At 33.4% G+C, this 142615-nt stretch overlaps 16 protein-coding genes, 2 long non-coding RNA genes and 1 other non-coding gene across 29 annotated transcripts; 8 read left to right on the plus strand and 11 right to left on the minus strand.

Annotated features, from left to right (window-relative positions):
- Nucleotides 1-439: 439 nt before the first annotated feature.
- Nucleotides 440-512, minus strand: TRNAK-UUU (transfer RNA lysine (anticodon UUU)). The gene has a single exon. It is a non-coding gene; the product is annotated as a tRNA-Lys (tRNA).
- An 18795-nt stretch (nucleotides 513-19307) lies between these two features.
- On the minus strand, nucleotides 19308-21514 carry LOC121129937 (E3 ubiquitin-protein ligase SH3RF1). 5 transcript variants are annotated; one of them, XR_011783752.1, is made up of 3 exons: nucleotides 21094-21514; nucleotides 19924-21013; nucleotides 19308-19580 (listed from the first exon to the last, which is right to left on the minus strand). XR_011783752.1 is itself a non-coding variant. In XM_040725645.2 (2 exons), exons 1-2 carry the CDS (start codon nucleotides 21213-21215, stop codon nucleotides 20202-20204), a joined length of 924 nt encoding a protein of 307 aa, XP_040581579.1. In that variant the 5' UTR covers nucleotides 21216-21505; the 3' UTR covers nucleotides 19308-20201. The 5 variants fall into 5 exon arrangements, 1 of the variants encoding a protein (XP_040581579.1); XR_011783751.1 differs by having other exon boundaries at nucleotides 19308-19592; XR_005868574.2 differs by having other exon boundaries at nucleotides 21104-21505.
- A 232-nt stretch (nucleotides 21515-21746) lies between these two features.
- Nucleotides 21747-23276, minus strand: LOC121129936 (1-acyl-sn-glycerol-3-phosphate acyltransferase delta). The gene has a single exon (XM_040725644.2). It carries the CDS (start codon nucleotides 23167-23169, stop codon nucleotides 22030-22032), a length of 1140 nt encoding a protein of 379 aa, XP_040581578.1. The 5' UTR covers nucleotides 23170-23276; the 3' UTR covers nucleotides 21747-22029.
- A 487-nt stretch (nucleotides 23277-23763) lies between these two features.
- Nucleotides 23764-26601, minus strand: LOC121129935 (uncharacterized). The gene is made up of 2 exons (XM_040725643.2): nucleotides 24898-26601; nucleotides 23764-24845 (listed from the first exon to the last, which is right to left on the minus strand). The coding sequence occupies exons 1-2, from the start codon at nucleotides 25093-25095 to the stop codon at nucleotides 23895-23897; spliced, it is 1149 nt and encodes a 382-aa protein (XP_040581577.1). The 5' UTR covers nucleotides 25096-26601; the 3' UTR covers nucleotides 23764-23894.
- On the plus strand, nucleotides 26278-26939 carry LOC139907275 (uncharacterized). The gene is made up of 2 exons (XR_011783753.1): nucleotides 26278-26405; nucleotides 26595-26939. It is a non-coding gene; the product is annotated as an uncharacterized lncRNA (long non-coding RNA).
- Nucleotides 26940-29059: 2120 nt separating this feature from the next.
- Nucleotides 29060-31255, plus strand: LOC121129029 (tetraspanin-5). 2 transcript variants are annotated; one of them, XM_040724692.2, is made up of 2 exons: nucleotides 29060-29382; nucleotides 29438-31255. In XM_040724692.2, exon 2 carries the CDS (start codon nucleotides 29703-29705, stop codon nucleotides 30582-30584), a length of 882 nt encoding a protein of 293 aa, XP_040580626.1. In that variant the 5' UTR covers nucleotides 29060-29382; nucleotides 29438-29702; the 3' UTR covers nucleotides 30585-31255. The 2 variants fall into 2 exon arrangements, with proteins under 2 accessions (XP_040580626.1, XP_040580627.1); XM_040724693.2 differs by having other exon boundaries at nucleotides 29188-29233; nucleotides 29456-31255.
- A 1450-nt stretch (nucleotides 31256-32705) lies between these two features.
- On the minus strand, nucleotides 32706-35228 carry LOC121129030 (DNA transposase THAP9). The gene is made up of 3 exons (XM_040724694.2): nucleotides 35024-35228; nucleotides 34620-34954; nucleotides 32706-33597 (listed from the first exon to the last, which is right to left on the minus strand). The coding sequence occupies exons 2-3, from the start codon at nucleotides 34832-34834 to the stop codon at nucleotides 33054-33056; spliced, it is 759 nt and encodes a 252-aa protein (XP_040580628.1). The 5' UTR covers nucleotides 34835-34954; nucleotides 35024-35228; the 3' UTR covers nucleotides 32706-33053.
- A 555-nt stretch (nucleotides 35229-35783) lies between these two features.
- LOC121129074 (ATP-dependent DNA helicase DDX31) lies at nucleotides 35784-38061 on the minus strand. Its single transcript, XM_040724745.2, has 2 exons — nucleotides 36971-38061; nucleotides 35784-36908 (listed from the first exon to the last, which is right to left on the minus strand). Exons 1-2 carry the CDS (start codon nucleotides 37908-37910, stop codon nucleotides 35878-35880), a joined length of 1971 nt encoding a protein of 656 aa, XP_040580679.1. The 5' UTR covers nucleotides 37911-38061; the 3' UTR covers nucleotides 35784-35877.
- A 773-nt stretch (nucleotides 38062-38834) lies between these two features.
- Nucleotides 38835-40088, plus strand: LOC121129254 (sn-1-specific diacylglycerol lipase ABHD11). The gene is made up of 3 exons (XM_040724965.2): nucleotides 38835-39155; nucleotides 39207-39360; nucleotides 39455-40088. Exons 1-3 carry the CDS (start codon nucleotides 38955-38957, stop codon nucleotides 40006-40008), a joined length of 909 nt encoding a protein of 302 aa, XP_040580899.1. The 5' UTR covers nucleotides 38835-38954; the 3' UTR covers nucleotides 40009-40088.
- On the minus strand, nucleotides 40073-41345 carry LOC121129253 (guanine nucleotide-binding protein subunit beta-like protein 1). The gene is made up of 2 exons (XM_040724964.2): nucleotides 40665-41345; nucleotides 40073-40605 (listed from the first exon to the last, which is right to left on the minus strand). The coding sequence occupies exons 1-2, from the start codon at nucleotides 41272-41274 to the stop codon at nucleotides 40241-40243; spliced, it is 975 nt and encodes a 324-aa protein (XP_040580898.1). The 5' UTR covers nucleotides 41275-41345; the 3' UTR covers nucleotides 40073-40240.
- Nucleotides 41346-44948: 3603 nt separating this feature from the next.
- On the minus strand, nucleotides 44949-47320 carry LOC121129224 (arginase). Its single transcript, XM_040724927.2, has 6 exons — nucleotides 47144-47320; nucleotides 46137-46212; nucleotides 45939-46045; nucleotides 45476-45871; nucleotides 45296-45407; nucleotides 44949-45241 (listed from the first exon to the last, which is right to left on the minus strand). The coding sequence occupies exons 1-6, from the start codon at nucleotides 47318-47320 to the stop codon at nucleotides 45057-45059; spliced, it is 1053 nt and encodes a 350-aa protein (XP_040580861.1). The 3' UTR covers nucleotides 44949-45056.
- A 7750-nt stretch (nucleotides 47321-55070) lies between these two features.
- On the plus strand, nucleotides 55071-58474 carry LOC121128884 (LHFPL tetraspan subfamily member 2a protein). Its single transcript, XM_040724479.2, has 6 exons — nucleotides 55071-55979; nucleotides 56044-56192; nucleotides 56672-56919; nucleotides 57267-57428; nucleotides 57494-57642; nucleotides 57717-58474. Exons 2-6 carry the CDS (start codon nucleotides 56054-56056, stop codon nucleotides 57763-57765), a joined length of 747 nt encoding a protein of 248 aa, XP_040580413.1. The 5' UTR covers nucleotides 55071-55979; nucleotides 56044-56053; the 3' UTR covers nucleotides 57766-58474.
- Nucleotides 58370-59880, minus strand: LOC121128883 (dynein regulatory complex protein 9). Of its 2 annotated transcripts, none has more exons than XM_040724478.2 (3): nucleotides 59517-59880; nucleotides 59212-59426; nucleotides 58370-59153 (listed from the first exon to the last, which is right to left on the minus strand). In XM_040724478.2, the coding sequence occupies exons 1-3, from the start codon at nucleotides 59742-59744 to the stop codon at nucleotides 58487-58489; spliced, it is 1110 nt and encodes a 369-aa protein (XP_040580412.1). In that variant the 5' UTR covers nucleotides 59745-59880; the 3' UTR covers nucleotides 58370-58486. The 2 variants fall into 2 exon arrangements, with proteins under 2 accessions (XP_040580412.1, XP_071749431.1); XM_071893330.1 differs by having other exon boundaries at nucleotides 59514-59880.
- A 212-nt stretch (nucleotides 59881-60092) lies between these two features.
- Nucleotides 60093-64871, plus strand: LOC121128881 (uncharacterized). The gene is made up of 7 exons (XM_040724475.2): nucleotides 60093-60491; nucleotides 60551-60675; nucleotides 60761-60897; nucleotides 60972-61043; nucleotides 61106-63982; nucleotides 64064-64153; nucleotides 64657-64871. The coding sequence occupies exons 1-7, from the start codon at nucleotides 60342-60344 to the stop codon at nucleotides 64716-64718; spliced, it is 3513 nt and encodes a 1170-aa protein (XP_040580409.1). The 5' UTR covers nucleotides 60093-60341; the 3' UTR covers nucleotides 64719-64871.
- On the plus strand, nucleotides 64815-67113 carry LOC121128882 (uncharacterized). Of its 2 annotated transcripts, XM_071893329.1 has the most exons (5): nucleotides 64815-64922; nucleotides 65017-65122; nucleotides 65210-66303; nucleotides 66370-66499; nucleotides 66570-67113. In XM_071893329.1, the coding sequence occupies exons 2-5, from the start codon at nucleotides 65065-65067 to the stop codon at nucleotides 66992-66994; spliced, it is 1707 nt and encodes a 568-aa protein (XP_071749430.1). In that variant the 5' UTR covers nucleotides 64815-64922; nucleotides 65017-65064; the 3' UTR covers nucleotides 66995-67113. The 2 variants fall into 2 exon arrangements, with proteins under 2 accessions (XP_071749430.1, XP_040580410.1); XM_040724476.2 differs by lacking the exon at nucleotides 64815-64922 and having other exon boundaries at nucleotides 64943-65122.
- A 1846-nt stretch (nucleotides 67114-68959) lies between these two features.
- LOC121128878 (actin-binding protein IPP) lies at nucleotides 68960-72158 on the minus strand. Of its 3 annotated transcripts, none has more exons than XM_040724472.2 (5): nucleotides 71934-72125; nucleotides 71462-71658; nucleotides 70571-71071; nucleotides 69878-70513; nucleotides 68960-69819 (listed from the first exon to the last, which is right to left on the minus strand). In XM_040724472.2, exons 2-5 carry the CDS (start codon nucleotides 71654-71656, stop codon nucleotides 69439-69441), a joined length of 1713 nt encoding a protein of 570 aa, XP_040580406.1. In that variant the 5' UTR covers nucleotides 71657-71658; nucleotides 71934-72125; the 3' UTR covers nucleotides 68960-69438. The 3 variants fall into 3 exon arrangements, with proteins under 3 accessions (XP_040580406.1, XP_040580407.1, XP_040580405.1); XM_040724473.2 differs by having other exon boundaries at nucleotides 71954-72124; XM_040724471.2 differs by having other exon boundaries at nucleotides 71462-72158.
- Nucleotides 72159-72172: 14 nt separating this feature from the next.
- LOC121128880 (lipase maturation factor 2) lies at nucleotides 72173-74624 on the plus strand. Its single transcript, XM_040724474.2, is given in 4 exon segments — nucleotides 72173-72599; nucleotides 72676-73451; nucleotides 73454-73916; nucleotides 73979-74624. Coding segments are annotated over 4 exon segments (1920 nt in total). The 5' UTR covers nucleotides 72173-72304; the 3' UTR covers nucleotides 74365-74624.
- Nucleotides 74625-117499: 42875 nt separating this feature from the next.
- On the plus strand, nucleotides 117500-141830 carry LOC121128997 (uncharacterized). Its single transcript, XM_040724627.2, has 6 exons — nucleotides 117500-118246; nucleotides 122322-122502; nucleotides 122585-122871; nucleotides 136416-136539; nucleotides 139365-139582; nucleotides 139643-141830. Exons 1-6 carry the CDS (start codon nucleotides 117992-117994, stop codon nucleotides 141380-141382), a joined length of 2805 nt encoding a protein of 934 aa, XP_040580561.1. The 5' UTR covers nucleotides 117500-117991; the 3' UTR covers nucleotides 141383-141830.
- LOC139907294 (uncharacterized) lies at nucleotides 123432-129729 on the minus strand. 2 transcript variants are annotated; one of them, XR_011783780.1, is made up of 4 exons: nucleotides 124905-129729; nucleotides 124699-124843; nucleotides 124552-124639; nucleotides 123432-124478 (listed from the first exon to the last, which is right to left on the minus strand). It is a non-coding gene; the product is annotated as an uncharacterized lncRNA (long non-coding RNA). The 2 variants fall into 2 exon arrangements; XR_011783779.1 differs by having other exon boundaries at nucleotides 124699-129729.
- Nucleotides 141831-142615: the final 785 nt, after the last annotated feature.

Genomic DNA, 142615 nt, shown 5'->3' on the forward strand with positions numbered 1-142615 from the left:
ATTCCCTCTTTCCCGTAAGAGGAGTACCTTTCACAATTAAAATAGCATCTGTGTAGGATTAATATTGTAATTATATTTAAATTCGTAAATATTCATTTTATTATACACTTTTTAAAAAAATTACAGCAAAATTTGGCGGGAATTCATCAAATGTTAACAACAAGACGATCACGAGGTAAAGAATGATAAAAGAGCACACGCACCAATTGTTTCCCCTTTTTTATGAATAAAACTGATATTTTCTCAATTTTTTGCCCATCCCTAGTCATTTCACAATTCTTGTATAACTAAAAAAAATTTTGAGTTTTATTTTATTTTAAATTAAACATTATTCGCCTGAGTTTTAATATTTCTGTGCTTTTCTTATGAGATATATTTATATTATTAAATTTTGTAATGAAGCAAAAAAAGTATTTATAATTCAAAGCAAAAACACTATAGCCCGTGCAGGGGCTCGAACCCTGGACCGTTAGGTTAAAAGCCTAACGCTCTACCAACTGAGCTACACGGGCTTGTATATGTGCTGTGTGGAGATTAAAATATTTAAACTAACTTTCTAAAAATAGCTACTCTATGATTTTTTTCACTACAAGACATAAATTTAAAATATGTTTGTCTGTATATTTTACACATGTTGAATTGTTTATTTAAAAAAAAATCTCATTTTGTCTTTTTATTTCAATTTATATAATTTGTTGAATTGACGTAAAATAAATATTATTATTTAAAGATAAGAATAAGTATATTAAAAAATATTTTATTGTCTGCTGTCAATGTTTCTTCTTCTTCTCCTAATCTTTCTCTGAATGTTGATTGGTTGAATTATCTTTTGAATTGGCTTATTACTGACAAAAAAGTTATGCCTTTTTCCCTGGTTTCTTTTCGAATGAGATATTGCGAGATACAATAAAGGCAACTAAGTAAAACATTTATTAAACTAAAATGTAAAAAAAACCAATACTAACAGAACTACTATAATTACGAGGGTCGTTTGAAAATTCCGTGCAAAGTCCGAGCAATGACAATACTGGAGCGTATCGAGGTTATGTTTATTAGGTAGGATCTTTAGGAAGAACACACATCAACTTTTAGCCAGATTGGTCTATTTCTTTCGGTTTGACATTCGTTTGAATCGAGGAATTTGCCGAAAAGATAATGGCGACTGTATTTTGGATTCATAAGGAATAATCCTCATCGACTATCCGGAAAAGGGTAAAACTATTAAAGGTACATATTACTCATCGTTATTGGACCGTTTGAAAACCGAGCTACAAGAAAAACGTCGCCAGAAAAAGTCCTATGATACTATGAGATCCCACCCTGAAAGCTATGTTTAAAAAACCAACATGATTTTTGGCACGGTGATTTCCCTTAATATATAGACTATGTTGCCTAAGTTTCATTAGAGTTCGGCAATTTTTTATATTCTTGATCAGTTACCTATACCTATGAACTTTAGATTTATTTTTTTTTAAATCAAAATTGAAAATTAATTATTCTACATAGCAATAGCAATACGTGGACTAAATGACTGATTTTAGAAAATGTCAATACTTTTATTTTTTGATAAATATTCTTAACTTTGAGATACGACCTTTGTGAACATGTTCACTCAATATGGTAGCCCTCAGCAGCCATCACAGCCTCCACACGGCGGCAGAAAGCCTTCTAGAATTTGATGATGAACTTCTCGGACAAGTTGTTCCACTCCTTCACAATGGCGGCCTTCAGGGAGTTCACGTTCGGATGAGATGTTCGGTTAGTCTCCCTTACGAAAGTGGCCCTAAAAAAAAGTCCAAAGGGTTCAAATCCAGCGAAGATGATGGCCACATGTCCTTTGGTCAAATATCAGCCATGTTTTCGGCGCAGAACTTATGGCATTCAGACGATGTGTGAGAGGGAGCATCGTCTTGGGTCCACTCATATTTTTCCTCCGGGTAGGTGGCCTTGAGCCATAGCAGTATGGTGAACCTCAGCACCTTGTAGTAAGCTTCCTGGGAGATTTTCTTCCCAGCCTTAAAGAAGAAGGGAGGTATCTTCTTGCCGTTGGGCACCACGACACCTAGGACCATTGCTTAGGCCGGATGTTTTGTACGGAACACCTCCTTTACCTTGTCTGGTGATCCCCCAAGACAACAGTTGTAGATCTGGTCCATTGGGAAAACTTTCTTGTCAGAGAATTTTTTTACTGTGGGTCCATTTCCTTTAATCCACACACGAACTTTCTTGCACCTTTGCAGTCTCCTTTTCTTCAGAGTGTCTGTCAACAGGTGGCGTGGGGTCCTTGTGTAAGAGGACAGCCCCAAGTCCTACTTCACAGCCCTCTGATTGTCCCTCATTCACGTCAAACTCGTTAGAGAGGCGATTCATGGATTTTGTGGGGTCCTCCTTCATCTTATTCTTCAGTTAACCAAGAAACTCAGAATCAGAAGTAAAGACAGTTTTACAAATATATATATATACAAGAAAATACAAGAAATAAGAGAATAAGAGGGAAGGAGACACGAATACAGTACAAGAGGTCCATCTTTTACATCATGACCACCTTGAAAATGAGGCTCCTGGAGCTCTTCACAATGTCCATAATCTCTGACAGCTCAATTTTGGCTTCCAGAAGGTCTGAGATCCTCTGCATTTTGCTTCTTGCTCACTCATGATGCAAGATTTGAGAAATGTTTATTATTGTTTACTTATACAAAAAGGATAGGAGACTCGGAATATGCAGGGGAAATCACACAACCTCCCTATTTTAATTAAATAATTAGCATTTATTTACAGTCCACGTTTTGCTTCCGAACCCTGTATTTTTGACTTTATATTTGGAATCCTCACACTTTAAAATAGTCAAGTACCAAATTTCAGCAGGTAAGTTCTTTTGTATAAAAAAATATACAAGAAACAGAAGCGTCCATTAATAAAACATTATAGAGACGCTGAAAATTTTGGTCCAAAAAGGGATTGAGACGAATATCTATATCTCATGAATAACTGTGAGTTATGTGCTGAAATTTAGCGCACTTGATTTAATCATGAATTTGAGCTTGTGAGCCAAAAATCATATAAATCTAAGAAGGTCGAGTTAAATGCCCTGGTTGATTTGACATGGAATGAGCCAGACGTGTGCATTAGCATCGAACGAGTATACAGAGTGCACTGTACATAGTGCTCCCTGATGAAAATCATATAAATATTTTTGATATAAGAAATAATAATGTAGTCATATTAATGATATATTGCAGGAGTCTGCAATATATCATCTAAAATGTATACAGGGTACACTGTATAGAGTGCAAACAGAAGAAAATTATATAAATATACTACCTTCATATAAGAAATAAGAAGGTAGACGTATGAAGGAAATATTGCAGGCGTGCTAAGTATAACAAGAGTATTGTTCTGTTTGTTAATGTCATTTGTCTTTTATTTATATCATCATTCATTTGCATTTTCAGTATAACTTAAGATTATAATTTAATATAACTGGTTTTTTGTTTTGTTTGTATTTGTGTGCGAGCGCTCTAGAGACTAAAGTACTCCCTGGCTCACCAGTCATTCCATCATATTATTTCTTTTTTTCTTAAACTCATATTATTATTATTTCATTCTTTAGGACAGAATACAGGAATTGATACAAGTATTGAGTAGCTACGTGCGAGTGTGCTCATAAAAAACGGGGAGTAAAACTAACGATTTCCTGGGGAGTTTTCTTCCATATTGTTAAAGTAAAATTTGTCTATATTTTTTTATATAAAATGTTTCGTCTATTGTGGCCTACCAGGCAAGAACTCCTGTTTATTGCAACGAAACAGCTCCAAACAACTCTCTGAGTCCTCGACACGTAGCAGTTTTTGGTCGACTGTGAGCAAACACGGCACCCTCTTTGAGAATACCTTTATCATACATAATAGTAAACACACTGCCATTTGATATATTTAGGATGTCAACTTTCTCGTATACCTTCATTTTACGTTGGGACAAAACCATTTTGTAGACTTTTTTTATGTTTTCGGGAACAATTGGAAAATTTGGGGCACCAGAGCGTTCAGCATCATCGGTATCTGTACGCCACTTTTAAACTCAGCAAACCAACGTTCCACAGTCGCTTTCGATAGAGCAGTGTTCGGATTATACTTATCAAGCCAAACTCTTGCCTTGCAGTGATATATTAACACGCGAAATTGGTTTGAGTCCATTTTTTTACAAACACCAGAACTAGTGTCATTTCAAGCACTTTAACTTGTAAACAAATAGTCCGATTGTCATAAAAATTTAGTATGTTTTGTTTGAAGGCTGGTACTACGGGGAAAATATTGATTTAGCAATAGTGGCGCCATCTGTTAGAAAATCTCGGGACTTATTGAACGATGTATTATGTAATTCAAAATACATTAATAAAAACTTCATAGAAAATAGATGTTACAAAATAAAGAAAGATCAATAGTACTTAAGTCTTATATGTATTTTGTAAGATATATACATTCTCCGCTCTAAAACAAGTGTACTTTTATACGAATGAAAATGTGATCCTCCCCTAACCAAAAAATATTTAATAAATGTAACATATATCATCCTTTTTTATCTTGCTTTTTTCACCATTAGTCGATCCATTTTAGGGTTATTTTGGAAAATGGAAATGAGTTTAAAGAAGAAATTGAATGCAGCAATTGTGCTATAAATATTTAAGGAATTAGAATATACTTTTGGAGGGTTGATCTAATTCTTATATCTACTCAGAATCATGAGGAATACAGTGATTCCAAAACCGGGCTTTGGATTTCATCGTCTATGATTAAGGCAATCAAAGAGTTTATTTTTTTTAAGAGATCGTAAAAAAAGTTTAACTAAAAAATATGGACCCAAATATTACACCATAATTAGCTGCACTCTTCCTATAGGCCTAAGGGCACCGAAGTGATAAAAAAATTTTAAATCACGGTCTTAAGACATCCATTATACGATTGTTTTAATTTGATTCAAAATATATAGAAAAATACCTTTTAGTTGATCCATAATAGAAAAGGTAAAAAGAAAACACTCCATGTACGAGGGGGGTCTGAAAAGTTTCCAACCTCAACATGAAGATGCTGGCACTCGTAAATAAAAACTAGCTACATCTATCTGACTTTAAGTTTAAGCCATTATAGACGCGCAGTTGCTATATAATAGTAGTTTGAGTGAGTTGATACGAGTGTTTTTGTCAAAATGGATACAATCGAGTATCAACCCGCCATTAAATATTTGTTTTCAAAATGTAACCTTTAAATAGATTCAAACAATAGCAGACCTATAAAGGGTTGTTGTGTTAGATTTTTACGCGTCAAAGTTTATTCAACTCGGAGTAATTGAGCCAATAACTAAAACTGTAGCGTGAACAATTTTTTGGCAGAGAAAAATTGCCAATCAGTATTTAGACAGCTTACAGAGATGGGTGCATCGCTGGGAAAAGTGTGTAGAGTGGAAAGGAGACTATTCAAAAATAAAAAATCAGAAAAAATGTCTTGTAGATTGTTAGGTGGGAAACTTTTCAGACCAGCCTCGTATGTGTAGAGTATTTCTAAGTTTATGACATCTACCTATATATACCTATTTTGACAGTTATTTTGAATGGGTCCCCCTTTGAGTTATGGTTATGACGTAGAAATAGATAATATTTTACGTAGAAGCCCAAAGTTAACCTCAGTATATTTATAGGTAAGTACTTACATAAGTATATTTCAAAGACCTGACCTTTCGAAGCAATGAACAAAAACATTAAGCAAGTGAGGTTGTAATGATGATTCTTGCTGACAATTTTATCTTCTTCGTTTTTTGTTTTTTTTGACCGGTTATGACCTTTTCGTATTTTTTTTAATTCGATTTATTACTACTCTGACATAGACGAGTTAGATGTTAGAGTAATTTCGAACATTAACGTATTATGTACTTAGATACCAAGTGGTCCATTAAAATCCGTACAAAATTTATAATATAAATATATGTGTGTCTGAGTTCTATTAACCATTAATGCAGCCGTTCTTAGCAGCAATGATGGCTTCCAGGAGGCAGTGTAAGCCCTGCCACCCGCCTTGGATATAGTTATCTGTTAAGGCGACAGATTGCTGACTGACAGTGGCTTTGAGAGCCTCGGTGTTTGAATGAAGGACGCTGCAGTCCGTCCCCTTGCCATGCATAGTCAAAGGGTTTGGCATTAGGGATATTGGGGTGCCATAAATGTGAAAAAAGTTTTCAAAAAACACATTCAAAAGAGCTTTGCAACGGAGGATATGGGTTTCTTTCATTACTGGTAGTACTGGTCTGTAAGAAAGCCTCAGGACTTTCTGAACGATGTAATACAACTCTAAATTAAGAGTCTGGCCATAGGGGATCAGCTGAGCTCATAGTAGATGATTCCCTGCCATCCCACCAAACACACAGCAAGATCTTCTTGGCCGTTAATCCTGGCTTGTCCACCGTTTACGTTAACTCTCCTCTAGTGTTATTTGAAATATGAAAGGTTCTCATGTCCAGAGCAGAAACCCGTCATATTATATCCTCCAAAACTAAAACCTAACATGCAGCTGATTAAAAAAAAAAATAACCAATAGTACCAAAAGTCTTGCTATTACCCTCTCCTTGCACACACCCATATGTCCTGCCCTATGTTTACGTATGTGATGCGGTTTATCCCACGGATTGGTTCAGGCTGTGTATTTTAACTTACCATTCCAACAAAGATTAGCTTGTCCATCCCTTAGTAGTTAAGAGTTTTTTACAATAATAATATCATATTGCTTACAATACAAAATAGTTCCCATTCCAGGGCTCTCAAGTCAGCCCCTTCTCATATATCTATGACGCACATTGAATTTCATACATATTTTTATAAATATAAAAAAGAATTTGGTGTGATGATCTTTTTTGGAAAACATCATTGAATGTAAGGCTTAGGTGAATAGGTTCTATCACTTTTGTGACAACTTGTTATATAATTTGTGGCTCTATTTAAAAAAGTCACGTCATAATAAAAAAATAATTTAGTAGGTGATTTCATTATGTAATATTTTAAAATATGAATAAAAAAGTTTTTGGGAAATTTCGTGAAACAACTTATAAATCTCAATTACACACATTGAATTAATATCTATTTGATGAGTACCTATATGGGGAAATCTACATATATAGTAATACACCAAAGTTTATTTCTACGAATGTAAGTATGCCTGTATGAATATTTGAACTAAATGAAGTCATTGTTGATCTAAGACATAACAATGTACTCAATGTAGATATCACAATCGTTGAGCAATTAGCATCCAGGGTGTATTGAGGGTTCACTGTATAATGTACAGGGAGCGGGGATCAAATTATCGCCTACTTTAAACTTTGATAACTTGAAGACGACATTATCAAATAAAAAACCGGTTACCAAATAGGAAAGCTATTCTGGTCAGCTGACGATAAGTAGTTCAGTTAGCATCATGCCGTCATCTAATGAGGAGATAAAGAGCTATAAGTGGAACGAGCAGCTTTCGAGGTCCGCCGTAGTCATGGCATTGGTTAATAATGGAGGTGAAATCTCCGATTCAACGATTGCTTCAACCTTAGGAGTGAATTTACGGACTGTTCAGCGTATTCGTAAGAAGCTAGAGGACACCTGGGATGTTGATGCCACCATAAAGAGGGTGCCCAAGGAGGAGGGCGCCGACAGGAAGATCAGGGACACCGACTTTGCCGACAAGGTGAAGAAGATGGTTGAGGATGACCCTACCAGGTCCATGAAGGCCATGGCGAGGGATCTGAGCTGCCATGAGAAAACAATAAGGGACTGTGTATCTGAGGATTTAAGGTGCATGAGCTACAAGATGCAGTTGGGCCAGATCTTGACCCAGAACGCAAAGGACAACAGGCTCATGAAGTCAACAAAATTGCTCAACAAGCTCAAGTACCCAAAGCAGCCCGCGATGCTGTGGTTTTTCTCTGATGAAAATAATTTCTGTCAAGATCAGAAGGTCAACAAGCAGAACAACAGGTGGATAGTCACCTGCACCAGCCATGTGAGGAAGGTAATGAAGACCAAGTTCCCTGCAATGGTCATGGTGTTCGGGGTGGTCAGCAGTGAAGGTCATGCCTCCCCACATGTTTGAAACGGGGCTAAATGTCAATACAGAGGTCTACCTGGATGTTATGGAGAAGGTGGTTCTGCCCTGGATCCAAGGGGGGGTCGGAGACAGGCCCTGAGTGTGGCAACAGGACTCAGCACCCTACCATGTGACCAAAATCTCCATGCAGTGGTTAACCGAGAACTGTTATGATGGCATAACCAAAGATTTGTGGCCTCCTAACTCTCCCGACCTTAATACTTTGGACTATTTTGTCTGGGGCTATGTCGAGAGACATACCAACAGACATCCCCATAGCACCAAGGCCAGCCTGATGGACTCCATCAAGGAGGTATTCGGCAACACGGACAATGAGATGGCCAGAAGAGCCTGCAGCCGGTTCAGAGGCCGTTATTGATGCCAACAGTGATTATATCGAATGAATGGCTACTCTATACCTATATGCTCGTCATAGTTTTGATTTTCAATAAAAAAAGTTAAAAAATGTATATTTTGTGTTGTTTTTTGTAGAAAAATATTTTGGCGACAATTTGATCCCCGCTCCCTGTATATACTGATCCCTGATGTATATGATGTACATATTTTGATTGAACAAATAACAATGAAGTCATATCATATAATACTAGAAGCCTGTAAGCGAATGCTCAAACTCAACAACTGCAAAAGGGGTAAAAGAACTGGTAAATTATTACAATGACATAACATTGTACTGCTTAGATTTACGGATTGTTTAGTTATTTTATATATATATATATATATTCATAAAATCTTGCATGAGTTTTGGTTGTAGAATGGAGCATGTATAGAGGTTGCGCTGTATATAATGTTTCTTTATTTATATCATATTCATATTTTTTATCTAAGAAATAAGAATATAGTCGTATTAATGAAGTCTAGTAGGCGTTTTGCTTGTTGGATCGAGCAGGGAGAGCTGTTGATAAGCGTTCTAGAGACCCAAGTACTCCCTGGCTCATCCATCATAACATCCAGGACAGCGAGTGAACTTTTCTACAAAACCTCAGGCGCGGCTATATAAAACCCAAGTCTACCAGAGTATTAATAAGAATATGTTACTTTCTTACCTTTATTCAAGAATTATAGCAACTGCTCCTGTTTATTCTTCTCAATTTATCATTCCAACACAGTCATCGATTCGTTATTCTCTTTTGTTTCCTTCATTCTCTCTCAAGAACATTTATATACCAGGTGGTCCATTAAAATGGAATCCTTTGACATACACATTTGAGTAGATTTCAGACATGTATCTAATATAAGGCAAAAAATATATATATACGCTTGAATCAAATAACAAAATATTATAAAAAATCATATATGCCTACCAAAAAAGGTCGCCCCTGATTTTTTTTTCTTCTAAAAGCTGAAAAAAAATGAAAATACTATTTTATATAAATAATAAAATAATTATCTTAGTCTCTTGACCAAACTAAAATCTATGGCAAGCAATTGTGTTTTTTGTCCTTTTCAGGATAGCACCTATGACCCACATCAGCAACAAGAACAAAGTCTGCACCGACCGTGTAGTCATCAAGGGCATAGCTGAGGCTAGGAAACATGACGGCCAGATTGCCAAGTCTATCGGATACCACGTGAAGAACATTCAGAAAGTCGACAGGGCCGTCAAGGACAATGGATGGAATACTGAGTGTAAGATGGCCGAGTAGAGGGTCTCAAGCAAGGAGGTACGCCAACATTCAGGACTTAAAGGACAATATCAGCAGGACCTGGGGCACTGTCTTGGAGACATCAAAAATCCAGTAGGATTGTGCCAAAGTGAGAAAGACTATTGGGAAGTTGTAGGCCCCAAACGGAGAGCACTTCATGTAGTTTTTAGTTAAAAAATATGGTGACTTTTTGGTCGATTTATAAAAAAAAACATTTATCAAATGGCAGACTCGGTTCTTTCCAATGGTACCAACTAAACTTCCATCAGATTACTAATAAAACAGCTAAAAGCCTATTAGTCGTAATCGAGATTATGGCAGACCCTGTATAAACTGTGTCGTGTAAAAATATAATTTTGTATACATTTATCCAAAAAAAATTTTTTTTACTGACATTAAGAATACATAACCTGAATATGAACATCGTAGGCAGCTTTAACAGCTTCAAGGCGGTGATGGAATTTGCTTCAGGGGATTTTATTGTAGGCCTCTAATATGGCAGATCACTTCTCATTGACATATTCATTTAAGTCTTCAACATTTGGTATCGGATTATGCAGGCCTGGGACTCTACCGATACTATAATCCGGGAATTCAGATCTGGGAATTGGAAAGTCCCAAAGTTCATCAAAAAACATGAAACCGAATTGATACTTCACTTTTTCAGCAGCTTCATTGTCAGCAGTGGTACTTTTTGGGCACGTAGAGAGACACCACCACCCTTTTTTGATGGACCCGGAGACACTGCCATCCATGGCCATTAATGTCATGGTGAAATCCTGCTGCTCGTTAACGGCTTTGTCTACAGCTTCAGTAGTCAATTTTCTTAGAGGATCCCTCCTTGGGCTTCTCCGAGATCCTTAGCCTTATCCAGATGCTCCTTGCCACAATACGTTTGCATTTTAGCCATATTTGGCCTGAATAATGGCTTTTGGGAACATTCCGGCGGCAAGCAAGATTCCCATCTTTCGCCTTTTTTATTTTTGCGACGTGATCATAACCTCTCAAATTTTTAATCTAACGTGAACAAAAAGAGAAGGAAAGAATCCGACTGTTGTAATAAAACCTGAGTTATTAGGTTAATTTTTGGTGGAGCATCGGGCAAAATAAAATTATACCTCATTGCCCTACGGACTCTTCCCTATTATCCCTATCGTTTTTGTGGAGTTTTTAAGGAAGAGGTCGAGTTCTGTAAGGTAATAGAGCAGAGATGTAATGGGTAAAGGATGGTTTCTTTGTCTTATCACATGATTGACTAATTTTTACTTTTTCTTATCATTTGATTGGCTAACAAATTTTGAATTATGGAAAATAAAACTGAAAGAAAAAGAAAAATATATTCGTTAAACCTCTTAGAATTGCAAGTGCATCTTCGTAACTTAAATGTGTTCAACACGTTTTGGGATTAATTTAGAGATTCTTTCATCTCTTGTGGAGAAATCACGAATTAGTCGGGAGTTCAACATGAGGGAAAGAAAGAAGTTGTAGAATAAGGTAAGATTTTACTAGTCTTATTTTTGTAACTAATTAATTCAGTTTTAAGTACAATCAAAAAAACGATCTGATAATTATAATTTGAAATATTTCTTTTAGATTAGTGTAGAATATTTTGCCTGTACGGGAACGAATGTAAAAACAGCTACATTACAAAAAATAAAGGTGAAAATTAATGACGTCAGCAAAGAAAAAACAATCAAATACTAGGACCTCAGCTATGAGAACTGGTGATGGAGCTCCATGTGATCCTCGAGTAGAGAATTTTTCTGCCCTTGCTCCTGGACAAGTCAATGTGGAAGTGGTGACTGAAATTGATTCCAAAAGTAGCTTGCAACAGCTAGGTCAAGCTCAGGAATCATATGTCTTATCTGATGCTACAAGTATTAAAAACTACCGATTCATAAATTAAAAAAAAATAATAATAATAGTACAGAATGGCACTGTGCTTCATATGTGTAATATAATTCCCCTTCTTATCAATGGTAGCCGTAGATCAATCTATTTAGCTTATTTTGAGGTTTTTTGAATTATTTCCTTTGTAACAAATTAGTATAAATTTTCATTAATTTCAGATTCACAACAATCACAGCAGTCATCAGACTTTTTGTTTAGTGCCCATTTTAAGTTTTAAAAATTGTTTCAAAACTTTTGCACAACTCGGTATATATAAAAGGCTTACATTGCGTTGCTTGGGTCATTTTAATACGTGATGGAAGTCCAATAACTTTTGCGTGTCCCAATTTCCAAGATACATAACGAATTCCTTCTTAGGCGGAAGATGTATGTAAAGTTAAAGCTGTTCTAGTTCAAAATCTAAGGGTGTATCTCTTTATATCTGCCACTTCAATGCCTATAAGAAGTCTATAGAATATTGAATCTTGGCTCAGTGCATGAGTGTTTCATTGTTGCTGTTTTGTTTTTTCAAAGAGAAAGATCCAGTAATGCCATTTGTTGTTTTGAACTAATCTTGCAAAAAAAAGTTTTGGAGAATAATCTCGTCGAAAAATAACACTCGATAACTGGTCATTTTTGTAAATATTGGAAAAATTATGTAATGAAATGTTCTGGAAATTAAAAATAATATTTAAAAGTAATGTTGAGGTTTATGATGCAAAATGCATCATTTTGTGGTATTTCTTCTTAAAAATTGACGTTTACTGAAAAAATCTAAAAAAATTATGAAAATGACAGATATTTAAGTTAAATATCAAGATGTATGTGTCAAATTTATATGCAAACAAATTTCCAGACATATTTCTACAAACTTTATTTATCTACAAATCCAATATTCCATCGTCTCCATACATTTTATTGCACCTGAAGAAAAACAAAAGTACAATTTGCACAGATTTCTTATTTTGCCCATAGCTTTTTTGATTTTGAATCAATGTAGAAAACATCTTATAGTTCTTTTTTTGAGATGTCAGTAACTTTTTGATTTATAACTCAATCCACTATCAAGTATCCTTAAGATCCAAAAAAACACTTTGTGTTTTGGGTATAGAATAAGCCCCCTTATATGACTTTAAAGAGTTACTTGTGAAAAGTTTTACCCTCCTACGTACAACGATGTGGGTGCCCATAAAAGACACACACCCACAAGCTTTATTATATATTTACAGATTATATTATGCTGTTGATCATTTTTTGGGACAAATAGTAAAAGCTAGCAACGCCCCTACAAACACTAATATTAGAACTGATAATTTAGTTACTAATTAGTATTTACTGATCAGTTATTTGACATATAACTCTATCGTCAGAAAATACATATTTAAAGGGTTATTATTTTTTGAAATATCGATGATATTATGTAATTGATTTGGAATCGGGCTAATATCTAAAAAAAATGGGCTGTCAAAAATATTAATTATAACCTATAGAACCAGGATTTGAGTTCAATAGCTGACATATAAAGAGTTATATAATGTTATGGTTGTTAACTTCCACAGATTAAATTAATAGCCAAATAAAAGATTACGTAGTTTACAACTTTTAATCATTATTTTTTTATTTCATTTTTAATTGGTCAAAGGTTTTCAAACACAAAAGCGCACTGATAGTGATATAAAGTTTTTAATTTTTTTTATTTATGATTTATGGTTATATACCCATAAAAATATTTCATCAAATAGATTGGGTAGCTTAATATGATTGCTCTTTCATTCAATGATGAGACAATAATATATTAGGAATTACATTATTTTTTGTAGTGAAAAGTTGCTTGCGCCGTTCTTACTCTCATTAGAGATCAAGGACATTGTATCTTTGACCTCCGGTAGGACATGATCATTTCTAGACCTTTAGAGTTATCAGCGAAGTATCTTTCCACTTCCTACTTGCCCGTATCTATCTTTTTGGGACGTTTGGTGAAGAAATTAATCTTCAATATTTTCAGAGCCAAAAATTCCTATTGATAAATTTCGGTCGAAATTAGTTCCCACGACATATATAAGGATCGAGATCAAGTAAAGCCCGAAGTTATAAAGTTCGAGACGAAAATCAAGACCAAGTGTATTAGACTCAATACCAAGGCCAAGACTTTGATTTGTCGAGACCGAGACGGGACCAAAACCTTTAAAAAAACAGTCTCAAGAGTAGTCTCAAGACATAGACTGGTCTTGAGAACCTCAGAACTATACATGATATGTAATTTTGTATAAATTGATTGGATCGCAATTTTTTTTGCCATTTCTGTTGCGATATAAAGATCAGGACCAATTGCGATACTGCGATCATCGATATAATATAGTCATATCGCAATTGATCGCCCATCAGAAAAAAACTCCGATCAACAAGCCTTCCTTTATATGAAACATGTATACTATCTATGTGTAGACTGTAAACAATCCTCAATTCTCCATTTCATTCCTTTGGTGTAGCCTCTATCATTTACAATAGGGGAACTTGATGCAGGTTTAATTAGAGGGGATGCATGGGAGGCAATGACACCATCTAGGCGGGTTCGTATTGGACGAGTTAACAGAAGTTCAGCCGGAGTTCGCCCACCATTGAGCGATGTAGAGCGATATCAGAGAAACAGTTCAATTAGGGAGTTATTGGGATTCTTTTTTACCATGTCGTTCACAATTCTAACTGTTCTTTCTTCCTGACCATTCGATTCAGAGTGATATGGAGGCGAGAGTGTGTGCTTTACTTCCCATTCACTCAACTTTGATTTGAACAATGAAGTACTGAACTGAGATCCATTATCTGAGTGGAATTGAGCTTCAGTGGAAGTACTTGACATAGTCGCGGCCTCAATCCATTTGGATCCCAGTCCATCAGTACCGGAACATCTTTGCCGTTTACTTTGGCATAATCGACATGAATACACTCCCAAGCATCGGCAGGAGTAAAGGGAACGTATTGTGACGAAAGCGAGGATGCGTGTACGTGACAGGTTTTGCAGGCTGGGACGTAGACGCTGATGTCTTCATCGATACTGGGCCACCAAAATTTCTGCCACGCTAGGGCCTTCATTTTGACTATGCCACGGTGTGTCAAGTTAAGTTCCTCCAAGAACTTATATCGCAGAGACGTAGAGACTACCAGCCGAATGACCCACCATAACAACTCATTCTTGATAGAGAAACAATACCTCTTCCTGGGGTAGGTTATAGACTCGACTTTGGACCAATCCCCAGACTTTGCAGTATTCGTGGCTTGCCGTAGTTCATCGTCATCATGCCTTCAAAATGTCCTCCTCATAAGAGCCTGACGACGTTAAGAGGTTATACATCGCCATGTCAACTTCGTCCTCTATAAACGGAGGCTCATCAAATGGCCCACGAGAGAACACATCAGCGTGTGGGATCTCCACTCCTTTGACATGTATGATTTCGAAGTTGAACATAGATAACTTGATAGCAAAACGAGCTAGTCTTGCAGTGACAACTTGCGGGAGTTACTTCTTCAGACTCAAGATGTACTCCAAGGGCTTGTGATCAGTCTTGATGGTAAAAGGATGGCCTAGTAGATATATCTCGATCTTTGAAAGGCCAAACTATATAATATAGAATAACTTTCTCAGTCTGCGACAGCTTACTGGATGCAAATGCGACAGGACATTCTTTATCTTGGTCCCATCGAGACAGTACCCCCACCGAATCCAAGCGGTGATGCATCCGTAGTTAAAGTTAGCTGACGAGACGGATCATAATGCATAAGACAGGGGGGCTTCTTACAAAGCTTTCTTAATGGAAATAAAACTCTGCTCAACCAAGAAAGGCCACATAAATTCGACACTACTTTTGGTGAGCTCATATAACAGAGTCGCAGTAGAAGATAGATCTTTCAAGAAGTGGCTATAAAATTGAACTAGACCCAAAACGATATGACTTTAACAGCAGAGGTTGGGACAGGAAAATCAATAAGTGGACGAATGAGCTCAGGGTCCAGTAAGCGGCCTTGTTCTGAGACTTTGAATCGAAGGTAGGTCAATTCAGGGCTTTCATAATACCTTTGTTCTTATTTAGCCGTGCACCAACAGCACGGTTATGTTCATACACTTTATTTTGTGTCGATAAATGCTGGGATGGGGTCTTTTTATAAACAAGAAGATATATAAACTTTAACATGAAATATGCCATCAAATAGTTTTTCTTGCGCTGCTTGTACTATAGCTGGAGCTGAGGGCAGACCATAAGGCAGTAAATAGTACATCAACCACCCAGTAGGGGTATTGACTCTCAGGAGTTCTTTGGAGCGTTCATCCAACACGTATTGTTCATAACAATGTCGAAAATCCAACTTAGAGAAAAAACGGGATGTAGCCAGGCCGGGAAATAGCTCTTCAGGATGAGGTAAAGGGTAATGTTGCTTGTTAATAATAAGTAAGAGGGTTTGTGTGAAATTCGAACTGACACGGACCTTTCCATCCGGTTTGAGCAAAGTTACAATCGGAGATGCCCATTCTGATGTTCAACCCCTTGTAAAAGTTCCACGCTTGATCATTGCTTGCAACTCATCAATTACTTGACTGCAGAGAGCCAGGGATGCCAGACGTGTACGTATACATCTTGCCTTAGCATTATTTTCAACATGAATCACAGCCGTTGAGTGTATAGCAATATGACAGGGGAGTCCATGAAAATTTCTTCGAAATCGAAAATTAATATCTCAGACTTGTCGCCATTTTCTTTTTATTAATTATACGTCTTGTTAAAAGAAATGCACATATGCTACTAAAATACAGAGTTCTTTTTAAGATATGAAATACTGTGATAGATAAAACTGGTAAAGTAAGCCTACTTAATACTATTAATAAAATGCATAAGAAAAAGGATAAAATATGAAATGCATATGAATAAACAGCTAAAAGTCTGTCCTTGCAAGAATTTGCAAATGGTAATTATGTGCGATTTAGTCAGTTACTTGAAGCAGCCAATCTTCTTTGATCTTGATAAGACCATGATAAAGGAGTTACTTTTTTCAATTATAAATGAAATGGAGAAGCATGGGTTTAGAATTCGAGGAATCACGATAAACATGGGAAATGTATCTCTAATATCTCAACTGTCATTAAATGACAAAAATTACTCGTTTTTGAATCCATATGACCCCTCACGCAATGTTTATGTCTTTACCGATTCATGCCTTTTATTGAAGAGAGCTAGTGATAATTTACTAGATAAAGGATTTGTTACATTTTCAAGGGATGTCATACGTTCAGCTGAGCTTAAAAAGTCGGATTTAAAAAAACTTCTCATTCAAGATGACAGTGAGCTTAAGATAGCACATAAACTCTGTGATATTCAATTAAATTGCAAGGGAAATGCTAGACAGCGCGTTTCATATGCAGCTCAATTACTATCAAAAACAACTGCTAAATCGAAATCTTTTACATTAATGAAAATTGATGAAGAAGACGCAAAACTAAAAGAAGAATTAATTCTTGCATTTGACTCTTGGTTCGATGTTTTAAATTCCCGTAGAACATTCAATACGAAGAAAATGTCATATGGGTTTGGAATACATTGGAGAAAATAGCAATACATATTAGACAAAATGGAAGTTCTCATTCATTCTATGAAAATGTAAATAAGTCAGGTGATGGATATTTAAAGAGCTATCTTCCATGGCAAAAAGGCATACTAATGTCAATCAAATCTTTTAAATCCTTATATACTGACTTAGTGGAAATGGTCCTCTCAATTATATTTTGACTGCCAGATTAAATCAAGATTGTGTGGAGAATTTCTTTAGTCAGTAATTTAAGAAGAATTTACTCTAACGCGTACGTACTTAAAGTAAAATATTTTTTAATAATTTATTCAATTTTTCTCTATTTAATTAATTATTTTTTATAATTTAATTTTTAATACTAATAATAAGTAGTAATGAAGGTTTAACTATTTTTCAGAATTCCTGGTATATCCGGTGATAATTCCCATCCAGTACAAGTCGACTGTCATATCCTTCAGTAAAAAAATTATAATAGTCCTTGTTTTACTGCCAAGATATTTAAAAGTGTTGGGGTAACGCCTGAGTCCATCAATAAACATATGGATGAGCTGAACCCCCAGATTGATTCATAGGAAATTTCAAATGATTTTGAACTTATAAAAGCATGTCAGATATCAAAATCATTTGAAATTTCTGAGAATAGAAAGTGGGATTGCAATGTTCAAGGACTGAGCTATGTGGCTGGGTATATAGCAAGAAAATTTAATGAAAAATTTCCAGCACTTTGTACCATTTCCTCGCAAGTACATCGTGATGAAGCATTACTTTCTCCCTGGTTAATGCATCTCTCAAAGGGTGGTTTAATGGTTTAAAGATTTTTTTTTAAATTACTGTAGGCTTTTTAATGTGAATTTTTTTCATATTCATAATGATCTGGATCGTGACCTCAACGTTATCCGTCGATTTGGCTCATATTTAACGCATAAGTATGAAAATATATTTCCAGCAGAAGTGCTTGTGTTATTTTCTAAAGTGCGAACATTTATTGGAACTAAATCCCTCAATTATAATTTAAGAGTTCAAGAAGCTAATTCTTAAGCCAGAAGGCTAAAAAAATTGCACAATTTAGTATTTAAAGTTTAATTATTATCAATTTAGATTTTCCCTCATTCATAATTTTTTATGCATTATATTATTATGCTATATCACTAAATAAACATTAATAACTCTCTGAAATAAGGCTATATTATATTAATTAAAAAGTTCATTTATACGATATATGAAACACAAAGGATCAAAATGATAAGCACAAATTCTAAATTCATCAGTATTGAATTCGTCTTGCACACGTTTACTGAAATCTACCATCTCCACATTCTCTTTCTAATTATTCTTTCTTTTTTATCTATCTCTTTCTTTCTATATCAAGAACTTTTTTCCCCTAGACTCAACTAGATATTAAATATGCTGTAATATAGAAAAGTATAGACATAGGAAATTAATTAATTAGGTACTACAAATTTTTATTTGAATGAGTATGAATCAATGAATTAGCTAAGCATGAATGATACTAATTGATATGATTTCAATATAAACCCAAGATAAATTATTATAATAGAATGTTTAAAAGAAATGTGACTTATTTCAAAAAGTTTTTTTTTAATTGAATATATTTTCCTACAAGATGCCTAAGAACACCTATACCAGGGGATGCCTGCACGCAATACTTCCTTACAATTCCTGCCGCACGAACAAATCACGAACGACTACTATGATAATGACAAATTTTATTTAAATTTTTACTTTTTAAATTTATGTAGTAGCAACAGCCAATAACTAATAAGTGTAATAACCAAGGCTCGTCCCAATGACGTCACTAGAAATACAAAGAAATAAATTTAATAAATCTGCTGTCCAGCCATTTTGTTGTTGCCTAACCTTGTTCTAGTAAAATTGAGAAAAGTTGAGTTTATATTTACTTTTTTTTAATATTTACTTCACGTTTTTTTATGCGATGTATTTTAGGTTGTAAAAAAATAGTATCTGAGAGAACGTTGACTATAAGCGTATTTTTATCATACCCGAATTTGACTGTATATAAAAAATAAAGGTAAAAAATAACTTTTTGGAATATTGTTTATTTACAATGAAATTCAATTATGACTAATTAAACATATAAATGTAATGTAAACAAGAAATAAGATTAAATAATATGAGTATATTATTTTAACACTGATAAATCTGCACAAAATTTCTAACTTAACATAAAACTTTTTTATTAAAAACTAAGAATCGTTATTTAAAATTAATCAAATTGTGTTTTACCATTACAATTAAGTGATATTTGGACAACAGTAAATAAAATAATGATTCTTAAATAATTAACTTTTCAAGGCTGCAAATATATCTATATATATATATAATATATAATAACGGTTTTTAATTAATTGGAGGAATAGCAAATAGATCCAAGCTCTTTTAAGCGATGTTGGTTTCTGGGGGAATCGTGTATAAAAATGTACAAAAAAATAAAACAGGATTCAACTTAATTAATTTTAATTATTAATCCTCCTCAAATATCGTGATTGTACTTTACTTTATATTTTAATATTAAATTGAAAGACAATTTATTATAAAAGTGTTTAATATATATTTAATTGAATAATTATTAGTAAGCGCTTAAATCACTTTGAAAATAAGTTGTTACTATTAAAATAAACGTATACATATATATATACTTATATATTTAATTATAGTTTATTGACTACATGGCAACACTCACTACAATTTAGACCGTAACCAACAGAAGCACCAAATAATGAGTGAACTTATAAATAATGTATTAAAAACATCCATTTTTCTTAGACATGAGTTGCTTCTTTTTTTCATAAGTTTTTTTTAGTGAATCAAATGACAAATACAGAATTTTTGAACACCAAGAGGAGAGAGAATGAGAAATTGATTTAAGAAAAAAAAAATCCTTCCTGTAGTCGAAAAGAGGAACAGATAAGATCAATTATTGAGGGTTAATCTTTGTTACAAAACTGATGGGAAAAAGGCCGACTTGTCCAGTTCGTTCAGATGTACCTTTGCACCAGCCATCCTCCCTTCTGCTATTCAAGTACACAATGTCATTTTCCTCCATATTTAGTTCATATTTACCACTTGCAGGAAATGTGGCTATACATTTAAATTTTTCACGTGGAGCCAAAGCTCCCCTGGTGGATTTAGGATGTGGAATTTTGGTCGAAGAAGGTGATGTTATATTTGGAGGAACAATGGTGTGTTGAGTATTAAATACTTTCATTTGATGTTTAAACGAGGGAGATATTGGATCGCTACGGAAATCAATGAGATCTTTTTCATGTTGGGTAGAAGAATTTGCTGACAGTTGTTGCTTATCATATTTGATATGTTGAACATAATTTCCAGGAAAGAATCCCGTTTTAAGAGTTTGAATGGAAGAGCCCTTGAACCATCCATCTTTTCTCTGATCAATGACGATATAGAGTTCAGATTTTTTAAGATCAAGTTCGTCACTTTTGCATGGTTGATAGTCATAGAGAGCACGATAGACTTGATGGGCTCGGTTTTGAGGTGGTTTAGGGGGAAGTGTAGGAACTATGGGCGGTGGTGCTCTAGTTGCTTTCGTGTTTTCAGGGATTGTTTCGGGTTTGCATGGTGTGTTGGAGTTGGAATTTTTCCCCAGGCTTTCCAGAATACGATTCAGGATAATATTAGATGGTAGATCATCCAGAGAAGACTTAAATTCCGTACGGCATTCTGGGCACAAGTAGGTGGCTCCCCTACTCTTTCGAATGATGCCTTCTATACACACGATACATACATAAAAAGAAGAGTAGTATAATTAGTTAATTATTAATTAGGTAAGAAATGAATTGACAAACGTGACGCTACCCAAGCATCGTCGACAAAATGTGTGCTGACAGGGAAGGACTTTATGGGTGGCATCCAATTGCTCAAGACACACAGAGCACTCCAAAAGAAATTCGATATCCTCCGAGTTCATCCCTTCGTTTCCTAATCCCTCCTTCCGACGAAAGACACAAAATGTATTTTACAGTCGACAATTAGCCATATGAGAGCGAGCGAGCTATTCATAGCAGTTTAATTCTCTTTCATTACGGGCCGTCAACCCCTTTACCAAGGGGTGCCAACTACGACAAATACTCAATCGATATATCACAATATTTGTTTAGGCATATATACTACTAGTACATTACAATAAGACTATTTTGTCCATTTCTAAATTTAGTAACAAATATATAAAAAATAATTTCGTCCAAAAAAATTGGAAATATTTTTTTGAAAGGCGTGTGCCCGTACTTTTTCTATTTCTTTTCCGGTTAGATGTCAAATATTTTCCCTATTAATTATCAAAACCTCTATACATAGTGTTCTGATAACAAAAAAGTTACTCAAAGCCGCCTATTAATTATAGTCCTATAATATATGCTCCCTTAAATGATTATATTGGATAAAATTATTAATATAATATGTGTATTATAATTAATACTCTAATCAATTATAAACTCAAAGATGTATAAATATAGTATATTTCCACATATTCGTTATGGAAAAGTCTCACTACAGTACAGATTACATGACTGAAAAAAGTTTATCTGAATTATATAAAATCTGTCTAATAACGTTAGTTAATGAATAATAGGAATTATTTATATTATCATATAAATAAATAAATTACATTAAAACCAAGAACTCATATACAAACTATGAGAAATTGAATACTAACTATGATATAGAAGTAATATTAATTCCGCGTCGATTGAATCATAGAAAGTGGAGTATGCAAAAATGTATTTTTATTCCTGTTTCTTCTGGTTTCCATAAGCAGAGCTTTTACTGAATTTGGTAATTCCAATCATTTTTTTCAGACCAAAATATAGGAGTGAGTATATTGCAATTAAAAAACCAATATGGAAACTTGATCCATAAATAAAAGTACGAATCACATAATAGAAAAACGGAGCAAGAACAAGAATGTTGAGAACAATTGCGTTTATCAAGGAGTGTAGCCTTCGTTTAGGAAAAAAGTGTATAGACTCCGTACCTTCTCCAAAATGTCCTGAATTAATAAAATGATCAATGAACTCGTCTTTTTCTTTGTACGTTTTCATGAGGAAACTATTGATAGAGTCCTCTTTTTTCTCAACACCATCCAGAGGAAGTCGTCTGACAAAGGCATCTACATTGAGAGGCTCTCCATTCAGGACTCTTAATAGACTAGATGTTTCCTTTTGTGCTACAAGGGTGACATCGTAAATTGCAGGGACAGCTTTAAAATCCAAGTTCATTAAAGTCAAATAAAAGCCCCTGGTGCGGGGAATCAGATGATGCTTCAGATCGGGCAAATTCGAATCCATTGATTTTAACCTAAAATCTTGTGAAGCCAAATGTTTCTCCTTTGTAAAACGGGTACCTTCCGCATAGATGAGGAGCCAAAATGGAAATGGATAGTCATTAAGCCTCTGAATGGCCGCTGGAATCAATTTTTGGTCTACATTCCAATTTCTTTTGACAAAAATAATATCCGACAAATTCCATCCCCACCCTAAGACAGGCACATATTTGAGTACGGCTTTCATGAAGACTTTGGCTGCACCAAGGATGCGGAAACGCTCGGCAATACACCAACCAAAGAGCCAGTCTGTTTCATAATGGTGATTGCAGAGTATTATTGCGTGCTCATGGCCAATTTGGGATTGCATTTCTTTGATCTGTGACGAAGGACCATACATACGGACTTCCGAGGAGGACCACCAATCAAAGAAAAATATAAACTGGCCGTACATAATCCATTGGAGGTAATAGTTCAAACGGCGAAATAAGCTCTTTGGGAAGAGGAGATAGGATAGCCCTTGGAGTAAATTTATGGCTAGACCCGATATTAAAAAGGTCAGGAAGAAGAGGATATGAAAAAATGTCCAGGATTTCCAACCCATTTCCGCCACATGCACACAACGTATCCAAAAAAGTTTGATTATTTAGTATTATCTCCTATTATTATTATTAAGTAAAAACACGCACGTACCAAAGTTGAATGATAAAGAAGCTAGAAAGGAGGGGGGAAGGAAGCTGAGAGAAGAAAAAAAAATGTATAAATATTAAATAGTATAATCATATCAGGATCGTAGCATCTTTAAAAGCATGCGTAATTATTTAAGATTAGTCGGTCTTTAACCTCCTTTCATTATCATTAGCAATATTTTATTTCAAGTTACCTCTATTAATTAATAAACTCATAATAACCCAGTCATTCTCAGAGTATAAGCAATGAATCCCCGAATCTATAATATACATATTTTAAGCTAACAATCATCTTTTAGCGATGAGTTTGTATATAGACATTGAACACTAATAGTTCATTAAACAGCATACTGAGATTTTAAGGTAATGAAGAAATAGTAATTAAGGTAATATTTTGACAATATCTTAAATATCAAGCCGTATTTGTGATAGATAGTACTATCATAAGAGGGAAAAAAATGAGTAAAAATTCCTACAGCATTTTTCTAATATATTATATAATCTAGAAGTGAGGGTTTTAAAGATTTATTTAAAGATAAGTTCGATCATCACAACACTTTTTAACAAATTCAGAAAGTAAATAAAAAAAATAATAATTATAATACGTAACATCTATAACATAATCAAAATGTAGAGGTTACTACAAAACAGGAAATTCTGTTCGCTCAGACTTTCTTTGAAAATACCTCTGAACGGCATCCTCAAACACTTTTCCACAAGTTATTTTTTTCCAAATGTCTTTTTTTGGCTTTGGTGGAACAAGGATGTTTTCTTTTTCTTCTTTATTCGAAGAACTACTCGTCTTCACATTCTTACTTCTTCGTTTCTTACTCTCCAGTGATGATGTCATCTTGACTCTTTTTTCTTCAAGCTCATCATCTGAAGAATCTTCACCCCTATCGATACGCTTTTTTCGTGCCTCCCGCTTTTCCCTATCTCTTTTTAATTTATCACGCATCTCTTCCATTTTTTCTTCACGGGATTGAACAATGACAGAACTTTCATCTTTTGAGGGTGATTCCTCTCTTGTGTTTTTCTCATTGTCATCTCCAGAGGTAGAGGATGTGTCATCAGAAGAGGATTCCTCTGAGCTTTCAACATTTTTGGCCCTGTATTTTTTTGTAGTTTTGTCGATCTTTTTGATTCCTTGAATCGGGTTCGTCTCCTCCATTTCCTTGGCAGCTTCTTTTTGTCCTTTTTCTTCTCCCATGGTTTGTCTATACAAATGTCTGTAAAAGCCTGACATGTCTTTCTGCTTTGATACCTCACACAAATCATCCAAAGCTTCTTTTCTCCGTTCCTCCTCTTGGAGTCGTTCCATCTCCTCCATCTTTTCCCTATATGCGGATGTTACAAAACTTTCCTTATCCTTAAATTGATTTCCCTCAGCTAGTCTCTCCTTCTCCACTTTTCGTTCGATTCTTCGCTCCCTCTCTCGTTCACGATCCTCTGCACTCTTTAATAAACTTGCTATATATTTAGGCTTCTTGTTCTCGATGTGTGTATTTCTGTACTTGATAGACTCTTTCATCTTCTTCTCCTGCATTTCATCATAAACCTCATCATACTGATAAATGGCGGCATCCTCCACCTTCAATGTTAAAATAGAGACATTTTTAAGTGAATAAATATCATCAACTTACTTTAGACGGCTTTGACTTTTTCTTTGCCTCTGTTTGAAGTTTTTTCCTCATCCAATCCGTCGTTCCAGAGCCCTCACCAACATCCGAGTCTGAGTCGTCTCCAAATACATTCTTTGTCTTTTGGATTGTGTTAGCAACTTTATTAGAGACGAGTAAACCGTAGGACTGCTTATTATATGCGTTGCTTGACGACGACATTTTACAATGAAGTAAAATGAGATATTAATTATTATTTAATAATTAACATTTATTAATAAAATATCAAATGACAAATAAGATGTTTTGTTTAGTTATATTTGTTTTGACGGACATATTATTCTATCTCTGACGTCACCGTATACAAATCATAGAGATAAAAAATATAGTGGGACTAATAAAAGTCACAGGCAATGCATTAAAGTCAAGATAGCACCACCTTTCTATCTTACCAGGGAAAATAAGGAAGATGCCAGATAAATATGGATAGCAACCATATGGAATTTATTCGTAAACATGGCTTAATTGATAAAGATCCCTTGCAGATCAACCATGACAACAGCAATGTGCCTAATCCTAATTATTGCATAGCAATTTTGGACTATAAAAGAGTGTTCATCACTAACATTGCCGGATTTGCTGACAAAAAATAGGAAAAAAACAATCTTTTATGAAAAATGCTTTGAATCTTTGAGGTGTCTTGACAACGAATTCAGGGTCGATTATGCCTTGATGAAACAAAAAGATTGGGGAGGATCGCATTAAACAGCACTAACCTATCCTTCTAAGGAAGTAATTGAAGTTTGTCTAGAAACTGAAAATATGTTTGAAAGAGTTAAATTCTACAAAACAGGCTTTGCCGAGATATTCCAGCCTGACTCTTAAAATTAGCATTGCAGTTTTGAAAAATATTGGCTTTCGTAAAAATTAGGTCTTTCAATGCCTTAGTGATCATATGAAGACATTTGACAACATTTGTGAACAGTTCCTTAATTTTTGTTAACTCTGGAGAAATAGTTAGCATGGTACATTAATCAATTAAAAATATCTGCCTCTAAAATAAAAAAATGATTCTAGCTAGTGCAAAAAAAAAGAATTCTTTTCGTCTATCAATTTGTGATGCCTATATCAACAAAAATAAATTAGTGAATATACTTAGTTGTACTTCAGTGAAATTTTTTTTAATTTAACAAATATCAGAGGATACTACTGAAACGTAAATAGTCTCCTTATTTGACACAATTCAACTTGTTCAAGTCCATCCATACAAAGCCGAAGAAAGAATAATTTTAAAATCTTATCCCTGAAAGTAGATCAATATGATATGCAAATTGAGAACATTATGGGGAAATCTCCCTGCTATATAACTTTCTCTAGAGGATCTTCAACACCACCAAGGAATACTATTTATATTGTCGGATATATATAACAATCATTATCCAGAAATTTGCTATGTCTGCACATCTCCAAAAATATATAACTATGACTTGACCTTAAATCAGGAAAATAATAAAAGTAAATACTCAACTACCGTTAGTTATCATTATACCTTCAACTAGAAAGGAACTTCTTAGAAACTTATGTGGAAGTGAGATACGCTCAAGTCTTTTAGCAATGATCAGAGATTCCTATTATGTCTACAGATTAGTTTACACTATGTGTAGTCATTTTCTAGAATCACTTTACTTTTAGTTGAGGGTATTATTATATTTTTTTAATAGGTAATACTAATTGAGTATTTACCCCGTATTTTATCCAATATCCTATGAAAAACCATCAACAACTTGCAAATCTGGTCACTGTTTTTCTACCTATATTCCTAAAATATCGATAAACTTTTCAACGTTGTGGTGAAGAATTCTGCGTTGCTTACTGAAGATAAAATATTTTCCATCATCAATACAACAACAAAAACATTGCCAAACTGCATTCGAACTAACAGACGATTGTACTCCAATATTGTATTTTTATTATTAAATACGAAATAAAAACTACTTTTATACTTATGTAAAAAAAAAAATATATGCTAAATGAATGTCGTAATTAATATAAATTAAGTAATAATTTGTCTGGGTATAAAATTAAATTATTAAGTTAAAGGATAAATATAATTTAGGATAAGTTAAGAAATTGATTAATTTAGATTGTGATAAATTGTTACGAGTCGGATTAATTTATCAATGTTCATAAATCATACTAGTCATTTCTCCTTTTTGTAGTTACAAGCCTTCTTGTGTGAGCGCGATATTTTTGTTTCCTTTCCAGTAGTTCTAGTATTCCTTGCCTGGGACCATTTGTTCAATTAATACTCAAACAATCGTATTATTATTTTGATACATTTTAAATATTGTTTTCAATCAAACAACTTATAATTCGCTCGTGGATCTTTACGAGAGAGTAATAGTTCAATATACTAACAAGTAATTACACTGTTAAGAAAAATATTCCCGAGTCGATAAGTTTGGGAATTGTAACGACATTCAGATAGAATTCTACAGAAGTTAAGAACATATAATCACTTATCAGTTCCCAATAACTATTTATATGTAATAGAATAATGCATTGCAGACCAAATTAGGGAGAAAAGTTATCTTCGAGAGTTTAAAATAATCTTCCACTTGATTTCAAAGTCAAAATAGTCTTACGAGTACTAAAGAAATTGTGAGTTAGGCTTGAAGTGTTGAAGATGTATAATTGTCCATATTTACAGTACAGCACGAATTCAAACTTATAAATGGAATTGATATTTGTTATAAAGACTATTTAGTTGTGATTCGTGCGTTATAAGCATTAATGACACTAAAGGAATCTTATCAGGGAAAGAGTTTACTTAAAGTAGAAGTTGAAGCGGAGTTGACTATAGGAGGATTGGACAGAAGAGTTACAATGAAGGATTTGTGGGTGGAGAGTGAGAAATTTTAGTGTTCCTCACTGTATTTTTCATTCCATTTTTCTTTGTATAACTCTTCACTTCAATAATATAAATATAGGATGATTTGATACAAGATATTTATATACAATAGAAGAATAGAATATGCTTTCGAGACAAAACTATGGAGGAAAGAAAGGTGAGTCTAGAATCATCTACTTGTTTTCCATTCACAAAAGAGATTCACAACTTTTAAAAAAAATCACTAATTAGGGATTAAGCTTAAAGTGAGCAGGTTATATAATTATCCATAGAGACCATACATCTCAAACTCCAACTTATAAATTGAATTGATATCAATGTGATTGAGATTAGTTATTTCTGCGTTATATACATCAATGCCACTTATCGATGAAATAGTTTTCTTAGAATAAGAGACGAAGAAGAGTTGACTTAAAGAGAAAATGACTCAAGAGCTACAATAAAGGGGCAGTAAAATGGAGTATGAGAACCCTCTCTGTTCCTCACTGTTTCTTTCAGTCGATTTTTCTGTCGTTTTATTGAACTCCTTAGTTCTTATATGTATACGATGATTCAATAGAAGCTCTGGGGGAATTAATGTATTCTTGATCATAGAGACAATGATTCACGAGGTCAAAAGTCCCCATCACAGGCCTTGATATGAAGGAGTACCTGCATAATGAAGGATCCACCAAGTGAAGCACAAAAAGGCGTGATGCCTTGAACATTGAAGAGAGTTTCAGAAAGCGTATTGATTGGATGCCTAATGGAAAAATAAGAATTCCTAGGAACAGGAAGGATGGGTGTATGGGGATCCATATATCCCATTGATTTGTAGGACATATCTATCAAAATCACTATGAATTAAATACAATCTACAGAGTTCCTCTTCCCTCGCCTCTCTAATTAACTGAGTACTGAGGTATAATATTTGAAATTCATAGGTACACGCGTCGAAAAGTTTCGTGAATAAAAAAGAAGTTGTAAATCTCCCTTTATATTGTCCCAGCCCAGACTTAATACTAAATAATTGGAATTCACTCAACCTTTCTAACTTTCTTAGTAAATAGCATAGCTCCAGCTATATATCAAAGAAAGATAATATAGCGAGGTGACAAAGATTTTTACTTGGCTGCTTGGCTTATATAGGCAGACGGAGAATAAATATTCTGATCTTTAGAAGTTTAATGGATCTGATATGTTTGGTCTACTAGTAGATATTCTTTTAAAATCCGTAGGGAAAAAATTCAGCCTTTTAAATTGATGGTTATTTCGGCAAAAGTAAATTCCTTTATCATACCAAAATGAACAGCTAATGACAATGGAACATTCTTTTGGATACCTTGTCACCTTTTTATTATCTTAGTTCTTGGAAAAACGGGTGAGCTGTTAATTTGCTCTCTTATTTTGACTTTAGTCGTCCATTTCATCTATCATCATAATTTATTCTGTATTTTGGAGCATAAGAAGGTAAGGAATCAATTTTTGCGGTAATAACGTGAAGGACATTCAAAAGAACTTCAACAACTTGTCAACGTTCTCAATACTCTGCTATTTGAAGGAATTGGAGTCCCAAATCCCTCCCTCTGATCGAGTCTCTGCTTCTCCATTCGTTCTTAGTAATGTAATGTTATGTTATCTATTCAATTCAATAATGCCCCTATTATACTAAAGAGAATGAGACATTCCTAGGCTTTGTGATTCTTTGACGTCATTTGAATACTGAAATATCAAGCATATTTAGCTAATTCAAAGGAAAGGATCGTAGATGATTCCTTCGTATGGCTCCTTGTAGTGGATATTCCGGTGCGGAAAGGAACTGATATGACTTCAACCAAATAGTGAAGCAATGAAATGTTTATTCTGTACTAATTCTTGAAGCTTGTCCTCATTTCAATAATTCAAACAAAGGTCCAAGACTTTTGAAATACCTAGAGTCATGGTCCCAATGCACCAATTTCCAGCTCAAGAAAGACGTCCAAATTACAAAAACAAAAGACACTACTCCTCCAAGTATTCACGTTCGAGGCGTTCTCAAAGTGAAGTATCCTGTTGCCTCAAATATCTCATATTTGGATTCAATGTTATATTTTGGTTACTCGGCCTATGTATTTTAGCTATTGGTATTTGGGCATGGACAGAAAAGGACACCTTCAACAATCTCTCCGTGCTCACCAACATTGCTTTGGATCCAGCTTTTATTTTCATCTGGGCGGGTGCATTGACATTTGTTATTGGATTCACAGGATGTGTCGGAGCATTACGGGAAAATACTAACTTATTAGCTGCTTATGCTATTTTTCTCGCCTTGCTATTACTTCTGGAGATGACAGCTGGAATTCTAGGGTTTGTCTTTAAAGATTGGATAAAAGAACAAGCTTCGAGTGGCTTTCAAACAGTTATCGTACATTATCGTGATGATCCTGATCAACAAAATCTTATTGATTGGATTCAAGATGACTGGCTACAATGTTGTGGCATTGAAGGCCCGCATGATTGGGACAAAAATGTTTACTTCAATTGTTCTTCTGCATCTGTTGGATCAAGGGAAGCTTGTGGTGTTCCTTTTTCATGCTGTAAACCAAATGTAAATGAAGTGATTAAGAATGTACAATGTGGGTATGATGTTCGCAAAATAGATTACACGGACCCTAGTGGTATAATTAATCAAAAAGGGTGTCTACATGCTGCGGAGGAATGGCTCGAACATAATCTTTTAGTGGTTTCTGGTTCTGCCGTGTCTATTGCTTTTCTTGAAATCCTGGGAATATGTTTCGCTCAAAATTTACGCGCTGATATATTTGCTCAAATGTCGAAATGAATATTTGAAAATCATACTTTCACTTCATTAGTTATTTTGTTTAGTTTTGTGTAAAAAAAAATCAATCCAAGACAAAATATTGTCAATCCATTGGTATTCATAGTTATTGGCTGTCCATTTTTATTAGTAATCATAAGCCCTCTTCATGAAGGAGGAGATAGAGATACCTTGAGGAACGCGTGGAATGGAATCCAAAGAAAGATTTTGCCAAGTCGTCACCTCCTGCATCAAGCAAGAAATCATCTTGAGTAAGTGGAACAGAATTACAGTTAGTGAACTCCTTCAGTTTCATTCTACTCTTAACATATTATAAGCATTTTTAATGTTGAGGAAAATGCCACTCACATCTTTGTATCTTTTCGGAAGATAAAATGTAATTTAAAAGTTTTATATTATTACAAAAATACAAAACATAATCTTAATTATTTAATTAAACTAAGATATTTTATAACTTATATGCTTTTTTTATAATTGAACCCATAAAAAAATAAAGATTATGATGCTTATTTAGCTATTAGATCTTTATCTAGCCATGTGTATTATGTTGTTATATTTAAAAATTTAGTTATTACTTTTGTCCTCAAAAATATGGTTTCCTTTGCATTTCAAATCTAAAATATGAATACTGAATTATAATTACATCTTGAAATTAAAAAATCTTCTGAACTATAGTAATGTCGTTCATATTTTTTCTTATTTTGCCTTTATATTTAATTAGAAATGGTTTGCTTATACTAAATGATACTTAGTGAAAGTATTTTTAATTATCCTTCCATCGGTAAGCTGCTGCAGGCTCCACGCACCTTTTTTTAAAGTGGTTGGAGAGGAAGGGGAGGTGCAATTAATTTATTTTTTCTTGGTGCTGTATGATAATTGTAATTTCTCAATAAGTGGGAGACGGTACTGGCTCTCCTTTAGTTTGGTTTTGGTAAGGGACCATTTATGACAATAAATGCTAACCTTATATTGGTTTAGTTATATCTAAATGTTTTATAAAAGACTAGTTTATTAATAAACTTCGATCCTATTAAACAATAGAAGCTTAATATTTATGGTCATAAATGGTTTAGGTATAATTTATCCCCTACCAAAACCAATGGTTCAACTAAGCAATTTGTTGGATTAATAAAACTATATATATTAAAAAAACAAAGAAATTAAGCCACTTCTCAATAATTAACTAATTGACGCTAAACAATTGGAAGAATGCATGAATTTATAGGTATTATACCCATATAAATCATTAGATGTGAAATTTTATTGATATGAACTAATTAAACCCAAGTCAATAGACCACTGGAGAGGATTGCTGGCTTTCATCATTTGAGGGAAGTACCTCTATCATTAATGTTTCCAAACCATCATTCATATTTTGAAAAGCCTAAATTATATTTAAGTCTTTGCTACATTTTTATTCGCAGTAATATTAAAAAGAGACATATATTGTTAGTCCTTCGTCGACTCTTAATAAATATTCTTGATGTTTTGTTTTATTTTACATACATTTTTGGTTTATTTTATAAAATGTAGTCAAATAGGTATTTTCCCTTAAATAAGGTCACCAATCTCAAGGTCATCAAAATTTACTCTTTTTTAGTTTACCTAAGTAATTAATATACATACTTCCTAATATTGGTACTAATTGTTTGACTTGTGATACCCTAACGAAAAAAATAGATAGGCGGAAGGCTACGAATGCCTTACTATAATTACCTCCGCCAACAAAGTTTTTTTATGTTTTTGCCCCTGTTTGTTAGTCACAAGGATTACGGGAAAAGCTACAGTTGGATTTTGATCCAACTTGGTACGAAGATTATTGAGTTTTGAGAGGTCAATGTAAAAAATGCATGATCGATTGTGATGTGTCTGTCCTTAATTATTCGGTCCAGTTTTAGGACCGGTCCACAAAATTGTAAGCAATATAACTTAAATAAGAAATAAAGTTGATTGACGCAATCAAGCACCGAACTTGAAGTTTTTAGAACTGATATGCAAGACTGTACTTTTACCTTACCCAGACCGAACGTGAAGTCTTCAGTCCTAAATAAGGACGGATACTAAATGATGACTAGATGATATTAAAACGAAAACTTTGTATAAAAAAAGTACATTTCTAATAGGTTAAGGCTGTTGGGCTCATCTACATATTTATTTAAACAGCTCAAAATTTGTAAATATTTTTTCAAGCAAAATAAACTTTTAGAGATTACCTTGACCCCACATTTCGAAAATTTAAAAACTAGCTCCACCCTACTGTAGGTCTAATACTTGAAACATTTCTCAAGTTTCAGATCTTGTGAGAACATCCCTAAGGTATAAACTAGACTTTTGGAAAGAGTTTGGCAATCCATATTTATATCCATCCTTTTCCACTCCATTTTTGTTAGTTTTTCCCCTTTTTGTTGTTGAGGATCAAAAAACTAAAGCTGTCTTTGGGAATACTGGATGAGACTGAAGAGATGAGAGATTTCATTCCAAAATAACCCTTTTTTGCTTTAAATGTTGACATTTATCCTTGGCTGTTTTTAACTGCTTCTGAAGTCTACGGCACTTTTGATTGAGGGTCTTTCTTTGCTTGCTTAAACCCTGTATCCTTTTTAAAAGTATCTCCTTTTCTTCCACAAGGGTTATAATGTCCAATCTTGCCCTTTCGTTCATTTTAGCTAATAGGTCCAATGTGTTTGGTAATGCATATGAATGATCTCGATGAATAATATTTGGTTCTTGCTCTTGATCCGATTTCTCATCATCCAAAACTTGAACTTCTTTACTAACTTCCTCAGGAACACAGCGTTTTAAGACTCTACGACTGGAGTCCACCTTTATCAAATGTTTTGGAAAGTTGAAGATTGTTGGTATTGCTCCATCAACAAGATGGTATCGGACCTTGTGTTTGATGATGTCAGACTCCTTGAAATGCTTGGAGCAAAGCTTCGACCATTTAGATGGTGTCCAATTTTTTCTACGGCAGTTTAATAACCATCGTTTACGAAGTTCGGGTCTTTTTGGAAATCTGAAAGTTTTGAAATTAAATGAATCAGACACTTAAAATGTGAAACATAAAATACAGTTCATGTTTTGTTTCTGTTATTATGATTTTTTGTCTTACTATGTAAACTATGATTTAACATAATATTTTTTTAAGATTATGTTAAGGCATTCAATAAAAATTATGATTCAACGATAGTTCATAGTAATAGCACTAAGAAGCCAAAAAAGTTGGATCTTGACTTGCCTTTGAGTTAAATGAGCTCAGAATTTGGAAGGATTGAAGTCTATTAGGGTTTCTCATTTTTAGTTAATAAATACATTGAAATTGAAGAACTTATTTTTATATTTTAAAAAGAAAGATTAAATGTTGAGCTCGTACTCTCATATATTCTCAATTTTCATTTAATCATTATCACTTATAGTACGCAGGTTGGTTTTATAGAGCCTGTGGATCCCAGTTTTTAAAATCCCGTAACCCAATCCCACCCGTTATACAAAACTTAAATAGTAGGTAAAGAGATAATCTTTGGTAAAGCTGGGATTGTATTAATGTGAAATACACATCCTGACCCGCGGCCTAAAAGTCAACTCAATATACATATATAATTATACCAATTAAGTAAAGTTTATATTACGTAATAATTAAATGTGGGATTTATCGGAGCTGTAAAAGCTTGTGAATTCCTTGGAAAACGTGATCCTGGGATAGAACCCTTTAGTGTCTACACAGTATCTTTGTTACTGAGTCAAAGTATATAAAAAGTGTTCAGAATAATTGCTTTAAAAAAAAACCAATATTAAAACAATTTTAGATATCAAATATTGCGGAAAATGTAATTCAACATAGAAATGATTGGAAGACAAGATCAAATCATGACATATCTACTTCTTATATAAATCAGAAAGAAACTTCCACATAAGGTACATCATACCAAATCATGGATAATTCAAAAAAAGTCTTTAAGTTCCTCCAGATTTATGATACTGATATAAAGCTCAAGATCCTTGATAGATCTAAATTATTCCTAATTTTAAAATATTTACGCGAAAAAGCATATATTTTCCTTGATAGGTCTTTCTTCACTCTTCTTCCTAGTTTCATTATCTACTTTTTGTATCGTCTCTTGTTCCTCGTTACAATCGCCGTGATTGCTCAGAGAATGTTTATGGTCCTCATGATTGGCCTTTTGTTTGCCTTTGGAGGATTTAGAGAAATATGGCGTTCTGGATTTGCACTTGTAGGCAACACAGGTTGGCATGTTCAACGTGGGACTATATAAATGGGGATTGATATCCTATATTAATAATATATTATATTTAAATTGAGATTCCTGAACATCAAGTGTGTCTAGTGTCCGTCTACTGTCTAAGATATCATTCTGCGAAAAAGAGCAAATAATTAAATAAGGGTAACAACTAACATGTAATATCAATTATAACAAATTTACCAAGGATTCGTGTTTTAATCAACAAAAGCTTCAAATAGTGTTCTTTAGACAAATTGTTGGGAGAAGGAACTTTACTGCGGTTCATAAGAATGTATTAGATAGTTTATGTATTATTTTCTGTATGGTTAAGGGCCTTTAACTTTTTTCTTTTGTCAGCTGTCGAAGCTTCAAAAGTAATTCATTACTCGTGAGTTGCCATATCCATAAACGCGTTTGGATTGGATACACTATTTCTAAGAGTCCTACATATTATATTATACAAACCTCAACAATTATGCATAACAAAAGTAAGAGGTTGTGTGTTTAAAATATTATTTGTTTGGGGGGAAATGCTACAAAATATTCATTTATAAGTGTAAGTATGGAAACTGTCGCACTTTCAAAGTTGTATGTACATACTTGTAGGTGACTTTTTGATTGTGACGTACAAACAAGAAACTTTTTATGACAAATAACCTCTTCTTTTTTAAAGGGAAAATTGTTAAGGCATTAAAAGATTGTGGAAATAAATGATAAAAATTAAGAAATTACAGACGTAGGAGATGTGGAAACCCACCTGGCACAAACTCCTACAGACAAGAAGGAATTTTAATTACAGAACCTCTTCATTTTTTTCAAATAGGGAACTTAGGACATTTGTGGTATCATTAAGTCTGAATTAATCTTACCACCGCGTAAATACTTAATAGTATCTACTTAATACTTACGGAAAAGGTAAAAAAATATATCCTTTCTTAAATGACTTATTCAAACAATTATATTCTTGTTATAGTTTCCATATATTGCTCATATTAATTAAAAAAAAAAATAAGTATCACACATATTATATATAAAAGAAAAAAAATATTTAGTAATCATTTTTTATGTCTCTTTTTTGAAGGAGGCTTTTCATCCATGTCATCAAAGCCTGAGGAATATTCCGACATAATAAGAGCTCTTTGATCAATACGCTTCCTCTGAGACTTGACGACTCTGTCTTCTCTCTTGATAAATGCATTTTTCTTGCGCAATTCCTGCTTCTTCAACCAATTTCCACTTTTACCAATTCCAGTTATTTTCGTAGGTGCATCTCTAAGTCCAAAAGATTTAGCAATGTGACCTAAATGTAGATCTTTGAAGCAAAATAAGTGTCTGACTTCTTTAGGATAAGACGCGTATGATCTAATAAAACTAACATAGGCCTGAGAACCCATTTCCTTTAGTTGGGAATCTTCCACTATCAAAGTTTCCATTTTTAACTGTAAATTAGTCGCTGCTTGTTCAAGCGATCTGCGTTTATCTGATGGAAACACTTTTTCTAAAACTCTGTCAACCGTTAATTCTACAAAACGTGCCAATTTCTGATTTTCTACTTCATGTAGAAATCCAGTTTCACTTGGTAAAACAAACAATAGAGATGACCCTTTCAAACCTATTCTAGCCGTTCGACCAATCCGATGAACATAATCTGCTGTGGAAATGGGAGGGTTATATTGAACGATCCAGTCCACTTTTGGAAGGTCAAGTCCTCTTGCAGCAACATCAGTGCATAGTAGTACAAGTCCAGATGATATAACGCCACTATCAATTTCTCTAAAGTCATTGAAAACCTTTGTTCGTTCTCCTTGGTCCATGTTACCATGCAATTTCATAAATTTTATGTTTTTTCCTTCTTCAGAATAAAGAGATTGTTCAAATAGGGTATGATGATAGTCTACCATATCTTGCGTAGCAAGAAATATCAAAATCTTTTTCATGGATTTTCCTCCACATTTCCATAAAATAAAAGAAGATAACGTGATAAGGCGAAGCTTTGCTGGTACTACGATAAATGTTTGTTGAAGATTTTCAGGCACAGCCGTGTCAACTTGAAGGTCGTCAGATATAGCCATTACAGAATTTCCATCTAAATATAAGTACAAAACATTAGAAAATAGAGAACCTGAAAGCCATTAAAAGACAACTTACCGGTAGATGTAATATCAACATAATCTGGATGCTTTAAAGACACTTCTGACAATTGTCTAATCCCTTGTGTGAGTGTAGCAGATAATAAAATAGTTTGCCTTTTTATTTCTTCAGAAGAATTCTCACTGATTGCATTTATAATATCATTAACATCTCTCTCATATCCCAAATCCAACATTCGATCCGCTTCATCAAAAACTAAGTAATGTATTTTTGATAGGTCCAACGTCTTTGTTTTGTGAATATGGTCCAACAATCGTCCTGGTGTAGACACCAAGATATTTAAGCCTTTGCGCAATCGTGCCTTTTCAGATTTTCTTTTTTCTCCACCATGTAAAACCCCTGGAACGATTCGAGCGAAACTTCGAACGAGTTTGACAAACCATTCATGCGTTTGAAGTGCTAATTCTCGAGTAGGTACGACAATAAGAGCGTACAATCCAGAATCACGATGGATTTGAGGAGTAATAGCTTGGAGGGAGTGAAGTAATGGAAGGGCGTACGCGAGGGTTTTACCACTCCCTGTTTGGGATTTAACCAGCACATCTTTTCCAGCAAGAATTCTTGGAATTGTAGCAGATTGTACAGCTGTTGGACGCGATATACCCATCGAATCAAGGTTTTTGATTATGTAGGGATGGATTCCATGTCCATCAAATTGAGATTGAGAGAAAAGGGATTCTTGAGGGAGGGAGTCCTTTGAATTTCCAAGGTTATCAAGAGACGGGATATTAGGATTCCCAGTGAAGAGCCCCGATATAACTTCCTGATTATTTGAGCTTCCTGGCTTCTTCGAAGGGATGGATTTCTCCTTTATATTCGACTCTGTAGCTGATGGAGAAGAAATATCTTCGGAGGACTTGGGTTTCGTAATCTTCTCTGGAGTCCGGAAATGTATTCGAATCCCATCCTCACCAGTCGTCTCGTCCATGGTTGTCATACTTTTATAACAAAATAGCCTATTCTAAATACTAATTAGTAATTAATACATAAATAGGATATTTTTATGAATTAAATTATTTCGAACACAGCAAATTAACACATGGGCAAGATATATTTTATATTATTGTGAAAATGTTTACTTTTTATGTGACGTCATTTGTCACAATATGAGATCAACATTCTATAAGGACTACATTAAGTTTACACATTGCAATCTCTTTAATAGCGGTAGTTCTCGGCGTTGCCCAAAGTAATTAAGCGTCGGTTAAGAGACAAATTTTGCTTTAATAATACAGAAGAGAACTCCCAAGAAATGATCAGTGTCACTCTTTGTTTTTTATGAGCACAATGACACGTAACTAATCAAACCTCAAGAATGAAAGAAAAATAATTAATAAGAGTGATAATTTTTTTTAATATGACTAGGGATGATAAAATTGTCCAAATTATCGTGATCATACATTAAAAAAAATATATGTGTTAGTAATCGGCAAGATATGTATGCTCTTATACATTATTTATATCTATTTTGAAAAAAACGTTATTAGCAAGCAAAGAGCACAATAATTTTTATTGTGATCTTTAATTGAATGCAATATGTCGCCAATCAAAGTAGGCAATATATATATATTTACTTTTTGATTTACACTCACGAAGACTTAGACAATTTTCACATCTCTAGCGATGACCTAGGAGTGTCTAAGTCTATATAAAACGTACGGCGTCAAAATGGAATTAATATGATATAAGCAATTTCAAAATTTTGTATTATAGGTATATCAAAATACAAGTGGTAATATTATGAAATAATTGTCAAATATTATTATGTTATAAGTTTTGTGATTTATAGAAGACCTCTCCAGATTGAGATAATTTATTTATACATCATATTTATAGCTGTCATCAATGTATACAAAACATAAATAATAATATTATCACTAAATTTTCACAAATATTAATACTATTTATAATTAAATTTATATAGTATATATAAAAAGCCAAAAGGTACTAACGGAAATTACATTTTGATCATTGAGGCAGGATGAATCGTTTAATACACTTTCGAATAGCTCTACGGACCCAACAATGTACATATCAAAGCCGTCTCATGTCTTCTTCGGTTGATTTACATTTTACAGAATATGAAGGCGATAATACCTATAATAATAACAAAAGTAGTTCACCTTTGATCATAGCTCATGGAATGCTGGGCTCTTCAAAAAATTGGACATCTCTCGCAAAAGTACTTAATTGGTATAATTTTTGATTAATAGCATGAGTTTTGATATTTAAGAGAATCAACCAAGCAACCGGGAAGCGAATACTCTCAATCGATGCCCGTAATCACGGAGAAAGTCCTCATACTCCGACCATATCCTACGAAGAAATGGTCAATGACCTTGTTCGACTATATGAAAAGTTGAATATTTCCAAGGCCTCAATTTTGGGTTGGTTACATATTAAATAAATATAATAAACATACATTTCTCTATTTGAATTGAACGCATAACAATTTTCTTCATTTGTCTATAACTAAATTAGGACACTCAATGGGAGGACGAACGGCTATGGGGCTCTCACTTCTCCATGAAGAATTAATAGATAAGTTAATTGTAGTGGACGTGTCCCCTGTTACAGACAGGGATACTGTGGAGGCTATTAGCGGAATGATGATATATTTTAAAGGGCTCTCACAAGTGGTCATTCCTTCGAGTGATAATATGGCCCACGTAAGAAAAAGTGTGGATCAACAACTGACACCATTTGTTCCTGATCCAGGGATGAGAGCTTGGTTAGCCATGAATCTGTACCAAAAACGTGACGGAAACGTAGACTGGCGAATTAATATTAAGACCATTTCTGAAGGTTTCAAAAAGGATCTGGCATTTTTCCCACAAGAGTGGAAGGACCTTAAAACTAATGTTCCAACTTTATTTATCGGCGGTGGAAAATCTGAATATATACGTCGAAGTGATCACAGTTCTATCAAAACTCAGTTTACGTCATCAGAAATAAAATACATTCAAGGAGCTGGGCACTGGGTTCATGCAGAAAAACCGGCAGAGTTCTTGGACTTGGTTTTGAAATTCATTTAGCCTTAATGTATTGTAAGTGATTGAGAATGAATTCATTCAGTTAACAAATAAAAAGGTAATTAAATTGCCTGTTATGATTATATTATAGTAGTTTAGTTTATGGCAATTTTGTACATAAATACCGGAGATTTAACTTAATGATACATTATGTGCTTATATTAACACACAATACAATCGAGATCGTTAAATAGAAAACTATAAATTTCAAATAATAACATATCGACACAGAAATCTAATCTTCATTGTAGATATCCCATAGAGATATCCTTTCATCTTTCGATCCAGCGGCAATCATATATAGTTCCTTCCCTTCCATCTTAATAGGGACGCAAGAAGTAGTCACACAATTCATCGTCTCAGTATGAAATTTAAGAGCTCCTAAGGATTTGATTTTTTCTGGCTGCATCCACGAGAAAAGACGAATGGTTCCATCCCAAGATGATGCACAAGCCACTTTAGCTTTAGATTGATATCGTATCTTAATTTCTGAAATACCCTCAGTCGGTAAAGTCCTTGATTTCAATATTCTTAGCGATTTGTAATCGTCAGTTATAGTGAAACAGATGATTTCATTATGAGGTCCAGAAACAAGTCCAACTGAAAAAAATAAATAAAGGTATAATGTATGAGATAAGAAATAATGATGTAGAATATACTTGACACGTGAGGGTCCCAATCCAAGGCCCATGGTGAATTCATAATGTCTATACTGTGGAGCTGTTGTCCTGTCTCCGTGTTCCATAAGAACATTTTTCCTATCTCATAGTTAGCTATGATGTTTTTCCCTTCACGAACCCATCGAAGGGATGTTAAAGATCCAACTTCTCGAAGCGATAAAGATCGAATGCATTCAAATCCAGTTTTGGGGTTATAACTTCTGATGAGAATGTCCGCCTCTTTTTGTGGGGAGGCTAATTTTGTGTTTAAATAATGTGCTTTACAGAATCCTTGATGCATATCCGTAATATTGGACTGTAATGGGGTGAGGGCCAACCCCTTCTTGATGAGAAATGCGCCTTCCCTGGTTTGCAGCACATACTCTGAGTAAGGTATTAATTCAATAACCCATTGAATCACAGAGTTGGTTTGAAAAGTTTGAAGGGTTTTCCAGGATCGTGTATTCCATATAAGGACTGTACCATCAGAACAACCTGAAAGAAGTTGTGATCCATCTTCTGAGAAAGTGAGGAGGGTGACAGGACTCGGAGCACTCAGAATTCTTTTAGGAGAGATGTTCATTTGGTGTCCCTGTATTTCACATATCATTATATTTTGTTTATACTAGTATAAGAACTCATTGAATGAACTCTTCAATTCAGTTTTTATAGCTAGAAGCTGTATAGAGCGTTTTGACGTGACGTCACAATGTTGATAAACCTCCCATTTGGGGGCAAAATAACCAAGATTTATAACCATGAAAACATATTTTTCATTAATATTGAAGAAAATAGTGAAGCATTGGATGTTAAAATGGTACCAACTAAAGCTTTAAACCAAGTCAAGGTGAAAATAAGTAGCGAAACGAGGACCCACGTGATCAATAACTGAAAAATCTCTTGGTGCATAGTAACTTTTTTTTGTTGGCTAGGGGTACAGTTTAGTTATTATTTGGAGATACATATAATATTTAACTAGTATAGATAGTAAATTTTAAATCTTAAAACGATATTTAAAAAAATTTAGCATTAGAGGTTTTCTGATCTTTTTCTTGTACTTTTAGTGGAAGTTTTCCCTAATCCATCTAAAAAATAATTTAATTCCATAGTTGCCAGTTTATAATTATCAAATCGATCTGTAAGACTTTCACTTGAAGAATTAGACTCCATTGATAAATTTTCAGAATTTATTACGTTCTGGAGAGGTGTTTCCTTTTTTAGCTTCTCCTCACAATAGCGGCAATATCTTAAGTCATGTACATATTTAGTACATTGCTTATCCATTTTGGAAATTTTGTTCTATTTGATTTCGAAACCAATCTCCTGTCAGAAGTGTAGCATTAAGCTAGATTTTTTATTTCAGTTGACCTTATAGTTCTTTATAATTATAATTTATATATTATAATTATGTTCATCGGGAGCTTGAAATATCTTCTCAATCTAATACCTCTTCAAAAAATGATGTCACTTGTTCTTTTGAATTTTATGTTTGTATAAGTAGGAGCCCCATCCTTTCCCATCCCAAAGAAGACTAGAAAAACAATTTCGAGTGTTTCTAGTCTTCCTTGCCCATCCCCATCTAATTAGTTTATTTTACTATTTATATTCCAACGCAACCTTACATTAAATTAGAGGATATAAAAATATAAATTAATAAATATTTAAAATACAATGGGTAATAACAATTTTAAAATGATAGTTAAAAAAAATAACATACGAACACACTTTTAAAGTATGAGTTATAACATTACACTTTCGATTGAATATTTTTTTTTAAAGAACACGTTATATATAACGTCTCTTTTATATTTCATATTTTGTCTATTTGTCCTGACTCCTGGGATATAATAAACATTTAATCATAGGGATTAGGAAACAAAATTTCACCATTCCAATAATGTCTATATCAACTGATATAACTTTATGAAATTATGGCTCTTTAATGAATACTTAAACTAAAAGGAGGAGAAGACGTACGAGAGGAGGTACGATTACATACCTATCAATAAATAAATTTATCATTGATAGGTATGTTATTTTAAATTATAGATAATTTATTCAATATTAATAATAATACTGCATAATACAATTAGACAAGATAAATTTTTATCAAGGTTGAAGAACATATCAATATTCCTAATTAAATTAATCATCATTTTAATCCCCACAATTCAATTTTCTCTTTAGTTTTCATTTTATATTTTAATATAAGTTCTTTTTCTTTTTGAATATTATCATTTACTTCAGAAACTAATTGTTTTGCCATGCACTAGAAAATTTGACCGAAATACAAAACGATCAAATTAATACTCTTCATCACATTCAACGTCAAGAATTTCAGGAAATATTAAATATTCTGCTATTAGTTTTAAAATATTATAATTAGGGAATATTTTTTTGGATTTAATTTGTTGAAGATATAATTTTCTTGAGTATTGACTTGTTGTTTTTAATTTATGAAAATATTGAACAACAAAACGTACACACTACGAAAAGTAAGCACTGCACTGATTTTTTTTAAGACTTCGATGCCTTGTAACTACTAAGGCATTCTGGAACGAAACAATTATCCATCAAATGGATGCATTTCAATGAAGTCACTGATGAATAAACTTTAGACCAATGATGTAGTCAACAAAAATATTACGTTTTTACAACATACCTAGATATTTAGAAGTATATAATTGTAAAAGTGAAAATCGTAGTAAATTAATCAATTATCAAATATATTATAAGGCTGAACAAAATAAAAATATTAACTTAAATCAATGAACCACATGAATAAAAATATATTTATGTTGGTGTATTACAGCAATATTTACAATTGATAAATAAGAAAATAACTTTTTACTGTTTATGTCATACAAACAAGTAATATGCCTTACAATGATCGAGGAACTGAATCGATTATTTAGTGTCAATTAATACTGAAATAATAAAAATGAAAATAAGATGTTTTGTCACATCTTATGCATTTAGTGCAATCCGTAATTTATTTATTAAATATTGATGTGGAGTTCCTAAATTCTCACGAAAGTGATATTCAATATTATGAAAAGTAATTTGGTAATTGAGAAAATGACTCCCGACTCACTAACTTTTGAAATATGTTAAATGAAATTCATATTTTCCAATATAATTCTACTGAAGTTATAAGATCACTGATAATTTATTAATATATATATATCACGTAAGAGTTCCCATGAACTACTTATGCATATATGTAGGCAATATGAGAGTTGAATATGTTTTGCGGCTTTGCTGATAAAGCTGTCAATAAAAGAGCACCACATTAAATTCATGGTCTCAGATCGTCTTTTACTTTTTTTTTCAATGGCAGAAGAGACTCATTAGTGATAATGGAATCGGAAGTGAGGATGAAGTGTCTAGAATTGCAGAAATAATACAGCCATATAAACAGATTATGTGTCCTAGATAGAGTTGTATGTTTTTATTGTACATCAATGACACTTAGGGACTTAAATCAATAAAAGAGTTATATAAGAATATTGGGAGACGAAATAGAGTAGACATTGGAAGGAGTTTCAGTGGAAGAGATGAAGATGAAGGATGATAAGTCTGTTTTTCCTCACTATACATTTCATTCTAGTATTATTCATCTTTATGAAACATATCCTCAGTTATTGTAGAAGTATACAACGATTCCATACGAGATAAAGAGCAATGGATGTGTATTTAGACCAATGAAGAAACTAATTTGGATGTTAAATGATATTTGCACAATGAATGATACATACATTAAATGAGATGACATCCACTGAGTAAGGCACAAAAACCTTTTCTGAACAGATTCTCCCTAAACATAATTAATATCCCAATGTCGTAAGATGGAACTAAGAGGATGGATATATATGGATGTTCCTCGAAAAATATGGATCCAAAGTATCCTTATAGCTTTATAAGTAATTAATTTGATGTGTTGTATATATTACTATTCCGAATAAATTTTTTCACAAAGGTATTAAATCGTTTTGATTATACCTCCTTCACCCCATGAAGTAGTTTGAATGTACGAGATTTCGCGACGATTCTTGATCTCTCTTGAATTATTTGATAATTAATTAATAAGCTATAGTTGTATATCTTGATGATCGATTTATCTTGATAAAAAGTAGCGTCTATTTTGAACAAAATTTTCAATGAAAGAAAGAATATTATATTGCTCATATAAACACATAAATCAAAATAAACTTGTTCAAAAAAATATATTCTAAAAACATCATTTATTATATAAATGTAATTGCAAATATTCAATACGCAAAGTAATTCCAAATTAGGCTTTATTCAACATGAGTATATAATTATATTATAATTGGGTTTAACTTAGTGATGGAAATTGATACAGAAACTTTATTTAGTAGATGACCAAAATCACCTTACCAATTGTCCAAAAGCGGATAAAATTAACTGTTCAGCCGAAGTCAAAGTTTTTATTGATTCTTTTTCATTGCCTAAATAAGTATTGACTTCCACCATATCCAGAGCTGTCAAACACCCGGATTTATGACATTCGTAAAGGATTCTAAATCCTTCTCTTAGAGTCAGTCCACCACGAACTAAGTTGAAAGCTTTTGTATAGTGAATATAATTTTTATTGAACACTTGAATACCTGGTGTTCCCGTGGTAGGGGCTTCTGAGGGATCCAAGGAATCAATATCAAAACTAACATGTAGAGGCCGATCATTGTTGGGGTTAATTTTTCGAAGCGATCTCCTTATAACCTTACAATCAATAAGAAAATTGGAATTATATGGACAAGAGGAAGGATATAAAAATATAATATCCTCACCTCATTGATACCTAGTTCGTCGATGTCATTCATGTAGTAAGCTTCTATATTTAAATCTTTTAATGTTTTTACCTCCCCTGGATCAACAGACCTTAATCCTATGAAAGCTATTCTATCTGGACTTAATCTCGGCTCATGCCAGTCACAGACGGAACACTTATCCTTGAAACTGTCGTAAAGTTCACTAATCTGATACGCCACCGGCATTCCATGCATGTTACCAGAATCAGATGTATCCGGTGTATTAATATCGGAATGAGCATCAACCCATAGGAGACATCCATTTGGATGAACATTTGTGAATCCTGAAACGGTGCCTATACCAATGGAATGATCCCCTCCAATCACAAGGCAAAAGCGATTGTCCTTAAGAATATTGGACACTTCGTTTTTTAACTGAAATGAAAATCAATTTTTAGAAATGATTTAAGAGTAAGTAGTAATAATAGTAAATTTATAATACCTTTAGGTTATAAGCATGAACATTTTCTCGATTGAGAGCCATTCCCTTTCCCTCGATTTCTTGTACAGGATCATGCTTTAGGATCCCTTTAAAGTCTACATTGTGTCCTATAAGGAAATGTATGATTTAAGCTTAAATTTTTATCAATTTAATATAACCAATAAACGATTATGATATTCAATCATTGTTGTAACTCACCCATATCCTTTAATTGTTTAATCATATTCATTTCTTTAATTAATATATCCGGTGATTTAGCTACTCCACTTTTTGGCTAAAAATGATATATAAAATATTATTTAATACTAAAGTAAATACTTCCATTATATGAGTATGTTGCTTTTATTTATCAAATCCAGCTCCATTACAAATCCTGAGCTTACAGTATTACATATAATTAATGTACGCAAACAGATGATTAGATACATACTGGAACTGAGAGCCGGGCCAGAATTTAATTATAAGGGGCATAATAGAGCATTTTCACTGACGTCATCAATGGTATTATAATTGCAATACTTCAAGGTACTTGGAGGTTCAAAGTTCATATTTTTACTACATAAAATGGACAAATGTATAATAAATCTTGATTAAACTCCATATATCAAATGGCTTTAAGAATTTAAAAAAACAACAACTTAAAATTTACATTGAATACTACTTGATGCAAAGGATATTTGAAATAAAACGAAGTAATAATTACTGAAAATCCCTATGGAGGAATAGTTCATATATTTTCTACATAAATTAAGAGGTGAAAAGCTACGTGTGTGTGGGGGGGGCTGACGGCCCCTTCCCTCTAGTGCCGAACATACTTGACTCTATATAAGTCTGTGAATGTCAAATTATATGAAATAATACGTATAATAGTCAAATATAAGATTCGTCATGAATACAGAAAAATATAATTTTTTTTAGGCGTTCAGTTTAAGTTTGACATGTTATACTTTTATTTTATTATTTGGATAAATTATTTTTGACAAGTCTAATATTTTTTTTAGGAAAATTAAATTAATTGATTATCATTTTTTTTTCTTAAAAAGAACACTGAATTGAATACGCGTATATCGATGATACAATTAGGATACAGTGTATTTATACTGTTCTAATTAATACAAATGAAAAAATGTATTTTTTAAAATAACCTGATTTCATAAGAACGTCTCATATTAAATTTATTAAACACTCATGCGATGATGACTAACCTGCCCCATTTCAAATGAAGCTCCCAGGACACCAATACGTAAACTCTTGGATCCATCTACATTGCATTGTACTATACTATTTTTATTCCAGGAGCTTGCCAAGCATCTACTTCTAATCCCTCTTGGGATCAAAAGAATATTTGAAGATTTCAAAACTTTGTTCACTATTGCACTCATACCTGGAAATGACTGACTGTTTAATAATATTCTTAAATGAATGTGTTTTCCTTATTCTCTCATAGGTAACCATCAGAGTCTTCTACGCTCAAAAAATACAAGTTTTACATTATTCTTATCTATATGATATTTTTGAACTCGTGAGTTTGACAGAGAAATAAACCTATGACCACTGTCCAGAGATGAAAATAAATTAATAATGCTAAACCGTTATGCTAACAAAAAAACTCGAAAATTAATGTGGTAACCGTGACAATTTGAAGAATGTTTCGGAGAAGATTAGCTTAGCTATTATGACGTTTTATTTGTTTAGCTGTGAGCAGTCCTGACAGGGTTGGAATGGAAATAAACACAAATACTACTCCGTATCTAGTAAAAATATTGGCAATATAATTACTTTGAAGTCAATCCTAGTCTTAGTCCAACAAGGAATTTTTATTATAACCATAATAATAACTTCCTAACCAATGTTGTATAGCCATCAAGGGTTCCAATATTAATACATTATGTTAATCAGTTTTTATCAAGGTTGAATGACTTACTAAATGTTCAAATTTGAGGAAAAGGATCCAGTACTGGATCATTTGTGAAAAATGGTAATGATCTTAATAAAGACATGGGAAGAGTTGACGATATGGATCGTTTATTTAACAACATTAAATTGTCATGTCCTCTAAATATTTAAATAAATTTAGCTTCTTAATTAAATAATTGTTATTGCCAAGAATCGATTTCAATATTATGTAGGACGTAAAAGAAAAGTTCCATCGTCATCATCAAGACCCCAAAACAAAAGACAGCCAAATTTTTTAAATGTATAATTGTGATGGATATTACCGAAGTTTGATTAAAAATTTAATATAAATGATGTCCAATTAAGTCAGGTCAAGGAGGTGTTGGTTAATGTTGACATTGAAAATCAAAAATCATCTTCACAGATTGGCAGCCTTCAGATCTGAAGACAATGACCTTCACTGGTGAAGTCAATGCATTATACTTTGTTGCGGGTTACATTGCCTTCTCTATCAAGAAGAAACTCATATGATCATCACACAGATCATTTCTGGCTGTTGGCTACTCTCCACTAGTATTAGTCTCGTGGCAGACTCTAAAGAGAACAAGTCTACCTGGGCAATTTTATTGATATCATGAGCTGAAGAGGATAATTCACACCAACATACATTACGTTCCTCACTTGTCTTTAATCTCTATTGAGCTTCATCGCCAGAAAAAAAGGAAGATACTGACTTCCGTCCTCAACACACTAAACCCAAGAGCTTCTTTTGTAGCTACATTCTGTGATAAAATGCAGGAGAGCTCAGAAACTGCAATTGAAAGAATGCTTGACACAGAGTGTCAACAGGGTCACAAATTGGACAGCAATCCTGGCTAGATATCGCAAGTTATTTTCAATGTGATGGCAAGAACTTGGTTGTTCAACTCAATGATAACATTAGCCTAGAGAACGGAAATAGAACGTCATCTAAAAGCAAGGTATTGCAGCTCAAATCTACGAAGATTGTCAAGCTTAAATCAAATTCTATTTATGTTTATAGACATGGGGTTCTACTCAAATAATTACTGTGCAGCATCATATTATTTTTATTATTGAATCCTCTGTTATTGTCATACTATCATTCATGAACAGGGGCGTCTGCAGGATTATATTTTTGGGGGGAGGGCTATATTCGCGTATTTTTTCCATCCTGACCAAAAAAAATCTATTAAAAACAAAAATTCCTTAATTGGGGGAGGCTACAGCCCCTCCACCCACCTTCTGCAGACGCCCCTGTTGAACTTTATAACATTATAGGTACCAATAAAATTATCTTTATTGATGATAAATAATTTATATTATAAGTTTATTTATCAATATTTTCTATCAGCCTTTCTAAGGAACTTGCGTTTTTTAGTCTGCTGTCCATGCATAGAGACGTCCTTGAATTCTTTATATATTATTTTCTTTGCCATAGTCATATTGTCCAAATGAACATAATTCAAGGCAATCTAGTATTTTGTCCCATTAAAATGCTAATTCTTTTTTAAGTTCAATTATATATAGATAAGTTGAAGAAATGAAAGGAGGTAGGAGATAATGTTCCCAACATTAATTTAAAATTAAATATTCATCCACACCCCTCTCATAATATTATTCCATTAAAACATTTTTATGAGTGAATACCAGCTTCTACTACTAATTGAATTTTGATTATTTTATAATAAGATTAATAAGACATCATGCTAGTAAAAGAAAGGGGCATATTGACATTTTTTCTGAAGTTTGAAAGCCTTTTATTCCATGGACTATGACTTTGTTGACAATTATTAATTGACATACTTGGATCTGTTCACGTTTTTTCTGTTAATCTGTTCTCTTCTATTTAAAAAAATCCATTTTGGTCACTCATTCATTAGTTTATTTCCCATCATTTTTTTAAAACGAAACGGACGACTACAGCATGAGCAATTTTTGTTCAAATTGAGTTGGCTACGAATGGTTTTCCATTGACGTATGAAATTTTTCTTCCCGTCTCAGTATTCATGATTGTGTTTTATCTTTATGGTATTTAGTAGATGGGACGATATCAGTCCTTATTTATTCGGTCCAGTCTAATCTTAGGACCGGTCCTATCAGTTCTCGGGACGGTCATTACTTGAACTGATTTTAAAAAAAGAAATAAAGTTGAGTGACGTTGTAATAAAATATTACTAAGGAATATTATAATTAAACATGGGATGAGGAAAAAGGAAAAAAAACTAATTAATGCGATTAGATAAGTAGAAACAGATGAGTATATGCTCCAAGGTTAATGGAAATAAAAGGTTATACCATACCACGTGTACGACTGATGTTTGATTACTAACATGCTTTTTATTAGTGACGTCAAAGACTATGATTGGTTGCGTCCTTGGTCAAAATCTGTCTTTCTTGCCCAGTAGTTGGTACGATACATTAAATTGAAAATTCTAGCAATAGTGACGCCATAGACTATGAGTGATTACGTGTTTTGTCAAAATCTCCCTGTCTTGCCCAGAAGTCGGTACAATACATCAAATGGAAAATTTTAGCAAGCCCGATTACATGATGATCTAACCTTATATTTCTTCTATTTTGTTCATTATTTAATAAGTTGTGGGTGTGTTAACATCTCCCTCTAAAAAAAGAATTCTCACATATCTTTAGTCTCAATTGTTGCCTTTCAAATGCATAATAAAATGCAAATGGATGTTTTTAATTACAATTATGATATTTTCCCTGCATTAACGATATTTTAAATGAAGAAAGTTCTCATCTTTATAAAAGTAATTCATTTTTTCTCTCTAAAATCATAAGACAGGCAGTTGCTATTAGAAAGTGTCTTAATTCAGGAGTACCATATGTCTCACTCCCGCCTTCTCCTCGCGCTCTTACACAAATCTCATCTCTAATTATTGTACAGTATCAAATACTATGTATGTATAATTTTAATATTATCAAACATATATTTATATCAAAAATTGTAGAGAAATAGTACAACGATGATAGTCTAAGAGAGCTTAAGAGATAAATAGAAGATGGTGTGATTTAATGACAGGATGATTAATTGGAATCGGATATTTAACTATTTATTAATATTCTAAGTTTTGAAGAAAAAAAAATAGCCTACCACTCTCAAATTAAGCAATTTTCGTTTTTTACTAGAAAATTTAATCTTTGATTTTTTTTCTTCAAAGAACGTCCCATCACTAGTATGATTGACTTATTTGGCTAATGACCATATGATTTCGGGCCTTCTTTCGGTTTCTTTCTGAAGGAAATGTTGCAAGTTACAATAAAGGTAACGACGTGGGATATTTCCAATTAGTGTTGTGTAGGAAATTATTTATTTGATCCAGCCTGAAGACCGGTCCTATGGGTCCTTAGGACTTTCAATATTAGAACTGATTAAAAAGAAGAAATAAGCTTTAGTGTCGTCATCAAGGACCAAACTTTATAAGTCTTTGGTTAATAAGTTTTTTTTTGTTTTTTTAATATACAGGAATGAACTGGACGGCACCAAGACTGAACTGGAAGGCAATGTATACAGTTTTCAGTTGCATCACTTTGTTATTGGTTCAATTACTACAAATTGGTCTGAAAAAGACTCGCCAAAACTTTAGCACTGCACATCTACATAATATGTTTGCTATTGTTTAAATATATTTAAAGTGTTTATAGTTCGTAGTTTTTCCAAAAATGGAATTTGAATACGACTCGTGGACAAAGATTAAATTGCAAGTATTGAATGATGTCAAATTTAGGTTAGAAATTAAAAAAAAAATTGTCTAAATAATATTTTCTAAGGAATAAATAATTAGAATTTTCGTGATACTGAATTATTAAATTTCAATTTATTATAGTAGATTTATATGTAATAAGATTAATGTTATAGGCAGTAATATAAATCCTGTGATTTTTTTAGCTAGGCCCGTGGTCCTGGATTTGGTAATTTGGAGAGAATTTGTGATTATTATTTAATTCCTGAGTAGTAAAAATCCTTTCTTAAATAGATTAAATTATATTAAAAATCTGATTGAACATTCTTGAGTGCTCATAAAAGACGGGGTGTAAACCTGAGGATTTGTTGCAGAGTTATAATTGTATATACTTGTTGGACTCAGAATAGAATTGGGATCGACATCGGAGTAATTCTTAACAATGTCCTTGTTTATTTCATGCCCCCTCCTCACTTGTCACAGCTGATTGTAGCTGATCTCCTCAAAAATGTTCCTGAAATTGTCAGGGTGACCATGTTGATTGTCTTTTTTCGTTTTTTACATGCCTATTATACACAGGATTTTCAACCTTATTAAAAATTACTGATATCAGTTCTAAAACTTATAAATTTCAGTCCTTGATGAACTCAATAAACTTTATTTCTTCTTTTTTAAATCAGTTCTAGTACTGAATTTCCGTAAGACTGACAGTCTTAAGGACCAGTCCTAAGACTGGACCACTCCGAATAATTAATCGAGACTGACACAATAATAATTAAATATACTCATAGATCATATATAATTATGATTTCCTAATTGATTCAACAGTAGTTAAATAATGATAATTAGGTGGTAATACAGCTAATTAGGTGCTAATTAATTAAAATGATGAATGAAACATGATGATCATTTTGTTGACCTTTCAACGTTCTTAGATTCCATTGTGGTAAAAACTTGAAGGACGACTATCTCTTAATAATTACTGATTAATTAGACCTAATATTTAAAAATAAACAATTATAAATAAATTCATGATTGCATTTAATGTCAAGGCTTTAAGATTTTAAATACCTGATACGTTTTCTATGTTATGTCGGAATGTAACATTCTCAATAAAAATAACTCAAATGTAAGAATAATAAGTATTAGATCAATATGGTGAAGTAAGTCAAAATATGAGATATTGAATGTATGAAAAATAGTCGCAGAGTGCACTGTATTTGGCGCTTCCTGATGTGTATATATATATATGATAAACATATTTGGATCTAGAGAAAAGTCTTTCCTGTCCAGGAGCTCTTCAGAAGCCAAAAGAAGAGGCTACTACGAACAGTGGGGACAGAGGAGTAGTATTATTTTTAAATTCACATACATATATTGATTTTATTATGCATTTTTAAATCAATTTTTACCAAAGATAGGCGAGAATTCTTCTTTTAGAAGGAGATATTAACACACCACGACTTATTAAATAATGAGAGAAAAAAGAGCACACGCAACAACCTTTTTTGCTTTTGTAATCGCTATACTTAGTTTTTTCTTAACACACATCCCTTCTTTAACTATATTTAAGCGTGGTTTCCGAAAGGACAAGAATACAACTCATTGCTGATCCCTCGTCGTATATATTTACATGCATATATGGTTCATTTTATTATTTCTATGAAGAAATATTGGCTATATATGGAAATTCTAATACATAGCTACTATTTTGATATGATACTAATACAGTATCAAATGAAATGTTATTTAGGATTTTAATATAATAAAAAATATATGTGTAATTGATTTAAAAAATTATGGAGAAATAATATTACAACAATTCTCTCTGAGTACGTAAAGATAAATAACAGTGGGCTTGATTGACTTATTTGGCTAACTATCAGATATTTCTATTTAGAGGAAAGGTTGCGTGATACAATAAAAGTAACGTCGTAAGGGAGTCTTGCTCATAGTGTTTTTTTCGAAGTTACATTTTCATTTTTATCAAGAAATTGTGAATGACTTATTTTTTTTAATACAAAAGATGACCCTTTTTGACTAACTTTTTGACAGAATGCATTGAATGATTTTTTTTTATGAACCATATTTTTTATCTATTCTAACATTTGTCGTTTTTTGCCATTAATTATACAAGTATTGAAAAAAAAACAAGTTTAATTTCGTTTTCGTTTTGAAAAATTCTACTTGTATAGTATGTATATCAGGAGTGTCGGCAGGATTATATTTTTAGAGGGGCTTAGTTTTTGGATTTTTTTGAAAAACAAAATTTAACTTTCTATAAAAAAGCTATCGATTTTTGGAAATTTTTCTCTAAAAAAATTCAAAAATCCACACCTGTTCACAAAAAATTTAAAAAATAGATTTTTAATATTAAATTTTTTGGAGAAAAATTTCAAAAATTCACAGCTATTCATAAAAAATTAATTAAAAAAATTAGATTTTCTAGTAAAAAGCTAAAATTCCTTAATTGGGCAGGCGGGGGGTACATCAGAAAAATAGATTTTTAATATTAAATTTTTTGGAGAAAAATTTCAAAAATTCACAGCTATTCATAAAAAATTAATTAAAAAAAATTAGATTTTCTAGTAAAAAGCTAAAATTCCTTAATTGGGCAGGCGGGGGGTACATCAGACCACCCCCTGCGGACGTCCCTGTATATAGACATATTCATTATGTACTGATAAAATTACGATTTATTTTTATTTGTGGTTTACTAGGAAAGAGTAAAATTGATCATTATGGTGGCACTTTGCTCTGTTTTGACGTTTTATTATAAATGCTTTGTTTTGAACTAATAAAGGGTTTGTCAATTTTTCATGCAGGGAAATCGTAACCATATACGTGAGTCTTCTTTATTGCTGTGATTCGTTTTGTTTTTTATTATTATTCTTCATCATGCTATTTTATAATACTGAATACATAATATATATGTATTTATATCCATTGAGAATGTGTAATTTTGAAACTTGTTCAATGACTGTGTGTGATGAATGCGATAGTACCGAGACAATTGCTACGAATTGTTTGTATGTACATCGTTAGTTATTTAAATGATTATATATTATAATTATATGCTTCTTGGCTCGAAGGCCACTCCCTCTCACTGTGACTTTATTACGTAATATATCAGATCTAAAAAATTTTTTAGGTCATAATGCCGATCGCTTAAAAAGAGGAAATATGAGAGAAAAAAGTTGAATTCTTAGGCATCACTCAACCTCTTATCTTTGAGGCCGACATCACATTCATGTCTCCTGCATGGGAAGTTGGCTTGGAGCTGCACCATTTATTTACAATATGGATTCTTCTACTTTTCTTTTTATAGCTACTTACATTCATTTATATATTTATTTTTTCGGAAGAAGACTTAAAGACTCACTATTGAGTTGTATAAGTTAAAAATGAGATGAAGAATTTAAAGTAATTAGGATAATGCAATCATTGAATATTCTTTAGATTATTGTCAATATACTGTTCGATTAATTTTTGACTATTTTGATGACGACAATTTGTAGTGTTTAACTACTTGATTTAGAGAACACACTACGGAATAGTGAAAGGATAAAGACTAATTAATAAATGAAAAGTTACTGTCTGTGGTGGATTTTTAAAGTTCAAATTCTTACAGTTATATTAATGCTGCATAAATGTATAATAAATGTGTGATTTTAATAGATTAAAATGAAAAGATAACATCCATGAATCGTTGGTTATTAAAATGACTTATGTAAATAAATAAGGTGCTATGAGATGATCACTTGTACAATCGCCCTATACAATTTCTACAGAAATTGCATCTTGCAAACGACATATTAAATTTTAAAGCAATAAAATTTATCTATATTTAGAGAGACCTCTTATGAGGTCAGCTTCAGATCATGTTCGCAAATAATATAATATAATTGATATAATAAGAACTTAAGTAATATTCGAATGAAGTGCATAGGAGTGAGCAGAGGGGGTCGAAGCAAGTTTAGCCAGGTATAAAATCCATTCCTCACTCCATGTTTCTTAGTTATTATTATACTTCTAAATACAAGTATACAAAAAGAGTGATCTCTCGTGATATTACGACTATTTTATAATGTATACTATGTTTGATTCGAGCCTTTATTAAAGTATACATAGTGGAAGAAGTAAAAGGTACGGTCCATCCCTAATCTTTGTTGTCATCTCTTGTGTATATTTTATTTATATATACACCATATATAACAAACTCACATCATCCCCAGCTACTTTTTTGGCGATAGGGAAAAAAAAAGAAAAGAAAAAACTAAAACACATATCCCCCCCCCTTCTACACATTTTGAGAAGTGAATGTTCCCAAAAGAGCAAGGGAAGAGAGAAAGAAAGAGAAAGAACTTCTGAGTTTCTCATTTTACAACATTTAGCACAACTCATCGTCCTCTCTGAATTATTGGTGAGTAATTTATCTCTATAATATCCACACGGAATCAATCTTGATGCCACAACACCTTTTATAGATATTCCAGGATGTGTAAAATAATCGTAACCGTGAGAACGGTTCTTTGGTACGTCATGTCCTTGGCTGGAACCCTCATGATTCTCGTTTCACTATTCACGAATAAGTGGCTCCTCGGGAAGATCTCAACAACCAACCTCTCTACTTCGGGTTTGTAGCGTTTATCCATGACTTTGTTTCTCTCTTTGCGTTCATTGAGACGGCGCCTTTTTCCATTTTTTTTATTTTATAGAAATAATAATATATATATAAATATTATTTCTTTTTTCCCCCATCAGCCCTCGTTTTCCCATCTTTTTCTATATATTTTTGTTTAATTTTGTAAAAAACTTTTTTTTATATTTATGTAATTGTATAGAATTAGCTTCACTTGGATTTGAGAGTAATTTACTTCGTAGTTTTTTTAAATTAATTATATTATAATTTATTCGGCTCCTACATAGTTACAATTAGTACAGTACCTAAATCAAAATTTGAACGAGTAATTAATTACATATAACTTATCACATTTATGACACGCCGCGAAGACAAATGAATTAAATGTCTACCCCTTCAAAGAAAGGCTTTACAACTAACTCTTATATAACCTCCTCATCCCTATGTTGACCGTAGTTCTTTTTCCTTCATAGATGACTTTCTCAGTACTGCCATAGGTTTAGGAAACTCTGTTGCTAGTGGGAATATAAAAGATATTCTGGAGAGGAATGTAGGACTCTTCATCGATTGTAAGATCCCTAAAGGAAAGAAGTTTTTCGAAGGAGAATGTATCCCTGACTGGGAAAATATCGATAAAGTATTTTTGGATATGAGTGAATCCGCATACCCGCATGCTTGGAGAGGTGCAATCATTTGCTTTGTCATTGGTTTGGCATTTATGGTAAGCGAGAATATTATATTACACATCATGAGATGATGATTGCCATTTTGTACGGTACTTTTCATCATCAAATAAGTTCCCTTTCTACATATTACGATTGAGATAGAAGGGGAAGTGCCTATACTTATTCGGATCCGTAGTAGCTTCTCCTAATATCTTTGTAAATTTATCCGTATTTTTGTAACTAACAGATATACATATTTTTTGCATTCCCACATTACAAAGAGCCTTTATATGAAGGACAAAATTATCTTAAATTCAACTGATAATGAGTTTAAAAATTATTAGCATGAATAGTAATAATCACAGAAGTTTGTATAATCTCACAAAAACCTTTTGCTTTTCAGATCATCACTGACTTCTTTGCATTAATGACCATTTGCTGCCGAAGCTGTGTATGCTGCTCTGTATTCACTATTTGTGGTTCCATTCAAACCTTTGCATCGATTCTGTTTATCCTCGGGCTTGTAGCTTATCCTGCTGGATGGGGCTCTGCCAAAGTTAGTAACGTGAGTATTTATCCTTTTATTCCGTGGATCTAAAAACAAATCTGGGATTTTTTTTTACTTTTCAGTCTTATTGTGGTGGCCAATCTGAGCCATTTTTCTTGGGACCAGACTGTAAAATTGGAAGTGCATTTTGGCTTGCTGTTGCAGGCACTGTATGCTGTTTTCTCTCTTCTTCTCTGGCTATTTGGGCATATAGGTCCACAAAAACACTCAAGTGAGTCCTTTTACATAATATATTTGAAAATGGTGTTGTTTTTTCCTCTTCTAAACACTATACTTCCGATTTAGGTGCGTGGACCGCGAAAATCAAGGAGACCATTGCATTTGCTTACCGTAAATATTGTGGAGTTCTTATTTTCCGCTCTCTTTTTTTGTACAAAAAATAAATGCCAACTTTATTTATTGCATTATTGCCCAGGGTATATATATGTAACACATGATTTCATTAAGCATTGCTATTTAAAAATTTAGTGCTTACCTACATTATTTTTTTAATATCCCTATTTTCCTATATTCAAAAGGATATAAACACAAACTCTGCTATTTTACTGATATTAATATTTTTCTATTGTACAAAAACTCAAAAATAACGTTCTGTCGTCAACCAAGCATTTTATGACGTTTAAAAATGAAATAATTAAAAATTACTTTTTGTTTTCTCATTAATTTTTTTCTAGTCCAATCAAGGAGTTTTATGAAGTACGAACTACGATTTCATGAATATAATCATTTTTTAATGTGTCAAATGCCTCGGATTTAATGCAATTTGTTTATTTTGCTAAATTATATTTGACCAGCCTTGATTCGATAAACTTTCGTAGTACATGTTATTTACAAAATTATCTCTTACCACTGTTTTTTATGAAGGAGAAATTAATTTGGGAGTATTATTAAATGTATTGTAATCTTATATATTCAACTATAATATATATATATATATATTTGATGTTTAATCTAAGAATTTATATTCTATAGTGTTCTTCAATAATACTTATATTTTTAAAAGTTTAAATTAAATACAAATACGCTTGTATTAACATGATTAATTAGTGTTTTTATCATTTTCCTTTTTTGAGTGAAACTGAGTGATCTTGAACTCGCTTTTTCCTTTTTTTATAAGGACCCAGTCCTTTTCGAACCATAGACATCCTCCACCATGACTGAATCCGAATAATTGCACGGATTTCCATATTATATTGCTCTTTTTCCAACCGGCTTCTCTCCAGATTCTTTTTGTCATTCTCAACAAACTCGGTGATTTCTTTCAAACGAATCAGGGCGAGTTTATAAGTACTTTGGTCCTGAATCCGGGCCTTTTTTAACTTTTGAAGTTCCTCATCTTTGACTTTAACATCCACCTGTAATCTGAGACACCAAGTCTTATGGAGTTTAGTCAAAGTGTTTAATTTCCCTCTAAGACATTCTTCTATTTCAGCCGTGACCTTTTTTTCATATTCTATCTCCTCCTTCACTTTGCTTTTCTCATTTAACAACTCTTTTTCAGTGGTCTTAAGGTTTCGTATATATTGGCTCTCGTGCTGAAAAAAATATTGGGACATAAAATCCTGTTCGATTTTGCAGACTTTACGGACGTCCAGTAAATGATCTTTCAGCTGTGCAATTTTGGTGCTCTCCGAAAGTAATAGATTATCCGTTGTCTTAATGGCTTCTACTATTTTGTACCTTAGATTGGTGATTTCATTTCCAATGGACTTTGCCTTGTATCTAAATTATGTATTCTTAGTGAGTTTCATATTTAGTAATCAAACCTTGTACAAAATACCCTATCATTCGCTTTTCTTTCATCCTCTCCTTATATTGATGGACTGCTCTTTTGAGAGTAGTACTTGTTCCCCGAGTTTTCAATTCTTGTATTGTCTTTTCTAACATCATTTGCACATTCCGAACTTCTCTATATACTTTTTGTATAGAATATGCTTTTATGGCTGGGGCATCATCCGTTAAACTGGGGTCTAACTGTGCACTTCTTAATTTTTTCTTTCAAAAAAAATGTATGAAAAAAAGTTAAAATGTTATTTTAGTAAGATTAACCCATATTTATTAGAAAAAAAAAAAAAAGAGTACTACTTGAAAAAGCTCATTTTCTTTGCGCAAAAGACTTCCTAAATCTTCTTGAGTAGCATTTGGATGAGGAATAGATGCCCAATCCTCATCTAGTTCGGAGGGATGAATCATTGTTCCCCCCACAACTGCCAATTGATCCACAACATTCTCAAGAATGGACTGCATAAGAATGCATTCAAGCGTTTTCAACTTGGACTTGCTCTCCATTACATATTTATGTATGGTAATCATATAATTTCTATATTTATACTATCGATTAAATAATATTTAATCGGATCTAGCATTTGTTGTTGATATACAGATAGGTATAGGAAATGTTGGAATCCTAGATCCTATAACTAAAGACTATTCATGTATCATAAAGAGGTGTCAGAGTAGGAATTTCTAAATTAGCAAAATTATAAAATGGGTAGCTAGAACTAGACTTGTGTATATAATAATTAATTATAGTCTAGTATAAGTGGAAGGATTTATAGTAGAGTGTAGAGGAAAAGGACTCTGAGGCGGGCTGGTGTGGGCTATACATAGAGTTGAATGTTTAATTCTAGCTCTCCTTTTCTTTTCTTTTCTCTAGCAGCTAGGCAGCTTGGTTGTGAAATGTGAATTCTCCTTGTTTGTTCATTCCTCTAGATTCCTACTGAAACGGTGTTGAGGAGACTGAGCAGCTCCTCGATGACGTCAGGATGTTAAAGAAAAAGAAAGAAAAGTGGAAGAGACTCAGGAAATAACAGAATACTGAATAGAGAAAGACAAGAGCATCAAAGGAGACTCAATCAGATCTGGCCTCTGGGGACGCAACTCTGAATATCCGAGTAGCAAGTGAAAGAGATGACGTCTCGAGTGAGTGGGATCAAGTCTGGAGAATCCACGACGCAATTGCTTGATCCGGAGCTGGTCCAAAAGATAGTGGATGAATTGAAGTCCCAGGGTACTTTTGACCAGTTTCGCAAGGATTGTATGGCGGAAGTGGACACGAAAGTAAGTTTAGTGCGGGTCTTTGGAGAGTTGTCACCTTATGTTGGGGTTTCTTTTTTTAGCCGGGATATCAGAATCTGCGTCAGCGCGTGAGCAATTCCCTCAACAAGTTCCTGGACCGTCAGCAATGGAAGCCCACGCAAAATAAAAATGTGCTTCGCAATCAGCTCCGCAAACATATCGAAGAGTATTTGAATTTGGGGTGTTGGAGTGGCCTTGGGCCTCCTCCTTCTCACACTTTTGATTTAATGCGCAATTTCACTATCTTTTAGCTCCGGGATCATGGAAAATGGTGTGCGGCGCATTGTGGACCAAGTGGTGAATCCCAAGATTCTGTCAGTGATTGAGCCGGAGGTGGAATATGTGATGTACAACATTTTGGGAGTGGAGAAACCCTCCAACAATCCAGGTTCGAATGGGATTCCATTCCATTTCTAATGTTCTCGCTTCCTCATTCTATCTCTCTTTTTCCCCCAACCCTAGAACTGACAAACGGAAACGAGGAAAAGGCCTCCAGTGTTTCTTCCGAGGACATTGAGATGCATTCCGTCCAGGGTACGAAAATCTCTCGTATATCTCTCATTTTTATATCTATCTATTTCTAATATTTAATTAAGACAATTCTGATGAGGATGATAAAAAGAAGAAAGGGGCTGAGGAATCTGAATCCTCATCTCCTAATATAGCTGGTCATATCTCTCCACTAACTCCAGAAAGGAAAAAAGAATCCCAATCTCCTGTATTTCAAGGAAACATTTCTCCATTGACCCCACCTCCAGCATTGCCCAGAGACCATCATGACGATCCAGGTAGTCCTCATACTCCACCCTTACCACCCCTTCCACCTCCTCCAATGTATATGCCGCCACCTCCTCAACTCAGTGACTTCCGTGAAGAACCTCCGCCGCCACCTCCTCTCCCGCCTCCACCACCACCTTTGCCTACGGGTAGTATGTCCCCTGTAAGTGATACGGAACTTGCAGATCTTTCGCCTCCTGAGGACTCTCCAGACACGCCAAGTTCTGAAAGCGGACTCCTTAGTCCACCTCCTCCTTTGCCCCCACCTCCATTTCTAAAGAGACCTCCCTCCCCATTGACCTCTCCCATCGGCTCAAGTCCGGATATTGGTACCCCTCCGCTCCCTCCACCCCCACCTCCGCCTCCTTTAGATCACCCTCCTCCCCCACTACCTGTGTCGTCGTCTGGGCATTCCGATATTTCGGATACGGATTTACCTTGTCCATCCTCGGATGAAAAGTCATCTGATGTTGACATAGAGGATCTTGAAAAGGCGAGGGAAGCAATACTTGCCAAAATGGCTGAAGCCTCTTTAGGCAAGGAGGATTCAGATGAAGGAGAATTTCATACTGAAGATGATGAGCATGATGGTGCAAAGAAACGGGGTTCAACAAAAGTTGTTCCCGAAATGAACAACCCCCCATCCATTCTCACTGACACGGATATGTCGCCCATTAGTGATGATAGTAGTAGTCATACTGACAAAGAGAAAAAGGTGGATGATCACGACGAGGCCAAGAAATGGGATAACAATAAAGCCGACAAAACGTCTTCAGATGAAGATGACTCAAAAGCTTCAATGAATAATAATAGTCTTCATCGAGAATCAGGATCATCCAAGACTCAAACAGGTGAATCATCATCCAAGACGGATGAAAGCAATAACAAAAAGACAACTTCCAAGGAAGATCACTATCATCATAAGCATCACCACAAGTCATCCAGACATAGAGATTCAGATGATAATAAAAGATACGATAAACACTCTTCTCATTCATCTTCCAATAATAAAGATAAACACAAAGAAAAATCAAAGAAGGACCTAAAGAAAATGGAAAAAATTGAGCAAAAAGTAAACAAGGCAATCACGCTTAAGTCTGACAAATTCAAGGATATTGACATGTTCGCTCCTAAAGCACCTAAACCCAAGCCTCCACTTCATAGACCTCCTAGTTCTACTTCAAGCTCTTCAGCGGGTGGGTCTCCCCTTCCTAGTTTCGGGGGTAAATCCCCTTTGTCTTCATTTGGTAGTAGATCTCCATTACCATCCTTTGGTGCATCAAAATCTCCACTTTCTTGGGGATCAAAGACACCTCCCACTTTTGGCTCCCCAAATAATAGTTCTACCACCAGCAGCAGCAGCAACGTCAAGTCACCTTCCAGTTCCATGTCTCCAAAAAGTAATGCAGTACCTAAGGTTTCAATCCCCACTGTAAAACCCAATCCCGTTGTCAAGAAAAATAGTGATTCGGCAACAAAGTCTAGTAAAGAAGCCCCCATTAAACACATTAAGGAACTACCAAGTGGGCACGAAAAGTTTTCGGCTACGATAATTGATCGAGCTAAGATATATCCTGAAATACCCGTATCCAAGCCAGGAACTGACAAAGTAAAACAACATGAGAATGACATTGCTGATTCTAAGCGTCGTTTGGAGGAAGCCCGAGCCAGGAAATTAAAAGAACAACAGAAAGAAGAACATATGAAAAAGGAACGAAAAAGGTTAGAAAAGAAACATGAAAAGTTTTCAAGAGTGTGTAAAACGGATTCTGATGATGATGATACGGATTGGGAATCAAAATCTTATAAAAAAGAGGATGTTGTGATGGAAATGAGAAGAAGAAGAACAAGTAGTACCAGTAGTAGTGGTTGTGAATTCAAGTCTCAGCGTTCGAGAACGAATTCTACTCGTGAAGATGAAAATTCTTTCCACGGATTTTTGAATAAGAGCTTAGATTCCTTAGAGATGCGATCATCTTTGCTTAAAAAGGTTATTCAGACAGACGAAGATAATTTAGATGCTGCAGAATTAGATGATAATGAAATCATTTCAATCAATGGTCTCTCTGATCCTGAAAGAGTAGCTGCCCTGCTCAAAAAACATTATGGAGGTAATCCCAAGGTTGTACATCGGCCTCCTTATTGGCTGGAATGCAAGTTAAAAGACTGGAGCGTCCCGTTTGAGGATGTTGGCTTGATGACATTTACAAAGCCCTCAGCCATTAAAGGCAAGAGTAAATGGAATTTTTTGAGCGAGGATAAGTTTTCTCTTAAACGTAAGATTAATAAAGAAAAGTGCAACAGTCGTAGCTTTCAACAGAAAAGGGCGAAAAGAAACAGCAAAGACGGGGATGAATTGGAGAGGGAAATGAATGCAATACATTCAGATAAGCCAACATTATGGCCTTCAAATCCCTTCCATGGGTTTGAGTCAACAGAACTTTTGCCTCCATCCCTAGAACCTAAATCAAGCTTCTTGCAAACTAATTTATGGACTCAAGAGATGAAAAGTGTATTTTTTGACTCAAATCAAGAATCACTTATGACTTTTTCATCAGATCTCTTTGATTACGACGATGGAGAAATTGTCTCAACTAAGCACGCATTAAATTTAATTATTAAACCTAATTTCGGTCATGATTATTTGGACACTGATTTACCAACTAGTCCATCCTCTTTAGACAGTGATGATAAAGGTTTGTCTCTTCTCCATTTTTATTTAATTAATAAGGATAAAAGGGATTTTACTTTATGTTTTTTCTCTCTGCTTTTTCTAGGTTCAAGTAGTCCAAGCAGTTCAAAAGAAAACTTTGAGGAACAGCAATCAAGAAAAAAATCAAGATTTACCTCCAATAAATTCATTAATGGTAATTTATTTTAAGCTGTTTATTCTAGTGCTTTCTTTATTAAAATATTTATCTTTCAACCAAAATGGGGGAAGAAAAGGATGATTGAAAAGGAAAAAGTAAATTGGTTTGAATTTGAAATTTTGTTAACATTTTTTTGTCTTATATGTAAATTTACATGCTTGAATATTTGATATGTTATAAACATTACACATATTCAAGAAGTACACTCTCTGCCTTCTTCCTATCTATTGTTTCCCTCCCAGCCCATAAATTTACTTGGAGAAAGGAGTAATTTACAGTAAAAGTTCAATGACTCTTAAATTTAAATTCATTTTGCGTTTTAATCCTTCTCCTACACGGTTATAGTCAGTTTGATTTATTTCTTCCAAATCATATTGTGCTATTGATAGGCACTATATATATATTTATCCAAATGTAAATAAATGTGCTTGTAATAATTATATTAATTAGTATTTTATGAAACATCTAATATAACATTTCAAATTTTTCGTTTCTTATAGAAAAATCTGTGATCCCAAGAACAAGGCGAAACGTTGCGGTTCTTAAAAAAATGACCTCGTAAATTTTCATTAAGAATAATAAGCTTTTCTCCTTTTGCAATGTAAAACATGATTAAATTATATATATTAATTAGTTACTTATATGTTATGTATATAATAATTAATATGCTGTATTGTCTTATTTTCGCAGAATTAATACAAGTTCAAGTATCCTAGTTAGTGTATCTACTCTTTTTTTTAAGTCATTAGAAATAAATGAAATATAGGTAGGTAGTTATTTATGTACAAAGCATTACATGTCAAGTTGTACCTTGCTTGAAACCAAACAAAACTGTTGTTGATATAAAATTTCCATCGTAGTGCGGATGCGGTAGTATACGTTTAGTTTGAAGTTAATCGTTGACATTGATGTACTGGAGTAGTAGATTCACAATGGGATTCCGTGGCTTTCTCTTCATTGCTATGAGTGAGTAGTACCTACTTTTCTTCAAATACGCGATCGGGATTCATTTACAGCTACATTAAATCTTTTTTTTTGTTTTTTTCCCCCAAGTGATTTCCCTGGGCCAAGCGGCGGACCATCCATGCTATGATCCTCACCATCTAATTGGTTGGTTGAATTCTCATCAGAACAAAAATGTGGCATTGATGTGTCGTCAAGAAGTATCCGATGAGTTGGTTACAACCAAAGCCTTTGCATTTTATAAAGAAGGACTTCACTCCTGTATACCTCGTAGCTTTTTTACGAATACTAAGTTTGACTCTCTTGGACGGCCAATTGGTCGTGGTTATTGCAACTATCAGACCGTAAACTCGGACAGTTCTCACTCATTAGATCAGAAAAGTTTTTGTATTAACATTAATGCGGATGTCAAGTCAATTTCTGGTAGTTTTGTTAAGGGCTATCCTGAAGGGAAAGTTCGAGTACAATTTTCTAATGGTGATTTTTTGGAGGGGCGATCTGTTCATGGAGTTATTCATGGTAAAACTAGAATTTATGGCCCCAATAACAAGCTCAAATTTGTAGGTACCTATATAAATGGGTATCCCTCGGGTTGGTGTTGGATATTTTCAAATGATTTTAAAACGAGTGGAATGATATATGTGTATTTTGACGAAAAGGGTGTACTACAAAAAGATAAAATCATTTATCTCAATTCTAGTTTCCAAGGCGGTCATTTAGGTAGTCTGGAGAACGACACCGTTTTAGTGATTAAAGAGGACGTACAATTAATAAGTTCTGAAGAGGAGAACTGTGTACAACAACTCCAATTTTCTGTATCTGAAAAGACACGCAAATTCCTTATTCTCCCCGTTATTATTAGAGATATTGATTCAGTCATGGGGCTTTTCCTTCGTTCCAACAATATCTATATGTTTAATCGTGTGGCAAAGACGGGGAGTCAATCCATAACACAACTTCTTGTTGCATTAAAGCCTGAGTCGGGTGTGGACGTTCAAATCGACAAGCGTCCTGTAGAGTTTCTTATGGAATCCTATGATGCAGTTAAAAACTTTCTGAGTATAATTGATAGAGAAACAAAACCAACAGTGTTTGTCAGACATTACAACTTTGTGGACTTTACTAAATATGGCTATAGTTGGACACCAATCTATATTAACATGGTTCGAGATCCTATAGAGAGGGTAAATAATCAGAATTATCAGGTTGTTAATAGTTATAATTTCATTAATAAAATCATATCTTCTTAGGTTATATCTTGGTTTTATTATCAAAGAGCATCATGGAACATTGTTGAACGGATCCAAACTTTTCCACAAGAGCCTTTGCCAGATTCAAAGTATTTAAGAAAAGATTTTCCGTCTTGTGTTTTAGATCCTAGTATGGATACATATTCTATATTGCGACATTAATCCAAATATTCTCAATAAATAATATATTCTTCTTTCAGATGACGATGAGTGCAATTTTATAGAAGGTACGTCAAATGTTGATTACCCGGATCATCGAAGTCAAATGATGGCATTTTGCGGTCATGAGCTTTACTGTGCAGATTTCAATTCTAAAGCAGTGTTGCAGAAAGCAAAGGAAAATGTGGAAAGATTTTATCCAGTTGTTGGGGTTATTGAAGCTCTCAATGAATCTCTCACTGTCTTTGAAAATCAGTTCCCAAATCTTTTCCCTGGTGCTGTGGAATTATATCACTCAAACCAAGGAATAAAAGATAAAAGAATAATCAATAATTTAAAGCCTGTTATTCCTTCTGAAATCATTGATATACTTAATAGAAATTTTACTCGAGAATTAGAATTTTACGATTTTTGTAAGCAAAGACTGGCTAGACAATATGAAGCAATAAAGCTTATTCTTAAGTGATGATATGGTAATTCAAAAATCCTTTTATCGAATGAAAATACGTTAGTGCCAAGTATCTTTTTATAAATAACAATAATCTGATTTGAAAAATATATACGTCTATTATATTCTATAGTTAATTAATTTTTCTTTTCTTCATTTGGGGCCATTTCTCCCCCTAAAAAAATCCTATAATTACTAAACTTCAAATTACTGTTGTAAGTAAAACCTTGGGAATTTTCGTTCGAGTGTTGATATTTCCTAAAATTAAATTTATCTTTTAATATTGACGTCATTTGTAAATAATTATAACTAGGTAGATATAGTCATTCGAGATAGTTAATTATAGATTCTGAGCGTCATGTAATACATTATAAGTAGTTTTGGCAAAAAGTTTATTTTGTTTGCCATTTCTATTTTTCACTTGTTTTCCTTGTAATTACTTAATCTCAAAATTATACGGATTTGTGTATACTCACGCCATTTGCAATTAATTATAGCTTCCTCAATGGAAAAGTAATTCAAGATAATATTAGTAGAGTAAAGTGAAGACTTAATTAAATTTTATTTAATATTCCTTTGTTCATTACCTTATTTATGTCAACCCTTATACATTCATTTCTGCCATAAGTAGATTAATGAAATTGCATTACAATGTTATGTAAATTAGGTTTTTTTCCTTTCAATTATAATCAAGGCATGGATTACTAATTCATGATCAGGGCCGGTGCAGGGGGATGATCCATCATGGAGTATTAGAGTAAGAAAGAATGGAATGTCAGTCGGAAATTTTGGATATTACATTGTATAATAACGTCATTAGTTTAAATCTTGTTACAAGTTAGGGGAAAAAACTTCAAAAAATGGACCAAATTATAAATGTATTAAGAAAGGGTTTTTATTATTTTTCTGGAAAATGAAAGGCCCTATCTTTGATTTTCTTAAAAAATTGTCAACACATATTAGTCAGATAAAATTGAGAGGTCAGTGGGACAGTTTGAAAATATATTCAGCCCCTAAAAGAAAAATCCTAGCTCGCTCCCGATTAGAATGACCTAATATTATGATTTCTATCAAAAAAAAAATAAAAAAAAAATAACATTTTCCGTGATGGACAAGTTAACTTATATTTTTAGTTTTAAATTTTAGTTAAAGTTAATTATTATTTCTTATTTTTTAATAACTAGTTGAAGTAAAGTTAATTTCGATTTCTATGAAAATAAACTAGTTAAGTTAAAGTTAATTAACTTAAGAATACTTTAAGTTAAATTAACTCACCCAACCTTGGTTAAGTTAAAATTAATTTCAATATTAAAAAATAACGATTTCAGTTAGACCATTGAGAGATTTATCAAAGCTTTATAATAAAAATTATTCTGTCGGTCTCTATGTCTGGGATTTTCTCTACATCCATTGAACGATCAAGAAAAAATATAGATTCAAACTCCGAGCAGCTTCTGTTTCGGAGTGAAAAAGCAATGCAAGAGAAATTAACTAATTAATCAAAGAGGTCAAAGATGTAATTTTAAACTATATGTAAGATTATATCGGAGATAATATAAAAACGATTTGGTGTGGAATCGCCCAGTTCCAAAGTTTGATAAAACAAATAGTGTCGACACAATGTTTAACTAAATTATCGAAGAACAAACCGTTATTTAAGATTATTTATTTATTTTTTCAAGTGAGAATAAAAAATTAATTTAACTTTAACTAATTAACTGAATCAAGTTAAGTTAAAATAATGCAGTTTAAAAAATTAACTAGTTATGTTAAAGTTAGAATAATTAACTAGTTAAGTTTAAAGTTAATTAACTTAACTTATTAAGTTATCTAAGTTAAGTTGCATTAACTTGCCCAACTTTGGCCATTTCAACATATACTAGGGTATATTTCATCAAGGAATATTTCATTCATCATACAGGTTTGAATATATGATAATATAATTACCTAATCATATTTTAATCAATTCAATGAATATTCTTATAAATTATAATACTATATTTTTAAAAAGGAATCCACAGTTTTAGTGTTGGTAACTTAATTTTAAAACTTTTATAAAAATACATATTAAACCAACTGTAAGCTGTATAATATGTAAAATAAATATAGTAATAATTGTTATTCATAAAATTATAATTAAATTTCTTAAAACATAAAATCACTCAAGGGAAATAATGATAACTATTATTGTTTGTAGGGAATTATATTTTAAGAAGAGATATACATAATTAATTTAATTAGAATTTGACAAATGTAACATAATGACTGAAATTAATACATGTTCACATGAACAACGAAAAAAAATAAAAATTGAGAAGTTGATTTAAAAACTTATTTAAGTGCTTTTGAAACTATATTATGTACTTTATGATCAACTTTCATTTTCATGAGTTGGATTGGGGGTGGCATGGGGTTTTGCATCATTCGTAAGTATTTATAGGGATGATAATTAACTATTATTTTTACAAAACAATTGCACCAGCCTCCGATCTACTTTCAGGCAAGCTAACTGACTCCTTCCAAGAGTTTGTAGCGGGATCAAATACTTCTGAGGAGGAAATTGTGGTGCGTGATCTATAGAAATTGACATCATTGATTTGATCACCTCCAAAAACGTAGAGCTTCCCATTGGCAGCTGCTACGCATGGACTAGCTCGATGCTCTGACATTGGAGGAATTTCCTCCCATTTATTTTCATTGAATGAATATCTTTCAACGGATTGAAGGACATCATTTTTCCGATTTGTACCCCCCACTACATATAAGTGATGCTCCAGTACTGCGCATCCCATTTGTGACCGTGGCACTAACATACTTGCATGATTGGTCCATTCATTCGTTTCCTTAAAGTAATGCAATAATGATTTAAGACCTTTGAAAATGAATGAGATTTCGACCTACTGGATTAAATGAGACAAGCTCCTGCATGTGCATGCGTGTATTTGTACAACCTCCAACAATGTAAATCAAACCCTCATATGAAATGATGCCCATAGAAAAGCGAGGTACAAGCATTTCGGCAATCACCGTCCATTGATTAGATCGAGGATCATATCTCTCTATACTCCCACCAATGTCCTCACCAACCCATCCTCCAAATGCATAAATAAATTCATTTAGAGCCGTCATTCCAAATTCACACCGAGGAATGGTCATGGGTGCCATACTTGACCAAGAGTTTTGAATGGGATCATAAATTTCGCCATTAGCAAAAATTTCTGATTCCAGCTCTCCCCCACAAACATAAATTTTTCCATTTAGAATGGCTAACCCAGGTAAAATCCTTCCGACTTTCATTGTAGTTGCCTTTTTCCACTTTGATGCAAATGTATCAAACATTTCAACAGTATGAAAAGTAAACTCAGATCGTGTCCAAGCCGAACGGATCTCTCTTCTTCCACCTCCGATAAGATATATGTTTCTTTTTGCTGCTTCCCTTGGGATAGGAGACAAAGATGACACCAAATTCCCTTTTCCATTTATCATATCCCTCTTTACAGAACTTAAAGCCACTTTTAAGGATATGTCCGGAGTATCCTAAGGATTTCATTAATTATTAAACACATTACAAGAAAATAGGTATGCTTAAATTACCTGAATGTATGAATCAATAAAAGTTAAAGGCACTAATGGTAAGCGAATATATTTGATGATATCGAAGACAAAGCGTCGCCTCTTGGAAATATCAGTAGTGATCCAATCCATCGCAGCAATAAATACTTGAGTCTCGGAGTCAACACGTAGATTCTCACTTTTCAAAAACGAAAGTAAAATGTCTTTGGATAAAGTAGCAAACTCTTCTGATTCTTTAGATACAGACACAAAATTTTCAAAAATAAATCGTTCGGAGATTGATTTGAGATCCAGGCAATGATGATCTGAGGCAAATAAATATACACTAATAACGTTGGAAGAGTCCATTTCTGAAACCAAGTAGTCAGTGCATAGGTTCACAACTTCCGGCAATCCGATCATATCTGCTGATATGAGGATTTCCTGGACATTTTCGTGATTGAGTGGAAGAGATCCAGAGTATATAAAACCAATTAATCCTCTTAGAGTGTTGGCATCAAGCGATCGTAAAACAATTGTTTCCTGTTCAACGTATTTATATAATTAATTAATTAGTCATTGTTTTATAATTATGTACTATTTTGATATCTTCATATTTTTTAGGATATTAAAGATGCATGCATATATCCTTCTAATGGGAGGGCATGGGCACATTTAAGGCCTTCCTACTTTTGGACATCTTATTAATTATTTATTTATCATTTTCATATTCTTCTTGTGATGCTTTGGACATTCCATGAATTCTCTTCTCATGGAATATCTTACACATCCGGGACTCATTTTAAGCTACAATTTGTTAGAAAAAAAACATGGCATAATAATAAGGTGAAGAGAATTGGAAGTGATTCGAACTACGAATTAATATATCAAAGTGTAGGAAATATTATTATTGATCATATATTTGGAACTAGCCTTGTTATTTTCTGCGAGTCCCCCATTAAACATGGCATGGAAGTAGGGACTTGCCGCCGCCAGAACACTTCTATGAGCGTAAACAAACTCATCTTCCGTTGCAGAGAGGATCTCAACATCGCAGAGGGTCCCTTCCAACCGTAATGCGTTCAAATTACTCAAAAGTCTTTGGGCATACGGCTCTTTTTCCTTCATTGCTATAAAATAAATAAAGAGTCACAAGAAAAGGATCCTTGGAAGGGAAAATAGAAGGATTTGAGTTAATAGTTCGTATTGCAAACTGGACAAAGGAGGATGACAATTCGATCCAGACCTAGTGAAAGTACGGAAGGTCGATTGTTCAACAACTGAGGAGAGGATTCTCTCAGTGACAGGGGAACAAAGAGAAAGAGGGAAAAGCAAAGAGAGAGAGAGAGAGTGACAAACAGAAACAAAATGAGAGATGCAAGGAAAAAAGGATCCTTTTATGTACTAATAATAAGTAAAAGCAACAAGGAATAGATGAAGAATGAAGACAATAACTAGTAAGTGTTTTTTTGAGGAAGCTGGAAGTCTAAATTCTATCTAAAATGAACTAGAAGGAGCTCTTGATATTTATATATATATATTCTAAATTTATATATTAATATTCTGTCCTAACTCTGACATTTTATTTAGTGAAGTAGGCAATAGGAGAGAGCGTGCGCTCTCTCCTATTGCCTTTTCTCTCTTTCCTTCTCCGAATGTGAGGCCGAATGTGGTTGTCACTTGTCCTCCAATCAAAAAAAGGGAAGTAAATATATAGAAAATAGAGAGATTCTACTGGCTGGAATCCCCATCTGGCCTTTATTTGGTTCATTTCTAATGTGGATCCGTCCCCGGTCCTTAACCCGGAGCTTGTTTCTCCGTCTCGTAGCGTCATGCTACGCTATGGCATTTACATCACTCTACATTCAGATACCGGGCCTGTACGGTAAGAATGGAGTGTCTCCTGTTCATAAGAACAACGATGGTCGCTCGGACTCCTTTTGGGATAGACCAACACTGGTTTGGCTCGTTGTGGACCTCCTTGGGATCAGCCATGAGCATTCATTGGATCTCATGTGCATCGTGGGTACTCTTATCTCCTGTGTTTCTATTTTTGTTAGAGGCTTCCTGGGTATGTATGAGGGCAAATCCATGGGGAAGCATAAGAATGATGATGGGATGTCATTCTCTCTTTTCTTTCGTTCCAGGTGGGAAAATGGGATTTCTCCTCAATTGGATATTGTATTTATCTTTATATCAAGTGGGGGGAAGATTTCTGTGGTTCCAATGGGATATTTTACTATTGGAAGTGGGGTTTTTATGTATCCTGGTTGCACCTTTCCGTGAAGACGGAAAGAGCAGGCCTTGGGATCGTTTGAATATGGAATGTGTTCGTTGGCTCCTGTTTCGTATGATGTTTGCCAATGGTCTTGTCAAATTAACGTCAGAGTGTCCATCATGGTGGAACTTAACGGCCATGCCTTTGCACTATGAATCTCAGTGTATACCCACACCTGCTTCTTGGTTTACATTTAATTTACTCCCAGAAAGCTTTCATAAATTCAGTGTGGCTTGGACATTCATGATTGAAATTCCCATGACGTTCCTTTTTTATGCTCCTACTGTGGGCCTACGAAGATTTTCTTACAGTCAACAAATATTTCTCATGATAATAATTATGGTAACGGGGAACTATAACTTCTTCAATTTCCTCTTTATGGCATTGTGCATCTCTTTGTCTGATGACTCCTGGTGGAATAAAGCTTTAAGAACGAAAAGGCATTTCTTGGTCAGATTTGTTTTTAGTTGCTTCAATATTTCTGTAATTCTGAGTCTAGTCACTGGATTTGTCTATTACTTTATGAATGACAAATACGAATTTGAGATTCAATTTAAACTGAAAGAGCTTAAACACTTCATAGCCATTACAACTTCTTTTGGAATAGCCGTTGCCGCATTTTTTTTTCTCTTCTTTCTATTCTGGAGATGATCATTCTTATCATTAATTCCCTTAAACAGGGGTTTTTCACTTTCCTACAAAATTTGTATTGGGGATCAATATATGGTCTTATGGCTGCGGGTATCTTTATTAAAAGTGTGCCCGTGTTCGTTGGTGGGCTTGATGGGGCAATAATGCCTCCAATTATTGCACAAATGGATACAACTATTCTAGATAGGTTAGATAGTTTTCATCTTGTGAATTCATATGGGCTTTTTCGCCGAATGACAGGTGTTGGAGGTAGGCCTGAAGTTGTTATTTTGGGATCTGATGATCGACAAAATTGGGAGGAATATCAGTTTCTCTATAAGCCTGGAAATATAACTGCAATGCCTCGATATGTTCTTCCACATCAACCACGCCTTGATTGGCAAATGTGGTTCATTGCTCTCCAAGGAAAGTTTAATCTCGATAGATGGTTCGTCACGATGTGTCATCGTTTTCTACAAGGTATGTTTCTTATTTTTCTAATATGCGACTATAAACTAATGTGATGATGGGTTATATTTTAGGTCAACGCACTGTTCTAGACCTTTTAGATAGACGTAACAATCCCTTTGATAAAAGGGCTCCTCCCAAGTATTTAAAAGCGCATCTCTATCATTATCACTTTACTACTAGCTCTGAAGACATAACAAAGCAATGGTGGACACGAGAATTAATCGATCCTGAATTCATTAATATAATTGACGAGCCCACTATCAAAAACTATTTGGATAAAATCGATTCAAGTCCGCAAGTCACAGAAATGCGCACAAATCAAAGTTTGAAAAAGAGCTTAAATTGGTTAAGGGTCAGAACGAATGAATTTGAGCCTCACATTGTCGTTTGGACTTTATCCATGTTGTATTTACCTGTCATATCTAAAATCGTATTTGGTTGGATCCGAATATTTTGAGGATAATTAATTAATCATTGCTATCAATTATGATGGATCTGTTATACATAACTTGTTAGTATCTATATGTATGAGTATTTATTTGATTTATTTTTAATGGTAGGAGTCTTCTCATCTTCATCACCTCTTCGCTTGTGCTATGATCTGTACATATATTGTGCTAACATTTACTCAGTTGTAGTTCATAAATAAATGTTTAATATATTTTTAAACATTTCGTAGCTGAATTAAATACAAATATTCTATATTAATAATTTAAAGTTCGATAATGTTTTATCATTTCCAGAGTTAGCATTAGACCACTGCAGCGTCAGTGGTCCCGCTTTCAAAGAGACCCCACACACAAGCCCATGACTACATAAGGGGAAGGTACTATCTTCTTTTCGAAAAAAATGCAGTTTTTTTGGTCACTATTTGAAATTAATACTATCCTTTGTCGTCATTCAAAAAATATAGCTTAAAAAAGTATTCTGACAAAACTGTTTTTTCATAAAAACTCCCTCCCAAAGAAACTAAGTCGAGAAAGGTCCCGCATTAAACAAAATTTTTCTAAAATTAATGGTATTTGACAGAAATGATGATCTTTTAAAAATATAAAAATGTTATACCCGTAAATGAAATGTTTCCCTAAGAAATTTTGCCATTTTATTTTCTAAAAAAATAAGATTATATTCCTGGCCATCCCTATCCAAATTAGGATTTGGGCATTACGCATATATTCCCGTAATAATTATGGCCGGTATTTTACGCCAATAGGGCGAGAACAAACTAATAAAAAAATATACCACAAGATAACGCATCCACCTTGGGCGTGTTCATATAAATAAAGAAAAACTTAAGTGAAGGGAGTAACTACTTAAGGTGTTCAACACCCAAAATGTCAATATAAAAATAATATAGTTTTATCCTTTTATTCCAAAAAGGGTCTTAATTTTTCTCTAACACCTTCAGGGGTTTCAGAAGAAATCAATTAATTTTAATTTTTAATATTCAAAGCTTTTTTCTGCGCTTGTTATTGAAGATATTGATAAATAATATAAATATGTTTAAAAGTATAATGTTAAAAAATTCCAAAACACTTTTTTTTAAAATAAATTTATCATGTTTAAAACTCGAGTCAACTTAGTTTAAAGTTGAAACCCGTTTTTTTTATTTCAGAAGCTCATAGCTCCAAGAAGAATAAATTTTGAAAGTGTAAGAATATCTCATATGATAGCTGAAAGCCTAAACTATAATTTCAAAAGTCATCCATTAATAAAAACCTCGATATGGTTGTAAGGCCATTACAATATTTCAAGAATACAGCTCCTTTTTGAATTGACCTCATATAAGATCAATTTATTTCATTATTAAATGACCATAACAAGAATATAAGAGAAATAAAAGTTTGGGAAAGAAATATACAATTTAAAATGGTGTTATCTTTCAAATCCTATTCGGTCCAAAGAACAGTACTAAATTAATACTAAAAAAAATTATGACCAGACAGGGAGTACTATAGTACTCCCTGTACCAGATAATCTAATTATTATAATGTAAGGAAGTTGCATCGGATACATGATATATCCCATCATCGCATATAACTTTATTTTTCTGTTCTCTTCGGTTCAGTTAGGACGGTTTTATTTTGGCATTAAAGATTTTCTTGAGTATGATTGTTTATTTTAGATTAAATTATTTTTTAATGGAAGAAAAAAAAATGTCGTGGGACATGATTTTCGCCTGGAATTATCAAGGGTTAGTCTTGAGTTTAAAGATAATTTTATTGAATCATTCTCTAATATGCAGGGAAAGAGGCTGAGGTTCGATTCATATAGATGCTGATTGAAATACCAATAGGCAACAAATATTCTCAACCATACTTCCGTGGATGATGAGTCTGTAGATTCTGGGACTAAACGACCAGTAGTGGAGATGTTTTAACCTTTGACGATTAGAGGAAAATCAGTGAGAGTGATTCATCATGCAGCAGAATTTTGTTCTGAAACTCGGTACTTTCTACTTAGGACTAAGTCAAGGAGGAAGCGTTTGCTCTCCGGGGCTCTCGCAGGTAAAGCTCATGTTATGGAAGAAAAAATATTATATGGAATTAGTTTGGCATCCCACGTTGGAATCTCATCGAGTAAAATTGGTAATTCTATTTTCGTCTAGGAAGGTATTTTGGGATGTTGGTGGATATTATCTCGCTCAACGATTTATTCAAGTCTTCAGACTCGAAAGAAAAGTGGCAAGGAGATAAACAGTTCCCAAAATCGGTTGTACTAAAATTATGAGATTGTCTTCTATGTTAACAAAGCCTGTGTTTAGATTCAACGAAATTCTTGGGTCCAATGAGAGATCCGTCTAAAAAGTCAATGACCTTAGATCTGAGTCATTTGAACACATGATTTACTTCTTAAAGGTAGTTATGGAGTATTCAAAGTTGATACCCAGTCAACACATAACGTAATATTAATGAAAGAATATGGTCAAATAAAGGTTGGTCAGAACTTTACTAGAAACTAACCTTATAAGTTATATTTACGTTGACTCATGGTTATAAATTTTTCGTTCTTTTGGTAGCCATGAGACAACTTAATAATAAGTAATAACATTGACTGATCATATTTAAGTTATTATGACGTTGTTCCACGGTTATTAAAATAACAAAAAAGCTAAGTTATGATAACTTTGTATCATGATGATTAAAGTATCAAACCCAAAATCGACGATATGATATAACGAACGACTACACAAGTTTATACTGCTCAATTGTGCATTTGCTAAAAACTATTGTAATTTACTCATTTTTTTGTGCTAAATCCATGTCGGGCATCCATTTTTCGATTTGAGCAACCAATTCGGAGAAAATTGTAACTACACAAATTTAGAAATTTGCCCTATTATTATATGATTATCTGCTTGGGTGAAAGATAGAGGAAAAATGATTAAAATGACTTTTTTCTACACTAATTCAGGGGGGGAAATATCAGTTTTTAATAATTCCGTTGATTGAAATGAAGAATAATCCAAGAAAAGGACGAAAAATGTCGAAAATGGAAATGTTTATGAAACGCTCATAATCTAGGATTCATTTGTCTTTGATAATTATCAAAGTTAATTCTTTAACAGATTTTAATAATAGTAAATAATATTTAATTCTAATAATTATCAAAATAAAGTTCAATCATTGTAATCGGTTTAATAAACTTCTGCACTATTTATTTGTCACTTTGAAGCTATTTTTTAGATCCATCATTCATAATTCATAAAAGACAAGAGCTATCTGGAAATGAATGTAAAATGGAGCACTTTTTTTTCAAGAAGAGATTACCTAGGGTTGTTCGGCTTACTTTTTTTTTTTATAAATCCCCTAATTTCCTTCAGTATTTGGCTCGTTATTGTTTAAGTTATTACATTAGGGTCGCAGTTATTGAAAAAATATGTTTTTTCTACAACTATATTTATAAGGTAAATTATTATTCTGAGTTAATTTTTACGAATTTTCCATCAATGGACAATGAGTCAGGAGCGGTTAGCCAGACAAGCCTACAGCAAGAAGTGGAAGAGGGTTTGTCAACAGATGGAATCTGTGCGAAATGGAATGGGAAGAGAAATGCTACAAGAAAAAAATGTACCCCCAACGTTGAACAGCTTGAACCGAAACAACAAGAATCTATCAGAATTCGGGACTCTAACAATGATGATTATTGGAGATATAAATACTATTGAGTTCTCTAATGACTCTACCGTTGAGGATAGTGAAGTGCAAAACTCACTCAATAACTTTTTACAACACTGGGCCTTGAAACACCATATTAAACACTCGGCACTTGATTATCTTCTTTTTATTTCTTATTTATATTATATTAATATATATATGTGTTATTCTTTTATGAATACATAAGTTATAATTATTTCAGTCTTGGTGTTATATGTACTTGTATATGATGTTAATATTTTAATTTAATAAAGTATAATATTGTGGTACGTAATATTCTGTGCATTAGAAAGTGTTTTCATTACAATAGGGTTAGAAGGAGTTGAGCTCAAACATTACACAACTAAATGACGTTACATCAACGTTATTTGAAAGTTGTTTTAACCACCAAACAACTATGAGATAACGTTCGATCAACGTTATTTGAAAGTTGGTTTTAACCATTACATAACGTTAATACAATGCTTAGATAACTTTCCTGCACAACCATGTATTAACCATAGAGATTCAAGGGGGAGGGACTACATAGTAAAATATCTATCTTATGGGAGCTGGGAATTGCGTCATCGATGAGTCGATTCTACATATCGACAATATGGTGTTGCCAAGTACCGAATATCAATTTAGTATACAGAGTCGTTCAGGTAAATCCGGACCATCTTTAACTACATCCTGAACAATATGGAAAGCATTTAATTCAAGACAAGTATTCACGAGGGAGGAGATCCGGAGGAACACCATCATCGAATTTGCTTGCGCGGGATACAGTCCAGTGTACATCAAGAAGATGCTCGGATATCCAAAAAGCACAGTCTACGACATCTACAAGCGCTGAAAGGAGTGGGGGTGTTGTGTCTTGATGAGGTTGAGGAGACACAAACTATTTAAACCAAGGAATCCAGGATGACCGTGAGAAATGAGGAGAGGAAATACGTGGAGGAATAAAACAAAGGTTGTTTACAGGAACATCTATATTCTTATTAACACAATAACCTACTCTGATACATACATAAAATACACGACTATTTATACTTAAAACGAGGTAAAAGACTGCACTTTACACATATATATACATACAAGAAAATAAGAGAAGTAAGAGAACAAGGGGGAAGGAAAAACGAATACATTAAAGGAGGGTAATCCCGGATGGATAAAAAATGCACTCCAATATTAGTCGTAGGCCTGAAACAGTCCGTAAAGTCATGTCTTGGGACTCCGATTAACGTCATCGTCAAAAGTGGCAAGTAACCCGTGCAACAGTCTCCAGGGCCATAAATACTGATGATGAAGACATACCGCCTCCACAAAAGACATATCCTTACAGAACAAATGAATGTCACCTGGGCAGCCCACGGAAGAAAATTGCTGAATGGTTTAAAGTCTGTAAATAATAACCAAATCATCTCGTATTCAGACGAGAAACAATTGACTGTCGATAGATCCCACAGCATCCAGAACGACAGATGGTTGCCCACAGAGAGAGAGCTAATGTCATCCATATCTTTAAAACCAATATCCATTAACGGCGTCAAATTTGGTAAATTTCATCGTCTTTAGTTCTTCACCACAGGTGAATACATCCATCAAGTCTTTTAGGAGATCCATTTTGACTTTTTCTTATATTTTAAAATCTAGAGTTTTATTACATTTAATAGTTGCATTCACTAACGATTGACTAGCCCATTCTTCCTTTAATTGTCTAAGGAAATCTGGTTTTATAATTCCTAATCCCATGCACGGATGCTGTGATAAAAACATATCCTTCTGGCCAATATTCTTCACAAAATAGACGATCTCTTTATGTTGACAATTATCGAGTCTAAATATTAGTTCAACACTATTAATTACGTCCAATCTTAAGACGTTCACTCCGACTGTCTTGGGGTAGTTTGGTCTCTTTGATGGTAAATCTAAATCTTTGTAAACTTGTAAGCCTGCAATAGTATTACATACATAAATTTTATTCTCAATGTATTCTCCACCTTCATTCAGTATATCAATTGAAATTCTATCCAGCTCACATCCACGAACTGAATTGACGTGTAATACTGAACTTATGTTCTTGGATCGACATAATTTTGTGTACTGGCCTTTCCTCCTACACTTTCGGCACTCCATTTCATTATAAGGACAGGTCTTTCCATTTTGATGTGCTTGGACTACATATTAATTCTCTCTTTCTCATCCATGGTTTTTCTTGACTCTGACTTCTTCTTCTTTCAAATCCACTTTATCATTGTCGGCCTTTGAAATTCTATTAATACCCTTTATTACCAAATCATATAAACTTTCTTTATTAATGTTTATAGTTTCAACTGTCTGCTACATGTGACTAGAATGGCTAACCAATCCTCTGATTGTATCTCATAAATCTGTTCCTGCTTCGCCAACATCTTTAATTCGCAATAAAATTCATCAAAATTAGCTTATTTTCCTCTTACTAATTTATATCTTGCTGCCACAATATGTTTTTTATCTTTTAGATATTTGTTCAAATGCTATATTACTTCCCCCAATGTTTTGGTAGTATTCGCTAGAATTTCAACCAAGGGCGTACTTTGATAAGGAATCCAGACAAATAAAAAAAAATGAATGATTTTTTTAAAATTTTATTGTTGGACAATACTTTTTTCATGCGAAGAAAAATATATTTTTTTGAAACCAAATGAATAAGGGTGATATAATGATCCTCAATTACTTGTGACGTTTCTAAGGCATGTCTTGATAATAAATACTTCAAAGGGGGTTGACATATTGATATTAGTAAGGACTTATATTAACAATTTTTCTGGAATGTCAATGCTGCCAAGTGAGCCATTGTGCTGACGAAATATTTTTTCACACAGAAAAAGAAGTCTACTCATCGTGCCTGACGGTATAATAAGTCCTCCATTCGGATTATCACTGTAATAGTTTTTTAATGAAATTAAAGATGAGTCTGGACATGGATCTTCTTCATTATGAAATAATACTCTTCTGCAAATTACACATTTAATATTTTTTCTGCAGTACATATACATAATAGCCTGAAATATATAAAATTGATGTCCTACATATTCTGCAGTTTGAAGCATTACACCCACATAAGTGAGATGTTTTAAGATTTACTTCGTCATTGCCGTAGTTTAATTCAAAACGTGTCTCTGTTGAGTCGTGTTGATCGTTTATTGTAATGCTTTGAAGTCGTTCATCAATAACATTGGCCACAATTAACAAGATAGTTTCATCTTGTGGAATACAGTTCCCGCTGATATTTTGAATGATTCCTCTAACAGCATGACAGAGAATTTTTCTATAAAAAAATAGAAAATTAAATATTTAACATTAAAAACATAACAATGAACCAAAATTAAACCACTAAACATTTCAAATATTACCTAAAGGCAAATCTAAATTGTTTCGGACTTGGATTGAAACACCATCCAAGCCTTTGTCTGATTGTAGCAAAGATATGTTCCAAATGGTCTTGCTAAAGTTTATGAGAACAAATATATTGCATATTTATTTCACAGACTTTATTAGTTCCACGAGATGCCTTGGAGAATATATGCAGGCGATTAAGCCTAATGGTCTAGTGCGTCGCTTCGAAGCAATTATTTTAATCCCGTCACTTCTTATTAAAACTTCATACGTATGAATGGATTTTTTGAATATTTTCTCGACTTGAACAATATTAGTTGGAGACAATGCCGCTTTTAATTTGTAGCCGTACTTGGATCGACTATTCATAATATCAAAAATGTTATCGTGCAGTTCAAGAAATTCTTCACTTTCAAACCCAGAAATTTTGTTTTCATGTGCCCATTTCAATGATTTAGCGACCGAGTCTGACTTTAACTGAACAACTAATTTAACTCTCATTTTGCAATTTTTAAGTGAAATATGTCGTCCTGTTAGCTTTAACCAAACCTAAAATCATGTTTGGTCGGAATTTCATGGAGTTCTTCAAGATAAGATTATCTGATAACACCTTTATTGGGACATAATGGTTTTGTAATCTGCAAACAGATTCCTGACGTTATTGGCCATATGATGAGAGTCGCAGATTGCAACTACGGTTGTATTTTTGCATGGATGAGGGAATGTTGTACATACATATGTCTTCAATATTCTGAACTTAAAAGAAGGAACCATACTTATATTAGAAATTTCATACTCATTAATAGCTATTTACCTTAGGTTGAAGATTGCAGCCGAGAATATTTAATGCCAGAGATGTTGAAGCTAGCTCCATCCATACAAATTCATCTAACCATAACACTGGCTTCAAATGCGAACACCATAGCTTGACGAATGATTCCTGCAAGAACAGATGCTGGAATTCCTTTGATTAAGAAATAAGCGATAGGTAATTTCCAAAAGTTTTTAATGCCAATGAGCATCACAGCAAGGCATTCATTTGCTAGTATATCTTTGCCACTGTTGCTTTGACCACCAAAGTCAACATAACCAAAACCCGTTCCTAGCTTATTATCAAATTCAATCATCTGTTTAATGGACATACTATCTATACAGAGCCTCTTTAAAATAAGGATAATTGCTCCGGCGTTTCAGCTCCTCAAATGCTAGTATTTGAAATCTAGGATAGCAATAAATGCTGTCTACATATCTTGGGATTGTGCGCTGGCTTGGTAAAGTCAGAAGTTGAGAAACGAAGTCAAAAGCCTTTGGACTGTAATTAAAAGAGTTTTAGAAAAATCTCTCATTTCTGGTGAAAATCCAGTTGTTTTAGTTTTCTTTTCCAGCAATCCTTTAACGGTTTCAAATTGAGCATTATTGAAACGTCCTTCAAGAAGTGAAATGTTCTGGGATTCTAAAAGCTCTTTTTTTAAATACTTTTTATAACTTGATTCATTCTAATTTTGTATTCTGATTCTTAAGACATGCATTATGGAGCTTCCGTCCTTGTTTCTTTTCTTTTTGATGGAAAATTCAAAGGTGTGACTTCAAATTTCGAAGGTACAGCATTAAATTGTTACTTTTTCAGAATTCCATATTTCTGTTCATCTAAGAAGTCGTCGGGTACAAAGTGTTCTGAGCATAGGACCGAAATATGAGAAGGTGGGAAATCATTTCGTCGAACAGCAAGTATCCATTTCTGGGGCATATCTATTTTCGAAGAAAATCATAGACATTAAATTAAATTTAAGGTTAAATCTTAAGTTTGATGGACCTGGATCTCTAGGGAATTTATGGAAACCATTGAATACTAAAACAACAAGCAATAAAGATATTATTGTTGAAACTAATAGCAAAAAACTAAAGAAAATACGTTAATTATAATTTTTAAGTGCTCAACCAATCGCTGTAAATAGTTTGAATCTTCCTTCGTTTTTAATCTGCCGATTATTTGTTAATGAATTAAGAACGCCGAAACAGACATAAATTAAATTAATGAAATCTTAGATATTCATTGCCTAAATAGATCTTCCTGTAAATAGAATTAAGACGATTTTTCAAGTAATTAAAGATGTGCTCAAGTCAAATCAAGTTCGATTTTTTCCTTCGGATTATAACATATCAACAATTACAAATATTTCAACAGCTATACACTATTTTTTAAGATCAGAATGTTAATTCTCTGTCTGCCTAAGTAAGCCAAGTAGCCAAGCAAAAATCCTTGTCATCTATATGTATTTCTTTCTCTATGCTTCACATTACTGAATCTAGAAAAAATTGGCCCGCTAAAAAAATGTACGCGATTTACATCCCTAATAATAATGATGACAGTTCAGGAGGGGAGTATTAATTAAAAAAATTATATTGTATCGTCAGTCGTTCAGAGTTTTTTGAAGTTTGTCCCTCCGAGTGTGTGTGTGTGGCGGGGGGCAAGCTTCGAAAGTCTTGTTCTTCTTAATAGTGTGGAGTAATTGAAGATATCAAACCTTAAGAAATGTTCCAGCCTGATTAATTATCCATTGCTTGCTCCTAACATCACTGCTTGGGTTGGGTTTCGGTCAGGAAATCCTAGAACAGTCTGAGACCGTCATATTTTTTTTTTTGACCGAATTAGTTCGGACCGAGTCTCAACACTTGTCACACACTTCCTGATACAAAATATGACAAATAGCTTAAGAAGCCCCAATAAATTGCTTTTCGGAAAATAATTTACAGGTAGTTTATTGTTATTTTATAACGGCGTAAATAAAGGGGGTAAGGGCATAACATTGTCTCCATTCATGGTTAAGGTGAATAAGGTGAAACAAGATATTACGGCAGGGAAAAATATGAAGGTTGCAAACATCGTTCCGAGATTCGGTGCTTCAGGTGAAACAATGGTCTGGACTTGTTAGGTGAAACTAGCTAAGGGATTGCCGTAGTATGATGGAATTGTAAGAGTAATAGTTCTGTTCCTGGATGGAAGGGTGTTCAGTGTATAGTACCAGTTAACATATGAGGAGAAGAAACAAGAAGGGAGTTGATGAAGGTGTTCTCGGTGAGTCCGTTGACGGGTTACGAGACCCGTAAGGGATAGAGATGGAGACCAGGTGAGTCTATTTTGCCAAAATCAAAAACCTCTTTAGTCTGATGGGAATCTCGGATTTAACCAGCTTAATTCATATCGCACTTACAAGCAATGCCTCTCGTGTGAGAGCAACACCAGGAGTAGTTCACATAAGTTAGATATATCTCGCCCACTATTGCACGGGATCTAACATGTGAAATTAAAGCTTCCACCTTAGACATATTTTACCCATTGAGGTTAGATACCAGTTACATGTGGTAAAGTGTTTTATAAGTGAACATTTAGTTAAAGGAGGGGATGTGATTATTAGTAAAGATATTCTGGGAAGGTACTAAGTTATTGTGGACAAGGGAAAGGTATTGCTTGGAGCGTGTGTGCCAGTTAAGATAGTAGAGAGATCGAAAATTGTTTGTGGGGAAAACAATGTAGTCAGATTCGAAGATGGAGAATGGACGTTGAAGTGGGAGTGGAAGTAGGAACCCTTACTCAACAATGTAGTTGGGAAGTAGGATTAACGGAAAAGTTGACCAAGAGATGAATAAATTGATCCAAAACAGTTAGCTAGAAAACAGTACTAGGAGGGACGGTGGTGTGATTTCCCTCATGGAGAGGAAAGGGAAAATGATACCTCTTTTGGACTTCAGGGCTGTTGAACGACTATGTGAGATACAATGTTGCAGATGCGGATGGATGTGGGGAAAAACTACGGAAGTGAAGGCAGCTCTCAGCTAATAGCGCTGGGTTTGCACTATGCCTACCATATATGTAAATTAAGGTTGACAAGCAATGACCAAAAGTAATGAAGATGAATTACATGGGAGAGTGGTATAAGATGTCTTGTCTAAAATTCGAGGTTGAATTGTGCTTCACAAATTATTAAATCTGTTCTGGCATTTGTCTGGTCAAGGGATAAGGAAGTGCCGGAAGATTGAGATGAAGGAGACCCGTTGAGGTGAATAAGAGGTGAAAGAAGATATAACAAGAATGTAGGTGTTCTAGTTTTGTAGGAAACTGGTAGACCTCTTCTATGTGTCAGGTTGGGCCAGAGTAGCCGGGAGCCTTCTGAAGAGAGCGTGTGGTGAAGGGTCATTGAGTGAGGGTCTTGTAACCAATACTGTTGGAATGCTTCTTGATATCCTACATAAAATTAGAAAGTAAAACCCGGCACATGGCATACGGAGCGTGAGAGGTATGAAGTTTGGTGTTACGCTAGTTCAATTGCACTTGGTGTGGTAATCGTAAGGGCTGGAGAAAGAATTGAGAATGCGGCTTGGATCAGAAAGAAAGAAAGCAGCGCTCATATAAACCTGGCAGAGTTGAATGCAGATTTCAAGGGGACGGAAAAAATATCCATTAAGACTCTCATTGATCCAAAATCAAAAAGGTGTGGTGAAGGATCATTGTTTGTAGAATAAGATTGGCTGTTGACGTCAGTCGTGTTACTAAAGACAAGTTTATATCAACCTTCGTCAGATGGAACACAAGTCTTAAGTTCAGATACACCTATAGACCCTCAGTAAATGGAATAGTCCAAAGAAATCGCTGAACAATTAAAGTCTCCTCTGCTCATACAAAAAACTTAATTAATAAACGTGTTTACTGGTATGAAATATATCTTAGAAATGAAAATGGGGAATTCCCGTTGAAAAGGATGTTTAAGAACGTCTGGAAAAAACTCTATATGGACTCTACATAGTAATTAATGTAATATATTCTTATAGTTCTTTATTATGGGACTTCTTCCCTTGTCCCTGTTCTATCCTTCACTCCCCATCTATACATATACTTTGGTACTCTAATACTAAAGTACTCCGCTAGGGGTAACATACATATATATATTCCATCCTCCTTTTTTTACATATAAATTTTTTTTTTTTTCAAATACAAACGTAAACAATCCATCCATTCTTCCTTCAAATCTCAACCTTTCTTACTTGTGCCAGAGTTCTGACATAGGCTTGCTTTCCTATTCTTACGCTCACCCTTCTCCCATTTCTCTTTTCGATGTATCCCTCTCTGCTTAGGTCTGGTACCTTTACGATGTCCCCTCTCCCCAAGTTTATTTTTCGAACCACTCGATGATGTTCATTATAATAATTTCCACTAGCCTGTCGTTGCTGTTCCTCAATTTTGTCTCAGTTCCTCATCATCCGGCTTCCTTATAATCCTTGACACCTTTGTTCTGACCTCCCTATTAAAGAGGAGCTGAACAGGTGATTTTCCATGTTGTTATGGTGCCGACCTGTACGCCATTAACGCGTCTTCTACATCTCGATTTAAAAAAAAAAAGTTCATTACGGTTTGCACGCATCTCTCAGCTAACCCATTATGGTGTGGCTGTTTTGGACATGAGAAAATCTGATTAAACCCCCACTCCTTTGCGAAATCCGAAAACTCCCAACTCGTAAAACATCGCCCATTGTCTGAAACCAACGTCTCAGGAATACCATGTCTAGCAAATACTGACTTCAGTACTCCTACTATTGATGTGGACCTTTTACTCTTAAGCTCTTCCATTTCGATGTATCTACTGTAATAGTCCTTTACTATAAGATAGTCTTTTCTTTGACACATAAATAAATCACAAGCAACACGTTTCCATTTTCCTGATGGCCACTCACTAAATATCAAAGGTAACTGCCTCTTGCTTTCAAACTCCGCGCACTTTCCACATGAATATATCGTCTGTTCTATTTGTCGATTCAACCCCGGGAAGAATTCGGACTCCTTCGCCCTGAACTGTGTTTTACTTATGTCCAAATGTCCTTCATGCAACCGATGTAGTATATCACAATTACTATTCTCTCTCTGTAAATAACTAAATTACCCCAACAAAAAATGTTATCACGATATTTATAAAACGTTCTAATTTCCTCTGGAATTTGGCTAATATTTTCAGGCCACCCTTTCTCTACATATTCTAAGAATTTCCGCAGCACTGGATCTTCCATAGTCAACCTTGTTATTTCAACTAAACGCTTGTCAGATGACGGTATGTCATCGATTATTCCTATAGTAATATAATTATTATCAGCTTCAATCCTTTTGTCTGAGGACGGATGACTATCCTTTGAAGCATCCTTCCCTCTTCTACTAAAAAAATCCGCTATATGTTGCGTTTTTCCCGGGATGTACCTAATATCATAATCGTACCTCTGCATATGTAGCTTAAATCTCTTTATTATAAGAGGCAAATCAGGTAATGGTGTACTTCCCAACAGACACTCTAATGGCTTATGATCCGTCTCGATTTGAATTTTCTTCCCCCAAATAAATTCGGAAAAATATTGGCAAGCCCAAACCACTGCCAGATGTTCCTTTTCTATAGGAGCATACCTCTTCTCAGCTTCTGTCAGAGTCCAACTTGCATACGAAATGGGGATCCATCCTTCTCCTTTTTTCTGGTACAACACTACACCTGAACCATGTGCAGACACATCTGTATTCACACGATGCTCTTCCTTTCTGTCGTATCTTCCCAGCGAGTCTATTTGCGAAAGTTCACTTTGAATTTTCTTGAAGCTTTCTTCATGTGGCTTGTCCCATACATAATGAACATTTTTTTTAATAAAGCGCAAAGTGGTGTCGTCAATTCCGTTATATTAGGAACAAACTTTGCAATTTGATTTACCATTCCAAAATATGATCTCAACTCTCCCACTTTTGTCGGTGCTCTTGCCTCTTAAATTGCTCTTATTCTTCCCGGATCAACCTTGATTCCATCTGCTGACATCACGTAGCCCAAAATTTTTATTTCAGTAACTCCTCGTATACACTTATCCTCATTCAGCTGGACTCCATTTCTCTTCAGAATATCTTTTACTTTATTAAGCCTGTTATCGTGGGGCTCCTTATCAATCCCAGTGATGAAAATGTCATCGATATGTACATACACGCCTTCAACAGGATCTCATAATTGGCACAGTTTCGCCTGAAAAACCTCTGGTCCACTCGAAATTCCGAACGGGAGACGATTGAAGTTATACCTTCCTATGGGGGTGATAAATGTAGTGAGGAGACTACTCTCTTCCTCTTAACGAATATGATGGAATCCCTAACTGCATCCAACTTTGAAAAATAACATCCTTTTATTCGAGATATTATGCTGTGACACGAACCTATTGTATACCTACGAATCCGAATATATTTATTAAGTTTTTGATAATCCACATATAAACGTATTCCCAAAGCCTTCTTTATAACTACAATAGGTGAACTCCAATCCGTTGGGTCAATAACTTTCTCGATGATACCATAATTTTTTAGTTTTTTTATTTCCTCTTTTACTAAATCATACACAGGTATTGGAACTTTCCTTGCTACCCATTCGGTCCATTGGATTGCTTCTTTCCTTAGTTTTATTTTATATTACTTCAGAATACTCGGAAATTCCAAATTATCAATAGTTTTTTAAATTAATTTTAAACCCATAATTTCGCTATATCCCAGTAGTGGTCTCTTTACATTTCCAAAAATTACTCTTCCCTTTAGTTTTCTTTCTCCACATTCAAACTCAATCCACGATCCGCCTTCCATTTCTATTAGATTCCCATCTGGACCTCTTGCTGGTCCCACCTTTTCCATTGTTGTTTTAAGTTTCAGTGTCTTTATATATGATTTCGGAAACACCGTAACATTAGCTCCTGTATCCACCTTTACTTTGACAGGTATCCCATTGACCAACATAGTAATGTACTATGCTGTACTACACTCTTCCTCCTCAATGGTATCTAGAAAAAACTGTGGAGAAGGGGTTATCTCTTGAATATCTGGTGTTTCATCCACCACCACCTCTACTCTTCTGTTTTTATCCTGGTTTCTCCAGCATATCCTTGCGTAGTGTCCCATTTTCATACTTTCGACACATTACCTTGTATTACCTTGTATTTTTGAGCTGGGCATTTTGTTTGTTTGCACTGTTCCTTAGCTACACACCATCTACAAAGCTCTCTTTTGTAAGAGTTTTGTAATTTTTTTACAAAAACATTTTTAGACTGTACATCCCCTGGGACATGCACCTCATTGACCTTCATTGTTTTTTTGTGTTCTCATAAAATCTCATTTCCTTTAGACATAGATCTAAGGAAAAGTTCTGCCCTAGAGCAGTGTCTTTTTTAAGTCTTCTTGTCTTCTTGCGAGTCCGGTATAGAGAACACCAATTTGTCTCTCAAGTTTCTCTCCCGCTGAGACGCAAATTCCCAATTGGTAGACATTCGCCTAATCCGCGAAAATAAATCCTTCCATCCTTCTGCTTCTCCTTTTCCTACGGACCAGAACATTTAGGACTCCAATATCACATTCTTTTTTGAACTAAAATATTCCTCGAACTTTCCCTATACCACCTTGTACTCAAATCTCTCGGCGTCTGTTAGTTCAAAATCTCTGTATATCTCCAACACCTCCTGTCATACCGTTGAAAGGAATATCAATGCCTTCACAGAATCTTTAATATCTTGAAAACAGTTCATAAAGATATCAAACTTCATTTTGAACTGTTCCCAATTATAGGCCGTATCCCTCTCACTACCAGAGGAGCGGTATCATTGGGGCCATAGCCCCATTTGGAGTCAAGGTATACGTCACTGCTTCTTCCTCCATTATCCAGGATACTTTATCCCACTTCTGACATCATGTAATATATTCTTATAGTTCTTTATTATAGGACTTCTTCCCTTGTCCCTGTTCTATCCTTCAACCCCCATCTATACATATATCTTTGGTACTCTAATACTAAAGTACTCCGCTAGGAGTAACAGACATATATATACAACTACTAATACTCATTAATATGATATGAAAGAGTGACACGTCGTTACCTTTATTGTATCATGCAATCTTTCCCCCAAAAAAGAAACAGAAAAAATACCCAAAATCATCTGTTAGTTGGTCAAATAAATCCTATTTATCTCTTATATACTCCCAGACTATTATTGTCATATTATTTATTCACCATCTTTACATTAAATTACATATTATGAAGATCTACATAGTATTTTATTCGATATCATATTATAATATTGCATAGTTATATTTGACTCAATGAGTAGTTATGAGTAGTTGTTATATTATTTCTATAAAGAAATAGCCAAACTTTCTTCATAAAAATAATAAAATGGCAATATATATATTATATAAACGACAAGGGATCAATAAGAAATTGTATTCCTGTTCTTTCGGAAAGGGAGCATAAGAATAGAAGAAATGATTACTTTGTGTATTTAAGAAATTAAATGAAGTCTAAGATCATACTAAAGCTTTAAACCAATTTGCAAAACGAGCACGAAAACAATAAACAGGGGAAAAATGTCTTGGTCGGAATTTACTTTTTTTATCCACCAGGGATATTATTTGGCTATTATTCTATAATAACAACACTAACTATAAACTAGAATTTATACGTGTATTAATAAAAATAGCTAGATTTGTGTCACAAATGTAGAATACTGAATATTGTAGTGCGGTATAGAGAGAATGATGACTTCTATCTGCACATTAACCCGTTTATCATTTATTATTGTCCTCTTTTTGTTTATTGTATTCCTTCTTCAGAAGTAATAACGTATAGTTTGGTTTTATAAAGAGTACAAAAGAAATGTTACAAAGTGAAACAGAAATTAGTATTGGATTTAATACTACATTGTATAGACTACACAAGCCTATACAATTGAGAGAAATACTCCTCTGCCGACAATGGAGGTACCTCGGAGAAAAATGTTTCACATATTTCGATCAAACTTCCTCACTTTAGTCCCTTCAGGCCCAGTGGCTATTTTCTTAGAGCGGAAGCACAAATTGAACAAGCCAAGATTTCAAACGAAAAGACTAAGTTCAATCATCTATTAGGAGCTATTCCTGACGAAGTTCTGTATACAATACCAGGACACCATCTCAACAAGTGTATATCTTCTAGTACTACAGGGTGTCTACGATAAATTGGAACTACTTTAAACTTCACCCAGATCCATAATGTGGATATTCGGGGTTAAATCATACTAATATAAAAGGTTGCATGAACAATACACTATAACTTCCACCATAATTGTTTTGACAACAAACAATAGTCATCATGGAACAAGCAAGGGGAGACACCCTCCTAGAATTGGCTCGCGCAGGACACAAGCCCTTTGCTATCTACAAGCTTCTTAACTACCCCAAGACCACGGTGTACCGGGTCTTCAATGCCTAGGAGGTTGAGGGGAAGGTCTGCCGCAAGGCCCTCAACATGAGAAGTGACCGAATCCGCACTCCCCGCTTCCTTGAAGTCCTCCAGAAGTCCATCAAGGCTTCGCCGGGGACTTCCTTGTCCAGGTTGGCAAATAACCGTGGAATGAGCAAGCAGCTGGTCTTCAAGGCTGTGAATGAGGACCTCGGGTACAGGTCATACCGAATGGCCAAACAGCACATCCTCACGGCATCCATGAAGGCCACCAGGCTCACCAACGGTAAGTGCCTCCTCAATGACCTGAAGAGCCATCAAGGAAGAATCATCTTCTTCTCCGACGAGAAGAACTGGACTGTCGACAGAAGCTACAACGTCCAGAATGACATGTAGCTTGCCAAGGAGAGAGAAGAGGTATCTGCAGTCTTCACCACAAAGTTTCCGGCCTCTGTGATGACCCTGGGTATCATCTGCAGCACCGGTGAGGTGATGCCTCCTTTCTTCTTCAATTCCATGGAAAGGGTTAACACGATAAGGTACTGCGAAGTCAAGGAGGAGTTTGTCATCCCTTGGATGAAGGATACGGCCACTGGGAGGGAGTTCATATTCCAACAAGACTCAGCGCCCGCACACATCGCCATGAGGACCACTAACCTCTTCAACTCCCAGGACATCACTTCCTGGGATCGCATCACCTGGCCCTCCAACTCACCCTACCTCAATCCGTGTGATTACTACTGGTAGGGGAAGTTGGAGAGGGAGGTGTGTAAGGTCAGCCACAAGAGCATCAAGGCCCTGAAGGGCTCCATTACGAGGAAGTGGAATGCTGTCGATTTTGCAGAAGTCATCAGGATATGCAAATCATTTAAGCGCAGGATGGAGAAGATGGTGGCTGCTAAGGGAGGACATGTTGAATAAATTTATTGTTTAATATCATGTCTAACTTTTTCATATTAACAAATACACTCCAAATTTCATTTTTATAAAGCAGGTTGAATTTTAAGATAGTTCCAATTTATCATGGACACCCTGTACATTTAGTGATTTAAAAAAATCATTGATCCGAAGTTGTTCTAATTCTAATATTAATAAATAACTATTAACTATGGTTTAGTTATTTTTTAATAATAAATTATGCGAGGTGATAAGATGAATGTATGGGAGTCTTCCTAGAAGGGTCGACTTTGACAGCTCTGCAGCGGATGAGCTTTAAACCATATCAAGAGTAATTTTAGAGAATAACTCTGGTAGTAAATTCACCCCTACAAGTACTGTATAGCTGTGCTTTGCACTGCCAGATGATACCACCTACTGGAACATTAGTTTAAATGGTCTCCATTTTTGGATTAGTTCAATTCTAAAATTCCTCATACTCCTCCTAAACATGTGACCGAGAATGTTCGACTAAGTCGCTGACAATGAGGAATATAGCCTTACAATGCTTGCTATTGAAATTTTTGGAAGTGATTGAGTTTGACGAAGCTTTTTCGTTCCTTTCAAAATGTGTCTTTGAATGATCAAAAAGATCGTTTGCTCCCTTGGAGGGCAGGTTGCAGACCTTACAGATTAAAACAGATTATTTTTGTCAAGTTACACAATTTATTTATAATTTAAAAGTAATATAATTAACTAAATATATACCTATATAAAGCCTAGAATATGATGTAACATAAGATATTGATTAATAAAAAACACGTGTTACCGTCTTCAGTATAAATAAATGAATGAATTCATAGGAAAAGCGACATCTGGCGAAAAAATGTAAAAATACTGACCATGCTGCTTTCCCAGGCTAACGGTTGCGTTTCGCTACTTGGTTTAAAGCTTTAGATCATACCATGTTTATATTTGAATATGACATACTCAAAAGTTATGATATGTTATTATTTTACACGGATCGAACTTTTCTTTTAAGCATTTTTTCAGGAGAGCAAAATTCATAATCCCCCATAGTTGAAAATAGTACAATCTACCTTTATGCTAAAAAAGAAACCGAATATTACAGTCGTCACCTTAACAATTTGAAGAATTTTTGGTAGATGATGTTTAATTGAATTAGCTGTGAACAGCTATGAGATGAAGGTTATAAACACAAAAACTGAACAATAATTAGATAGGAATGACTCCCATGTATATCCTCTGTTCTACTCCGAGTTCAACAAGGCCTTACATTTATAACTACGCAACAAATCCTTTGTGCTATACCTCGTCTTTCATGATTTACATTAAAAAATATACTGCACATACCTCAGTGAATCCAGCTCTACAGAGTGTAGATAATAAATTAGTTATTATAGTGACTTTTATATGTACACGACAGCGCACCCTATATAGAGGAAGTATCATCAATCATGAGATACGAATTAATAATGAAGTACATTATTGTATACTTTTCGAAATGAAAAGGATATCCCTAAATTGTTGACTACCTATCTTAAAATATCTATGATTCAACTAGACAATAAAGCAACACCAATCGGTAGTGCACTATTGGTTAAACTTACTTCATTTTATACTAAACGACCTTCGTTATAGTTTTACCCAAGCTAACACCAGTTTTGGTTTAAAAGTGTAACCCAAGAGGGCACAAAGTTTGCCAGTTCTGTTTGTAACTGGGCTTCTCGTGTACCACATCTGATAGAAAATTCTGTAAAAGATCCATATTCTACCATTTTAAGTCGTCTTCTTGAGATATTTAAGCCTTCGAATAGTGTGAAAATCGAGGCTTTCTTGAATATTGGGAAATTGGAAGAGCGTACTCCATAGTCATTGCTCCCTGAAATAATAACTCTTGAGGATGGATATAATTATTTTTTAGTCAGATCTTTCTTCTTGAAGGCACTCAGAAAACATTAAAAATTAGGGGTTATCCAAGATTTAATCCTCCCTGTTTACTCACAATTTACGATTACATTTCTTGTAAAAACTTTTCGGTGGACATAGGCGCTGAAATCAGTCTTATTCCTTCTAAAATACCAATACATTTCTTTCTGAAAGCATCTAATGGTTCATCCATTTGAAAGTACGAACGTGTTTAGCCAAAAATGAAAATAAACAGCCATTTTCCCTTGGTTTTTTATCAGAGCAAGAGTGTTTCAACTCCTCATCGGGGGAGATTTTCTCCGGGCATTTGATCTCCTCTATAGTAGACTTCACTTCATTTCTTAGTAAAAACTCCAATATATCAAAATCCACTCATCGACGTTCGGTATCTATTTCTTCCGATAATTACGGCAAACTTTTTTCGGAGTACATTGATATTATTAAACCATAGTTTTTATCAAAGAAACCAAAACTTGACAATGTTCATAAGATCGATACAACTGGACCACCTTTTTAGCAAAAGCTTGTCGTCTTTTCCATAAAAAACCATTACACATGTTGTCAAAAACTAATGGCAAACGTCGATTTTTGCCGTCTCAATAACGTCACTGCTCCAGATCCATAGCTCTTCCAAATTTTACCACCCATCTTGGGGGCTATTGATATTTTTTAAAGGCGATCTCTTTATGTTAAGTCTATATTTGTCAAATAAATGAGTGAATAATGAAATACATTAGAATATATTTTTTGAACAAATTTTTTTTTCTTCTCAATTATTAAATATACAAGGATGCCTTCTCTTGGATGGTTCCAAATACCTGTTGATCTGGATGGAAATATGGAACTGATGTTATTGGATATAGCCCCTTGGTATTGGGAAAATATTTTAACTCTTTAAAGTGATTTGTAAGATCTTACAAAGCTTTAAAAAAAAATAGTCTTACTTTGGAGACAATTTGTACTTTTAATGGCGAATTAATTTTAATTCTTATTTACTCTTGTTTTGGTTTCTGTTATATGCTTGTATATGTGGGTTTTCGAATTTTGTATGTTGACGGATTTTATTTAGTTGTTTTTGATTTGTAATATGTGTACAACGACTAGGTACGTTTTTTTAGGGATAATTATAAACTAAAATATTTATTATGCTATTTTTTACTTGATCCTTCTTCCTTCATTTATTTCTGCTGTAATTTATGCACATATAATAAAACTTATATAAAAAAAATCATTGAACGTGTTCGTCAATTATTCGCTAGATACGAGGCTTAATGGATTTGTAGGCCTGAAACACGTTTGTTCCAGTACATGATGATGAATGCCTTCAAGGAGTCGATGCTGTTGGGTTCATTGGCAGAAACCTTCCTCTCTAACTCTCCCTAAAATAAGTAAACTATGTGATTCATAAAGGAAGAGTTGGAGGGCCTGGTCTGGGGGTGTCAAAATGACACCTTTTCTTCTTTAAAAAGTTTCGGGTCTTGCGGGTCCCATGAGAAGGGGCCAAGTCTTGTTGAAAAATGAACTCTACACCATTAGTATCAGATTTCATACAAGGTATCACTTGGTCATTATCTCTCTCTGTGGTCAACCACTTGTTGTTTTGGATAGTGTGAGATCTTTCCATTGTTTCGCATCCGAATAAAAGATAATTCGGTTACCATGGAACTTCAAATCTTTCAGCAATTGTCTTCTGTGGACTGCCCGGCTGACCTTCATTTTTTCTGTAAGGATATGTGTATTGTAGAAACGATATGATTTCATCCTCAGATCCGTATTTATAGCCCTGGAGACTGTTGCACGTCTTACTTACCACTTTTTGACGATGACGTTAATTGGAGTCTCAGGAGATAACTTCACGGACCGTTTCAGGCCTACAAGGAATTTGGGAGTGCATATTTTATCAATCCGGGACTTGTGGGTAAATCTATTATATGTATACCCCCATTCCTTCCAGGCTATGAATTCTCCTGACACGATATTAAAAAAGACATGAGAAAGGTTAACACAATTGATATAAAATTCCGAAGGTAAAATAAGTACTCACTTCTGTACTAAATTACCAAGTGGTCCATTAAAATCTGACCACTTTGAAAAAATATATAATTAAAAAATTAATAATAGAATTTCAACAAAATTAATACTATAAATAGATGTGTGTTCGATCTGTCTCAATCATTAATGTAGCCGTCCTTAGTGGCAAAGATGCCTCCTAGGCGGTGGTGGAGGCCTTGGCACCCTCTGTGAATGTATTCCTCAGTCATTGCGTGCCAGTGCTGGCTGACAGTGGCTTTGAGGTCCTTGGTGTTTGAATAAAGAACACTGCAGACCTTTCCATCGACATGCACCCAGAAGGTGTAGTCGAGAGGATTGGCATCAGGGCTTTAGGGAGGGGAGGGGCCAAAAGTATCAAAAAAGAGTTCAAAAGAGTCTTGCAACGGAGGAGATGGATTTCTTTCATTGCTGGTGTCAAAAGCGCCCTCTCCACCCTCACAAGGCTCTGTCCACCCATTTTTTTGATAACTCTCTGGGCAGTCTGTTATGACAACCCGAGATATCTTGCTTGGGCCCTCATGGACTGGACTATTTTCTTTAACTCCTTCGAATCTAAGTTGGCCTTTTCGACGTAGACCTTCTTCCTCTCCAACCTTTCGGACGTGTTGACAGGGTTGACGATGGTTCTGGAGATGCCCAACTACTTGCAGTTTCTTGAATGGAAATTCGTGGATCACGTTCAAGTGCCATTTTCTCGACTTTTACTTAAGCTCGGGAGCTCAAGTTTGTTTTGTTTTGTAACTAATTGCGTATGCTTTAATATGAATTAATTATTGATTTAGTAAGTGTTCAGATCTCAATGGATCACCCTGTAACTGTAAGTTGCGCTTGGAGTCTGAGTAGAATTGAGGCTCGACTTTGGAGCAATCCATGCCTATGTACTTTATTGATACAGCAGAGTATTCTGTACTTTCTGTAAGGATTATCCTTTTTTTTTTTCAACATGAGATGGAATTTTTTTTTTAAAGTTTTCTCTTAAGTACTTTTTTCTAGACCATTATATTGGTCCTGACAAAAATTTGAAATTGTGGACCGAAATTTAGATGGTAGACTAAAATGCCCTTAAAAAAAGGTAAAAATAAACCATTTTTTGAGCACTGATTTTATCCAGCGGTCGAATTTTACAACAACACCACTTCAGACCGAACTTGAATTTAATTAGTTCAGTCTAGGATTTTCAGACGGAATCCCAATAATAATATTTATTTTTATAACATTGATAAGATAAGACTGTCCTTGTAATTTTATCACAATTTCTACAGATTGTAGATATCTTGTAATTGAATTATACAAGTAAAAAAAAAAAATTATAATTCCTCCCACCCTTTTTTAAATTTAGATGGTGTTTTCTTGATTGTTTTAAAGACAAAAATATTATAATGTCCTTTTTAAATCCAAATTTCTGCTCTCGATTCTTACAAACTGCTTCTTTGGAAAATATTGTTTTCCGAAAAAGAACAATTACTTGTTATTTTTTATATTTAAAGACCTTAATATAAGGAAACAGAATAAAATGTAGTTTCTATGTTCAGATTTTCTGTTTTAGTTATTTATGTATCTTTTTCTGAATCCGGGGAAATGCCTTGTAAAAAAAAAAAAAAAAAAAAAAAAAAAAAAAAAAAAAAAAAAATGAAGTCTCTCTTTTCAAGTCTAATAAATACCTCATTTTTGATCACAATGACAAAGAATCATAGTTGGTTCTTACGTGAAAACATACAAGTTCATAATAAAAAAGAAGCTCTTTAAAAAAACTAATATTTTAAAAGTAATTAAAGGTTTGTATAGAGAAAATATTTTGCTATATTTTTTAAACGATCATGCCTTATCGATTGGGTGTTCCAGATAACTTGGGAAAATCTTTAAAGGCTGTTAATGAACGAGCTAGTTGTGGTAGATCCATAATTTTTGTACGGATTGAAAACTAGATTGAATGAAATTCAATAATTTATATAGAAATTTGTCTCTCTTGATAAGCTCGGTCACAATACGTTGGGAGCTTTTGTAGGTCCGGGCGACCTCGTGCAGATCCAGCTTTATCATTGCACGACTAATGTATATAAAATATTGCTCTCGGTAGTCTACAAAAACATAAATTTTGGGATATAATGGTTATTTTCATAATAAAGTAGGAGGTTTAAAAAAATCAGGATCCCACCATTTCAATCAAAGCGTAAAAATTTGTTGATTAGTACATATTATCAAGGAACACAACATATTATTACAAAAGATACTGAAGAGGACAAAGGGGAAAATTATATTCAAGGAACCTTTTTACGAAGGGGTGAGACTCTAAATTGAAATAAATAAAAAATAGGACATTATTGTCTAAAAGAACTTCGATATATTACTTATTTTTATGTGCCACGAATCCTCCTGGGGAGAATATTTCTTATCCTCCCCTATAATATAGATTGATTAATCAAATGTGAATTTAATATTAGTTTGTTCTAGTATAAAATGCAAAAGTACGTTGCTTGTGGTTCTAAAGTTAAATAATAGACTATGAGAAAACAAACAAAACCGAAGCTATTTTATAATTTTTATAAAAAAATTACTAATAAACTGACCAATGAGAAGTTTGTTTCAATTTAATAAACGCAAGATGGCGCTGAGATTGTTAGTTATATGTGCATAGTAAGAAAAATAAAACTAAGTAAACAACGCTCATGGTTCATGATGTAAATCCTGTGGACTTTTTAGCTGACCATTTTTTTGGAATTGGTGATCTGAGGAATTAATTATATTTTCCTTAGCAGTTATAATTATTACTTAATTCCTGAGTAGTCCACTTCTTTTGCTAGTAAATGAATTATATTCAAAACGTTTTATCTATAACCAGAATTTATTTCAAAGGTTTGTAATACTCGAAACATGTTACAGAATGCTACTAAACACAAACAAATATTTATCAAAATATTTTAGACCTAACCTTAATTGTATTTAAAATTCCAATGCAGTTTCTTAAAATTGGAGGCTGTCATGGCGTAGAAGCAGAATTGAATTTTCATGATCACTGTGTGATGATATATTTTCTCAAGAAGTCATTTCTGCTTGCTGAGTCTCAAATGCACTCCTATACCAGCTTTTCAAGAGTGGACTAAACTTTTTTTAAACTGGGCAATCCCAAAGAAGGTGTGAAACTGTCTCTCTTTCTGAATTTCAATTAGGGTTATCTGATAGGTATTCTGATACCTCCAGCTTTTCTCTCTCTACTCGATACACGAACCATTTGTCAGATAGTGAAAGGACATGATTTGCATGATGAGCTTATGAAGGCATGAGGAGCCTGAGAAGCAACGTTTCTGTGATTCATTTTTATCAGACGTCATGAAGAACAATAACCTATTCTAACATTTTACAATTTATGTAATGTAATTTTTTTCTTGGTGTCTTGTTGCAATACTTACATAGATAAGTTTCGGAAGTGATCTCCAATGAGGCATAACAAATATCCAGCAAATGAAGGTGGCCACCCTGAGAATTGGAAGAATGTTGGTGAGGAAAACAGCTTAGCTCTCTTGACGTTTTATAGATCAGCTGAAAGAAGCCATGAGAGAGAGGGATTATATTACGAATCAAATAAAAACTTAGGATTATAACTCTCGAGCATACCCTCATTGTTACACTTCATCTTTCATGAGCTGAGGCACCAGTTAGAACTTCATATTTAGATTTTCTGTCTTTAAGTAAATATATAATAATGAAAACAGGATTGAAAGATAAAAAAGCCTGTTCAGATTGTGAAGAAAAAACCTGCAGATCTTTGTCAGCAGATATTACCCCTTAAAGATTCACAGCCATAATTTTTACACTCACCTAAAATTGACCAATATATACGTCTCTAATTATCTGTAGTCTTTTCACGTGAAGTCATCATTGTTAATATTTGTTCTCTTGGCAGCATAAACAACCAAATTTTAAAGGAATAAAATCCCTTTTTTTGATTCAGATTAAGAAAATATTTAACTACTGTCGTGTTCAGGGTTGATCTTATCTAGTGGTGCACCTTATATTATTTTCAATCCGGAATGCGTTTGTTCAAAATTAGAGAGGACGGCAACAAGACATCTTATCTCAGAACAGAGCAAGCTGAGATGTTTGGAAAGAGCAAAGAAGATTCTAAATTTTCTCAAAAGGCCAACAAAAATTAAGACAAAGTTTTGATCGTTTTTGATGAAAAATTTTCACCTTTGGTGCCACTGTGAGTAAGCAGAACAGCCGTTACATCCCAACTGAATATCAAGATACTGTCTCAGATTCAGTGACACATGTCTTTAGAACAGTAAATCCAGTGGCCAGTACAGGCAAAGTCTGCCCACCCTTTTTTTGTGGAGAGGACGTAGGTGCTCAATACAGATGCTTATATCGAACTTCTGGATAGGAAAAATTCAACTTTGGACAAGAGAAAAGTTCGGAAACAATTTTGTTTTCACTCAAGATGGAGTTACGTGGCTTTTCCCTATTAAGACCCAGGCCTTCCTGAGAAATAACTTTCTAGACCTTTGGGTCTTCCAATTTGGCCATCCTCCTCTCCAAACGCGAACCCCCTGGATTACTCCACCTTGGTGCGTCTGGAGGAGAGGGTGTGTGCTACTCTTCATATGATTCTACAGTCTCTAACGGCTTCCCTTAAGAAGGAGTGGACCAAGCTCAATCCCTACTACATAGTCAAGATCCGCAAGTGATTTAGGCCTCGTATTAAGTCAATTATTAGAGCTGAGGGCTCACATATTGAATAAAAGATGATCCCAGCACTATTTTCAGAGGATTTTGTTAAATAAATGTGCTCACAAAATCTTTCCTTTAAATTTTACTCTTGAAAAATGGAGCATAATAGTACTAGTACCACTAGATAAGATATCAAAATGGGACTGACAAATGAAAAAACTTTAAACGTTGCTGTCTATCAAAAATTTATACTTATAACAGACTAATTTGTTATAGAAATATGTTATAGTACTCTTATTTACATAACATAGTCAATAAATACATTATTAATTCCCTAAGATAAGATGTTTTTATCAAATAAATCTTACTTTTCTTCTACATAATCGATCCATAACAAAATTAATTCTAAAAATAGCTATTATATCTATGAGATTTCCATTACCTTTGAATTTGATTATATTCAATTAATAATTATGACTGGTTTTCTTTAGAGTCAAGATGTTTGCTCTATTTTCATTTTGAAAGTAGCCATTGGATGAAATCCATAAAATATGTACGTATACTCTGCCTGTGAAAAAGATCGGTAAGTTTTATTTTTATGGATGTTTCCCTGCTCCAAATTTGATAAAAACAACTAGAATGAAGATTGTTTTTCAGAGTTAGAGCCAAGGGGGACTTGAAGGAATACTGTGTGATGGGGCGTAAATTGCCCACAGAGAAGTAGCAAATCACTCCTTTCTATCGCATGATAATCTTTACTCACAACGATGACGTCCCAAGTCTCGGTGTTGATACTTTCTCTGTCAACATAGAAAGTTCAAGAAGACTACTGGAGAAATCGCCTATGTTAAGTTGATCAAGATGAAGAGACCTTTAAGAATGAAGACATTCGGGAATTGATATGGGAGCTCCTTAACGTACTCGTGCTCACTCTATCCAAATGATTAAGGTTGAGCCTTTACACTCTTCCGTCTGAAGAATACCCTCGTTAAACAGATGCACGACTCCAAAATTCGGTTCCCACTACCTTCCCGGCTACAAAAATATGGAGGATCTCTCTTCATGGCCAGAAGACCCAATACCTACAATTTGTAAAGAATTATTCTTTTGTTTCATGAATTATAAAAATATTAAAGTTAAATGTTTAGCCAGAAGAAAAAAAAAGAAGAAGATTTACAGAAAACAACAAAAGGAAACTTTGGTGTCTGAGGCCAAAGTTTCAAGGAAGATGATAAGTGAAACTGTTTTTAAATACCGGAATGTGTATCCATACCACCGAAACCTTTTGTTGTTCTGTTAAATTTTCATCCTTGTTGTTTTTATTTGCTTTAATAATATAGATGTGAAATGTTCCTTGTCCCTATTGTTTTTTCCTGAGCACACTCACACGGTGAGAGAGGTTACTCAATACTTAAATGTTCTTTACTCAAGAATAACAGAATGATGATACCAGCTTGCGGAACAAACAAAAACATAGTTCAATAACAATGAAACTCGTGCGCTAAAAATGTTTAGTAGTAACAAACAAATGTAAATGTTCACAACTTTTTCTTTTCTTATTTAAATCATCGTTAGAGAACTGGGATTTCCGGTACCCCAAATTAAATTTCTACCTCTAATTTTGTTACAGCTATATTTTGTCACAGGAACTTTTTAGTATGCTCCTGAAACATCAGAGGCAGCACAGGGACACCATGATAGCGGATTACATCTGCAGCGGGTGCCAACCTTCCCCCACGGCCTGGAAACCATTATTGCCGCTAAGGGCGGCTACATTAAAGATTAAGAGAGCTCAGACAAACATCTACTTATACTATTAATTTTGTTGAAATTCTATTGTTAATTAATAAATTATATTTTATTACAGTTTAAAATTCATAGTGTTCATATTTTAATGAATATCTCGGTATACACCATCCAACTCCATCAAAAATTACCTAGTTCTTTAATTATTATTATAAAAAAATATTTGGCAGGGGCTCTAAAAACCAAGTTATACACTATGATTGAAAATTCTACAAATGAGGAACCTGAATTGAGTATAACATTTATTTTTTATTCTGAAAACAAAAAAATAAATATTTAAACCTCATAGTTTTTAGTAACGAGATCCGGATATTTGAGATAATGATACCTTCTAGATGGCGTTTAAAAATATGCCCGATATTTATATATCGGGCATTATTTAAGGATTAATGACTCTCCTTGTCAACTGAACCAATTTTGAGTCCCATTATCAAACACTGTTACAACTCTAGTTGTGAATCGAATGCATTTTCGGTGTTTAAAAATAAAACAAAAAACCCCGGAAATTAACATGGTAATCCTAATAAATTTGGAGAATTTTTGATAATAGAACAGCCTACTATCATGGCGTTTCATTAAATTAGATACGATTTGCTGTGAGGTGAAGGAAATAAACACAAGTTTTACTTTGTATTGGGCACAGACAAGGGCTCTGTTGTCAATTATCAATTATATTTCAAACGTTACTCACACTTATAGTTACTAATTAAAATCGTGTGTATAATAGAAATGTTAAAAAAAAACGAAAATCAATATGGTTACCCAGAACATTTGAGGAAAGTTTTGGAGGAGATCAGCTGCAATCAGCTGTAACAAGGGAGGAGGGGAAGAAGGAAATAAACAAGGCCATTGGCAAACTTATTCCTACGTCGATCCCCAACTCTACTCTTGTGAATAGCTGTAGATTTACAGTAAAAATTTTATTTTTGAAATTTTTTTCCTTCCGAAAAAAAACAACAGACGCCCCTGTTAAATAAAATTGTATTTTACGTTTCAAGTTACATAACGTATTTATTCATATTATTAAAAAAAAGTATGTTTTTCCATAGCCTTCACATACATATGCAATAGGGCATGATAACAATTTAAAAAAACAACACCAATAATTACAAGATATCATTGATATATATACTAATTTTTGACGATAAACAAAAAAGTATACAAAATAAAGTAATTAAACAATAATACCCACAAGGTGGCACCACTATCCACGAGTATGTAAACAAACTACTAGTGATGGGACCATTAATCGGAATCAGATAATCGGGTGATCTTTCTGGAATCAGAATTGGGATTGGCATCGGTAAAATGATGTTGAATTTGCAATTCCCAATATTATTATTTACTTTTCTAAGTTATAAAAAAAAAGAAAAAATTAAGATTAAACAGAAACCAAATTAAGATTTTTTGCTTTTTACTACGAAATTTAGTGGTTGAATATTTTCTAAAACAAAAATTTAATATTTGTAATTTAATTTAATTTTCAATTCTTTTTCCAAAAAAAATTAATTACTTATAAATTACTATGCATTTTCTCCAAAAAAAAAAAAAATATATATATTAGTGATTTAAATTTTAAAATTTTTTTGATAACTGGTGGATTTTTGAAATTATTTTCAAAAGCTTTATTTTTTATGAATAATTTTGGATTTTTGAAAGTTTTTTCCGAGATATTTTTTTTTAATCGATGTAAATTTTTGAAAGTTTTTTCCGAAAAAATTCAATATTTAATTTTTTGAATTTTTTTCCCAAAAAGTTAATTTTTATTGATAGGACGATTAGTAGTTAATCAGAGAGTTGATTGATCTTTCTGGAATCAGAATTGAGATCGGCATCGGTAAAATAAGGATAAATTGTGATTCCGATTCTTATTTGTTACTTTTATAAGTTATATATATATATATATACAGGGAAGTATATATCGGAAGTAAAACGTAAGCTGTTAATAAATGCTAATTATGTAATTAAAATAGAGAGGTTTTGTGATTTTCGCCAGCATATTCTGAATTTCCTGTCCTTTTTGTATAAGTAAACAATAATAAACATTTCTCAAATCTTTCATCATGAGTGAGCAAGAACCAAAAAGGCAGAAGATCTCAGACATTCTGGATGCCAAAATTGAGGTGGGAGAGATTATGGACATTGTGAAGTGCTCTAGGAGGCTTATTTTCAAGGTTACCAAGATGTAAAAGATGGACCTCTCAAGGAAAGAAGGAAGTGGGAGACACAACTTGAAAAGGGATTCTGAGTTTCTGGGGGACCTGAAGACGAAGATCAAGGAGGACCACACAAAATCCATAAATCGCCTCTAACGAGTTTGATGTGGACAAAAAAGGACAATCAGGTGGACTGTGAAGGAGAACTTGGGGTTGTCCTCTTACACAAGGAACCCACGCTACCTGTTGACGGACACTCTGAAGGAAAGAAGACTGCAGAGGGGCAAGAAAGTTCGAGCGTGGATCAAGGCAAATGTATCCAATGTAAAAATTTTCTCTGAAGAGAAGATTTTCACCTTGGACCAGGTCTACAACCGTCAGAGCAACTGTTGGCATGGGAGATCATCAGAGAAGGTCAAGGAGGTGTTCCGTACAAAATATTCAGCCCAAAAAATGGTCCTGGGGGTCATGGCGTACGACATTAAGAAGATGCCTCCCTTCTTTTTTAGGGCTGGGGAGAAAATCGGGTAAGAGGCTTACTACAAGGTGCTGAGGTTCACCATACTGCTATGGCTCAAGGCCACCTACTCAGGAGAAAACCATGTTTGGACCTAAGATCCCTCTCACACATTGTCCAAACGCCAGAAGTTCTGCACCGACAACTTTGCTGATTTTTGGGCCAAGGACATGTGGCCATCATCTTCGCCGGATTTGAACCCGTTGGACTTTTCTGTGATGGGCACTTCGGAGAAGGAGACTTACTGTACATCTCACCCCAATGTGGACTCCCTGAAGGCCACCATTGTGAAGGAGTAGAATAAATTGTCCGAGAAGTTCATCATAAACTCCTACAAGGCTTTTCGCCCTCTTGGGGAGGCTGAAATTGCTTCTGAGGGCGGCCATATTGATTGAACATGTTCACAAAAGTCGTGCCTCAAAGTTTTGTTAAAATTTCAAAATATAAAATAAGTCCAGGTTTTGCTTCCCTCTATATATAAAAACTGCCCCCCACAAAAAATTGAAAATTTTTTGCTCTTTATTAGAAAATTTAATATTGGAATTTATCTTTAATATTTGTAATTTAATTTAATTTTCAATTCTTTTTTCAAAAAAATTTAATTCCCTGTAAATAACTATGGGATTTTTGGAAATTTTTCTACAAAAAATTAATATTTAAATTTTGTAGAGAACAGTTCGGGATATTTGAAATTTTTTTCCGGAAAATTGCTTTTTTGAGAACGGGAGGGAATTTTCAAAAAATAATTTTTGTGAATAGCTATGGATTTTTGTAAGTTTTTTCTAAAAAATTTAATTTAAAATACTTAAAATATTAAACAATCGGAATTGACCTCGGGAATTTTTACTAGAATTGTATCGGCATCGATATTTTTTGTGGAACCATCCCACCATTTCAAACTACTTTAAAGTAAACCAAAGCTCATAATCTATTGAAAGCTGTGTAAAAATGTCTGCTATTCATGTAAGTGTATTCTAATGATAGAAACAGATTCATAACTGGACAAATCACAAGCTGGATGCTGATTAACTTAAATGCGTAGAGGCAATAGAGATAGAATAATTTATTTATGTATAATTATTAATTTATTTTTATTACAATTTTTATAAAAATGTCGTCAATTAAAATAATTTTAAGTAAAATAAAGGATCTGAATTTAAATATAATATATTTTCTTTTTTTTCAATAGCTTTTATATATAGCTGAAACTAAAGAATAACCCCTATATAAAATTTTCCATAGATTGTACTAAAAACAGTTTGATTTTGATTGATTTTTTAAAATTTAATTTCACAATTTTCTTTTAAAATATTTACTTCATAAGCGTTACAAGTTTGCGGTGGTTTGTTTTCTTTTCTTTGCGGTTTACCATTGTAAGCCAGTTAAATTATCAGGCACACTTTATTCATATATACTCATATATAAAGTTATAAAATTCTAGGCATTGTCGGTATGTGAAAATGAACATCGTAACTCTGACGATTGAAGAATGTTTTGTGAAGAGAGCAACTTATATATTAGGACTTTTGATTAAATTAGCTAAAATTATCTATAAGAGGAAGAATATAAATGCAAATCATATTCATTATCTAGTGAGAACATTTGTAGGAACGACTTCGACGTTGATTCTCAATTCATCTAAACCTTTCTGTTAGTGGAGGGACCATTAATCGGAATCGGAGAATCGGGTGTTTTTTTTGGAATCAGCATCAAGAAAATAATGTTTAATTTGCGATTCCGACTCTTATTTATTTCTGCTATTTAACTATTTATTACTTTTCTATATTATGAAAAAAAAAAAAAAAAAAAAATGACATCCCCCTTCATTTAAAGGAATTTTTGCTTATTTGAAATTGATTTTAATTTTTCAAATTTTTTTCCCAAAAATTAATTTCTTTGTTCTATTTTTTTGTTAATAGATAAAAGTCTCGAAATTTTCGTCAAAAAAATTAATTTTTTTGTGAATAATTGGGATTTTTAAAAAAATTTAGATACAAAATTTAAAATTTTTCCAAAAATCTAATTTCTGTATCTTTTTTTAAAAACAATCCCCCTCCCCACCCTGTTCCACAAATATAATCCTGTGGAAATTGTAGTTTTAAACTATTATTTAAAATATTAAAGAATCAGAATTGGGAATTTTTACTAAAATCGCATCGGAACCAACATTGGAATTTTTTTTTTTTCAATCATCCAATCACAAATTTTGGGTAATTAGAGGATGCCCTCCGGCGAGTTTCAATCCCCTTAGGGATAATCTAGAAAATTATAACATGATTATTTAAAGGTTTTGTTTCCCTTTCCCTCATAAAGAATAAAGGAACAATGTTGTATCGGTCCTTATTTAGGACTGATGCCTGCATTCTCATATAGTTCAGCTTTGGTACGGTAAAAACTTATAAAGTTCGGTGGTCTAAGATTACTTCATTCAACTTTATTTATTAAAAAAAAAAAAAAAATCAGTTCTAGCACTGACATCCTAAAGACTGCTTCTTTTATTACCTCGAATTTGGAACTCAAATGCCACTCCATATCTAGCAAGAACAGAGGCAGTAATCACTTCAATATGGATCACAATTCTACTTTGTGTCTGATATGGACATACACTTATCATTGTAACCTCTACGTCTTTCATGAGTATACACAATAGTGATTACCAAAGTATTATTGAGTGCTTCTCCAAATTATTGAGCGAAATCGGGAGACTGCTGATTGTTTTAAATAACGAGAGAGAACCGGAGTGTGTCTCCATTTTAGAAAATTAAAATCGCTCAAATTTTCCCTCATTTACATATATCCGTTTGCATTACTTTTTTTGTTTCTACCTCTTAAAAATTGTAAGAATAGACGGTTCAAGTTATGTCTCAAGATTAGCTGGAATCTTTTTTTCCATGCTGTATCTGTGATTCTTTGTTGTTTTCGTTTGATGAGTTTACCTCTCATGTAGCTTGCCAGTTTAAGAAGACTCAGGTATTCCTTCAGAGACATGACCAGCTCCTTCCTGTGGGGAGATACAGGTGGAAGATAAATCAGTTTTTTGTTTGCAAACGAATTTTCTCAACTGAATTACGATTTGCTTATTTTTTTATGTAGTAAATTGACATAAGATTTCGAGCATAAATCTTTAGCGAGCATAAGGTCAAAAACTTGAGAAAACATTGTTAAAGGTCAAGCTAATTATCGTACAGTGGTTCCAAAATTTTTTTTGTGCTCAAGCCACACCAAAAGACAAATAAAAATATCTCGACACCCCTATTTTAAATAAACATATCATTTGGATTATTATAAGCTAGTGAAAATCATGTATGGTTGTCAATAATCGTACTGCACACTTAACTTGCAATATACTTAATTAAATAGCCATCATAAAGAGTTATCAAATTAAATTGCATATACTTATACGAGGGAAAAAATGAGCGCGCTCATTGCTCTAAGAAACGAGGGGGGGTTGCACTACTCACAAAACAGGATTTTGTATGCAAGCTAATGCTTTGGTGATGCCTAGATGTTCTCTCTTCAAGAATAAAATATAAATGATAAAAGGTTTGCGAAATAAAATGTTAGCCATTATTTTTCCCTACTCTAAATATGACAAGTATAGCTCTTAAAATATATTTATCGAAGAGTCAATATAAATTTGACCTTTAAATGATAAACTAAGAGATAATTATTCTTATATTCCAAATCAATAATATTTTTCAATGGAACTCAAAATTGGAAACTTCTAGAGTGCTGAAATTTTGGTGATAAGACTGACCTGTACTTAAAACTGAGATACGCCAACGATGCCAATTTAAGATTTAAAAGTTTTACGGTGTTAACATTTTTGACGATTGCAGATGTTATCAATAGTAGGCCTCTTTTGAATAATTAATTTATTAGAAAAGCACTGGTCAATAAATTTTGCTTTTTCGCTTTTATTTTAATGTTTTATGTCTTAAAAGGTCATAAAGGACATTTACATTTTTTCGCAGAGTTTAATTAGTTATAGATTTTATATTTATCAGTCCAATAGTTGGGTTGTGATATGCTAAGGAAATAAAAGAGGGGATCATGAGCTAAATTTCTTTCAACTACAATGGTCGTTATTTTATACATATAGATATTATTTGTTTCGAAAAATTAGGAAAATATATTTTATTTTTAAATTTATTTAGCTCAACAGTATTTAACTAAATAATAATTTTTCTATTTAAAAAATTTAAATTTTAAAACTAGGTATATTGCTGTTGAGTAAGCTTTATATTTTTCAAACTTTGTCAATTTATTTTTGTATAATCAAAATCCTTTTTTTTAACATATATTTACTTTTTAGAGAAATATAAGATATGGCTGTTTGAAAATTGGTTTACACCATAGTTTTGTTAAGATTGAAAAAAAAAATAAAAAAAAAGAAGAAAGATTTGGAGTTTGCAGAACTAAGGAGGGTGGACAATCTATTGACGCCCGTGTTTAAGATCTCCTATAACTCTCTTCAAAATAAAGATAAAACTTGGAATTTGGTATGATTAATCTTTTATTAATGTTAATAAAAAAATATTAACGGATAAAATCACCCCCAGCTGCAATGACCTCCTCCAGGTGGGGGTACAAGCAGGCACAGGCCTTGATGATGTACTTTCTAGGGATGTGGCTGAATACTTTCATGATAGAGGTGATGAGGGTAGCCTTGGTATTGTGATGATGACGGTTTGTATCCCTTTCATCCACACCCAACACAAAAAAGTACAAGGGGTGGAGGTCATGGCTGCTAGGGGGCCCGATCTCCTTCTCCTATTAGCAGTCAATGTTCTGCTTCATAAGGAGTGGGACCAGGGCTACTGGGAACTTTTCAACAAAACCTCAGACTAGAGATAGACTGATGGAGGGTCAACCGAAGTTCATACTTACCCTCGGCCGAAGCCAAAAGTAAAATAATATAAATATACCATGCCATAAATGACCAAATAGGATGGTAAATGACGTTAAGTGAATTTAAGTGTATATTTTGCTAACAATTCATAAAACATTTTTTAGTTTTTGACTGAATATATAGATAAATTTTAATAAGATATAGACATTACAGAAATACCCATACCAAAAATGATATTAAAAAGTTCCATATCAATAGTCATTAATGGTCGTAGTTGGAGAATTGGAGATTTTTAGAAAGAAAAATCTGTTCTTTCGTATTTTCTGGACTACGACGAGTGCACCTAATATCTATTACCTGGCCTGCAGTGAAAAATAATCCCTCAGAGTCAACTGACACAGAGAGATTTCCAGAATCATTGACACAAAATGGATTTTTACCCCAAACTGAAACATTTTTCCCGATGGATCTTACATTTTGCTTAACATTCGTCCATATAGTTGATATCAAAGTGCTCCCAAACTAGGCTCCAAGCCATAATTGGACTACAAATCGACTACCAAACCCATTTTCTTTCATGGAAATAAAGATACACGAGAGAAAGAAAGAGTGACTATTAAAGCCATGCAATATTTGTCCTCTCAACTTTAATTGCCTTAAGATCATGAAAACAGATCAAATGAATAACTAGATTATTCTATTCTTCACTTAGTATAGTCGGCCTGTATAGTAACTGAACACACAACTTATATTGTAAAAACTTCGCTATTTTTAATATTTTTATTGATAATAAGATAAACTGAATAATATTGTGTTGATATGATATACATATTTCATAATCAACTTTTGCTAGTCGACTTTGGCGCACTAGAGGAGGATATAAAAAACTTCGTATTCCAAAGAAACCTGGCTTTCTTTCTGTGATCCGTCGCCGAATCCTAAGTTTCATCTATCTATACCCCAGACATAGCTGTTTTTAAAAAGCCAAGATTAAAAAAAAAACATTATAAGGCTGCAAGAATATTAATATAATGATATATTTTAATTCATTTATTCAAGAAATTTCTGTAGATATTTGCAAATGACTGGCTAAAGATAAATGGTGAGACCTCTTTTAATCGTCAAAATAGTTTTCTATATGTTTTGGTGAAAGTACGGGGTAGAGCAGCAAAACGTGGACTGTTAATTAATAATTATTTTCTCATTATTGTGGAAAGGTTTAATGATTATTTTTTGATATTATGGTTCCACCGACTTTTTTACATAAATAAACTATATTAATCATTTTGTCATTGGATCATCATTACTGAGCAACAAGAAAAAAATTAGTGCATCTGAGTTCTTCTAATGAAGTTGCCCCCACCCCTCACCCTACAGGCCTGATGCCAACCCCCCTTGACTACAACTTTAAGGTGTATGTCGAGAAGAATGGCTGCAGTGTCCGTCATCCAAACACCGAGGCCCTCAACCCCACTGTCAGCCAGCACTGGGACGCCATGATAGAGGACTACATTTGCAGTGCGTGACAAATTTTCCACTGCTGCCTGGAAGCCATCATTGCTGCTAAGGCCAGTTACATTGATGATTAAGAAAGCTCAGACACATATCTATTTATAGTATTAATTTTGTTCACATTATGTTGTTAATTAATTAACTTTATATGGTTGTAGTTTAAAATTAAAAGTGTTCATATTTTAATGGATCACTCGTTTCATACTTAACAACAACTCCATCTGATTTTTTTGTCTGTCCCCTTACCCCTTCAAGTAGCAAAAATGCATCATCATAAAATAATTTATGAAAAATTTTATTTGAATGACAATATCGGGATCAAATTTCGTCTCATAAATAAATTGAAGTCTTTTGATAATTGTAAAATTTCTTGGATATCTCAAATCATTCCAGAAAATTTAGTTCAAAGCCTATAATTGACAAACTTGTCTATGAAAATATGTTAACAAAGCCTGCAAGACCCAAAACTTTTTGAAAAAAGAGAAGGTCCCATTTTGAGACCCTCAAACCTGGCCATATAACTCTCCCGAGATGAATAACATAGGGGAGTTAGTGAGGAATGTCTCTGCCAATTTACACGGACTATTCATAATACTTATATCAGGGCCTTCCGAATCTCTCACAGCATAATTTTTTCTTTTTTGAAACAGATAATAGGTGATTAAGTTGTTTTTTTAAACATTTTGTTTTTATTTTTGATTGGGTCCCCGAATTTCAACAACCATGTATATGAAAGAAAAAAAAAGTATTGAGCATTTTCCTATTCTTGATTTTTCTGTAAAATCAACACTTATTGCGAGTTTATTTTATAACAAAATATATAAAAGTCCTTCTCTTGTTTTATCTAGGGCAAAAATAAAGGATTTTTGAAAAAAAATATGTTGAAGGAATAACTGATAAGACGCACATTTTTATTAATGTTTTAGTCAAATACAATACTCACACTGTACTGCATGAAATAATTTATTATGTAAATATAAGGTATACAGTATACAGAGTGTACAACTTTGTCTCTATTTTTAGCATTTGAGCAAATATTATTTCTGATCACTCTGCAATGCCCTTTGCATAGGGAAAACGGCAATCAACATAATTTTTTTATTCTTCTACGATGTCCACAACCTTTGGAAGGAGGAGGGGACATATAAGAGAAAATCCAAGTAGTCCCATAATGATAAAAAATGCACTCCCATATTTCTTGTAGGCCTGAAACGTTCTTTTGGGGCTCCGATTAACATTCTTGCCAAAAAGTGCCAAAAAAAAAATAATACTTTCAAACAAAATGAAAGCCACTCAGGCTACCCACGGAAGAAACACAGAACGATTTGAAGTCCGATGGTAACAAAATCATATTTTATTTTCGAATTACAAAAAAATGGACTGTCGGCAAGACCCACAATATCCAGAAGGACAGATGATTGACCATAGAGAAAGATAATGTCCCCACATCTTTGACACTAAGTTTCCAGCAAGCATCATGGCCCTTTGGGTGATTGTGAGCAATGGCTGTGTGATGCCTACCGTATTTATTAAGGCAAAAGAGAGGGTGAGTGCCGACAGGTACTGTGAACTCTTGTTTGACTAAGTTATACTTTGGAGGAAAGCTGAGGTCAATGGTGTTGAGTTCCTGTTTCAACAAGACTCAGCCTCCCACTCACGAGGGGTGTATAACCTAAAACTTTTTTAATGATGAAAAGGTGCCATTTTGATACCCCCAGACCTGGCCTTCTAACACCCCTATATGAAACCCATATATTACTACTTTTTGGGTGTGTTAGCAAGGAATTTCTTTGCCAATTCACATAATAGCATCGACTCTTTGAAGGCTTCTATCATAAGTACTGGCACAAAGTACCATCGCAGACATCGTCAACCTGACAAAAAAGGGTATAACATGACGCCACATATTCAACTCTGATACTGTAATTAAAACTCAACTTTTTTCCTTTAGACTACCTTGAAATTATAATATTCCTTTCTACTCAGATAAAATATTATATGTACCGTAGAGCAGTTTGGTTTTCAACTTTTTTCGAATTTCGATTAGGGGTAGTGCAGAAAAGTTGTCATATCAGGAGCGTCCGTAGGGTGTGCATCCACTTCAAAAAATGAAAGAATTTTTGCTTTTTACTAGAAAATTTAATTTAATTTTTTTTTTCACATAAATTAATATTTCTTATTTAATATAATTTTTCAAATTTGTTTGACAAAAATTTAATTTTCTGTTAATAGCTATGATTTTTGAAATTTTTCTCGAAAAAATATAATATTGAATATTTTTGTTTCAAAATATTTAACATTTGATATTTAATTTTTTAATTTTTTTTCAAAAAGAAAAAGTCAAAAACCAAGCGCCCCCCGAAAAAAAAAAAAATACATATAATCCTGCGAATGGTTCTGCATATACTATGAAAATTACTTATTCAAAATTGCATTGTCCTATGAGATCATCTTTATGTGACAAATATCGATCAAATTATGAAAAGAGGCAAAAACTCTTTACTGAGTAAATAAAGATACAAAGAAGATATTTTTAGTTATTTTGCATAAATAATTTTGATTGACATTTTTCTAACATATAAAAAATATTAATAAAGTTTTTTTTCTAAAATTGTTAAGCAAAAAGAATCAAGAAAAAAAAGTTAGGAAACTTTGATGATCTGAGTAGAGTGTGCATCATTTTTTTATATTTTCAGACCGAAAAGATCAAATTTTCCTTAAGTTATTTTCTCTTTTTGCTCGATAGGCTAGGCTAGCTTCAGAAAAAAACTTTTTAAATCTTTTTTATAGGTTTATTAATATGTATCATCATTAATTTATTGATACTGTATTAAAATCTTTGATGAAGAAGTAAATAACTTTTATTTCCTTTCAAACTTTAAACTACATGTGCTACTTAAAGATGACATCGTAGTTAAATGAAATTTTGAATAGGTTATTTCTTTACTCGAAATTCCAAAATAATTGGATAACAAACCCCCCCAAAATACTCTTGCAGTTCCAGGTTGGCCTTCTTGACAGAGCCCTTCTTCCTCTCCAACGTTTTGGACTTGCTGACGGTTTAGTCGGTGGAGCTGGAGACTCCCAACTGCTTGGAGTGCACGAATGGAAATTCGTCGATCACATTCAAGTGTTACTTTCTTGAGTTGTACGTGTTGTGTCTGACGAGGTCATGTGACTCGAGCTAAATAATAAGGAACTAGAAGGACCGAGAGAAATGAAGACAAGGATCTTGAGAAAGAAGAAGGTAAGAGGATTTGAAGGATCATATTTAAATACACAACAGTACGGAAGCTACAGAGCTCTGGTTTGTTTTGTTTTGTATGTAATTATTTATACTGTAATATTTCGAAATATGAATTGATTTTAATCACTCGACAATAATTAATTATTGAATTAGTAAGTTTCCAGATTTCGATGGACCCCCCAGTACAGTAATACCTTGGCATATGAGTTTAATTAGCACCTTGACAGAGTTTGGAAATCAAAGCAATTTATCTCTACAGAAATACCTACAAAATCTTAATAAAAGTTTGAATGTTGCGGCACTTGTTTCTCAAGGTATTACCGTGGCTGAGTATATACCCTTTACCGTAGCTGATGTTCGTTCTAGCAGACAAAATATTCAATGTACTTTAGCCTTACTATGCCAAACTGTCAATCGAAATCCCCTTGTTATCTCTATGTACATATTTCTTTCTCTATGGGGTTTCCTATGGGATAGGAACTCTAAATTTGAAAAATGAATATGTGTGCTTATGCAGTGATATGCTTATAATAGGTTGACGTTAAATACTACGAATTTTTTAGTATAATATACCTAAAAATGGGAACAGGATTGATCTTAAAAAAAGAAGAAAAGAAGGTCAATCAACAAGGAACGTCATTGAATGTAATATGGACTTAATTTATTTTAAAAGGCTAGTCCTTTTCTAAAAATAGTTATTTTAAAAATAAAATAAAGGATTCCATTCTACAAAAAAAGTCATTCGATAAATATTATGTATAAAAAAAGGCCCCACATTTTAGTTTGTTAAAAGTGAAAATATGAAGGGACCCTGCACATTTGTATTTCCCTCCAGGATTCGCTCATCTTAAAATTGTCTCTTTTTAAATCATATCCAGGGTCTTTTTTAATAAAATGTCCGGTTTTCTATGAGACAAAAAGTTGAAAATCAATTAAAAAAAAAAATATATATATAGTTTTAAAAAAATAAATCTAAATTTATAGAATTGTTCTTTTTCTCGGTCACAAATGGTTATCTTTTAACATTTTTTCCGGATCTTCTGGTAAATTTTTGTAAATGTATGAAATATCTGGCTTATTTGATGAGAGAAATAGTTCATATTGAAAATCGAATTCATATGAAAATATAATCATTTATAAATTTCAAAATATCAATTTACCAGTTATAACCGTCACTTATTACACTGTGGAACAACACAAAATTTCTACCAATTAGCCAAGAATATAATTTATCCTTAAGCACAGAGCCTAAAACTGATCTCAGCTTTTATTTGGATCATCGGGTTTCAGAAAAAAACTGAAGCTAATTACGTACTATTATCGTTCAGAGTAATTTTTTAACCCCAACACAATCACCGAATTAGTTTCTTTTTAATTATTTATCATCTTATGTATCCTATTCGAGACATCGTAGCCGTGAATGAGATAAGTTAACAATAGATGTAAAAGGTTCGTTTCTTTAAAAAGTACGTTTGATTCTCTTTTCGTGATTTCTTCGAGTCTAGCAATGTCACAGCGGGGTTTTCCAGATGTCATACTAACTTTTCCTCATTGAATGTTTTTGATTTTTAAGAGTATGCTTTGTACAAGCATTCGTGTATGGATCAATTGAGTGTTCTTGGATCCTAATTCATATTTGATATTTCTCTCAAAAATAGAATAATTCTATTCCTCAAAGGCTAGAGAAGAAGTCCTTGGAAGCCATTGAAAAAGGGGGAAGAAAACAGGTCGATATGAAGTAAAGTCAAGTCAATATTATTATTCGTCAAATGATATGCAGTCATGAGTATAAAGAAGATCAGCGTCCCAAACGCTGATCTTCAATATTGAATCCTAGTATAGACTCGCAAAGATAGTAGTAGAATTTCGTTACCAAAAATGATTGTAAATTTTATTTCAACAGTTAATGAGAATAATTTATTACAATAAATGAAAGATAATAATTACTTGAAGAATACAATCACTCCACCACTTTTTGAAAAAAAAAAAAATCTTCTAGCTCCATTTGGTGTTGACGAGCGCCACATATACATACAATCATATATTATTACATGCAAGTGAAAGCCCCCTTTGTATAGCCTAGCGTGACGTAGGTTTGACGTCACGATTTACGTCAAAGAAGACGCAATATACTTACAATAATAATTAATATGTAATAATAAAATAATATCAATGTTGTATATATATATGTGTAGGGAGGGAGAGAGCGGAGTGAGAGGAGGCTTTGCTTTGCATGCCTTAGCTGTAGAGGAGGAGCGGATTTTTTTTTTTTTTTTTACTTAAATTCATTTCTCTCTCTTGCTTTATCATAGTTATTAAATGAATCTATGCATAGCAATACTGAGAAAATAGTGTCTGTAAGTTGGATGAGTGAGCGTGAGCCTGTATTATTAAATAAAAAGATACAATTTATAATTATATCCTCTACCACATATTGGAATGGTATTTGTCTATTTAATCCTTGTTCTCCAAGTATGAAAATGCATTGATTGATGTCAAGTTTGAAGAGGCGCGTACATGTTATTAATTATGAAGATGTTGGTAATAGTGGCCGGAGTCCATCCTTGTAGTACTGATAATGATGAGGTTCTGAAGAAATAAGGTACTCATCATCACGGGACGCCAAATCCTCACGATCCTCCATCATTTATTCCTTTGTTACTAAAGAGATGACCATCATGGAGAAGTCATCTCCACATTCTCCATCCTCCACGAATACGTCCTCAGGTTACTCCGCAACGATCTCAACCAACAATGCACCATCATCTACCTCTTCGTCATTCAACATGGTAGACTGTTCGGATAAACGAAAAAAGAATCCGAGTGGAGTCCTGCGAGTTGGATTTTATGAAGTTGAGCGAACCATTGGACGAGGGAATTTTGCCGTTGTTAAACTTGCTAAGCATAAAATAACGAAAACGCAAGTAAGAAGAAGATTCTCTTTTCATCCTCCCTCATTCTCTCATCATCTCCTGACCTAGTTTCCCCTTCCGTTCGAGTAAATTACATAATAACACACATAAACACACACACGCACGACTACCACAAATGGTACAGGCTTAGTAAAATAGCCAAATGGAAAAGAAAGCCTTTATTTTTATTTTTTGTTACCTTAGAATATATTTCTTTTCCTCCCACAGTCGACGGTATTAAAGTCTATGTTGCTTGGATATAGTTGATATTTCCCTTTTTAATATTGCATTTATTGACCTCGATCCAATTATAATTATTCGATCCCCTTAGGATCATTATACATATATACATGGCCTCATTCCTTAGTCCCTACCTCAAGAACCATAATGCAAGTCTCAGAAACAAAAATCAATAATTATGCTTATCATAATGACCTAAATTATGATTTTCTTTACCTTATAACAGGGATATCCAACACGTGGCCCGTGGGCTGCATTGGTGCCCGCTTGATGATTAAGTACTTCACTTCAAGGATAATTTTTTGAAAAATAATTGCTCTGGGGAATTTTTTTATATATGAGAAAGCAGAGAAAAATTAATTATTTTTATAAGAAATTAAAAAAATAATTTTTGTATGAGAAATCCTTTAAAAAAATCCTTTTTTAAAGGATTTATTTTCTAAAAAAAGAAGGTCACTTGATCAAATTATGCAGGAGAAATTTTATTTATTCATTATTTCAAAAAAATTCAACAAAACAAAAAAAATCCTGCCGACGCCCCTGAACAGGGATGCCAGATGGTCCTTTTTTAAAACAGTTTGGCTTCAAAAAATTGATTCGGCCTAAATTAGAAATAAATATGTATTAAATAGTTTTGTTTTATAAAGCCAGTTTTTATAAAATTTAATTTAATAGGTTTTTGACCCAATAAAATATTTCATGTGGTAATGCGGCCCATTACTTAAAAGGTTGGACATTCTTGCCTTATAAAAAAAATCTTGAACAAATGAAGTATTTTTTTACTTCATATATCTCATTATTTTATTGACATATTTTAGTCTATTAAATGGATTGTATTTAAATTTATAGAAAGAATTTTACCAATAGTTACATTTATGAGGTTTATATTGGACCCAAAATGGTCTTTCCAATAAAATCTATCAATTTTATGATTTTTTTGTTGTGACGACACATTTTGGGTACTCATAGTGGAATTTGCAGGGGGTACAAGGGGTTCTTCAGAGGTGCCTGCAGGTGGTGGATTGAAGGAGCAGGAAGCCACTCGAGATCAAATGAAGAAATTTTTGTTTTTTTATAGATTTTTTGGGGGTCAGGATGATAAAAATTTACGCCAAAATAAGGGTAAAAATTACTTGTTTGAAAGATTCATTCTCTTAAAAAAAAGGTCGTTCGAGCAAATTATGCAGCAGAGCAAAAAATTTAATATTTGAAAAATTTTTGGGAATTTTTTTATTTTTTTTTAAATAGCTGTAAATTTTTGATCTTTTTTTGAAAAAATGTAATATTTGAAATCACTTTTTTGAAAAAAAATTTAATTTTTTTCAATTTCTTTTCCTAAAAATATAACTTTTCTAAGTTTTTCCAAAAAAATTATTTTTTGTCAATAGCTGTTAATTTTTGAAATTTTTTTCCAGTAAATTTAATTTTTAATAAAGAACTCTGGATTTTTGTAATTAAAAAAAAATATATATTTAAAATATCAAAAAATTATTTTTCTCTGAAAAGCTATAGATTTTTGATTTTTTCTCAAAAAAATATAATATTTGAAATTTTTATTCCAAAAATTTTAATTTTTTGTAAATAGCTATGGATTTTTTGAAATTTTTTCCAAAAAAATCCTCCCCCTCCCCCCTCGAAATATAATTTTGCGTAGGACCCTTTTAATTAAAATATTTTTTTTGATAAAAATTGCTTATAATTCATCAGAAAATACTGATGTAATCCCCAGTTAATTTTGAGAGGAATTATTCTTACTTATTTTTTGTTGACGACCACAATGGTAAATGAAGAAAATCAATATTAATTTGATTCAGGGCTTAGCATATACATAGATATTGTATATATGTATCCTTCAACTGTTGCCCTTCTTCTTTTACAGAAATATCAACAAAGCACTGTGCTATATGCTTGACTATATATGTGTTGAAATGAAAGAATGTTCCAAATGACGTCGTTTCTAAGCAGTATATAAATTATAATATTTAATAGGTCAGCGTCGGTATATAGGATAGTTACATATATTTTAAAAAATAAGAGAGATGTCAATTAATGAATAAATTATTGTACTTATATAACTATCAAGTTAAATAATTATCAGTCATAGATATATTGTTAAACAGTTTACTTAATTTTTTATGTATATATTTTTATTTATACCTAACAAAAAACCAAAACAAAAAACAATTGATTCATGACAAAGATATTGGGATTTTCCTATACATATATACGGGTACTACTTTTGAGTTCAGTCTGAAACACCTAGACGGGCCTGAGACAGTTAAGATTTTTGGTGGATTTTTAGTCTTTTAAAGAAATTCGGTCTGTAACAGTTTTAAAAAAACCCTCTGGATCGGGCTTACAAAAAATTGGGTTGATTTAAAATTAGGTGTAGACCAGGGATGTCCAACCCGTATCTCGTGGGCCACATTACGGCCCTTATAATCTCTTAGTGCAGCCCACCACTCATTTTCATTTCAAATAATATTTTTTTTTTACAAAATTGTCACAATATCATATATAATACGTAGAAACAATGAAAAATATATTCCAAAAAAATCAAACTTTGATAAAATTATCACTTTGAGAGAAAAAATTGTTAATGAAAAAATAGAAAAAAAAATTATTAAGGATTTCCTTCCAAAAAAAAAGGTCATTTGATGAAACTTTGCGCAAGGGATGACTAACATGTGTCCTGTGGGCTGCATTGCAAAAAAACAAAACAAAAAAAAACTCCAGGGGACTCTCCTGAACAGGGTTGAACAATTGTCCTTTATTTAATTCGTGGTATGTGGCCCTTTAAATTATTTCAATTGGCGATGCGGCCCATTATATTAAAAGGTTGGACATCCCTGGTTATGGTCGAATATGTATTTTTAACGTTTCATGTTACTTTAATCTTGACCTCACAAAATTTGGCCTCTTACTGTGAACATTTATAATCTTCAAATCAAGTTTGATCAAAATCCATCAGGCACTTTTTGAAGTAATCCTGGTGACTAAGAAACAAACAATAGATACAAAAACAGAACCTCCGTTCAACTTCGTTGTGGAGGTAACCATAAAATCATAGTTGAAAGGCCTCATAAAGGGATCGTCTGGAGGAGTTGGGTAAGAGGGGCTATATCCCACTCCCAAATATACAAATTCCCCCTCCCCCCCCCCAAAAAAAAAAAAAAAAATATTCAATATTTTTTTCCGAAAAATATAATTTTTCAAATTATTTAAAGAAATTTTTATCATCTCTGAATGGCAATATCTTTTTTATTCTTTTTTTCTCAAAAATATAATTTTTGAAACTTTTTGAGAATATGTATGAACTTTTGCAAGAAATATTAATTTTGGGATTGAAAAAAGATGTGCAAAATAATGGCAATGCGGTCCATCATATTATAAGCTTGGACATCCTTGGTCATGACAAATCACTTAAGACCGTACCGAAATAAGTATTTTCTTGTTAGCTCTGTCTCAACACACTTACTTCATAATAGGAAGATTGTTGTTGAGCAGGATCCTGGGAAATAATTTTAATGCAGGATTTCTCATAGGTGTAAAATCCCGAGAAATTTCGAAAAAGGGGATTTTGAGAGAGTTCCTTATACAGACAAACCCATATCTTTATAATAGAAGAACATCCTATCAAATACCTAGTTATTATTTGAACATTCTAAACGGTGAAAAAGGTTAATTTAATCCTTGATCAATTCACTTTGATATATATATAGGTACTATTATTATCCACTCTAAAAATATGTACACTAATTATATATACAAATGTAATTCCTTACTAATGATCTGTTTAGAGAATAGTGAATAATATTATATGATCTTTTTAATTCTTCTGTGATAGGTGGCGATTAAAATAATCGACAAAACACAATTGGACAAAGCTAATCTGGAAAAAATGTACAGAGAAGTGGAAATTATGAAATTACTAAATCATCAACATATCATCAAGCTATTTCAAGTCATGGAAACCAAGAGCTTGCTCTATATTGTGTCGGAGTATGCAAGTAAAGGAGAAATATTCGGTAAGGGATTTTTCTAAAACAATACGTAATATTATTATGTAGATATAACCCTAATTATCGTTTCAAATATAACATCATATAGAGTATATAGCCATCCATGGCCGAATGACAGAGCCAGCAGCTCGACGAACGTTTTGGCAAATTGTGGAAGCCGTGGACTACTGCCATAGACACCATGTGGTTCATAGAGACCTAAAAGCAGAAAATCTTCTTCTGGATTTGAATATGAATATAAAAATCGCGGATTTTGGATTCTCAAATTATTTCCAAGAGAACAGTCATTTGGGCACTTGGTGTGGCTCTCCTCCCTATGCTGCTCCGGAAGTATTTGAGGGGAAGCATTATAAAGGACCAGAAGTGGACGTATGGGTATGTAATTATTAGATAACAATTATTCTATATATGACGTAGAGCTTAACATGCTAATAAATTAGCTGCAAGAATCTGTAAGAGGAAGGATATAAACACAGATAGTGTTGTGTAGGTCCCATTCAGTCCAGTCCTGCTTGTTGGTCCTTAGAGAAGGTAAAACTGATCACATTCGACATCATTGAGGATTCCCCCCCCCCTTTTTTTATTATTATTCCGTAATATATGTAATAGAATAATAAATTATATAACTAAGTGCAATATAATATGTTCGTGTTATAATCTACTATAATGAAAAAAACCTTTTTTTTTTTGCAAGAAATGTGTAATACCCTTAATACATATCTCATAAATCTTATTTGCCTTAATAAACCATCGACATTTTTAGGACTGACAGTCTTAAGAACGGGTCCCAATGACCAACAGTCCTAAGGACTGATAGTATTGGTCCTAAGACTGAACTGAATAAATATGGATCTACACAACACTACAGTATGTCAAGAAATTGATGTCCTCTTTTTTAAAGACACATAAATGAAAGTAAATTTTGTATTGTGGCATAATTTTATTTGCCAATGTATCCCCCTTGTAAGTTTTTATACATTTATTAATGCGTTCGGGCATACAAGCAATTATATTAACCAAGGTCTTATTTGAAATTTGTGACCAGTCAAATTTTACATTTTGGACGAGTTTCTTCATTGGTTGGAGGCGGTAATTTATTGAAATTATTTTTGAAAATGGCTCATAGATTTTGCTATCGGAGACAAGTCCGGACTGTTTCTAGGCCATGTACACTTTGCCCTCAATGAGTCCAAGTTAGTCTGAAGCCATGCTTGAGCCGCATGAGAGCTATGAGCAGGAGCTCCGCCTTTCCGGAAAATGGCTCATGCGTTTTTCCGCGTCAGAAACGATCCATTTCTCGGCTCCTTTGTATCCCAGGGGTGAGACACTACTGGAGTATGGTCTCCACATAATATGAAGACGTCAGAGTTTGTCCTTGAGGTATAAAATAAAGCTCACTAAGAGCCCCAGATAGCTCATAAGACTCCAGCCTTGAATTTTCAAGGAAAACTTCACTTTCGGAGTCGACACAACATCTTCCTTCTTGTGAGCCCCAAACGCAATCAGTTTGACGATTGGGATGGTGAACAGTTCAAAGGTGGACTGGTCAGAGAAGCGAACTCTTCTCCAGTAATTTATTGACCAATTTTTCCTCTCACGACAAAATTAAGTCGGATTTGCTTCTAAATCTCCGTGAGTGTTGGGTGCATTCGAGACCTGTACGGAAAGACCGTCAGCGATTCTTCCTGTCGTGGGGCACTGGATTACCATTTGGCGGCAATCTGGTCGCTAATTTCCTCAAAATAGGTATTTTTTTGTAAGACTTTTGGCGATGTTTAGTTTTGGAACTCTCGAAAGTTTTTTCTTCCTTCCACATCCACCCTTATTCTCGATGCTCTCCCCGGAAAGGTGACAGTTCCATCACCTACGAATGGTTTGGGCCGAAACGCAAAGGTCCCAAGGGATCTCAACCTGCCGATTCCTTGTCTCCAGTTGTCCTACGGCCCTGCTTCAGTTGCTTTAAGGATTGCTCCTTCACCTTTCTGTAACATCATATTTTTTAATAGTAATGTGTAAATTTCAATTTTAAAAAATATTTCAAGGTTGCTTCCTCACCTTAATTTGGGTCGATATATATTTTTAAGATCCTCTAAGTCCACGTGCTTATATTCTTATGTTTTTCCTTATCTTCTTTTTGGAGAAACTGCAAATTCAAAAAAAGAGAATATCAATTTCTTGACATACTCTATAGACAAGCCCTACTCCGTATCTAGTAAAAGAATAGTCAGGAATTAGTGATTTGTTGGTTTTCAACTCTATTATGGAACGACGTAGCTCAATGGGCAACGTGCTCCGGATAAATTATTCTCTTGAATTCAGTGTGCGTAGGTTCGCGCCCCAGTTGTTCCTAGAGTAAAAAATATATTTTATATAATAGCTGAAGTAAAAAGTAATGAGCGTTTTTTCACTTTATTTTGACAATGTGATTAATATATTAAGGATTATGCAATTTAGATGGTTCGAAACGGTTTACTGGCTAATCTTCAGTTCCTGCACAATTGAATAAGTGTTCACATGCCGGTCCAACTCGATGATTTCCATTATTTTATCAACATTTTTGATGATGTGTCTACCAGAGCGTCCCTCATCTTTGACGTCCATATTACCAGAACGGAATGGTTGGAACAACACTACTTTACTGTTGCAGTCGATACTGTATTGGGTCCATATTTTGTTTTTCTTCGTAGCCTGCTCAACGGGTTCTTCTTGGTCGTAGTGATACTGAAGACTGTATCGAATTTTCTCTTTTTTACTTCCATTTTGGAACGCTGCAACACAAAACTGTAAATCAACTTTTTAAAAGTGTACACTTAACCCTTAAGCATACTTTAAGTTTTTTTTATGCAATGTATTAATTGTGAGGTATAGCTCACTAACTTCATCTAGCAAAAAACGCTCAGAACTTATTACTTAACCTAATATATGGACTTAAAAGAAGATTCCTCTGTTAGATGGAGTAAATGTAATACTATAATGTTCACTTATACTCAATTAGTGCAACGCCAGTTGACCAATTAAAGTAACATTAAAACGCAAATGACTTGCCGGTATAGCAAAAAGAAAGTACCGAAAAATGACCATTTGAAGAATGTTTGGAAAAAAAACAGCTTAGCTTTCATACAATAAACACAAATCCCATTTAATTATACATAGAAAGGTTTATTCGGGCTCTTGGGTACTGAGGCAGTTCTATTATAAGTACAATGCACCTACACATTCTTTGAGTAGGTAATTTTATAGCATTCATCATTATTTGAAGTGACTCATCCCTCATTACTTTTAGATATCCTACATATGTATACTATGTGACCTGAACGTGTCGTCATACCATATGTAATCCCATACAATAAGTCCTTTTCGTATTCTCATTGCATGAATGACGATTTGTAGTCAAGTAATACGTAAAATAGTTAGTACATTTAAAGTAGTTGAATATTGAATTTCATCCATTGTGAGTTCTAAGGTATAATTCATGTACTGTGTTCATAAATAATGTATCTACTACTTAGTGCTTCTATTATTAACAGATGAAGCTTTATGTAGCTTGATATATGTATACGATATGTGTTCAAAAGTGAGATGACTTGTCAAGTTTTTTTATGTTGGTACACTCGACACGAAGATCTAGTTAGTCTTTCAGCTATATAGTATGTTTAGTCTGTTTGTGAGAGGAATAACTGTTAGAAGTATTTTGCGTGTTCGGCGATTTTTTACTTTTGAAAAATATGGATAAATGAATTTCCATCAAAATTTTGTATAAAAAATGAAATTAAGGACTCCAAAACACTTGAAATTTTGACAATGGCATACGGTGAAGCTGTTCTGAGTTAAAAACAAGTTTACAAGTGTTACAAGCCCTTCCAAGATGTCCGAGAAGATACCAATGACGAGCCTTGCTCTGGACACCCAAGCACTTGAACAACAATTGAAAACATTGAAGCAGTTAAGAGAATTGATTTGGAAGCCGTCAAATCGCTATCAGAGAAGTTGCTGAGGAGATTGACATATCGTTTGGCTTGTACCATAAATTTTTTTCGAACGTTTTGAGGATGAAACGAGTGTCAGCGAAGTATTTTCCGAAACTGCTTAATTTTTGACAAAAAGAATCGTCCCATTTTTGACCCCAAAACTAAACCGCAATTATGCCTCAGCCCCATGTGAGTTTTTCTTCTTCCCAAAACTGAAGAGATTTATGAAAGGACGGAGATTTACGGATCCATAATTTTTTTTTGTTGGTTGTTAAATAGAGGTCGCACCCTGTATAGGATGCATAAATATCCTACATAGTGTTAAAATAATTTATGTGTGTGTCTGATTTCCGTTCTTCCGGCTTGGAAAAACAATTATAAAAACATCAAAAATGGATACAGACACATAATTTAGACATAAAATATAAGTTTTTCAGCATTCAGAGTTACTGTTTCATTCTGTAAGACTGTTTAATTCTGATCAGGCCAGATTCCTGGGCTCTGGAAAACAAGTTTTTTTTTTTTCAGTGATAAGTTCTTATTTTTTTTCATGAAACAAGATCGATTCCCTGTGTCTCAAAGTTGTTTTTTTAAGTACCAAAAAAAATTAAAAATCCAAAAAAACAAATTATTGCACTAACGGAAAAGGGAGAACGTACATATATTCAATACGAATTAAAAAAACAAAATGAGGTAAAAGAAGAAAGATGAAGATGAAACATTGTAAGTTAGCAATGGAAATGATCATAAATAAATCACAAGCTGAAACATTTGAAAAATCCGTATTTTCGCATGATCAATTATATGTTACATTTTTAAGTGTGTCAAAAGGCGTTGTAGGTTTGATTATATTTACATCAAATGGACAGAAAGTAACCATAAATATTGTATACTAGAAGGTTTTACTATGGAAATTTATCTATTATATATTTATAGTAGATCGTGTTAGTTTATAACTTTAACATAAACAAATTAAATAAAAATTAATCTATTGAATTTTTCATTGTTTTCGTGTTTAAGATAGCGTGTTCGCAATAGTATCATATATAAAAATATGCCGACCTTAAAAACGAGATGAATAATTTAGAGTACTTTTTTTGATGAGGATAATGATATAATAGAAATTTCCCTGGATGTTCAATATATTATTAATGTTGTCATTTTTGACGTTTTTGCTCAAAATGACTAATACATAATACGTAGTATATTATAAAGTTCAAATGGCCTCAGTTACAATAGTCATAATTAAAAGCTACATCCAGAAAAAAAAAATCCAAAATCCAAATTTTTTGAAAAATTTGAAAAATTAAATTTCAAATATATATATTTGATATTTAATTTTTTTTTCAAAAATCTACAATTATTGACACAAAATTAATTTTTTTTTCAAAAACATATGGATAGACTCAAAAATTAATTTTTTTGGAAAAAGTGAAATCAATAATTTACAGCCGTTCACAAAAAATTTAATTTATTTGAAAAAAATTACAAAAATCCCTAGCTGTTCTCAAAAAAAGTAAAATTCCTTAATTTTTTTTTCATAACATAGAAACGTAATAAATAGTTGAATAGCAGTAATAAATAAGAATGGGAATCGCAAATTAACCAATATTTTCCCCATGCCGATGCTGGTTACAAGAAATTGTATTCCTGTCGTTGTGATTTGGAAACCTAATACCTAATTAATTGTTTATTTATCAAAAAGAATCAATTATGAAATAGCTATGACGTATCAAGCGAGCCGAGGGAATCGACAGCTGACAACAAAATACATAGAGTATTTTGTAATAACCATGAATTGTAACGTTTTTTTGCTTCTTTATGTACATAATTAGCAAGTAATTTTAATAGATCAATATGAAATGATGTCATCAATTAATTGGTGTTAATTATAATGACTGATGATGTAATAAAATACAAGATAAGGAGCCGTTGAAATTATAACTTATACTTAATATATATGTGAATTGATGTATTTGCAAAGTGAAGTCTTTGTCATAATAACAAGGCATTTTGCAAAACTAATATTGATTTCGCCCCCCATCTTACAAATGATGTGTCCATAATATTCAACTGCAAATATTTTAAAGCAATTTCTGCATACATAAATAAGTAGATATATACATAACAGTTTTGCACAAGATTACAAATGATCTACTTTAGTATTGTTACATATATATTTAATTTGATATATAATGTACACAGAGTCAAGGCCTATATCTACTTCTAAAGTATGTACTATATTGACATAGATATCCATGGACAATCCCTAAATATGCTCCAATATTTTTTTTCTAAATCATGGCCTTAACTCAATTACTCGTTATTTTGTTCTCATTTTTTGACAGTACTGCCTCTTTTTGCCCTTATCAGTGTTCTGAACGTTGATTGGTTAATGAGGCATGCACAAATTCAAAAAAATATTATCCTAAATTTGGTGTAATAGTATGTATTTTATGGGTGCAAATTAAATTAAATTAGAATGTGCACTCTGTCATTATAGGGGCAAGAAAAATGTAGAGTAAGATTGAGGCTTTCTTAGGTAGTTATCTTCTATAACTGTTAAAGCAAGGTTTGTTTGTTCGTCTGTGCATAATACATCCAGGGAATGCCAGATGTTACCAATGGATATCATTTGCACCACAAAATACAACAAAAATGCGGTGTACAGCATTGTCAAACGGCTGCAAAGTGGCAGAGGCATGCTGCTTGTGGTCCTCACAAGGCCAAAAATTGCAACCTATGTTTTCTCCGCCTTTCTTAGTAGCCTGGAGTCTGTGACTAAAGCTAATGACGGCCATATCGAGTAGAAAGTAGACCTGAAAATTAATATTGTTGAAAAATATCTGCCCAATTGTGAAAAAAAAAAAAATATATCATGGGGCTTAAAGTTTTGTGTTAATACTTCTGCCCACCTCTGTAATAATTCTACATTCCCAACATGTCTTATGATGAAATATATGACGTCAGTCTTCACATTCTTAATCATTGAAAGATAGATATCTATATTTTTCGAACAGGTATTCTGGCATTTAATTTTGCTATTATCATATTATTCACCATCAGTTATCTTTTTTTTTTATTAACTTTATTATCATAATTTATTGACGTCATTATAAATTTGCAGCAAATATTTAGGCTTAGTCCTAATTTTAGATACATACGAGTAGAATATGCTTATGTTTGCGCTAAGAAAACATTACATTCTTGACGTGGGATATTTTTATCTTTACTTCAGTTTGTGAAAAAATTATTTTTATAAAGTTCTTACAAAAAAAAAGAAGAAGAATTTATCGAGAAAAAGTAAGATAAGTGAAAAAATATATGAAGTGTGTCAACATAAAAACTATCTTGAACAAAATTAAGAATAATCAATTTCATAATTCAAGTAATTACCGATTATATATGAAAAATTTAAATTCCCTACTCATCGTGAATGGATATTTTATTGTTTCGATCCTGGGTTCTCTCTCCCACACTCAAAGAAGGAGTCCACTCTCTTATGAAGCTTGGTAATTTTTCTAGATTGAGTTTTCATCCCTTCGTCCCTCATAGAATACGGGATCCAAATTTGAGCATCTTTCAAGTTATAAGTTTCCCTCTATTTTCTAGTGAAAAAAAAAATGCTATTCTGGTAAAACCATGTCATATAAAGAATTGAAATTATTTTTCTTTATTGTAAACTATTAAATAAATAAAAAAATCTGTAATAAACTCTTTGTCCTCTTTTCAAACTTATATTTTGTGTCTTGCTATTAGTATATCTGAGATATCCTGTTGTTCATAGGAAATATTTGTTCTAACCTATTATGTAATTCAAAATATGGTTGCTAAATAGTATTTACAAAATGATAAATATTACATCTATTAATAATTAAGTGATAAAAAAGATATGTTGTCAAGTCATACGTCCTCAACTCTATATTAAAAAGTGATGACAAGATTAAAATTCATCTGAGGAAAACTACCAGGCTTCATAAGAGAGGAAGGAGATTCCAGGATCGAGACAGTGAAGAGATCCATTCACGATGAGTAGTGAATTAAAAATTTTCCAATATAATTAGTAATTACTTTATTTGAATTTGTACGAAGCACAGTATTATGATATAAACTACTACGGGGTATGATTTCATTATCACGACCTTAAAATTGTAAACAATATCAAAATAAGGTTTTTTTATTTTCTAGTACAACCCCTATATAAAATATGATCACTCAAAAAATACAAAATACAACCCAAATCCTTTGAATATACATTTTTTTCCCTAATTTATTTTTTAAATAAATTAGGGAATGTTTTTTTTTAATAATATAAGCTATTGTGCTCTTTATCACAATGAATGAGAAATAAGTTGTAAGTACATAGACTTATAATTTGTGATTGATCACCCAATCGCTTAAAAATGGCTCACTTTGAACTTTTTTCCCCTGGAAAAAAGTTCATTTAGCCCTTGCTGTGTGAAAATAGCTCATTTTTCTAAACTTCTATATAAAAATAAATATAGAAAGTTTGGATTCTAGTTACATTAGACAACAGCTTTTGATGATTTATATAATGATAGTTTTCGAGAGGTAATCTACCTGGCAAAAATCTCCTTCATTAGGCTCACTTTTTGGAGGTAAATATATATATGATAAAATTAGGGTAGTGACTACATGATCAATATATGAGGGATCCAGATTCTGACAACAGGCAATTAGAGGAAGAATAATAAATTTGGTGCAAAATTGACTGTTGAATAATCCCCATTGAATCTTACAACAAACAAAAAATGTCTCCATCTAACAAGACTCATGATGACCTCGTCAATTTCAAATTCCCTTTAACTAATAGTGTGGACGTCCTTTAGTATGTTTAAAACTACCAATGCCGATTGAAGGCAAAAATAAGCGGGAGAAAATCTTTCTAAAATCTTGATTTGTTGATATTATATAGCAAAATTTATGAATAAATTATAATTAATATAACACAAACTAAATTACTTTTTGTTGATCTAATTTAAGTTTTAATTTCAAAAACTCTAAGTTTAATTAGAAGGGCCTAAAATAAAGTGTTGTTGTTCTTCAATTTTAAGTATAATTTGCGACGCTCCGAAAGGGTTGATAAGAATATGATGGAAATGGAATTTGTCCAGGAATACAAATGTAATCCACACTCAATTTTGGGAAAAATTATTCTTGCTTGATTTTTTGCTGAGGGGCAGCATCTAATTTTAAAAATTATATTTTCTTTTGACTTGCATAAATTATTAACGTATGTAGTATTCTTTTTTATCATGTAATCATAATCATATTTACAATTTTACATTCCGAGTGTTCCATTGAAATCTGAACACCTTGAAATTTAAACTTGAAGAAGTCATAATTTATTAATTAACAATCAAGTTAAAAAATATACTATAAATAAATGTGTGTCTGAGCTCTCTTAATCATTAATGCGGCTGCCCTTAGCGGCAATGATGGTTTCCAAGCCGTAGCAGAAGGCCTGGCATGTGGAGTACTCTATTATGATGTTCCAGCACTGGCTGACAATGGCTTTGAGGGCCTCGTGTTTGTAGAAAACGGACACTCCAGGCCTTCCCCTCAACATGCACACAAATGTTGTAGTCGAGGGTGTTGGCATCAGGGACAAAAGTTTTAAAAAACTGTTCAGAAGAGTCTTATAATTGAGGAAATGGGTTTCTTTCATTGTCAAATATGTCAAAATATCCTGTTTGTTTTTTTTAACTTTAAGAAACGTAGGTTGTTTAACTTTAAAATTGCATTTTCGCAGGATTGGATCATTAAAAATACTTAAAAAATTATCGGAAGCCAGATTTGAAAAAAGTATTTACAAATCTGTAATCAAAAGTAAAGTACTTCTGAATTTCAATACGGGATTTAAAAGATTTTTGAAAAGTTATAATTTTGTTGAGTTTTGTAGTTTATTTTTGGATGATCTCTGCATATTACTCGTATAATTATAAAGCTTCAAAATTATCCTTTACAAAACAAAGAGGTTGTGTGATTATTATTATTTCCCCGCGATCAATTAAATTTTGAATCCACGACAGTTACTCAAGTATTTGCTATTTTATCTTTTCGGGGCATTTTCTCTTCTTCAAATGAAAAACATTTCAATCACACAACCTCTTTATTTTGAAAAGGATAATTTTTGAGGTTTGAAGAAATATACTGCTTTTTTAGAAATAAATTGTCTATACATACCAACCACGTTGTGACGTTACAAGTCTTTGTGATGTAGAAACTTAGTTATCCCACGAATATCAAATTTGCACTACATTTTATTGTCAACTGTCGGTTTTTCTACTTGGTATTTTTCTGAACGTTGATTTGTTGGGGATTAAATTAGCTCTTGTTAAGCTGTGAATACGTGTTTATATTGAATGTACCACAAAACATTTCCTTAAAGAAATAATTTTTTGCTCCTTACGTAATTATTATTTAATAATTAATTGCTGGAAACAATTTGAATTTAACCAATCAACGTTCAGAAAGTTGTAATAGGTTTCCTAAAAATATTGAGTGTTGAATCAGGTCCCAAATAACAAACGTTGATTACGGCACTGATTAACATCGCTTAGTAAATCTGCGTCCTCTTGCAAGTATGAATATTTTTTTAATTTGCCCATCCTTAATTGCCGAACAGCCAAAGGTGTATAAAACATGTCATAGAAAGCAGGAACGGTTTTTTCTAGTTAGTAATTTGAACAGGGTTTTGATTTTCCAAACCTGTTATCATTATTATTTAATTTTTGAAGACAATATCTAATTTTTTACTATAAAGTAATAATCCGTGCGTGTGCTCATGCTATACAAAAAGTAATAACAGTTCTGATCTCAATGTGAACATGACAGTACTCGTAAAAAGTTAAATATTCATGAGATTTAAGTCCGAATAGAGTCTGAAGTGGCAGTTCAATGTGATTAAAGTACGATTCAAGGTCTTGTTGTGATTAGGAATCCTTCCCGTCTTTGATTAATATATCATTATTGATATAATGGAAATTAATCTACACATCTATCCAGCATCTGTTGACAGTCACTCACCAAAGTTTCACCCATTTTTGAGGCGCAGTTGTTATCAAACAGTTGTTTGCGTGAGTTGATGTGTGTGATTTTGTGAAAATGAACAAATATATAGAGTATGAAGCTGTCATCAAATATCTGTTTTTGAAAGTTTAACCTTTCAATAGATTCATAAAATAACAGACACATAAAGGCTTGTTGTGTTAAATTTTGACGCGTCTAAGTCAATCCAACTCTGATTAATTGAGCCAAAAACAAAAAATGTAGTGTAAAAAATTATTTTACAAAAAACAAAACAAACGCCAAGTACTACTATTTGGACGGGTTAATGAGATGGTAGCATCATTGTGAGAAGTCTGTAGAGTTACTACGATAACATCTCGTGAACAATGTTAAATAATGAGGGAAAAATGTCTTGTATCTTTGCTAGGTCGAAACGTTTCAGACCCCGCTCGTAATTCCTTGCTCCTATATAAGGAGTGGGATTTGTGTTTATTTTCTTCGTCTCACGGTTGCTTGCAGCTGATCTAGTAAAACGTTATGAGAGCTATTCGCTTGCCAAACATTCTTCAAATTCTATGAATTACTTCGTTCATTGTCGGGTTTTCGTAATTTTTACATACCGACAGGAAATATTATATACAACACTACTAACAGCTATCAACTGATTTCTGGCCTTCCCCCTGTTTTTATTTATTTATTCATATGTAATGAATCCTTTACTCAAATCTATTTTATTTTAGACATTTCTTCTTTTTTTTTATTTTACTTTTCTATATTTTGATTATTGTTTCCAATTGACGTGTGAATGTATGCCTAGTTAGGCATACCTGTATGGAAGTATGTTTGTTATAAGCTTATATGTATCGAAAATAATAAATGTTTCATTTCTATGACGTCATCAATTGACGTCATGGGATATAATAAATACTTATCGAATGTATCAAAGTCTTTATATATACATATCTCTCTCTGCAAAATACCATTTATGCTTGATTAACAAATTATAACTATTTATATACATAAGAGGAGAAGAAAGAAAGAGGCCCACACTCACGCACTCAAATTATATTTAAAAAAGGATAGCATTGGAGTGAAAGTGTTATTTTTAGCCATTTATAGAATCATTAGTCCTGTTTTTTATTGTCCTGAGTGTACACTTGGAATTTTGAACTTCAACAAGATATCATTTACTAATTAACAATAGAAGTTCAACAACATTAATACTGTAAATAGATGTGTGTCTGAGATCTCTTAGCCATTAATGCAGCTTCCCTAGGGGCAATGATAGCTTCCAGGGCGTACAGAAGGCCTGCCACCCGCTGGAGATATAGTCCTCTGTCATGGCATCCCAGTTCTGGCTGACACTGGGTTTGAGGGCCTCGGTGTTTGGATGACGGACGATACTGCAGGTCTTCCCCTCGACATGGACCCAAAAGATGTAATCGAGGGGTTGGCATCAGGGCTTTAGGAGAGGCAAAAGTGTCAAAAAAGAGTTCAAAAGACTCATTCAAAAGAGTCTTGCAACGGAGGAGATGGGGTTCTTTCATTGGTGGTATCAAATGTAGCCTCTCCACAATGCTTCTTCCACCCACTTTTTGAAAGCTTTCTGGACCAGAATCTCTTGAATGGGACTTGGAGAGACTGGCCTGGGATGTTTTGTTTAATTCCTCCGAATCCAGTTTGGCCTTTTTGATAGATCCATTTTTCCTCTCCAACGATTCAGAATTGCTAACAGGGTAGACAATGGAGTTGAAGACGGCCAACTGCTTGGAGTGCGCGAATGAAAATTCGTTGTTCACGTTCAAGTGTTATTTTCTCGACTTGTACGTAAGCTAGAAAGCTCAATTTTTGTTTTGTTTTGTAAGTAATAGTTTATGCTTTAATATATATGGAAATACGAATTAATTTCAATCACTAAAGCTTCATGAATGATTGAATTAGTTAGTGTTCACCCCTGGTGAACTCCGGGGTTGGAATAAACGAGGAATAGGCTTTCCAAACATCATAGCGCACAAGAGGACTACTTAACTTGTTCTCAGGCGTAATTATGCCATCCGTTTTGGACCGCCTACTCCTTTTTTTCATAGTTATGGAGTCAATTAAAAATAGACAAATTAAAATGGAACTTCTAGGCCGGAAGAACCCTCAGTGGAAAAACTGGTAACCAAACGTTTGGACATACTAGATCTCCCGAGGTCTAAAATAGATAAAAAACACTCTTTAAAATCCCTTTCACTTCATCCAAGCAGAAATGTCTCCATATAGAATCGGTATCTCATCAATTTATACGAATATATCGAAAATGAGGATGACAGTAAGATTTGCACAATCTGTAGTGAGAAAATAGAAACGCCGGTACTTCTACTCTACGAGTGTGATAAGAGAATCCCTTTTATATAAATGAATGAACTAAAAATAAAATAAAATCTACATGTATCGACGTCAAAAACTGATTGGCCATTGTCCATGGATCCGAATCCTCCTAGAAGTGTTAAAGAGGAAGCCATCATCAACAAAGTGCAGAGGGTAACTTATTCTTGCAGATGCAACATTCCAACAAATTTAGAAGGTGTAAATTTCTCGGATAATGGTAGTAAATGCGGACTTTTAAGTGTTTCTATTAAAAAATGAAAAAAACCTGTGATTTTTAGCGTCAATTTATTGTTTTTTGTTTTACCCATATCAGATATGAGTAGGGATTGTATTATATCAAGTTCGAATGTTTATTTTTTTGTTAGAAATATAAATAAAGGTATGCTTATTAAGCTTTAAAAAAATAATTGAGAGTGTTCAAATTTCAATGGACCACCCGGTATAAATTATTTATAAAAAGGGTTATTTTTAGCCATTTATATAATCATTAGTCCTATTTTTTTAATAGTATATACAGGTTTATTATATCCATTTTTTTTCCCCTAGAGCCTTGGTGTGGTACTCTATGTTTTGGTATGTGGTGCTTTGCCGTTTGATGCATCTAGTCTACATGCGTTAAGGGATCGGGTTTTATCCGGAAGATTTCGTATTCCCTTTTTTATGTCATCCAGTAAGTATGACTTTCAAATACTAACTATTTTTAAGTTGACTCTATCCAAATTCTCTGTCGATTTTCTAATTTAAAAAAATCCAGAGTCCATCCAATATGTATTTTTTTTTGAGCCGCTTCACTTTTTAATCACTTAGCCTTCACAATTTGCTTCTATTTCCTATCCATATTTTATTTATTATCTTTAGTTAAAATTATAAGTGTTTCACTCTAGATATTTCTCTTAAAAATGTAAATCATGTTTAATGGGATAAATGATTATAAGTATTGGAAATGTGTATGTATGTAATGCCTGCCAAGAAGTAATCTTTGACATCTTAATAACCCAAGCGAGACTCAAACAAGTTTTATCGAGCATAGTTCCAAAGCCATGGAAGATATTTGTTTTGTAATATGAATCAAATATATACTTGATAACAAAATACACCGAGAAAAGAGGTTTGACACATTGACACATTCAATTGAAACGGAACGTCAATCCTATTTGGAGTCAAAGTATGTGTCTTTAAATCAAGTGGCGAAACGATGACCACGTGATCCACTTTTATCCTTATTTCATTGTGTATGACAAGTCCTTTAGAAGGATAAGGTTCAATAAAAAAGGATTCTCCTTAAATATTTTAGTCTTGAACGTGTCTGCCTTGTCCGTACTCGATCCTTTTATCCTTTTGTTTTAAAACTTTAGCATATGATATTTATATTGTTTTTAAATTGGCATTGGACAAGTGGGTCTTCTTTATATTTTTCCTCCTTTTTTTCATTAAGGGATAGGAGTGGGTGGACCTTCAATTAAGCGACACTTAAAGGATTCTTATTTATCAGAATGTTCTACTCTTGCTTTGAAAACCTTGATTTTTATCCATAACTGCTCTAAACTAAGGCTGCCAGTGCTTGGGGGGTTTCCCCCAGATACATATCATATCATATTATCTTGGGGTTTAGTTTAGGAAATGGATATAATTTTGAATTTTTGAATTAAAGGATATTAATTATTTGGTTTGTAAAAAAATAAAAAGGAACCAAAAATAACCTTGGTAAACAGGATCATTTGAAAAATGTCTTAGAGGAGAGCAGGTTAGTTTAAGGTAGCTATAAGAGCAGATAAATACACTCAAGTCCCATTTAGGACTGTCAGTCCTTCGGATTTCCCCAGATCTTTGGGTTTAGTTAAAAAAACATGTCAATAATCCAGGTTTTTTTCGTAAATGTCTAATAAAGAACAGTTACAATACCATTTGATTTAATTATTTGTTGCAAGGTACATACTAGAGAATACATTTTTGTTCATCATATTACATGCACGTTTGAAACCTTTTTAAAAGTGTATGTTTTAAACCATCACCTTGATAGGAGAGTGTTCAAAACGTTCAGCGATAGTAGAACACAACATATTTTACAATTTCTGCAGTATCTGTATGAAAGGGTAAAGAAGCTTAATATTTAATTTAAGTCAGAGTATTTTAGTCTGCATGTTTTGTACATGATGCCATCATCTGAGTACAAAAAAGGCATTTATTTGCATATATGAACAAATACTGCAGTCAGCTAAACTCTCAGAAACCCATCCGAATAATTAAAGGAACAATAAAAATAAAGTTTATCTTAAAGGAAAGGCATCATCATAGTTGATGAGTAAGCAAGGTTAATTAGATCTAAGGTTAGCAGATCCGAAAGTATCCCAAAAACTCGAGCATTTTAGCACTATCAAGTATTTCAATAGCTGAATAATTCCTTTTACTTTCGCCAAAACATACAAAAAACTATTCTGATGATCAAAAGAGGTTTTACCATTTATCTTCAGTCGACCATTTGCAAATCTCTACATAAATTTCTTGAATAAAGATTATGAAATTTTATTGCAGCCTGGGTTTTTTTTTTTTTTTCAAATCTTGGGTTTTAAATAGGTTTCTTAAGGATCTTGTTGAAAAGTTATCTGGCAGCCCTGATTTACATATGTTACCCTAATAACACAAAAATGTACATAGTATTTTTTTGTCAACAGTTGATCTTTCTGTTTCTTTTAGTATTCTGTATGTTGATAATAGGACATATCAGGGGCATACATATATATATTTTGAGGTCTTGGCTTTTGGAATTTTTTGAACAAAAAAAATCTGCAAATTTAATTTTTTTGGGGAAAAAAATGCAAAATTATTTTTTTTGACTAGAAAATTCAAATATTAATTTTTTTATGATTTCAAATATTATATTTTTACAAAAACCCATAGTCATTCCAAAAAATTTTAATTTTTTCGGAAAATACTTTTGAAAATCCACAGCTGTTATCCAAAAATTCAAAATATTAAATTTTTTGATTTTTTTTTGAAGAATCGGCCATCCTAACATTTTCAATTATTTAAGTAAATGCTAGTGATCCAATCATGTCTGGGCGTCAGCAGGGTTATATATATATATATATATATCTTTACATAGTTTTTGAATTTTTTTTGGCAAAAAAAATGAAAAAATTTAAACAATGCATAACTATTCACAAGAAATTAAATGTTATGAGAAAAAATTTAAAAAATTAAATTTCGGATATTCAATTTTTTGTACAAAAATTCAAAAATCCATGGCTATTCACCAAAAATTTAATTTTTCTGGAAAAAATTTGAAAAATTAATTTTTTTGGAAAAAAAAAAATTATATTAAATTTGTAGCTTTGCTCTAAAGTTTTCCCGAATGACGAAAAAAATTTATAGTAAAAAGCAAAAAAATTTTTTTTTTTTTTTTTTTGGAGGGGTTACAGTCCCTTTAGCCCACCCCTTGGTGACGCCCCTGCACATCTATTATAATAACTCATCTTAAATATTTTTTCACTTTAGGCTGTGAGTCTTTAATTAAAAAAATGTTGGTTCGTGATCCTTTGAAACGCTATACAATGAAAATGGTCAAAAATCATAGATGGATGCAGGAGCAAGTACCTGTAGAATTTCAAAATCAGAGCAGCATTAAGGAACCTTCCTCCCAACCAAGGATCATTAGTGAAAAAGTTTTAAGAGTGATGCAGAGCCTGGGCGTGGATCCTACTCGGACTAAAGAGGTTTGTAATTATATACTTAAAACAAAGATAATAGGATTTATTTCTTTTTTTGATTTTTAGTCCATATTAAAGGATTCCTATGATCATCATGCTGCAATCTATTATCTCTTACTCGACCGATTCTCAAAACCCAAAACAAGTCATAAGGCCAAAACTACCACCCCCTCTTCCTCGTTCGATGGAATGAAATTGGCTCTGAATCAAATTTCAACCTCAAGCTGTGTACCTAAGCCTGTAGTGTCTCAAAGTTCATTTTCTCAATATGCCCAAGAGAATGCTCATTGGGCCGATGGAGATAGTAATTTGAAATGTTTTACGTGTGGAGGGCCCATTTTAGGATCTTCTTCCAACACATGTGTTATATGTGTACGTCTTAGAACTCGACGAAGAAATTTTGCACATCCATTAAATTGGAACCCCCTAAATATTCCCACACCCCCAACCAGTAGTGGTGTCAACTCTATAGAGCCTCGAGGTCCTTACGACTCTAGAGATTCCGGTGTAAGTAGTGGAAGTAGTCAGGATTATGGAGAAATCACACCTCCGGTTCATGAAAAGTCATTTCCGTCAAGATTTCACGAGTTATCTTCAAGAGAAGCTGCAAGCTCTTCCAGTGAAAATCCTTTCTCTCAACTGGTGCGAAAATTATCTGAAGTAGAAAGACCACCCTCAATCAAGTCATCTGAGGATGAGGGTGTCGAGTTTGATGAAGAAGGACATTCGCAATCATTGAACATATCTGAGCTTCAATTCCCTTCTTACTACTCAACTACAAGTTTAGAAGATAATGAAGGATCACAGGTTTCTATTCAGAAGACATATAAATCCGTAGCTCCTTTCGAAGTTGTTGATGCAAGTTCGAACTTTACTCAGAGTCTTCCTTCCTGTTCCCCCTCTGCAGAGGATCGCAATATTACCAGTGAAATCCTCGCCTCTAATTTAGCAATAAAAAATGATTTTTCCTATGTATCTTGTAATTCTAGAGGAGCTTCCAATGTGATGATGCCTAATTTCCGTTACGAAAGACGTGCTTCAGATACTTCAACACTTCGGCCCATTGGCTACGAAACCTTTCGTTTTAACACACCATTAAGTGGAGTATTTGATGTCAATGAAGAACATACAGCTCTCAAATATAAGTATGGGCAAAATGACTTTGGTGTATTTAATCCTTCTACAGCATTAGTATCAGGCATGGGGATACCTTTTAGTCATAATAATATGGTAGCTTTGGAACATTCGCATCCTCATCAAACACTATTGTCAGGAGGACAACAATACTATAAAGGAGGACGCGATTCTCATCCATCCATATCAAAACGCATTAGTATACCATCGAATTTAAATTTTTTTCCCATTCCAACTCCGTTACCCGCAAGTAGCAATGGGAGTATTAGGTCCCCTTTCCAACAAAACCGACTTCTTCAACGACGATTGATCCTACAAAAAAACGCCCGAAGACTCTCTCGTCAAGGAGCAAATAAATACTCAATTCCCTCAAGTCATAAATATCATCAACATTTAAACAACACCCTTCAATCACATCATCCTCTACAATTGGACTATCCACTGGAAACCCCTACACCAGAGTACCTCTTCCAACCCATTGTAGAAGATGAAACCGATGAATTCGAAGAGCTACTTGGGAAGAAGGAAGAACGCAAAGAGTTATCTTCATCCGCTTCACCCGTTGGGGACTGGCAAACCCTTCCTGTTTTTATGGCAGAGTCTTGTCGATTGGAGTCTAATTCTCCCATGTCCCCGTACCTTTCATCAAAAAAGGATAATATGGACATGTAATACTTCTTCCTCCCACTTCCATCTCTCTCATTATAGTCTGCCCATTGTTACTATGTGTATCATCCCTCATTCACCGCAACATAATAAAAAATAAATTACTACATAATATTATACATACCTAAATTCATATGTTAAGTGAAATCTTGAACTATGAGGGATTAGAGTTTGATTGATTACACTTTTTACTGCTTCTTTTCTACAGCATAAATTGTTTCCTCAATATGTTCATTCATTCATTTCAATAGTTAATTAATTAATTATCAGTCACAATGCCTATATAGTCGAGTCTTATTCCTTGTCAATCTACATATGTATATTCTTTATAAGTTTTGAAAATTCCTGTCTTTGAAATCTATCTCACCACTAAAGAGATATAATTAATTATTTATACATTATTATAATTAACTGTGATCGTATTTTTTAATGGAATAACTACCACTACACGCACCTGTCATAGTTATTTATTTATAATTTCGACTTATCTATTATTATGACTTTAATGAAAATAATTATATTTTTAGGGATCTATTAGAAATCCAATTCACATCTTATATATATCTGGCAATTTTTTATAAACAATTATTATGATTAATCTATTGGAGGAGTCTCAAAATCCACTTAAAATAGATGAAGTTCATTCTCACTATTAATAGAAATAGATATATTTCTTTTATTGCGGGACATATTGGTGCCTAATTAAACTTTTCATACATCCAATGAAGGTTCTAAACTATAGTTGAACTCTTTGCTATCTCAAATCATAATATAAATTTGAATATAAAACCCTAAATTTGAGGAATGTTTTTTATTTATTGATCTTAATTCATCCCATATATATATATAAAATATGTATGTAAAGTCGAAACATTCCCTTCTTTACAACAGTTTATCTTTTTAATTTTCTTATATAAGATATATAGTCAGATTCAATTTCAGAGATTCGGCTATAAGAATGACCCCCCTCTATCAAAACACATTAATTAGTATCCGTTTCTACCCGTCATTATTGCAATAATACCCAAAGAGACTTTAATAGTTCTTGACTCTCTATTCCCATTCCCTGCACTTACTCCAATTAGTGTTGAAGCGTTTATATACATAAGTTCCATGATGATTTGTACTCCATACTCAAAATTTTAGTATTTATTTCTATATTCATACATAGTAAAGTTCACATTTCAACAATTTCTTAATTAATATAATTACTACTTCTTCATATTAGGTTATTCGTAA

The sequence above is a fragment of the Lepeophtheirus salmonis genome, chromosome 14 (assembly GCF_016086655.4).
Source record: "Lepeophtheirus salmonis chromosome 14, UVic_Lsal_1.4, whole genome shotgun sequence".
NCBI classification, from domain to species: Eukaryota; Metazoa; Arthropoda; class Copepoda; order Siphonostomatoida; family Caligidae; genus Lepeophtheirus; species Lepeophtheirus salmonis.

Excerpts from the sequence above, each read along its gene's own strand:
- LOC121129937 (XM_040725645.2), bottom strand. The coding sequence starts at position 21,215 with ATGAACTCGGAGGATATCGAATTTCTTTTGGAGTGCTCTGTGTGTCTT. Across the intron at positions 21,014-21,103 it reads ATTTTGTCGACGATGCTTGG|AAGGCATCATTCGAAAGAGT; the intron begins GTAGCGTCACGT and ends TCGTGTGTATAG.
- LOC121129936 (XM_040725644.2), bottom strand. The coding sequence starts at position 23,169 with ATGGGTTGGAAATCCTGGACATTTTTTCATATCCTCTTCTTCCTGACC.
- LOC121129935 (XM_040725643.2), bottom strand. The coding sequence starts at position 25,095 with ATGTCGTCGTCAAGCAACGCATATAATAAGCAGTCCTACGGTTTACTC. Across the intron at positions 24,846-24,897 it reads AAAAGTCAAAGCCGTCTAAA|GTGGAGGATGCCGCCATTTA; the intron begins GTAAGTTGATGA and ends TTAACATTGAAG.
- LOC121129029 (XM_040724692.2), top strand. The coding sequence starts at position 29,703 with ATGGTCCCAATGCACCAATTTCCAGCTCAAGAAAGACGTCCAAATTAC.
- LOC121129030 (XM_040724694.2), bottom strand. The coding sequence starts at position 34,834 with ATGCCAACCTGTGTTGCCTACAAGTGCAAATCCAGAACGCCATATTTC. Across the intron at positions 33,598-34,619 it reads GAAAATATATGCTTTTTCGC|ATTTCCAAAAAGACCCGAAC; the intron begins GTAAATATTTTA and ends CAAAACTTTCAG.
- LOC121129074 (XM_040724745.2), bottom strand. The coding sequence starts at position 37,910 with ATGACAACCATGGACGAGACGACTGGTGAGGATGGGATTCGAATACAT. Across the intron at positions 36,909-36,970 it reads TGTTGATATTACATCTACCG|ATGGAAATTCTGTAATGGCT; the intron begins GTAAGTTGTCTT and ends ACTTATATTTAG.
- LOC121129254 (XM_040724965.2), top strand. The coding sequence starts at position 38,955 with ATGAATCGTTTAATACACTTTCGAATAGCTCTACGGACCCAACAATGT. Across the intron at positions 39,156-39,206 it reads ATTGGACATCTCTCGCAAAA|AGAATCAACCAAGCAACCGG; the intron begins GTACTTAATTGG and ends TTGATATTTAAG. Across the intron at positions 39,361-39,454 it reads TTCCAAGGCCTCAATTTTGG|GACACTCAATGGGAGGACGA; the intron begins GTTGGTTACATA and ends TAACTAAATTAG.
- LOC121129253 (XM_040724964.2), bottom strand. The coding sequence starts at position 41,274 with ATGATATGTGAAATACAGGGACACCAAATGAACATCTCTCCTAAAAGA. Across the intron at positions 40,606-40,664 it reads TTGGGACCCTCACGTGTCAA|TTGGACTTGTTTCTGGACCT; the intron begins GTATATTCTACA and ends TATTTTTTTCAG.
- LOC121129224 (XM_040724927.2), bottom strand. The coding sequence starts at position 47,320 with ATGAGTGCAATAGTGAACAAAGTTTTGAAATCTTCAAATATTCTTTTG. Across the intron at positions 45,872-45,938 it reads TTCATGCTTATAACCTAAAG|TTAAAAAACGAAGTGTCCAA; the intron begins GTATTATAAATT and ends TTTTCATTTCAG. Across the intron at positions 45,242-45,295 it reads CCCTACCACGGGAACACCAG|TTCGTGGTGGACTGACTCTA; the intron begins GTATTCAAGTGT and ends CTTTCAACTTAG.
- LOC121128884 (XM_040724479.2), top strand. The coding sequence starts at position 56,054 with ATGTGTAAAATAATCGTAACCGTGAGAACGGTTCTTTGGTACGTCATG. Across the intron at positions 56,920-57,266 it reads TCATTGGTTTGGCATTTATG|ATCATCACTGACTTCTTTGC; the intron begins GTAAGCGAGAAT and ends TTTGCTTTTCAG. Across the intron at positions 57,643-57,716 it reads AGGTCCACAAAAACACTCAA|GTGCGTGGACCGCGAAAATC; the intron begins GTGAGTCCTTTT and ends CTTCCGATTTAG.
- LOC121128883 (XM_071893330.1), bottom strand. The coding sequence starts at position 59,744 with ATGATTACCATACATAAATATGTAATGGAGAGCAAGTCCAAGTTGAAA. Across the intron at positions 59,427-59,513 it reads AAAATGAGCTTTTTCAAGTA|AAAAAATTAAGAAGTGCACA; the intron begins GTACTCTTTTTT and ends TTTTTTTGAAAG. Across the intron at positions 59,154-59,211 it reads AAAGAAAAGCGAATGATAGG|ATACAAGGCAAAGTCCATTG; the intron begins GTATTTTGTACA and ends TACATAATTTAG.
- LOC121128881 (XM_040724475.2), top strand. The coding sequence starts at position 60,342 with ATGACGTCTCGAGTGAGTGGGATCAAGTCTGGAGAATCCACGACGCAA. Across the intron at positions 60,492-60,550 it reads TGGCGGAAGTGGACACGAAA|CCGGGATATCAGAATCTGCG; the intron begins GTAAGTTTAGTG and ends TTCTTTTTTTAG. Across the intron at positions 64,154-64,656 it reads CTCCAATAAATTCATTAATG|AAAAATCTGTGATCCCAAGA; the intron begins GTAATTTATTTT and ends CGTTTCTTATAG.
- LOC121128882 (XM_071893329.1), top strand. The coding sequence starts at position 65,065 with ATGTACTGGAGTAGTAGATTCACAATGGGATTCCGTGGCTTTCTCTTC. Across the intron at positions 66,304-66,369 it reads TTCGAGATCCTATAGAGAGG|GTTATATCTTGGTTTTATTA; the intron begins GTAAATAATCAG and ends ATATCTTCTTAG. Across the intron at positions 66,500-66,569 it reads GTCTTGTGTTTTAGATCCTA|ATGACGATGAGTGCAATTTT; the intron begins GTATGGATACAT and ends TTCTTCTTTCAG.
- LOC121128878 (XM_040724471.2), bottom strand. The coding sequence starts at position 71,656 with ATGAAGGAAAAAGAGCCGTATGCCCAAAGACTTTTGAGTAATTTGAAC. Across the intron at positions 71,072-71,461 it reads GACTCGCAGAAAATAACAAG|GAAACAATTGTTTTACGATC; the intron begins GCTAGTTCCAAA and ends TACGTTGAACAG. Across the intron at positions 70,514-70,570 it reads TTATTGATTCATACATTCAG|GATACTCCGGACATATCCTT; the intron begins GTAATTTAAGCA and ends TGAAATCCTTAG.
- LOC121128997 (XM_040724627.2), top strand. The coding sequence starts at position 117,992 with ATGACCATCATGGAGAAGTCATCTCCACATTCTCCATCCTCCACGAAT. Across the intron at positions 136,540-139,364 it reads TCCCTTTTTTATGTCATCCA|GCTGTGAGTCTTTAATTAAA; the intron begins GTAAGTATGACT and ends TTTTCACTTTAG. Across the intron at positions 139,583-139,642 it reads ATCCTACTCGGACTAAAGAG|TCCATATTAAAGGATTCCTA; the intron begins GTTTGTAATTAT and ends TTTGATTTTTAG.